Genomic DNA, 144,179 nt, shown 5'->3' on the forward strand with positions numbered 1-144,179 from the left:
TTTGGTCCTTTATATTGTGTCAGGAATCCTCCACCTTGTGTGACTGTGGAGCAGAACAAACAACTCCTCATATGTATGCTTGCCCACAATGCCCTGCCTCATGCATGGAGGAGGAGTTGTTTAAAGCTACGGACAATGCAATTGCTGTTGCCCACTTTTGGTCTAAAACTATTTAGCTGTTTGTGATTCCTTTATTTTATCGCAAAATAAGTTTATTTTAAACTTATTTATTATGCAATGCTTTTGACACACAAAAAACATTGTGTCAGGTAAGAGATAGGTCCACATTTTAAAGAAAATGGACCAGGTTGACTGAAATGAACCAAGCCTGAATTTGCACACAAATGGGAATATTCACATTATTTTCCTGAATTTCTTGATACAATTATAAAACATGAGAAAATATCTGTTATGGAACAAGGGAACAAAAAAGGACATAGAAGAAGTCAACATTTCAGGAGTTGCATCTGAAAATTGGTATGAATTTCTGTGTGGATTTCAGAAAAGTCATCAATAGGCATGGACATCATTTGAATAAAACTTGCATAGGGAAAAGTAGGAATCATTTGTAGAAGTCAACTTGGCACATTAGCTAATAATAATAATCATCATCATCATCATCATCATCATCATTATCCCAGGGGACAGTCGCATTGACGAAAAACAACAGGAAAAACTCAGCCGCTCTCAGGACCTCAAGATTGAACTTCAAAGACTCTGGCATAAACTAGTGCAGGTGGTCCCGGTGGTGATCGGCACATTGGGTGCCATGCCAAAAGATCTCAGCCGGCATTTGGAAATGATAGACATTGACAAAATTACGATCTGCCAACTGCAAAAGGCCACCCTGCTGGGATCTGCGCGCATCATTCGAAAATACATCACACAGTCCTAGACACTTGGGAAGTGTTCGACTTGTGATTTTGTAGTACGAAATCCAGCATATCTTTGTTTGCTATGTCATAAAATAAAATAATAAGAATAAGAAAATTTAATTTTGTATGCCACCTCCATCTCCCCAGCAGGGGACTCGGGGCAGCTCAGACGAAGAACAAGCCCAATATAATCACATAAAATCATAAAATAACAATTTAGACATCAGACAACACAATTTAAAAACAATTTAAACAAGTCATAGTTAAAATTGACATAATTAAAATGTTAAACAATCATCCAGGCATTATAGGATAACATCTGGGCAATAATCAAAACTGATTTAGGGAGTGTCTATTATAAATAGGACATATATCAAATAGATACAACAGGTAGGGAAGATAAATCTGAATGTGAATCAAACTAATATGCAAGATTGATTATGCAAGCTTCTCTCTGATTGCAAGGACATCCCAGGTAAGACGTTACCCAACTTTTCCTGAATCCATAGGCTAAATTGTATGTGGTTCCAATGAAAACTGCTTAGTGAAGTTATTTAAATATAGGCAAGTCTGTTTGCTACCTTGTATCTTACTCAAACCTATCCTGTTGTGATGAAAATTAACTTAATGGCAAAGCACTTTGTGCAACTGTGGATGAATGAGAAGAAAGTCCTATGACCATTAATGTTTATTATCAAGCTTTTCAGTGGTGTAATAGCTAAAGTGGTTTTTGCTTTAAACCTCTCCACAGCCAGCTGGAGAATCGGAAAATGGGTACGAAGCTTTAATTAACTGTAAAAGCTGGAGTGAATTGCATCGTACGATACCTGGGGATTTTAATGAAGAATGTACATATGTTCTTCCTCCTAATTGAAGATGAGCTACATTTTAAGGGATTATATCCCCTGAGGTTTCCAAGTAAGAGAGGAGAGAAGAATTTTAAAGACCTCAAAGTAAACTTTTGCTAATGGTCTGCCCTTTGCAAGGAACAGTTTTATTACCAAGTTATCTTTGAGCCAAATAACTCAAGAAATTAAAGGCATGGTGAAGATTTTTACACTAAGGACTTGTTGGTTTATAATTTCTTGCATATGCCCAAAGCATGGATTTCAGAAAGGTCATTCAACTTACCTCTACCCCCTTCAAGTCTGACAGAGGAAGAACTTTAAAGAATAAAACAAAAATATACAAATACAACTTTTCTGACACAGACAACTTTTCTGACACAACACTTTAGCTGTACAGAATAATCTCATCGAGGACTCAAGTCCCACTTTCACACCTTACTTTCTTTCATGCTTGTATAGACGGACATTTTTATTTTTATTTTATTTATTTTTTGCTTATTTCATTGTCTTTAAGTTTGTAGCTCTCTGGGAAAAAATAAGAGATTTTTTATTTAATAATTTTTATTAAAATGTTTGGCACAATAACATAAAATCTAGGGGAAAGGGGGAGGAAAAAGCAAGCAAGTAAGCAAGCAAGAGAAAGAGAGAAAGAGAGAAAGAGAAGAAAGAGAAGAAAGAGAAAGAGAAAGAGAAAGAGAAAGAAAGAAAGAAAGAAAGAAAGAAAGAAAGAAAGAAAGAAAGAAAGAAAGAGGAATACTGGGAAGGGAGGAGAGTTTTGGTTAGCTTTCAATCCTCTTCATCATGTTTTTAAGTCTATAAGTCTCCATGTTTCTTACTTCATTTGTCCTCTTCTTTTTTTAAACTCCAAAGAGTAGATTTTTTCTTCTGCATTCTCCTTTATAGTAATGCCTTCCTATTTTCTTGTTTCATATACCTTATCAACAAAGTCCAATCCATGATCTTTTTAGAGTTGCCTTGTCGATGTGCCAGCTGATGGGTCTATTTGTCCATATTCTTATTTTCTATGACTTTTATCAACCATTCAGTTAATGTAGGAATTTCATTTACTCTCCAATGAGGCACATGCACTGTTGTGGCTGCTGTTACCATGTAGTTGAAAAGAATGTCTTCATTTCTTTCTAAATTTATATCTATGATACCCAACAAGTGTCACATGATATAATATCCCACAAGTATCACATGATATGATATCCCACAAGTGTCACACTGTTCACTATTTTTTTTTCATGGAGGATGCATTATTGTGACTAACATTTATATCTGCATTATTTATTTATTTATATAATTCATTTATTCTCCACCTTTCTCTACCCCAAAGGGAACTCAATGCGGCTTACATAGACATAATTATTCCATGCCTCAAAACATATACAATTCATAAAATTAAAATTAAATTGGATTGAAATGAGACATATTAAATATTAAAAACATTACATTACATTACATACAAAATCACACCATCCATATTCATAGTCCAAGCCTTTCCAAAGTCATTCCATAAATTCCAAATCTGTCATTGCACTTTCCTAATCACTAAAAGCATAATCAAACAGCCAAGTTTTTAACTTTCTTCTAAAGGCTAGGAGGGAGGGAGCTGATCTTATGTCACTGGGGAGGGAGTTCCATCACCAAGGGATCACCACTGAGAAGGCCCTGTCTCTCATTCCCACCAGCTGTGCCTGTGAAGGAGACAGGACCAAGAGCAAGGACTCCCTGGATTATCTTAATCTCCAAGATGGTTCATAGGGAGAGATACGTTTGGACAGGTCAGCTCGTCCAGAAGCATTTAGGGCTTTATAGGCTAAAGCCAGCACTTTGAATTGTGCTCAGTAGCAGACTGGAAGCCAGTGGAGCTAATGTAGCAAGGGGGTGTAAGCTCCCTGTATGCCGCTCTGGTGAGCAATCTGGCTGCCACCCATTGGACCATTTGGATCTTCTGAACAGTTTTCAAAGGCAACCCCACGTAGAGCGCATTGCTATAATCTATTCAGGATATAACCAGAGCGTGGACCACCTGGACAAGTCTTACTTCCCAAGGTACGGGCACAACTGGTGCACAAGTTTAAATTGTGCAAAAGTTCCCTGGCCACCGCTGAAACCTGGGTTTCCAGACTCAACAATGAGTTCAGGATCACTCCCAAGCTGTGAACCTGCATCTTTAGGAGGAGTGAAACCTCATCCAACACAAGCTGTAACCCTATACCCTGTTTGGCCTTTCGACTAACCAGGAGGGCCTTTGTCTTATCTGGATTCAATTTCAATTTATTTGCCCTCATCCAGACCATCACAGCTGCCAAGCACTGATTCAGACCTGAACAGCCTCCTTTGTAGCAGATGGAAAGGAGTGATAGAGTTGGACATCATCTGCATACAGAAAACATCAAACTCCAAAACTCTGGATGATCTCTCCCAATGGCTTCATGTAGATGTTAAACAACATGGGGGACAATATTGAGCCCTGTGGGACCCCACAGGGCAATGACTGCGGGGCTGATCACGTGTCCCCAAGCAACACCTTCTGGGAGCGACCCTCCAGGAAGGACTGGAGCCACTGTAAAACAGTACCTCTGAGACCCATTCCTGTGAGGGATACCAGAAGGATACCATTGTCAACAGTATCAAAGGCTGATGAGAGATCCAGCAGAATCAACAGGTACACACTCCACCTTTCCAGTTCCCAGCATAGATCATCCACTAAGGTGACCAAGGCTATTTCAGTTCCATGTCCCAGCCTAAAGCCAGATTGCGCCAGATCTAGATAATTTTATAACAGCTTCTTTTAAGCTTGCTGGAATCTTGCCTTCCTGTAAGGAGGCATTAACCACCACCTTTACCCAATCTGCCAAACCTCCTCTAGCTTCCTTTATCAGCCACGATGGGTAGGAGTCTAGGATGCATGTGGTTGGCCTCGCCTCTCCGAGGATCTTGTCCATATCCTCGAGCTGCACCAATTTAAAAGAATCCATCAAAACTGGACAAGCAGGTGCTCATGTTATATCCTCAGTGACTGCAGTTAACATGGTGTCAAAGTTTTTTTTGGTTTTTTTTTGTGTGAGGAGCAACCGGAATTGCTTCTGGAGTGAGAGAATTGGCAGTCTGCAAGGACGTTGCCCAAAACAGATCAGAGTGACTTTGTCTGCAAAGAACTGAGCTGCCAAGTTGTCAAGTATCCTGTCTTGGGAGATGGGATTTAACAACAGTGACAACTCGAAACAGCTCCACCAGAGGGTTCTTTGTGGACACAATATTGGTTGTAAAGAAGGATTTCTTTGCAGCGTCTATTGCCAGGGCATATGCCTTTAGGTTTGGTCTGACTCACTACACTTTAAACACCACACACACTCTAGTTGCCTCTTCTTTCGCTTCATCGCTGCCAGCTTCTCTTTGAACCAAGGAGTTGGTTTAGCTATTTGAGAGGGGACATTTTGGAGCAATCATGTCTACTACCACGATCATCTCCCTGACCATAGCATCAACAGGATCACCTACCGAGGTGGAAATTCCCCAAGAGCCATCAGAAATCCATCTGGATCCACAAGCCTCCTTGGAAGGACCATTTTAATAGATCTTCCACCCCTGCAGAGGTTAGGGGGTGCAATAAGCCTAAACCTCATCAGGTGATGTTTGGTCCATGGAAATGGAGCAATGAATAGCTAGTTCCTCCACACCATACTATGCCATACTTAGGTGTGTGCTTTTATCAGGAATTGGGACTTATAACTATTAGAGGAACACCAGTAGCTGGTAAAACCCATGTTGCAGGCAGAATGTCACAGATTCTCCAACGTCAAGTTACAAAAAAAAGAAAGCTATGTCAGAATTGTTTTACTTTTTGTTAGTCATTCTGGTAAGTATGCAGAGGCTGAAGTGAAAAAACACTTGTCAGGAACTCTGATGCATGAAATGGCATGCTCAGTCTCCAGGGTTCACCTGTTCTTTTTGAAACAGCTCTTTATACATGTTGGAACCACTTGGGATCTTTGGAATGTGGTTAGTGCAAATACACTCCCATATCTCCATGATGATACAAGGATATTCTTCTGTGCCCATGAAACATATCACTTCATAGGCTAAAGTCAGTCTGACAGTGCCCCTCCATGCCCAATGCTGCACTGTGATATATGCAATGCCAACTGGAGACGTTCATGCCAGTGAGGTGGTGATATTTTTTGCTATCCATGTTGCTTCTGATAGTTTCAAAGTTTTAAACCAACAAACAAATAGAATCCATACTGTTGCATGCTATGTTGTGTAATGTAATACAATATGTGTTAGATAGAAATAGCACAGCATTTGTAATCATGAAAAGAATAGCCCTCTCTTCTTTGCCCAAGGACTAAGGACAAAGAAAGTACTATGACAGTCCCACAAATACATAAAAGAAACAGTATTGTGACTTTACATGTTCCATGTTATTCTCTTTTTTTATGGGTTTGGGCCTGAAGCAAAAAAAAAAAAAGATGTTCTCGGGTCTTTGGTGCCTCAAGCACTCATAACTCATGATAAATATGTAGCTTATCTCTTGATGCAATGCTAAGTGTTCTTGTTTACAACACTCTTTCATCATCTGGCTGGCTGCAATGATCCATGTTTCATGATTGGTCTTCACCCATCTATCCATGTATTAATATCACAATTTTATTTATAGCATGAACACACTGGGACTCTTGGAAGATACAGGTTAAGTTCTTGAATCATTTAGATTTTCTTAAAACCAATTGCAATTATCTGTCCTGATCTTCTCTGCCCTGTTCCTTTCTTCTTCATCCTATCAGTCCTCAAAACAGTAATGGTAAGAGGTATACTGTGTAAGATAAATATGATTAGATGACCTTGTATCATTATTTGCTATTATTCTGCTCTAAGCTAATTATGTAGAGTCCGTACTTCATATTCTTGAAACATCTGTGAATTCTTGACTTTGAATATTGCATTATGTTGACATTTCAGTTGCTAGGGGCAGAATAATAATAATAATAATAATAATAATAATAATAATAATAATAATAATAATAACAATACTTATTTTAGTCAGGAGTGAAAAAGACTCAGAATGCTAAGTAGTATCACACTTGCAATGTATACTTTCAACAAGTACAATAACAACATAATACTCAGTGTTGCTATATATTCCCCTGTCCCTTGACTCTGGCTTCAAAGGGACTCAACCCTCTTAGTTCTCTGGTTGCAACATTTCAATCAAACTATGGAGCTCAGCCAATCCATAACATACAAGGATTTTGTGATAGATAGGAAGTCTAACATCTTATAAACTAAGTCGAAAAATGAAATATTTCATTCAGATGCCTAGAAAGGATCCTAGAAATACTTGGTCAGGAAGAATAAAATTTTCACTATAACAGAACAAAAGATTTAAAGCATCTTTCAAATAGCAAACATGAGACAGAGGAAAGCTAAGGCAATCCAACCGAGAATATCCCCGTCAGAAGAGCAGACAACAGAAACATACTTGTGAATCAAAGGAAGGAAGGTGTTTGTTTTCAAATGGGTTTAGGACATTAATCCTCTCTATTTGAAAAGTGCCATAATAGGTAACTATATCTGGATAGAGTGAAGGAGAGGAAAGATATTTTACAATCAAATACTGAAATAATGACCACTCCTCGTAATATTTTAAATTAAAAATGCTTTATTGTATAAAATAAATAACATGAGAGGGTTTTTTTTAAGGCTTTAGATTATTTCTAGAAAGTGACTGAAATTTTCAATTAAATAAAATGCCAGGTGTGGCCCCAGGAACACATGCTCACTCAATAATGTTTATGTGGCCCTTAGCACCTCCAGTACCTCCATACTGATCATTTTCTGGCCAAAAAAGAGAGAACAAATTGCTGCCCTTGGAAACTTCCTTTTCAATAGGTTACAAGTCTTCTCTTTACTGTTTAAAATAAAAAAAAATGATTTTTAGGGTGGAGAACTGTGTCAGGCGTTCATAGACCACAAAGACTACCAAAAATAAAAAAAATGTCAATCCCAGAATTCCACAGCACTGATACATGGCAGTTAATGTTCATGTTGTGTCAGACTTCTATAATTCTGCAATGTGGATACAGCCTTGGACAATCTTTCACCTATAAGCACTCAATGTGAAAGGAAACTTCTTGCAAATATTCTGGTCATCTTACAGCACTGAGCTGATCTTCAGAGTGGGTAGCAATATTTTTTTTCTACTTTAAAATTGTGATGAATTTCAGGTTCCTTCTGAGACAAATGTTCTGAGGAAACTTGAGGGAATCAAAATATAGATTAGTGGTAGTGTCTTTAGAGTGTTACTAGAAACTAAATTAGGAGAATGTTGATGGATGAAATGTTGAGAAAATTTCATTGAAGTCAATGTATTTGTCAAATCATCTTCTACCACCAACAACACAAACTGAAGAGATTTCATGAACAACACCACCACCTAACTTCATATCATTTTTATCTTATGATAACTCACTAATTTGAAAGAGAATGTTTAACCTGTGTTTTAAATTAAGTAGACTTTACAATGCTAAACTATGGTTGAGAGGATAGAAAGAATGCTCCTAATTTAAAAGAGGATCCATATTAAACATCGGTACTATATATTTATATTATGATTTCTGGCAGGGAGAAAAGACATGACAATAATAGAGAAGTGGGTTGAAAGATAGGCTGCATACCACTACAATGTTATCATTGTTTTATCTTTTGGCATGTACGATATAAAATCTGAATGAATTGTTAATATCAAAAATAATTGCCTAGTTTGGTTTGTTTGACAGTGTAACCCTATTAAGAATGGCAACAATATTTGTAAACATAAGACTCTCACATAACGGGGAGGGGTGGTCATGGCTGTCAGGACACTGTGATAAGAAGAATCCTGGTCATATAGGAATCTTCAAAATTCAGGATATGTCCTGCATGGAAAATGAACTTTTTTTGCACAGAAATACACAAACTCCTCCAAATAATGTTTTTTCTTTTGCACAGGATTGAAGTTCTACATAGAAAACATTTTCCTCACATCTAAAACTAAATGCCAATGCATTTGGTCCCCCTAAATGGTACATTCCCAAGAACTTTCTATTAGCGGGGTGGTGGTGGTGGTGTGTGGTTTTTTTCTTGACATTGACAACAACATTTCTAAATTCTATATAAGTGCTTACTAAAAGTCATGTTTTGGATTTCCCAAAAAACAAGTCATGCCAGACCAACTTTTCCCCTCTGCCTCTCCCACTCTTTCTCTTGATAGATTTACAAGCTTGGTAGATGAAGAGAATGTTGTGAATGTAGCATATATTGATTTCATTAAGAACTTTGACAAAGTCTCCTATGTTATTCTCACAAAGAAGCTAGTAAAATGTTAGTTAGGTGGATTGGGAATTGATAAACTAGCCAGAGTCAAAAAATGCTCACCAATGGTTCCTCCTCATTCTGAAGAGTGCCACAGGATTCTGTCCTGGGAGCGAGAAGAGGGCCTCCCCGGACGATCTCAGGGCCCGCACTGGTTCATAGGGGAGATGCAATCACGGATCTCAGTAAGGGACACTGACACTGATGCAACCTCTTTGCAATAACCCTCACATGGTTATGACTCAGCCATTATCACACCTTTGGGTATTACATCATGACATTCACAGTCATTACCAAGGTGTTATTAATAATCCACATGTTCATCAAGAGTTCCCTGTTGTAGTACCCACACACTCTTCAAGACCTTTTTCTCTACCTTTCCCAGTGGAAGGCAAGGATAAAAGAAATCCAAAATAAAACCAATTTTCCCTGACCTCTAGCTAATGAAGAAAGGAAACTGTCAGTGCCAGGGGGACCAAAAATGCTTTCAGGCTTAAGAGCGAGTTTAAAAAATGTCTATGAAATCAGGATTAAATCAGGTTTCTGGGTATCATATCTTGGAGCCTCCTTCTCCATAGCTTTTAGGTTTCCCCCTGACCTTAAGTCTAATTGTGTCCTACTCTGGGGGTTGGTGCTCATTTCCATTTCTAAGCCGAAAAGCTGGCATTATCCGTAGACACATCCAAGGTCATGTAGCCAGCATGACTTCATGGAATGCCACTACCTCCCTACCAGAGTGGTATCTATTGAACTACTCACATTTGCATGTTTTCAAACTGCTAGATTGGCAGAAGCTGGGGCTAACAGCCGGAGATCACCCTGCTCCTTGGATTCAAACTGCCAACCTTTCGGTCAGCAAAATCAGCAGCTCAGCAGTTTAACCTCTCCATAGGACACCTTGGAATCTACAGACAGGTAGGGAAACATAGCAAAAATCACTTATGCTCTCTAACTAAAATTATATCTTTCTACTTATTGAAAATAAGACCTTTTGTTCTCAGGGTTTTTCAGTACTAAGGAAGCAGGAGTCTGAACCCTTCTAAGGTCGGCTTCTAAAATCCTTCCTCCTGCTGATAATCAATATCCTGGTAAAACATATAGACAGCTCCTGAGGACAAAGGTAGTAAAACTTTTATATGCTTGACCTCGAAAGATTCCAAATGTTTTAGCACCTCTCTACCCATGGAAGCTTATTTGGAAGCTTGTTTGATATTTGCAACCATCTGCCATCTCAAAATGGTAAATTGACTCCTATTATCTGGATGAAGTTTAGCTCATAGAACTAGATAATGAATGAATGAATGGTCAGATAATCACATAGGAAGTTATCTAACACCAAATCCTAGTATTGGTTTATTTCAATATTGTCTATGCTGAGAGGAGCTACTGAGAGAGTCAAGCAAGAGTTCTTAACACTGTATTGAGATGGTGGTGGCAGACAAACTTATTACAGTGGACCCTTGGCATCTGCTGAGGTTTGATTCTACGACCTAGAATAGATACTACAGTCCATGAATGCATCACATTGTATGCCATGTTAAGTAAAATTGTGTCTCTTATATAAAATGATGAACATCTCAAGCAAATGCTGTTGAGACCTTAAGAATATAGAAAATGGCAGGAGGCTACAGCAGGATATGCCTATATATCAGTGTAGTATTCAGCACATGACAAAATCAAGGTTTGCTTTTTGGATTTTTTTCAAATATTTTTGAGCCATGGTTGGTTCAATCCATTGATGTAGAACACATGGATATTAAAAACCGACTTTATCCTGCACACTAGATTTTCTATGCCAGTGATGTATAGCCTTTCAGAAATGCTGAAAGCCTGGTTCAAGGCACTCAACCCATTCCTCAGACATTATCTCAGCTATTTCACTTCTGTTTGTTAAGTAGTATTGCTCTTGATTACAATCAGCAACTGGCATTCTCTTTGAGACCTAGTTTTCAGTATGAAGAAGTGAAGTACTGAAATAATTTTCATTGAAAATGGAGCAACTGGTACCACCTTCAGGATATCAGAGGAATGAATGGAAGGAATGGATGAAAGGAATGCTTTCTTTCCACAGCCCATTGTTCCATGATCGTTTATGAGGATCATACTAACTATGATGAACACAAAATTTGCTGATGAAATATTCTTTAATCCTGTCACCCTTCTGACACTTTTGAAAGCAGTGGAACAGGATGAATGGATAGTCTGATGGCTAGAGAGACAGATCCACATATTCATTTTTTAAGAAAAAAAGAGAAAACAACTTTGTTTAGCACATTTGTAGGTTTCAAAAATATCCTCTTCTTGTTCACTGGATTATTTTTATAGACAAAATGATATGGTAATTTTCACATCAAATGAAAGTTATCCATTCAAGGAGAAGTAAACAATCAGTCAGTTTTTACTTCACTAAATAAAGTGTATTTTAGGCACTGCCAAAAGACTGTTTCAAGACTGTTCTATACCAGAGTCTCATAAATACGGATGTATTCTATTAACAACACCTATTGTATGCATCAGCTTGACTGCTCTGAGCAAGCAGCTTTGCTGCTCTCGTAAATAAAGATCATTGTTTCGACTTTCAAAGAGAGAGAAGAGGGCTATTTACTTATCAACCTTTTAAGACTTCATTTAATCTTCCCTTCTCTCGGGCTATAAAATTTCTCATTAAAGCATAAGGGATTTAATATGACTAATTAATACTACATCTGATGGGATTTTCTTTTTCTTCTAATATTATTACCATATTAATTAACTAATTACCCCGCAGTTGCCAGTAGTAATAAAAGAGAAATGATGCTATAGCCACAATTCTTGCCCAAGCTATTGTTTCTCTTGCTGATGAAATTCAGATTTCACAGAATGATTGGAATAGGCACCTTATCAATTCTCTTATGGGTGAGTGACAATTTCTCTAAGGAGGAGGGAATTCCTGCACTACAAAATATGAAGTCATTGTGGCAAAAGAGCTGGCAGACACCAGATTTGTGGAATCTACTTTTTTAAACTAAAATTTCAAAATCATTGAGTGAAAAATGGAAAAAGTAGTATTAAGATGGAGAGATACCCTCTAACATTTCCCAAATGAAAATCGAGACAGATGGCATCAGATTTCTGCAAAAGGGCAAAGGAGACATGATAGCCATGTACAAATATGTGAGGGGAAGTCATAGGGAGGAGGGAGCAAGCTTTCTTTCTGCTGCCCTGCAGACTAGGACATGGAGCAATGGCTTTAAACTACAGGAAAGGAGATTCCACCTGAACATCAGGAAGAACTTCCTCACTGTGAGAGCTGTTTGGCAGTGGAACTCTCTGCCCCTGACTGTGGTGGAAGCTCCTTCCTTGGAGGCTTTTAAGCAGAGGCTGGATGGCCATCTGTCAGGGGTGCTTTGAATGCGATTTCCTGCTTCTTGGCAGGGGGTTGGACTAGATGGCCCATGAGGTCTCTTCCAACTCTGCTATTCTATGATTCTATGATTATTAATGAGAAACAGGAAGAGAAGCTATAGCAGTTAGTTTTTTGCTTGAGCTTTCTGGAAAGTCAAGAGACCCTCCTTTCCACATTCTGCTGCTGAGTTGAGTGCAACCTTTTGCTGCAATTGAAGTAAGTTGGGGACAAAGGAGGTAGTGAGAGAGGAAAGGGAAACTGGAACATTTCAATACCAGCTGAAAAGTGGGAGAGCAGAGGATTAACTACAGGAAAGGAGATTCCACCTGAACATGAGGAAGAACTTCCTCACTGTGAGAGCTGTTTGACAGTGGAACTTTCTCCCCCAGGCACTGGTGGAGGCTCCTTCTTTGGAGGCTTTTAAGCAGAGGTTGGATGGCCACCTAACGGGGATGCTTTAAATAAGATTTTCTTGTTTCTTGCAGGGGGTTGGACTGGATGGCCCGTGAGGTCTCCTCCAGCTCTACGATTCTATGATTCTATGAACACACCCAGCTCTATAAACTGTTCCTCATAGGGCATGGTCTCCAGACCTTTAATCATTTCAGTAACCCCACTCTGTACACGTTTCAGCTTATCAATATGTCTCTTAAATTGTGGTGCCCAGAATTGGACACAGGATTCCAAGTGAAGTCTAAACAAAGCAGAAAAGAGGGTCATCATGAAGCATGGTCTAAACACTATACTCCTTTTGATGCAGATTCAATTTGGGGGAATTTTCAGACAGATTTTCTCATGCTTCATTTTCAAATAAAAGATGTAAATGGATAAGCAAATCTTTGTAGATTTGTAAGAGCTCTTATATTTTAGAACAGTGACAGGAAATATATGGCCCACTAGATCTTGTTGGATTGCACATTTCAGAAGCTTTAGTCTGTGTACCCTACAATGATCAGCCACGGGAGTTCAAAAACATCTGGAAAGCCAAACAATTTCCATCCCTCTATTAGAAGAAATATCTGTTTATCAAAGGGAAAAGAGAAAGGAGCAAAGGCAGGGAAGCTTGCGTGTGCTATTGACAAAATTTCCAACTCTGCTTCAGATGTATTTCAAAATCTAATTTGTTTCAGTGGATTAAAGTAGATGATAAAGTGACTGTTGTGTCTGAGTCGAGTGTATCTGGTTAAATTTTTCAGTATGAAGCTGATGGCAAGGCCTGGAGTGCTGTGCTGTATTTTGGGATGCAAATGCTAACTTGATTCATCTTTACACACTAAACAGAAAACCTTCAAAATGTTTCTCCCCACATGAACTGCCATGAATAATGGCAAAAAAACTAGCACATATTCTAAAGTTAATTTTATACCTTCCTGTAAAATATGCAGTTCTGGAAAATGCAACCACTGTTCCCTTGTTTTGTCCAGAGATGCCTACCACTTTTATAGGCAGTTGGTTCCATTGCCGAACTGCTCTCATTGTCAAGAAGTCCCTTATAATATTTAATCTAAATTTATCCTTCTGTTACTTACAATCTTCAGGCATTGTGATGTCTCATGGGCCATGTAGTCCCGTTCCTAGTACTATTGTGGCAGACGAAGAGGAAAACTTGGGTTTCCCACCGATTCAGCCAGAATCGGAGGCCCCGCACCTGCAAGATGTTTGCCCTCTAGAAGTCAGCCAAACAAGCCTTGAGCAGAATTCTCCCCCGTTCTCTCGCAAGGATAATTATAATCGAGATAGAGGCGCTAGGGAGGCGAAGCGCCGAAGCGCCAGAATCGCTGCCAGACAATTAGATGATTAAGCCTGTTTCCCTTGGGAAATCTTAAGGAGTCATGCATCTGGACACAGTATGGGTTTCACTTCTTGTTCCCCAGGGAAAGTGTTCCTTGGCGGGAAAACAAGATCCTATATAGGTGTTTACCCGCAAGGAGATCCTTGCGGAGTCAATTCGTCAGCTTCAGGAGTGAGATCGTGTGTGGACTACGCTACTCCAGTTCCTTGTTTCCAGGACCTTGCCACGGACCTTGTTGTAGTTCCAAGCCTGCCTTGTTCCCTCGGACCTCGCCACGGACCCTGTTCTTGCTTCTTGCTTCTTGTTGCCTCGTATCAAGTCTTGTTTGCCAAGAATCTAGTTTGTTTTCCAGCCTTGTTGTCAAGCTCCATTGGACTAAAGGACCTTGTCTTTTCCCCACACTTTGCTTGGCAAAGTGTGTGTTTCGGTTATTGGATTATAACTTTGGACTCTAATATCTCATATTGGACATTGATTTCCTGGACTATAATTGACCTTTCCTGAAAGGTCTACTTCTGAACTTTATTCTACACTTGTTTTTATTGACTTTATATATTCCTTTAATAAAGATATTAGATAGATTCTGGTCTCTGCGCATGGTTATTGGTGCTCCGCAGCCTGGGTCCTGACAGGCATGCCTTCTGGAGCAGCAGAGGACACATCTGTCCCTTAGTCTCTATTTATTTTGTTTGTTTATTTTATTTATATCCTGCATTTTTTCTTCCTGCCCTGTATGACTCCAATGGCTGCACCACAAATCTAGGGACTCCCTCCCTCCTTTGAGAAACACATCCTTCCTATATGGGCAGATTAACTGCTAGCAAATAAAAACCTTATATAAAACAGGCAGGTAGATGTTAAATGCAAAGTTAAAGGCAAGATTTTAAAAGCCAAGCAAAGGCAAAGGTTCTCACCCTCACACCACTTCTGAAGTGGCTCCTCCAAAAGGGTGAACTCTTTTTGGTGTTGCCCCACTGGTGACGACCCCACTCCCATATGTATGGACCTTTTATGCCCCAACTTCTAGAGGCAAGCAGGTGTTCTTGCTAGGCTTTGTTTTACAGAGTCAGGGCCTCAATGCGTCAAAGAGTGCATCCCCAGAAACTGAGCCAAAGGCAGCAAAGAAAACAAATGCTGTCTCTTCCCTCAAAGTCTTGATGGTGCTCCCTCCTTGAGGTATTTAAAAAGTGCAGTCATGTCTTCTCTTCAGTAAGCTAGAGAAGCCCAGCATCTTCAACCTTTTATGATGTCTTTCGGTTTCCATAGCTATTTTCATATGGTTTGCCCTCCTCTGAACCCACTCCAGTTTCTGAATGTTCTTTTAAAAATGAGGTGCCCAAAACCGAATGTAGTATAATAATAATAATAATAATAATAATAATAATAATAATAAAACTTTATTTATACCCCGCCACCATCTCCCCAACGGGGACTCGGGGCGGCTCACATGGGGCCATGCCCAAGACAATACAATAAACAAATATAAAAACAACATATCAAAATACAATTAAACAATACAAGAATAACACTACACAGTACAGAACAAAATCAAAGCAAAACGTAGCATAACATAACAAGGGCGGGCCGCATGGACACAAAGTTAAAAACTCGGGGTAAGAAGAGATAAGAATAAAACCATGGGGAACAGGGTCTACAGGATAGATGTTGGGGGGAGAAACAAAGGAGGTATATACAGTTACTCTCCAAAAGCACACCGGAAGAGCCATGTTTTTAAATCTTTCCTAAAGGCTAAAAGAGTGGGGGCTTGCCTGATCTCAATGGGCAGTGAGTTCCATAAACGGGGGGCCACAGCAGAAAAGGCCCTCTCCCTTGTTCCCACAAGGCTGGCCTGAGATAAAGGCAGTGGAGACAGGAGGGCCTCCCCAGATGATCGAAGTATCCAGATGAAGTCTGAGCAAATGCTGCTGCATGGTTATTGATCCATCAAGCATGGTCTCACTACTTTTTAATGTTCAGTCCCAAAAATGTGAAATTAGGTGCTCACTGAGAAATGTATTTTACAATTTTGAAATATTTTTCTTATTTAATTAATCTTTATTACATGAGTCTTTAAATTGGCATGAATGGCAGGAGGAAGGTAAGAGGGCATGTGCATGTGTGTACGTACCTCTAAGTTGCCTATAAACTAATAATAACCCCAAGAAGGACATTAGGATTTTTTTCTTAAAGAATCATAAGAAACAGTTTTGTGAGTTACTTTCTTTGAATTATAGCCAAACAACATCTGATATTTGCTGTTAGTCTCCAGTCCAAATAATCCAACAAACTAAGGACTACCTAGAGTCCTTTGTGTCTCTGTAGCAGAGCCGGCCCTAGGTATTTTTCAAGTGTAGGCGAACAGAATTTTGCCCCCCCCCCCAAAAAAAAAAAACCAATCACTGAAAAATAAAAGCGTTGGGTAAGCGAAAATGTTGGATAATAAGGAGGGATTAAGGAAAAGCCTATTAAACATCAAATTACATTAAGATTTTACAAATTAAGCCCCAAAACATCATGTTTTACAAGAAATCGACTGCGCCCCCGTATGTTTTGCGCCCGAAGCGACTGCTTAATTCGCCTCATTGTTGGACTGGCTCTGCTCTGCAGCCCCAGTGTGCTACAAGAAGATGGTGGAATTAGCTTACATCTGGCTAAAAGAAGAAAAATATATAACTGTCAATTTGCTAAATATTGGTTAGGTGGAACACTAATGACGCTTGTGAGCTCCCTTATAATCGGCAGAAGGAACTCTCCAGCCAGCCCATCAATATTATGGCCATGTCTCTTGCTATGGATTTGATCATAAAAAAGCTTTTTAGTGTGACTGTTGTTGGAAGATGGGGATGGAGAGAGGAGAACAGAGGGACTGCAGCCACTAAACAGGGCAGAATCTCCTTTGTAAAAAGAGAGAGAGAGAGAGAGTTTAGGGAACTTTTGGAGCCATACAATGAGAATGCATGTTGGGTGGTAAGACTGACAGGACATCATGAATGGCTTGATAGATTTGTGCTTCTAGGGGGGAAGAAAACAACATGGAGCTATGACAGTTGTGTGGCCAACAGTAATTTGATACAGGAAACCCAAGAATAATGGTAGGATACACCCTTTTGTGTTAATGTGCCCTTGTATGCGGGGAATATATGGCTGTCAAGCTAGGTTTGGGGCAAGATACTATGGCCTGGATCTGAGACATAGTCTTGGTTTGGATCTAGCCTGAATACCTTGAACTGTCAGAAAATCTTGCATCCATCATATCAATTAAAAACCAAGAGAATGCCATTTTCCAAATGCAAAAGTTGAGGACTGGGATTTCACTTCTCAGGGTTACTGCTTTTAGTGGACTGGCTGTCACTGATAAGAAAATGATGGAGAGGCACAATGTCCCTGCAATCTCATTAGCTGGATGCATTGTGTGATGTTAAGTTACTGACTCACAGCATACTAAAGCATAGCAGTTGCAAGGAAGTCAAGAGAAAAAGCAATTTAAAGTTCTATGAGAACTTTTATACCTCCATTGTGGGTTGCAAAAGACCTGTTTAGATGCTTTATATATCTTTTGATAATTTTTTTGCTGCCTAAAGTTCATGCTGGTGTGGTTATTTATTTTACAGGAGAGGAGGATTGTTATTATAATGCGTCCTGTTGGCATTTTCAATTGATTAAGATTTCTTAATAAATATATGAATGAATGCATACATTCACACACACACACACACACGCACAAACCCAACAAGTGCTCTGCCAGATGTTTTAGAGAAAGGGCAGGCAGGACTTAGAAAAAGTGAACATACACAAATTACAAGAGAATTGGCTTGCTGCCACTGTTTTGCTCAAATGGTTATTTGAGTGTAAATGTGACATTTACAATTTATTTACCTGGGGAAATTCTAACTACTGACCTTAAGTCATTTACCAAGCTGGAGACTGCTATTTTATAATTGCCTGCCAGAAACAGTGCTTAAGAAGCTACCTTTTAAAATAAAGTACAATTACTCTGTTTTAATCCATATATTCTATGTTCAAGGGGAAAAAGAAATCTATCCTCTATTGACCATTCAGTAGCAGAAAGATACTGAATAAAAGATTTACTTGAGACAGTCTTGGGTTTGTACCATCTCAAGCCTAGGAAATGTGTCTGGGAACTCAGAAACAAAGTGATGTTATGGCATTCTCAAAATACAACCCTTGCTAAGATACACACACAATTGAAACTATTTTGGAGATGAAGAGCCATAGGAATCCTAAAATTGTTTGTGATTGCTGGCTAAATTCAGTTGTTAGTCTCAATTAGAGTAGTTATATTAAATTAATGGAAATTTGCAATATTGACACATCCATAAATTCCATGGATTCAGTACTGGGACTAGCAATTGGATTTAATGTTATATTTGGCTCTTTTAGAGACTTTCTACTGCTGCCACTAGTAACTACTATTGACTATTAACAGTGTGTTGGGTATTAAAATCCAATTGGAAAAAGTATTCTGTGGGAAAAAAAATGCCCCAGCACCTACAACAGGAGTTTACATTATTATTTTATTGAAGTTTCTTGAAAATAATCATGACTGAAACTGAAACTGACAATTTATGTATGCATTGTAATGTTAATCAGTATTTTTTTTAAAAAAAAGGTAAAGTTTTTCCCTGACATTAAGTCTAGTCATGTCCGACTCTGGGGGTTGGTGGTCATCTCCATTTCCAAGCCAAAGAGCCAGCATTGTCTGTAGACACCTCCAAGGTCATGTGGCTGGCATGACTGCATGTAGTGCTGTTACCATCCTACAGGAGCAGTACCTATTGATCTACTCACATTTGCATGTTTTTGAACTGCTAGTTTGGCAGAAGCTGGGGCTAGCAGCAGGAGCTCACTCCACTCTCTGAACTCAAACTGCCAACCAGGGTTTTTTTTTAAAAAAAGGTATCTTAAATGTGAACTAAAATTGCATAGAGTTTACATCAATATTAGTGGGACATGAGGCATCCATAATGGAGCATATTTTATCTGAATAGGAAAAGTAATTATATGTTTAAAATGTCATTTTAAAATAAGCACTTTACTTATTTTACATTGTATGAAAACACACAACGATAGTCCATAAAGTGCTTTATCTATTATTTTGTCTGTAACTCATGGGGTTGATTAGTGATTGACTTCAATTTGTTTATTAATGCACTTTATTATAACTGCTTTGAGTCTCCTTTGTAGAGAAAAAATCTGGATATAAATAAATGTAAGAATAATCTGATTGCGAGCACACAGAAGCTAACAAGAGCCCCAATACAATTGCAACTGGAAATCAATACATTTATGAATGTCAGTAATGTCTATGATTCTCTCTCCTGCCTATGTCCTGTCTCACACAGACATTTTATAAACTCATGTTCCATAAAAAGAAATCATATGAAAAAATGCTTGAGATTTACCAATGTGAACAGACATTTTGTAATCAAGAGGAGACAAATGTACACAATTCAAAAATGTGCACAAAAACCTACATCCTAAAACATTGGGAAAATGCATGCAGAATTTTCTGTAAGAGCATAATATGTACTTGAATTGGGATGAATCTAGATGTGACACTGGGGGAATCTGAAGCTTGTGTTGTGCACCTTTGAAATTTATGACTCCATTCTTAGATCATTGAGAAATAATTTCACAATGTGTATGCATACTTACTATAGGGTGTTTAAAACTGTTACTGTTTGACTCAACTCTGAGCCTGAATTATAGGGTTTAAGCAGTTGATATTTGCACAGCTAAAATTAGTGTGCCAGCTGAGCCTGTTTTTTGAGACTTTGAGTCTGACTATGGTGACACATATATTGAATCCTGAATAGGACAAGTTATGAAGAGCATATAACTCCTTCACTTCGTGGCACTGTTCAAAGTGCTGGCCATGACCTATAAAGTTCTATATGACTTAGGTCCAGACTATCTGAAAAATCCATCACTCTTCATGTCAGAATGTGAACATCTAGAGAGGCTCAATTCTTGGATTCCAGTGATTTGTAGATTGGTGAGGCATCAGCACGCTTTGGCACAGACGGCCTCATGATTCCATAACAATGAGCTACAACAGGTAATGTGGTGACACACTGCATTAATTCTACAGTATAGATGCAACCCCCAATTAAGGCTGAGAACTTTTTTGTCTACTCTTTTAAATTGAAGCACTCTTTCTGAAGACATTTCAGGCTTCCTGTTACATATCCTTGGGCTAGTCTCGCAGTAGAAGCCAGCTCAACTAACATGATTATTAAATGTGGATTTTTAATTAAGAGGTATTTGCACTATAAAAGAAGCTTTCATCTTTGGAGAAAAGAATGTTTAAAACATTCAAATCATTTCTTATATTTGCAATTTTTGTACCCATTTTTTTGTTGTTGATGTGATTTTTAAAAATGTCAGTGCATCTTGGTAACATATACATCTGAAAAGAGTTTTTTAAATAGAAACTTCTAATTATTAGTGTTATATAAACCGGATGGCATGACCTAATTAGCAGAGGCTTTTAAAAATATATATAATTCTGTAAGCACTAATGTAGTAAAGAGTTCTAACAGCTCACAACTAAATCTTGTTTACATGGCTTTGATTCTTTCATTTCCTTCAGGGCAAAAAATAAAACAAAATCAATACAATACTCTGAGCTTTTTCCACAAAAGGGTGTACTTTCAAAGACGTACACTGAGAGAGAGCCTCTCAACTCCCATTGATGCTAATGGAATTTCTTCATCTAAATCCCAGGGTGTCACTTTGAAATGAATCCTTAATATGCTTTAAAATACACATTTCTTCATCTCAGACAAATGGCTGGAGAGTTTTGTTTTGTTTTTAGTCCTGCCACTTATTCCAGCAGGCAATCTCTGGATGGTTTCATTAAATCTGTATTTAGACACAGCTTAACACAAGGAGGAGGAGGAGAAGGAAGGAAAAGGAAAGAAGGAAAGAAGGAAGGCTCAGTTGGTAGAAATCGGAAAACATGTCTGAATGAACAGCTATCACACAGAAATTATTTCCTTCACCCCAGGGCAGGAGGAAATACTTTATGAAGAAAGAATAAAAGAAGGGTTTTGTGTTTTATTTGATAACATAATTCAGGAGTCCTGGGACTTCATCAAACAACAATTTCCTTTTGACAGGAGCAGCAGCAATCACAAAAAAACAGGAACAATAAAATAACAGTGACATCATCAACAAGAAGAATAATGGGAACAATGAAAATTGATGGTGATAGTGTTAAAATATTCTAGTTGCTAAAACTGCATTTATATCTTTTAATGAGATAAGATTGTGTGTTATGATGAGTGAGCCAGTTACCCATAAGTCAACATTTTACAGTGGGATGATTTGTAGTGAAGATTAAAGTTGTCAGCTTTCGTGTCAAGAAATGTTCTTGACAGCACAACTAGATTGCACACCTCAAAACTGAATGTGGTCTCTTCTATCAATTTTGCCCAAGCCAAAAGGTTTCCTTTTGCTAGGTTAACCTATTTTCATACTGTAGTTTGAAATTAAAACAGCTTCCTGAATATTTATATATTAATGGCTTCATTTATTGAAAGAGGGAATATTTATGACATCCTTAAAAGTCAATAAGTCAGCAGTGTACATTGCCAGCTTCTTGTTCAATCTTGCAGAACAATCTTTCCAACAATGGACAGAACACTTGGACCATGTCCTTTGAAGATATGGATAGAGGTGAAGGAGAAAAATGAAGGAAAACCAGACAAAGATTTAACAGAAACAACAGATTTTTTTCTGATGGCTCATAGGATGAGTTAGCATCATCATCTACATATGATATTTCATTAAATAATTAAATAAAGACATGCTATTGAAGCTGATGCTCTGTTGTCAGTGTGGCAGTGAATACTGTACATCCTGGATTTTTATCTGTACTTTGAAGGCATTATTTATTGAGACCAGACATAAGAAAATCAATATAAAGGGCCATTTCCTCACCTATTTATTTTTTAAACCTTCTGAAATAACCTGTGAAGGAAAATTCACTGTTAAAGGAATTTCATCTGTAATACTTAACTCTTGATATTTTAGACACCTAGTGAGAACTGTCCTTGGGCCAGGTGTCACTCCCTCTGACCACCTCCAAGGACATACGAGCACCAAAGATCCCAAAAACCATTCAAAATTCTTTGGCTGTACCTCTCGATCATAACTGGAAAGCCATCCTGAGAGTGCTGCCTCCCAAACCTCAGAATTTTTTTAAGAGTGAGAATCCTCATTCAAGCCCCAAGAGTAGCCCCTTTTTCAGGCCCTGATCCCCAAAATGTATAGGAACTGTGTTGTCGAAGGCTTTCACGGCCAGGATCACAGGGTTGTTGTATGTTTTCTGGGCTGTATGGCCCAGAAGAATACTTCTGAAACATGACCATACAGCCTGGAAAACATACAACAACCCTGTACAGGAAATGTTATGGAAGTCCACTTTTTACCCCTAAGTGGGGGTGCCATAGTGCCTACCTTGATGATGCCATGGATTCTTTTCACTTTCTCAGAAAAACCTATTGAGGTGACTTCACCCAAAGTCAATGACTATACCCCTCTGAAACAGTGTGGGGTAGGCGAAAAACCCCTCAAGGAACACGTGTGTGTGTGTGGGGGGGGGGAGATTCCTTCTCGGCCCTAACGTGACCACTGTAAACTTACACTGTCCATAGGGCAAAGAGGACAGCAAGGGGGCGGAGAAGCCTTAAATAGCCTGCAGCTCTTCCCCTGTCATGTGACTGGGGCCAGTGATGCTATCCAGCCCCACCAAATCTGGCCTCCTGTATGGGGGTTTTCAAATCCACCCTTTCTGTTAGGCTTTGCCTGCCAGCTACAGGTAGGATATATTTTTAATTCATTGGGGAATAACATCTGGTAAATGGAATAACTCATTCAAAGTTTAGACCAAAACCAGGAGCATATTCACTGCCTCTTTATCAATGAACCCTTCAGCCTTGAATGAGGACAGGCCATTTAAAACTTGACACAGAGAATCACTAGAGGAAAGGGAAAGAAACAAAATAATGGATAAGCAGAGGAAGAATATTTATCTTGATTACAGTTTTTTAAAAAGAGGTTATTAAGCCAAGTCTTGATGTAAAAAATGAAGTTAATCAGTGAGCAAACCTGACAGGGAAGTTTCTGTAATGATGGGGAACTACTACTTGATAAACAACTATTTCATAGAATCATAGAATCATAGAATAGTAGAGTTGGAAGAGACCTCATGGGCCATCCAGTCCAACTCCCCACTAAGAAGCAGGAAATCGCATTCAAAGCACCCCCGACAGATGGCCATCCAGCCTCTGCTTAAAAGCCTCCAAAGAAGGAGCCTCCACCACAGTCTGGGGCAGAGAGTTCCACAGCTGAACAGCCCTCACAGTGAGGAAGTTCTTCCTGATGTTCAGGTGGAATCTCCTTTCCTGTAGTTTGAAGCCATTGTTCCATGTCCTAGTCTCCAGGGCAGCAGAAAACAAGCTTGCTCCCTCCTCCCTATGACTTCCCCTCACATATTTGTACATGGCTATCATGTCTCCTCTTAGCCTTCTCTTCTGAAGGTTAAACATGCTTTCCAGCTTGTCAACATCTCCCTTCAACTGCAGTGCCCAAAATTGGACACAGTATTCCAGGTGTGGTCTGACCAAGGCAGAATAGAGGGGGAGCATGACTTCCCTGGATCTAGACGCTATACCCCTATTGATGCAGGCCAGAATCCCGTTGGCTTTTTTAGCTGCCGCATCACATTGTTGGCTCATGTTTAACTTGTTGTCCACGATGAATTATTTATAATAATTGTTTTGATAACATTTCATTTTTTCCTAAACTTGAATGGCAGGGCGCAGCCTGACTTTGAGGCAATCAATCCAAGATCTGTTGTTTATTTATTCGGTTACTTCCAACTTTTTGTAACCTCATGGACCAACCCACACCAGAGCTCCATGTTAGTTGTCACAATCCCCATCTCCTTCAAGGTCAAGCCAGTCACTTCAAAAGCATTGCATAATAACAATTAATCACTTCAAGGATCACATCCATCCATCTTGCCCTTGGGTGGCCCCTCTTCCTTTTTCCTTCCATTTTCCCCAGCATCATTATCTTCTCCAAGCTTTCCTGTATTCTCATTATGTGTCCAAAGTACTTCATCTTTGCCTCTAATATCCTTCCCTCCAGTGAACAGTCAGGTATTATTTCCTGGAGTATAGACTGGTTGGATCTTCTTGCAGTCCAAGGCACTCTCAGAATTTTCCTCCAACACCACAGTTGAAGTTTCTAGCTTCCTTCACTCAGCCTTCCTTATGCATCCATAGGTTACTATGGGAAATACCATTGTTTTAACTATGCGGATCTTCGTTGCCAGTGAGATGTCTACTCTTCACTATTTTATTGAGATTGGTCATTGCTCTCCTCCCAAGAAGTAAACGTCTTCTGATTTCCTGGCTGTGGTCTGCGTCTCCAGTAATCTTTGTGCCTAGAAATACAAAGTCTGTCACTGCCTCTATGTTTTCTCCCTCTATTTGCCAGTTATTAATCAGTCTAGTTGCCATAATTTGGTTTATTTGATGTTTAACTGAACCCAGCTTTTGCACTTTCTTCTTTCAAGATTTGTTGAATCCTGTCATATAGGCACATATGAAGGAGTGAGAATCTACTTCATTTAATTCAATCTCTAGAATCATAGGATCATAGAATCGGAGAGTTGGAAGAGACCTCATGGGCCATCTAGTCCAACCCCCCACAAGAAGCAGGAAAATCTCATTCAAAGCACCCCCAACAAATGGCCATCCAGCCTCTGCTTAAAAGCCTCCAAAGAAGGAGGGAGAGAATTCCACTGCCTAACAGCTCTCACAGTGTGTGGTTTAATGGAGCAGAAGGGGGAGGGGAGGTATGTGTGTTTCTTTTTTCATATGATTTGTTTACATATTATGCTGCTAAGGATAAATGATAGTTTAAAGAGGTTTGTATAAATTCATACAAACTGATTGCCCTACTTGCTGTCAATTATTTACCCAAATACAATCATTCTTCCTTCACAATCATGATTTTTTTTAAAAAAACTGCCTTAATATTGTGTAACACATATTCACTGATTCTCTGTACAGTGGCAAAATCACTATACCTTGACTTAGGTCCCATCGGCACTGTCATATAATGCAGTTTAACTGCACTGAAATTGATTAGATGAGAATATGCTACTATATAATGCAGTTCAATGCAGTTAAATTGCTTTATGAAACTGCATTATATGGCAGTGTAGATGGGGCCCTATTTTCTTAGACAAAAATGCTGTTTTATATATAATGGTGGAGGACTGCATTTTTGAAATACTTCTTTTAGAAAAACTAACAATCCAGGTTACTGCAGCATGGCAGGGTAAGGTTATGAACTACACTTCACATATACTAAACTAAACAGCTTGTGCTTGATGGATGTGTCTCCTCCAACAACTGACTGCAAACATTAACAATGAGAAAATCTAATGTTTGAAATATTTTAGGATGCCAAAAGCTGACAGGGAGAAAAATACCTGAGAAAAAAGAAAGAAAGAAAAAGGGAAAGTGAATAAGTTACAAAAGTGCAAGTGTTTCACACATATGCTTTATTTGCATTACTGTTTAAAGCAGGAGTAAAAAATTAGGAAGGGCCTATAAAGGAAAATTCCCATTTTTGAGAGGCATTGCAATTATTTTTCCGCTGCCATTATTTGCCTGTTTCCAGGGCTGGTTTAAACATTATGCAGGATAGGCACATGCTCAGGATATCAAAGGAAGAGAGACACCACAAAACATTTTCTATTGCTGGATTTAGCATGGGCCATATGTTGCAAAACTGGAAATGGTGCAACTGAACCAAGTTCCCCCAAAAAGGGCTCGCACAATAAAATACTTTGCAGTTAGAAAAAGGATAGGAGAAAACTTTTCAATTATAAATAAAGCCAAAGGATACAAAAATAAACATTATTTTCCAGTTTACTGTAAAGACCTTATCACACTGACCAAATCAAGCATCTGAAGACACTTCCAGTCTGCTTTGGGGACAGAGCCCCATGCCTGCCATCACAGAGTGGAAGCATCTTTGGACACTTCCCTCTAGACATGGGAGCCTTGCCGTGTTGTGTTGGCTACCTGGTTTGGGCGTTGCCGTAACAGAGTGGTTTGTGGGTCAATGGACTCACCCCTCACATCTGCCATTTCACCATGCTTGCTGGCAAAATGGCACGGGGGGGGGGAGGGTTCCCCTGTGTGATAAGGTTGTAAATATTGTTCATTTTGAAAAATATAATTTTGTTTTAAAGTAATTCCAATATGAATTGTTAGTGTCTGGATTTTCAGAGCATTTGATTTGTCTATTTATTTATTTGTCTGTTTTGTTTTATTGTTGTTTTGCTTTGCTTTGCTTTATTTACTATAATCCAATTTGGTGAAGTTATTTCATTGTTTTCTGTAGTAATTTAGTTCTGATCCTAACTCCAAAGTATGTCAGGAAAATTCATGGATATTAGATTCCATTAACTAAGGAAGGTAAACAGAACTTCACATTTATGAGGTGATCTTGGCCTCATCTGCATGTGCACAAATATCAGATGACACTATAAGTTTGGTAATGAAAAATGCCACAATTTTATTTTGTTACAATTAATTTGTGTTGGCCCCAATGAGTCATCTGTCCGAGCACTAGCTGCCCTGCCTGCTGGCCAATGATCCCACATTACTGGTCTGGTTTTGGCTATCAGTCATTGCTGCTTGAGACAATAATGTGGACACCCCAACAGTGATATGTCTCACTGTTCCCATCCACACTGGCAGCATTTTTCAGATTCAAGATCAAATTGTGTCAGAGAATAAAACATATAAACTTGAGGGATAGGAGGGTTGGAAGCTCAGCAAGCAGCTGGCATGGCTTTATCTCCTGCAGGCTATTTATGCCTTTGTCAGCCTATTGGGCCAGCAAGTACCAGATTGTCACTGTCTGGCCCTGGTTAGGTGGTCAAAGGGAGAAAGCTCCCTGCTGGAACCTGCCATGTGTTCGTCAAAGCCTCTCCCCTACTAAAAAGAAAAGGCCATCAAAGTTCTGCATTTACTGTTTCAGAGCCAATATACTAGAGGAGTTCAAACAATAGGGAAATGATGCTATCTTTCTGCGCTGCTTGAAAGCTCATAAGTACATCTCTGGACACAGTCAAAAACATGACAAATAACAAGTCTAGATTCTATATTAATCCTTACATTCAGTTATAGATGTGAAAGTCTTAGGACCTCATCATTAAGTCCCATGGATTCACCACACATCATAGCAAATCCATGGGGTCCCAGTGGAAGATTGGAGAACCCATTGCTCCACACCCCTAATCCCCTGCATTATCTACATCCCACATGGGGAAGCATTGTACCCCAACTTCCCCCCATTTCTTGTAAGGCAACATGGGAAGCCTCCTGTATTGCCGCAATGGTGGCATATGCCACTTGCTCTACTCTTTTGGTGCGGGGCCCGGCCAGAGGTCCCTGTGCATCATATAATTAGCTTAGTGTCAAAAGAGGAGAGCAAGTGGCATACAATGAGCAAATCAGTCCATCTGATGAGGTCAGCAGAGATGAAATAACAACAACAGCAAAGCTTCATAATAACCAGGCACCTAATTTCAGTTATTTCAATTGTGAAACATGACTCCATTTCCCTCTCTTCTCCATGAAAATATGCACATATCTACAGACTAGTGTGGGTTTTTTTTTTCCTGCAGTGGCTCCTTTGCAATTGACTCACTTCACATTTTCATGCAGGTACATATTTCTAAATAGCCCAGTTTATTTGTTTAATTAAATGTATTCTATGAAAGGCATGCTTTCTTCCTCTTGTAAACATTAAATTCAATAAAAATCTGGAGCCGATTTCTGCTGTTTGGGAAAACAACATAAATCTTCTCAGTGACAGCTCAAGGCCAGTAGGAGGTGCCAGTGGGAGACAGTGTTGGCACCTGGAATTGCTGAAACTATTTCTAATGGGAAAACTGTGATAAGATTTGGGGGGCGGGGGTGGAATTGACATGGGAGGGCTGGTGGTAGTAAGTAGAAAACTGGTACTTTTGCACATAAAAAACATTAGCGACTTTTTGCTTGCTGTAGTAATCTAGGCAATAAATCTAATTCCAAAGAGTGATTTGCGAGGAGACTACATTGCCAGTGAGGTTCTGCAGTGACTGACATAAGTTTACCGCACCTTCCGAAATGACACATTATGACTAGTAGAACTCATATTATTTCCAAATATGAGTAACAATTCAGCACTAAGGTAAACCAAAAATATTTAATATTTAAATTTTATTTGTTTTGCTCTTCTGTTAAAATATAATATTTTGTAATTAATGGTAGTCTATTCCAATATTATTCAATCACTCATGGTAGTTTTCCCAATCATCACCATCAGAACATCTATGCATGGCATTGTGGCATAGTTTCATAAAAATTATTATTATAAACATTTAATCACACTGAAATGTGCTTTTTCATCTTGCTGATTGCTCTTGGGCTTTTTATATTAAGCAAATCAAATTGTCCATTGTTAGTGTAGCATTGGAACAAAAGCAAGGAGCTAAGGTGCTTTCATTATTAGCTGGAAGGATGAAAAAAAGAGTCTAAGTTTAACTGTCAAATATACTTTGTAATTGGTGGCACACATTTTCTGGCTGTAAAAGTACTCTGCTTCTATTGTGAGACAGGCTAGATCAGGGGTCCTCAAACTACGGCCCGGGGGCCACATATAACCAATCAAAGCCATTTATCTGACCCCCGCAGGAGTGGCTCCCTCCTCTTCAGCCAAAAAAGGTGTGTGCGGTGAGAAAGAGGAAGGAAAGAGGTGCACCTTTCCCGCTGCCATGGAGGAAGGTGCGAACGGGGTGAAGGAGGAGGGAAAGGTGCCTTTCCTACCTCCTCTCTCTCCTGGTGCATGCCTTACAAAACTTTGCCTGTTTAGAATGGTATTTTAATTATTATTTAATTAATAATTAATTATTAATAATTTGCTAGTGCTTTTGGTGCACAAAGGCCAAAGGGGGTTGGACTAAATGGCCCAAGGGTTCTCTTCCAACCTATTATTATTGTTGTTGTTGTTGTTGTTGTTGTTATTATTATTGACACAACGACGTTGTATGACACAGCAAACAAGATAGTTATGCTGGATTTTGTTTCACAAAACCACAAGTCGAACACTTCCCAAGTGTCTAGGACTGTGTGATGTATTTTCGGATGATGCGTACAGATCCCAGTAGGGTGGCCTTTTGCAGTTGGCAGATCGTAATTTTGTCAATGTCTATTGTTTCCAAATGCCGGCTGAGATCTTTTGGCACGGCACCCAGTGTGCCCATCACCACCGGGACCATCTGCACTGGTTTCTGCCAGAGTCTTTGAAGTTCAATCTTGAGGTCCTGATAGCGGCTGAGTTTTTCCTGTTGTTTTTCATCAATGCGACTGTCACCTGGGATGGCGACATCAATGATCCAAACCTTGTTCTTTTCCACAACTGTGATGTCTGGTGTGTTGTGTTCCAGAACTTTGTCAGTCTGGATTCGGAAGTCCCACAGTATCTTTGCGTGTTCATTTTCCATGACCTTTGCTGGTTTGTGATCCCACCAGTTCTTTGCTGCTGGGAGGTGGTACTTGAGGCACAAGTTCCAATGAATCATTTGGGCCACATAGTTTTGCCTCTGTTTGTAGTCTGTCTGTGCAATTTTCTTACAGCAGCTGAGGATATGATCAATGGTTTCGTCGGTTTCCTTGCAGAGTCTGCACTTTGGGTCATCAGCTGATTTTTCGATCTTGGCCTTAATTGCATTTGTCCTGATGGCTTGCTCCTGGGCTGCAAGGATCAGGCCTTCTGTCTCCTTCTTCAGGGTCCCATTCGTGAGCCATAGCCAGGTCTTCTCCTTATCAGCTTTTCCTTCAATTTTGTTAAGGAACTTTCCATGCAGTGTTTTGTTGTGCCAGCTGTCAGCTCTAGTTTGTAGTGTGGTTTTCTTGTACTGGTGTTTTGTCTGCTGTGTTTTGAGGAGTTTCTGATTTTTGACTTCAATCAAAGCAGGTTCTTCACTTTGCTTTACATAATCTGCCAGGGCATGTTCTTCTTCTTTGACTGCTTGTTTTATTTGTAAGAGTCCTCTGCCCCCTGATCTTCTAGGCAGATACAGCCGGTCAACATCACTGCGAGGATGCAGTGAATGATGAATGGTCATGAGTTTTCTTGTGTTTGTTATTATTATTATTATTATTATTATTATTATTATTATTATTATTAACATTGAGGCTGTATTTGTTCCCGTTTTGTTTTTTTTACTTCAAAATAAGATATGTGCAATGTTCATAGGAATTTGTTCATAGTTTTTTTAAAAAAAACTATAGCCCGGACCTCCAACGGTCTGAGGGACCGTAAACTGGCTCCCTGTTTAAAAAGTTTGGGGGCCCCTGGGCTATATGGTCTTTCCTGATGTAGAAACTTTTATCAGATATGTTGTTATCATATTTTTAGATATAAAGATAGAAATGTCAATAAAGCTTAGGAGGACTAAGTGCCTTCAGGAAAGCTCCAAATATTCAAAATAAACAGTGAGTGAACCCCCATTGTTGTGGTTTGGAATTGTCATGGAATATATATAGACATTCTAGGAGAACTCTCTGGGATAAAAAAATAATCTTTTCTGAGATCCATTCCCCAAGTTCATAATGTTGTCACATACATACTAGTGCTACTGCAAGCATGCACATTATTGCATGGTCCCTAAGCCTTCTGGTTTTGTTCCACAGACCATAGAATCCCATTGAACCAGCAGCATGGGAAGAACTGAACATCAGGACTATGAACAATGTGCTTTGCTATGTATCCTCATCAGATCAGTCAAAACACTATACAACCACTTGAAAAAAGTAACAAATGAACACACACACGTGTGTGTGATCATCTGAACATGTGTGTATGTGTGTGTGTGTAAATAGTACATTAGCTATAGACCAATTAGCATACTCAAGCATATGATCAGAATCGTGTTTCATATTCTGAGCTTGACTAATACTTCTTGGCAAAGTGCTTAACTCAGAATACACACAATCATTAAAAGCTTCATATACCAAATCAGATCATGGCACAATCCAATGACATCAACAGGACAAATTGTGCCTTCATTTATATCATTTTCCAGTGAAGAACATTTACTGTGTTCCAAGGACAAAATGTTCAGATAAAATCTGATGACACAAATATTTCTGATATTCCTTTTGGGGCTTTCTGGAAACCTTAAGAATTACAAATTACTGTCAAGCATAAAAAATCCTCCAGCTCACCAGTTAAGAAAGCTCCACAAATATAGTGGTTGTGCACTCTTGCCCACTCCCCTCCACATGAGGAAAACAAAGCTTATAAGGGTTTTTTTGTTAATATATGTAAGCTAGTCAAAATTTCTAGTGGCTATACAATGCAATCTATGAGCTGTCTGTAACCACTCATGCCCCACTAATGCCCAGTGAGGCTTTTCTGGAATACCTGGATTCTCTCCAATCCCACATGATTGAGATAGATAGACAGACAGACAGACAGACAGACAGACAGACAGACAGACAGACAGACAGACAGATAGATAGTCTCAAAGTGGCAAACAGTATCCTCAGAAGATGATTTGCCATTTAAAGGCTGTCCCACCCTCACTCCTCTCCTGAAATAACTGGGAATCAATGTCGGATGTAGGACAAATGAGGCTCTGTGCTAGTTAAGTTACAAGGCCCTTTATTTAGCCCTAAAGGAGATAAGCCCAGTAGGCCTTCACTGCTTGCTTTGTGGTTCACTCCCATATACTATGAACTTTATCATTATGTCTAGAACTGCTCCAAAACAGAATACTTTCAAATTTAGAATTTCATGCATCACATAAGCAAAATCCATCATAAAAATATTTTCGCAGGAAGATCCCCCCCTTCCCAGCCAAAGGGGCCACCCCAGTACAATGGTAAATCCGGTTTTGCTGGGGATGGCTTCAAAAATAGCATTTTTCTAACCAGAAACAGTCCATTGGAGATAAAGGTTACACTAGAGAAGAATTCTATCCTCTCCAATATCTTTGGGTATGATGTCTACCATTTTTCTTCAAGATTGGGGTTGCTGGAGAAGGATAAGTCCCAGGAGAAGTACCATTCCAGGGCTATATACGAGTGTGGGTCAAAAAGCTTGCCTCCTGTGTCATAAAAATGTTGAATTAACATATAACAGCAGAAGTTGCTATAGGTCATGGCCTGAACTATCTTCAGTACAAAACTACCATTCAACATAGTCACCATAATTTGTACATATATGTGCCATTGTTTAACCCAGGCATCAAAACCATTTTTGGATAAATTCAGGGTTTTGCTTTGTGACCCATGATTTTAAAGCTGTTTTAACATCATGCAAGTAATTGAATCTGAAACCACATAGGCTGACATTTTGGACCTCTGTTATATGTTGATTCTCAATGTTTTTATGACACAGGAGGCAAAACGTTTTGATCCACCCACAGATATGTTTTGGATGCTGTGATGATAATTAGAACAAATTGAATGCTCACATTCTTTCCTTTTATGTATTTTTTTGCATTAAAAGGAACTTCTAGCATTTTTCTGTTTTAGAATCCGAAATAGCAAGATTGAATGCCATAACAAAAGGTAAAGCATACACACACATACACACAATTATTTTATTTTGTTTTGCTTTTTTATCTGTGCATGTTTACTGAGATGTGGCTATTTGGGTCTCATGCATAGAAGCGGGATTTTTTTTAATGCTGATCACATATAGCTTATTCAAATAGATTAATTTATTATGACTGCACAAAGGATTTTTTCTTTAAATATTCATTTTAGTCTAAGCACTGATATTAGTAATTTAAGTTTGGATATAGCACAATCAATTAAAGTGAAACATGCTGTGAGAAAGTGAGCCTGGCACATTAATTTAATCTATTTTAGCAACTCCTGCTGTCTCTAGAATAATTTCTATGGATGCAAGACATTTTTCAAAGTTTTATAGAAGGGAGAAATGCATGTCAGTGAACTCTTTCTGAATAAAACAAATCTTTTATTGCTATGACTATTACTGCAAATATGTCCATTATGTTGAGAAATATGGGCACAAAGATGTGCTACATCTGGATAGATGTGCGAATGCCAGCCACTATGTTCCACCTGGATTTGTACCAAATTTCCCTTGGCACCTGCTTTCTCCTTCTGTCTGCTCTAAGTTGGCCAACTCTCTACCACCTCAGACCATGAAACATGAGAGAAGATGGTAGAGGATATATTGAAGCTTGTAGAGGTCTAAGTCAATTCTTATAATACCCTGATGTAGCCTTGCTAAAAGATACTTTTGAACATTTAACATTGTGGTTCTAAAAGCACTTGGGCATGTGCTAAAATCAGGTCTGGGAAAGCAATGTAAGGGCTGGAGCTTGGGTTGTATATTGTGTGTGTGTGGGGAGGGGGGTGGCTTATGGTTCAGGGATGGGAAAGTGCTCATATATTCACATACTGACTAGAAGTTTTGTTCATGGATGGTTAGACTTGAATACATTTATTGGTAAATGGAAAGCCTAGAAACTTGGCAGCTAAATGAGTACTTGATGTATGGAAAAAGATTCCTGAAGATGTATGCACGTGTGTTTGTGTGTGTGAAAGAGAGTCAATGGTCACTATGTGAAATTCTGACCTTGCAGAATCTGTTGAAGCTATTATTGTGTTGGCAAGAGAAAAGATGAGCTTTACAAGAGATAGAATAATCCTAGTAAGAAGAACTTGCTACCAACAGGAGCAGATAAATCCTGGATCTCTCCATTCCTATAGCCGAAGCCAAATTGTTGGAAGGAAGCTTACAAAGAATTCCCCATTGCACACTATACTTAAGAGAAAAATAGCTTGAAGCAAAACAGATGCATGTGTGTGAACTACGCTTCCACTTTCATATCTTAATGTCTTACTTTTCTCTGGTTCATCAGCGGAACAATGTTAATGAGCATGTTTGATATAGATCAAAGGTGGAAACCCTAACTCTCCAGATGTTGGACTGCAACATCCAGCAAAAATTCAAACTAGAGAACTGTGTAATTCTCTTCTATATAGGGAACTTTATTAATTAACACCATATAATAACTGCTTTAAAATTTTAGGTTTATAGATGCCAATAACATTTCAGAAAAATCATGTGAACCATTTGAATCTAGTATCCTCCTTGCATCAGCCCCCGTGATTGATTGATCACCCATATTACTTTGCCTGATTGTTTAGAGGATCATCCAGATGGAGAAGATAAAAGAGTTAATACCAACATCACACATAACCCAAGAAGAACACAACCTCATCTTAAGTTCTGGTTTCATCCTTATGCTAAAGTTCTAATTTTTTCCCTAATGAGACCACTACACAGAAACTTTAAGTTGATCATTGAACCTGACAACACTACGAATATTTTAAACCTCACCTTGGCCTTTCTTCCTCACTCACTCGAATTTCCTGGCAGTAGCAGTGGTGCTGATTACTCTCATCTGTGTCCAGAACTTGGTAAATGAAGCAATCTCACATCATTTTCCTTAATGAAAATAGATTTGGTTTTTGCTAGGCTGTGAGATGGAAAGGGATTACAGTAATGGCTTCATATGCCACAGAGGCACCAACACTTCTGTGCAGCAAGGGAAAGTGTTCATTTCTACTCTTGTTCTTTGGTGGAAAGAACATTTAGTCAAAGCTTTCCTCAATGGAAGAGTTGAAAGTCCCCAAATACAGCCTAATATTATTATCTCCCATTTGTCTCATTTTTCAGACAATACGATTTCCTTCTGCAGCTACAAAGTGGTTTCAGAGGAGAAAAGACAAAGCAAAATGGATAAATCTAAAAAAAATGTTGTGGCTTATCTAATTTGAAATAGAAGGATTGAGATAAGCTCCTTTTTTTCTTCACACTTCAAAGTGAAGAAAACAAAGTTGTTACTATCACCATCATCAACATCATCATCAGCTGCCAGGACAATAGAAGTCGTCCAGCATAGCCATATGATCATAATAACGGACACAATTTAGAGCTTTGCAGCTGGGATTTGACTGAATCCTAGGACCTTATCTCACCCCCACCCAATTTTAAAACAGTTCTAAGCCACTGAAGCAATGAAAAGTGACAAAGTCCATCCCATGACACAAGGATACTTCCTGCCTGCGCCTGTCACTATTTGGTAGTCAAAAGGCATAAACAGTCCAAAAAAAAATGGAGGGGAGAGAAGACAGTCTGAGATCATCTTCTGGACTCAAGAACCGGGATATTCCATTTCAAAAGTACAAAAACACATGAGGTAAGAGTTGTCTGAATTGCCCACATTGAATTGAATCTTTAACATGGGACAATCTATGACTGTGGACAGTCTCCTCAATAGTAGTGGGTCCCCGGTACTCTGCCATAATGCAGTTGCCTGATCATTTTCAGTTAAAAAATACATTTAAAATTAAGAAATATCACTACTTTCTTTGCTTTTAGTAATGCAAATCTTGATACCACAAGAGTTCAATCCCTCACAATGTCAAAGTAAGACTCAATAATTTTTTTTGGAGGGGGGGGCAGACAATCCACTTGCTTGTGGGATAAAGATGAAAATTGTTAGAAATGAAGAAACTATGTAATATAGTGATCTGAAATGCTACAGGAATAAACATCATGATTACCTGATGCTAGCCCCCCCCCCCCAACACACACACACAGGATAAGGTCCCAAGTATGAATTATGATTCTGAAATTTTATTTTATTTTACTAACTCCAGATTGGACCAAATTGTCTAGATTTGATTCTGTAGTAGAGGATCACAATCTGAAGAAATTCAAGCTGAACCAAAATCAAACATCCAAAATAATTAGGCAAAATCCAACATCTCTAACATGGCCACATAATGTGACAATAAGGTGACACAATGCAGAATGGAGGAACTAAACTTTGTTCAATGATCTCACACTCTTCAATCATGTGGATGATCTCACATAATGTATTTAAATATCTACTCATTCCCTTTGTTTGTTAGATGTACTTGTAAGTAGGAGATGATTGGGAGGGTTTCAGTGCTTGCTGATTGTTTTCTGGGTTTGGTATCTCAAAGTTATTTTTCCTTCTATTCGCTTCCCAAATTTTTGTTGAACATAACAGGTTGCTGGACAATCCATTTTTCTAAGGTTTTTAAAGCATAGCTTAGCTTTCAAATACATTTTCAGGTAACTTATTAAAAGACTGTTTTTTTCTTAATCACTGATTTTTTCCTAACACATATGTATTGTTTCTTTGTGCTTTTGTGAGATATGTTCAAAAAGGTTTTCCTTTCACTTCATCTAATTCTTTGAGAGTTTGATTTGCCCCAATGGGTTTCCATGGATAAGTGGAGATTGAAACCTAGGCCCTATCTACATTGCCATATATTGCAGTTTATACTGCATTATAATGGTCAGTTTATTCTAGTACAATGCAGATTATATGAGTCTACGCTGCCATATAATCCATTCCAACGAAGTTAATCTGCATTCTGAAACCTGATTACATGGCAGTGTACATGGGCCCCTAGTCTCCAGGGTTGTAGTCCAACATTCATCATTTTGTCCTTGTAGAGCCCTAGGGGTGTATCTGGATAGAATGGTAATGTTTTAGAAACAGATGACAAACAGTGAATAAGGCATGCAATTAACAAGTTTTCCAATGCCATTGACAAGTTAAGCATATAAAATGACCTGGGATTGGGGAACTATATGTGCAGTTAATGATGTATATGCTTATTTGGGAGTATATAGGATTTCAGCCTGTGTTGGATGGGGTTATACTCCCCCTGAAGACACAGGTTCACAGCTTGGGAGTCTCCTGGACTCCTGGACTCATTGCTGAGACTGTAACCCCAGGTTTCGGCAGTGACCAGGGGAGCATTTACACAATTAAAACTTGTGCACCATTTGCGCCTGTACCTTGGGAAGTCAGGCTTGGCCACGATTGTCCACGGTCTGGTTACATCCCGAATAGAATACTGCAAGGCACTCTACATGGGATTGCTTTTGAAGACTGTTTGGAAGCTTCAAATGAACCAACAGGTAACAGCTAGATTGCTCACTGGAGTGGCATACAGGAAGCATACAACTCCCCTGTTACATCAGCTCCACTTGCTGCCAGTCTGCTACCAAGCACAATTCAAAGTTTTGGCTTTAACCTATAAAGCCCTAAATGGTTTCAGCCCAGCTTACTTGTCCAAATAGATCTCCGCCTATGAACAATCTCAGAGTTGAAGATCATCTGAGGAGGCCCTGCTCTTTGTCCTGCCTCCTTCAAGGCATGATTGGTAGGGACAAAAGACAGGGCCTTCTCAATGGTGGCCTCATAGCTGTGAAATTCCCTCCCCAGGGATATTAGATCAGCCCCCTCCCTCCTGACCTTCCGTAAGAGAGTATAAACATGGTAACCAAGACTTTGGAGAACTTGTGCAATAAATAGATATGGAATGATGTGCAATGACTATTGAAATGGCTCAGATTATGTTTGTGAATTATGTGATTAATTGTGGAGGTATTATTTTAAATGTTTTTATTGTTTAAATGTATTTCATAATTCTATTTTTAAATTTTTATTTTAATTGTATATTGTTTTAAGGCATCAAATAGTTGGCTGAGCCACCATGTGTCCCCTCCGGGGTGGAGAAAGGTGAGGTAGAAATGTCGTGAGTAAATAAATAAATTCCCATTTTCAAGTCAATCTCCAGGTCCATCCAGTTTCTAGTGTACTGTGTATAGTAGGCATTAGGGTTGTCCATATGTTCGTAAAAATTCTCCTACTGTAATTATTTCGTATTGTTTCCGTTTTTTGACACGAGTATTGAAACGTTTTCCCTGGGCGCAACTGGCAATGTAATACGATCCATCGTTGGCCCATTCTGCAATTGTGTCTTTAAATTTTCGTTAATTTTTTTCCTCCAAAAATTATTATTATTATTATTTTGTTTCTGCAACCTAACATGAACGGGAGCCTAGCGCAGCCTAACATGGCTCCTGCTCCCTGCCAATCAGAGTCTTCCACGATGGCTAAAAAAGGTGGGGGCTAAATCACCTCTGCACGGAGCCAAGCCATTCTGGGTTGGGATACCGAGGAGAGAGGGTGGTTTGCATGCGCCGTGAAGCTGAGAGGGCAAAGTGACTGGGGGTAGAGGGTTGTTGCTGCTTAGATATTGTGTTGGGGGGAAATTGGCTTGGGGCAGAGTCCTTGCTGTGGATGTTGGGAATTTTTTTTTTCCAAAGGAGTCTGCGTCCCTCCCTGCTAGTGCTGAGCTTTGGGTTGGTTCCTTCTCCTGAGGTAGACCTTTTGCCTTTTTATTTTTCCTTTTTTGGAATAAAGCAATCACCCCATAAGCCTTTCTTTCCAAGCCTTAAAAGGAGGGAGCTTGAAAATTATAGTTTTCTAAGCAGCACTTCTGCTTCCCTGTAAGCGCTGAACTTCCCGCCAAGGCATTGCTTCCCTCACACTCCATTTCTATTCCCAAGCCTAGGGCTGAGTTTTATTTCTGCAATCACAAAGTCAGACATTGATTTGATTCAATAGAGGGTCCACAGCAATTTATAGTTTCCAAAGGACGTGGGCACTCCTGCCAAGGCATTGCTTCCCTCACGCTCCATTTCTATTCCCAAGCCTTGGGCTGAGTTTTATTTCTGCAATCACAAAGTCAGACATTGATTTGATTCAATAGAGGGTCCACAGCAATATATAGTTTCCAAAGGACGTTGCCAATCCTGTCAAGGCATTGCTTGGCGTGTGCTGCATTTCTAATCCAAAGTCCTCAGCCAGAGTTTCATTTCTGCAATCACAAGGTCAGCCAGTGGCACCATTGATCAAAAGGTTCAAAGGCAATTTATAATTTCCAAAGGACGTTGCCAATCCTGTCAAGGCATTGCTTGGCGTGTGCTGCATTTCTAATCCAAAGTCTACACAAGTAGAAGAGGGACTTTTACAGTGATAAGAACCCAATTGAACAGGAAATAAGACTTTCAAACCAGGAACAGGTTTCTTCAAATATTGAAAAATAGTGTATTATAAAAAGTTATGAAAATTCGCCAAAAATCATAGGAGACAGGAAACATTCTGCAATTTGTTGAGCAAAGAATGTGGAATGTGTGCTCCGACTGTACCAAATTTGATGAGAATAGCTCAAGAAATGAGGGCGGGAGACCCCCAGAAAAGTCCCCCCGGTTTCCTGTTTTTTGGCGATTGCGCATGCGCGTCCGCCATTTTAGAAACATTTTAGAAACATTACGAATTTTCGGAAATATCCAAAAATTTTGGGTGAAACATTTAGAAATAATTTCTACATCGAAGAGCCGGCACCCCCTACTTTAGAAACGAGAATTGAAACATTTTTTCCATCGATCGGACAAGCCTAGTAGGCATGGGTGAATTAATCGGAATTGTTGTTAATCGTAATAAATCTGAATGGGGTTCTGATGTGGTTTGGCGCTTCGAATTTAACCTTCCAATTCGAAGTGTTGGCGCCCATGCCTTGGAAACCTTTGGATAACCTTTGGATATATGAGAAAGTGTTTTAATTCAACCACTCTCCTGGCTAGCATTGGGGTTTCTATGGGGCTCTTAAACCTGTTGATATCCAGGAGAGAAATCTCCCTTCCCGTCCTGGTTTTAGAAGTGGAGGGAGCCTGGTTTACAAAAGGCATTGGTGGCTGTTGCTTCACCTCTGCAGGATCTTCCTTGCAAACCACGACCTCTTCCCCTTCGCAGCCATCCCCTCCTGCCTTTGCAAGAAGCTTTAAGTGAGGAAAGGGGGAAAAGGAGGGGGGATCAATCCCAATCCACGATCCAGATCACTTCACTCCAGTTATGTGCTGGCAAAACCCCAAACTAGAACTCTAACTAAACATCCAACCAGGTTGGTGTGTGAATTCAGGGGGGGAAGATAATTGGAAAGGGGCAGCGAAAACTTTTTGTAAAGTTTCAAATTTTTTTCTTCTTCAAAATTTGGAAATTACTTTAGAATCAAAGCGCCAGCACCCCCTACTTTTGAAGTGAGTTTTGAACCATTTTTTTCATGGATCGCCCATGCCTAGTGTATCGTTTTTACTGGGGCCACTTTATTTTGCCATTATTTTCCTAGCTATGATGTCCCCCCTGAGGCCAATGTGAATATTTTTCATTTGAAAGATAGTAAACATGTTAAGACATTCTTCAATTAGTTTACAGTATTTGAGAGTAGATATTTCTTCCATTTTTATGATATTGTATTTATTTTGCATTTTTGAATTTTTTAAATTTCTGTACATTGTATTGCTCCTTGAAGATATTATTTCTAGTAAAGGTTATGTGGTAGTTTTAGATTCCCATTGTAAGCTGTCTTGTGTCATTCTTGAGTAGAGAGATGGAGAAAAATAAATTAAATAATAACATAAGTGAAACCCAGAAGGTATTTTATGGGCTTATCCCTCATACAAATAGAAAATCTGATTTAAGCACTCTAATTGCTTTCTGAATTAGTGCAGACTGAATAAGGAATTTGTGATTTGAATAGGGATGCTATCTGAGACATAAACAGCTGGAGTAGGCATCAGGCATTTTAATCTGCTTAATTATTTAGACAAAAGATGCAAAGGATATGTCATATGGATGGCATGAGTTTCATAATGTATGTTTTTCCATACAGCTCTGGAAAGCAAACAGACTCTTCCAAACATATTAAGAATAGGAGAGTTTATCCAAAATTCTTGTCCATCTCGATTGTATCCTGCAGGCCCACCTTTTCCCAAAAAACCTTTTACTTAAGAAATTACACATTTTATTATTGTTTTTAAAAGCATGATCACTGTTGACAGACAGCTGTTCCCTGAAATGTAACAGAATCAGGCATGATATCTTTTTAAAGCCTAAATCTGAGATTACTTATATTTAACTGCAAGGTAAATTGTCTTACTTTATTTAATTCATTCCTGCCTTTCTCTTGAAACAGGACCCAAGTACTAATAAGACAGGGGTATCAAACTCATTTTATTATTATTTCAATTTTTAGGGAAAATCAATTTTTTCCCATTTTGGATGATAATTTCCTTTTAAAAAATGAGCGGTCAGGAGGTTTCCAGGATCTTTGGGAGACTTTGAAACCCACATGATGTTTCCTGCTCTCAAAAGTGTTATTGTACATGCTATTATCTTCAGCTTCTATATGAGCTGTGACCATTCTTGGAAAGGAATCACTTCACTACAGTTGTCTGCTAACTTGAAGGTTGCTCTAAGACAATGTTCGTTATGTAGAGTTACTTTTAATGTTGACCCAGAAACTGCTGGACTTCTAAGAGTCAAGGCATTCAATGGCCTACCCCAGGTGGTCAATTGGCTACTTACTGCCCAGCTACATCCTGGTTTTTTTTTTTTTTACATTAGATCCTCAGCCCCTGTTCGGAGTTTTACAGCCACATTGCATAGTGAAATTGGCAAATGCAAAGCACATTGAGGACATCCAAGGTGCTACGCCAGTTTTTGGAGAAGGGATGAAAAGACCACATGTAGATTGCTTTGTTTTAGCATTGTTCCAAGAGCTCAAAAATAATTTGTGATCTTTTGAAAGGTATGCCTAGCAGTATCATTGGTTCCTACATAAATCAACATGAGGGAGGAGGGTGATGGGGCTTTAGGAGCCTGGTGAGCCTCTGAGTGACATGGTATATTTTTGCCCCTGGGAGGCAGCATACTTCTCGAGCCATCCCATCCTGTCTGGAAATGTTGGCTTCTGTTCCTCTAAGGAGGGAGTCGCCTACTACCAAGACCTGTTTCCTTTTAGGATTGACAGGGTCTCTTTTGTGCGAGATAGTAATTAGGTCCCCTGAAAAGTATTCCTGTTGAAGTGGATTGTGTAGGTGTAAAGTGTTGTCCTCCTCCTTGACATCCCCAGTGCATTTGTCAATGGCAATCCATTGAGATGTGTCTAAGAGACCATCACTCTCCCAAGGGTGTTCTGGTTGCGCCTGGTCTACAATTGGGGATGGAGCATCTGCATGATTGTGTAAGTCTGAATGTGGTGATGCATCATCCCCATCAGGGCTATCTGCCGTGCATTGATCAAGGGTAACCCACTGAGCAGTATCTAATTAATTGTGGCCCTCCACAAGATGTGTTTCCTGATCAGATGTTAGTGCTGTAAGAATTTGGAATCTGTTGTATAAGTCAAGCTGAGCAGAAGAATTCTGCAGAGGCTGCCTGTTCCTGTGTCTCTTTCTATGGGTGACCTCTTTCCAAGCCTGAGGGTTGTCTACATTTGAGCTGATCTCCCCATAAAGTTCCTGATCATGGTAGTGTTGGTGTGATGTGGGTTGTGTATCTTGAACAGCGTGTTATGCAGTATCCAAGAAGAGCTCAAGTTCCTGAATATCCTTAAGGGTCTTAATATGGTCCTTGAGTTGTTGGATCCTCTGATCCATCAGAGTCAGCTGTTTACACTTGGTGTAGATGTAGTTGAGTAGTTGTTTGTGTAAGGAAGCTGAACATGCTGCAAGTTGTGCATGCGATGCCAAGTTTTTGCTTTTGTTTCATCTCTTGGCGAGTAAAGTTACCAAGTAGAATTCTTATAGTATGTGTTTATGGGCAGACTGCTACCCACCTCCCTGTGTGTGTTTTTAATGTTGTTTTTGTTTATTGTATGTACTGTAACAAAGTGGTTTGGTGTAGGGGTGGTTTCATGCACACCATTAGGTGTGCGTAATGCTGGCTCAGAAAGCTTCAACAGGAAGCCAACAATCAGTCAAAACAATAGCACCTTCAACACAATTGCAGAGCAGCTAGCCTTAATTACAGGAGGCAAGCCCACACTCAGCTTCCTAATGCAGTCTCAGAAGAGAATAATAATACAGTCAAATGACTAGGATTTTTTTTTGTGAAGGCTAGGAAAGGGCCATCACACCCAATTTTGACAGGTGAAGCATTTCATATATATGAAGTATAAAAGAAATGCATGCCTTTATTCTTTTTTGCCACCATGAACTTCACAGCAATAGCTGTGATTTCAACCCATATGGCTATTAGTTTCAGTGAATATACAAGGAAGAAACAGGGAAATGTTAGTACTTTTTACTGTATATCTAGGTATACAATCTATGCATCTTAGCATCCTCAGAATCACTCAATTTCTGGAGAATCCATGACGGCACTTAAGGAATCATAAATATTTGTGCACCAATTGATGTTTTAAATGTTATTTTTCAATGGTAAAATCAAATACATCAAAAGCATAAAGCAACATGAAGAAATTTATAATAATCTATTATGAGACCTGGTGCCCCCGGTGGAGTAGTGGGTTAAAGCCTTGTAACTTGAAGGTTGGGTTGCTGACCTGAAGGCTGCCAGGTTTGAATCCCACCTGGGGAGAGTGCGGATGAGCTCCCTCTATCAGCTCCAGCTCCATGCGGGGACATGAGAAAAGCCTCCCACAAGGATGATAAAAACATCAAAAAAAAAAAAACAACCATCCGGGCGTCCCCTGGGCAACATCCTTGCAGACAGTCAATTCTCTCATACCAGAAGTGACTCAGGTTGCTCCTGACACAAAAAAACCTGGTGTAAAAAAGGAAAAAAATGGAATTCTAAACCCATGAAACAACCAAATTATTAGGGAAAGAACTACTAGAGAATTTCAAATTATTTGAAATTATTTCAAAGAAATTGAGTTGTTTTTTCCCCTCTCTGACCCATCAGCTATCCTGAAGGAAGCATATTTTAATGGTAAATGTTTTCCCCTTTCTTTGGTGCTACCATTAACATGGTTAATGGGAATATGGGAGAGAACCTATTTGATGGCTACTTCCATGAGAAGTGTGGCTAGTCCTTTCTCAGTTATGTTCTGCCAAGATCATTTAGGCAAGAGTTTTGTTTCTTTTAATGCAATTCAAAAGGGTGTTTTAATGTGGTGGCCTACATCTTTATTATGTTTTTATTGTGTTTTTAATGGATTTTTTTAAAAAACAAAATCAAATATTTTGTGTAATATTTTAGCTGTACTGTTCCGTCCCCCAGGACGATGGTTTGCCTTACCTATTGGTCGTTTGTTTGTTTTCCCTCCTTTACATTTTGTTTGAGCCTCTGGCTGCAAAGGCCTAGGAAAGGTGGCTTGGAATCTGCAAGAGCTGGCTGCAGTTTTCTTTGCAGTGATTGGTCAAAGAGTGCAACATCTTAGGACCGCCCTTTTTACCAGGGTCTAGTCTCCATTTTGGAGCTTCATTCTGGCTATAGTCTTCCAACGTGCTGGAGCTGTGCAAGGCTAACTGGGACAAATCATCTTCAAAACCAGGCCAATCTAAGCCTATCCAAATTAGATAAGTATTGAATTATATTGATCTGGAATAGGAAATCTAGTTAGAGGAGCAAAGTTATTCCATCGCTTCTAGAACTAATCTTTGCTGTAAAGATAGGGAAGGAAAGAGTTTCTCCTTCTAATATAGGCAGCGTGATTAGGGTATAGTGGTTTTATAATCACTTTTGCCTTCTGGAACCAGGGATAATTCTGCAACTAAAACCTATGGAAATTTGTTTCATTTTCTGCAACTTTAAGATCTGTGCCAGGTTTACAACCTTGTATGAATAAACATCCTTTTTTGAAGTTATCCAGACTCAGTCGTTCAATATCTATAGGACAGCTTATAGGGATTTGCAGTTCGCCCGGATAAAGGACAGCACGTTTCAGTTTTATAGTTTTTTATTGTCCGGCGGACGGCACAGTTTTGAGGTCGATCAGCGGTTTTTCCGCTTCAGCTAGCTTGCACGGCTTTATAGTTTTTTATAGTTTAGGAAGTTTTAGTATAGGCTGCGGCTTTTCCGCCTGAGCTCAGTCTGCATACCTAAAGACTCTACCAGCGTCTGAGGCAGTGGAGCCCGCTCTCAGACCTGAAGGAGTCAAATAGTGGGGCTCTATTTCCTTGCTATTTGGCTCGCGTGTGCGCACGTAGCCCAGTGGCTTTCTGGGTTTGCACAGGCTGTGCAGTTCCCAGCAACGTCCAGGGCTCCCTCGGCGGTAGACCTCGAGCCGCGGAGCACCAGCGACAGTTCTTTGGCTGGCTCTGAGGCGTGGAGCCCACCAGAACCAGGCTAGAACCTGGACAGGCCTGGCAACGCTGCTGTGAGTTCGGCCGGAGCACTCAACCGGCTTTGACAGCCTCTTCATCAGGAGTTCGGCCGGAGCACTCGGCCGGCTTTGACCTGCCTCATGGTCCGGCGGTGGTGACCTGCCTCATCGTCCTGCGGTGGTGACCTGCCTCATTGACCTGCGGCGGTGACCTGCCTCATCGTCCTGCGGTGGTGACCTGCCTCATCGTCCTGCGGTGGTGACCTGCCTCATCGTCCTGCGGTGGTGACCTGCCTCATCGTCCTGCGGTGGTGACCTGCTTCATCGACCTGCGGTGGTGACCTCCCTTCACAGCGGGGAGGAGGCGTCTCTTCTCTCCTCCTTTCCAAAGCCAGCCTCGGTGCTCCTTCGGCGGCAGGCCTCGAGCCGCAGAGCACGAGGTGCTTGAAAATTTGGCGAAGTCGCCATTTTGGCAGTTTACGTCACTCGGGCAAGGGAGGTATCAAGTGGCAAGTTGCTGTCAGTTGACATTTTGCAGCTTGCCCACCAAAGTCTGGCGCCAAAGGTCACAATCTTTGTAAAGTATAGTTACTTAGTGATATATATTGCTATGGTTAAGTGCATTGTATTATATATTGCATTTGCTTTTATTGTAAATTTACTTGCTGGTATGTTGTATTTGCCTTTGTTGTAAATTTACTTGCTATTAAGAATACATAATGTCTATGCAATTTCAAGATGATACAGATGGTATACCTCCTTCTGAGGCTGAAAGTAGGAATGAAAGGCCCCAAAGGATAAAGCACCCTTCAGCCAAAATGCTAGCCCATCTAATAGATGAAAAGGAGCTCCTCCATGTGAGGTTAGGTTCGGCATGGGAGCGAATTGTAACATTGATGGACAGAATTGAGAGCTTGGGTATTACAAGGGTGCCATCCATAATACAGACAGACCTTGAAGAGACCTTCGGTCTCTGGAGGGGTTTGGTGTCTAAGATAGTCCAGGTCCTCGAGCGCATTAACGCCAAGGATTCAGAGTTAGAAATAGTGAGTGTCTTAGCTGACACTAATGAGAAAGAAAATAAGGTGAGGGCAATTCTAGATGCCTTGGAATTTAGTTCTCCACCTGTTAATCTAAGGTCTGAGCCAAAAGGAAATCAGTCTTCCTTATGCAGCCATGAGACCAATCTTTTAAAATCACCTGCTGTGGCACTTAGTCTTAAGTCCAACCGCTCTAGCCAGGTATCTAAACTAAGGGAGTGTGCATCATCTAAACATAGCCACTCTAGCAAGTCTTCTGCTGCTGGGAGTGCCATCTCTTCCCTAGCTGCCTTGCACATTAAGGAGGCTGCACGTCTGGAGCTAAAGAGCAAGGTAGCGGGGGCGGAGGCTGATGCTAAGGCAGCTGATCTCACCCTTCCCTTTAAAGAAGAAGAGCAACGACTGCAAATAGAACAGGCCCGTAGACAAAGCGAAATGCAAATGGAACAGGCCCGTAGACAAAGCGAAATGCAAATAGAACAGGCTCGTATAGAGATGCTTAGAATAAAGATGGATGCCGCAGCCAAAAGGGTAAGGGCTGAGACTTTGGCCAAGGCCCTAATTGAGCCACTCACAGAAGAAAATGTAAGCCAGTTACCAATACAGAACCCTTCTGCCAAAGTGTTTGCGCACCTTGGCAGCATGTACAGCCAGTTTTCGGATGAGGAACAGGGAGACTTCTCTCCTTACCCAGAGCAGGGCCCCAAAGTCACTTTTGAGTTTCCTGCAGAGCAGAGCGTCATAGCGGGGAGCTCACCCTTGCTCGAGCTACCTGTGCCTCCTGCTAAAACCCTAGGTCAGTCAATCAGGGCCTCAAGGCCGAGCGCTAGTTGGCCCCTACAGACAGCTGCACAGGGAACCATCGATTCGTCAGTGGTCGATGTCATCCCTCCAAGAGGCCAAAGGTTGACGCAAGGTACACGGTGGGAGTCCACTCCACAACAGCAAACTCCTCAATTGTTCCCTTCGACGCCAGAGTCCCAGCTTGTCTCCATCATCAGAAGCCCCAGAAGAGATCTTAAGGACAAGGGTGTCGAAAAGTTTTCGGACAAGCCTGAGGAATTTCTTCTCTGGAAGGCCACCTTCCAGAGAGCAATCAGAGACTTAAAGTTATTGCCTGAGGAAGAACTGACTCTTCTGGCTGCATGGTTGGGCCCAGCCTCATCCTCACAAGTTAAGAAGATCTACGCAGCCCACGTAGCCGATCCCGACAAAGCCCTGGAAAAGGCCTGGGCCAGGTTGCAGCAGAGGTATGGGGCCAGCACAGAGATTGAAGCATCTCTTATGGACAAGCTCCAAAGGTTCCCAGCTTTAAAACTCAAAGACTTCAAACACTTGTGGGACCTCAGCGATCTCCTTACGGAATTAGAGTCGGCCAAGGAGAATCCAGAACTGCCCGGTTTGAAGTGCCTCGATCAGCACCTGTCCCAGAGGCAGATCTTGACCAAGCTGCCCTTCACTTTGCAAGAACGCTGGGGACAGGAGGTCTTCAACTACAAGGAGGCCCACTCCCAGGCATACCCTCCATTTTCTCATTTGGTCCAGTTCATCACCAGGGCAGCCAGAGAAAGGAATGATCCACAGACGGGCCTCCCCACCTTATACCAAGGGACCCAGCCAGAGAAGGCACCTGAAGTGGACAAGAAACCACCTAGAGAGGCCAATAGACCTGTCAGCGTAAAGGCAGTCGAAACTCAACACAAGACTGACGAACCCAGGTCGGAGGTAAAAGAGTTGCTTTGCCCTATTCACCAAAAGCCTCACAGCTTGGCCAACTGCAGGGAGTTTAGTAGAAAGACATACAAAGAAAGGCAACAGCTAGTTCAAAGGCAGGGAATCTGCTTTAGATGCTGTGGAGCAACTCCACACTTTGCATCCAACTGCAAAGAAAACATCAAGTGTGAGAAATGCAACAGCCTCAAGCATTGCACCGCAATGCACAACTCCAATATCATCTCCCACCCCAAAGAGAACGCTTCACCAAAAGAAAAGTCAGCAGTCGAAGACACCGACAAGCCAGCCGCACCAGAGATGCAGGTGGAAGTTTCAGCAGTCGCCTGTACAGAGCTGTGTTCTGACTCGCACCAGTACAGAGTTTGTCATCCTATCTGCCTAGCGGATGTATATTCAGCCAGAAGACCTTGGCTTAAAAAGAGACTTTACGTGGCTTTGGATTCACAAAGCGACGCCTCCCTGGCGACTCCAGAGTTTTTCCAACTGTTTGACATAAAAACCCAGATGGTCGACTACACTATGACTACGTGTGCAGGAAAAAAGAAGTTGCAGGGTCGCATAGCATCTGGCTTTGTTGTCTCCTCTTGCGACCAGAAGAGACAGTTCAAGTTGCCAGACCTGATTGAGTGTTCCTCCATCCCTCGGAACAAAAAACAAATTGTAACTAGAGAAGTTGTGGAGGCTCATCCACATTTGCGACGGTTAAAGAATGCTATACCAGCCTTTCGGCCAGATGTGGACATTGCCCTTTTGCTTGGCTCGGACTGCCCGAGCTTGTTCTGTGTGAACGACCAAGTTAAAGGACCTCCAGGTGCACCTATCGCACAACAATTGCCATTAGGCTGGACAGTCATAGGCCCAGTGTGCATAAACAAGATGCACCCACCATCGTCGTTGGACTCCAATCAAGCACAGGTGCTTAAAGGTGGACGTCCTACACTTGTGCGCAGTTGCCTAAGTCATATCTCGGTCTACTGCCAAGCAATAACTCCAGAGTATTCCTCCATCTTCAAAGTCTCTGAGAGAGACGAAGCCACAGCGCTCTCGAAAGATGAGCAAAGGTTTTCGGACATTATGAATGCTCAAGTCTCACGAAGTGCAGAGGTGAAAGCTTGCAAGACAACCACAGAAATCAAGATGGGCCAAAGATCTTGTCTGGAACGACACCATTTTGAACGTTTTTCGGAATGGCACAGTCTTCTTAGAGCAGTTGCTAGGCTTATACATCGCTTAGTCTGCAAAGATAGTCAGCTTTTGCAAGTTCAGGACATGTTGAAGGCTAAGGGAGTAATATTCAGGTCAGTTCAGAGGCATGAGTTTAGTCTAGAAATAGCCAGGTTAGAACAAGGGCTTGACACCCCCAGCCGGAGTTTCTTGCATGAGTTAAACCCATTTCTAGACAAGGAGGGCATTTTAAGAGTGGGAGGGAGGTTAGCTAAGGCTAAACTCAAAGTGTGTACAAAGAACCCCATCATTGTACCCCCCAATAGCCATATTGCTTTGTTGTTGGTTCGTCACTACCATGAGAAAATCCATCATCAAGGTAGAACTCTGACTGAGGCGACCCTTAGAAATGAAGGCCTGTGGGTGGTAAATGCTAAAAGTTTGGTCAGCAGTGTTATTTTTAAGTGTGTCAAATGTCGGCGACTCAGAGTCAGCTGATGGCTGAGTTACCTCAGGACAGGACTTTGACAGACCCCCCCTTTTCCCATGTGGGAATCGATGTGTTTGGTCCTTGGGAGGTTGTCACTAGGAAAACCAGGGGTGGTGTTGTAAATAACAAAAGATGGGCGGGTTTGTTTACTTGTTTGTCAAAACGAACTGTCTATATAGAGGTTGCAGAGGGAATGGACACTTCATCATTCATAAATGCCTTGAAAAAGTTTATAGCCCTCAGAGGGCCAATTAAGTCAATTTGGTCGGACTGTGGCACCAATTTCGCATGTGCAGACCTTAGCCAACCACTTCTGGAAGAGGTGGAAGGCCGAATACTTAAGCCAGCTTCCAACCAGAAGACTCTGGCAAACCCAAAGGACAATGCCAAGGTGGGAAACCTTGTGTTGCCAAAGGACAAAGACTTGCCCCGCTATGCCTGGCCTATGGGCATTATACTAAAGACCTTTCCTTGCCCTGACGGTAAGGTTAGAAAAGTTCAAGTAAAGACTCATAGTAAGGACAAAATGTCTGTCCTGGACAGACCAATTAGTGACCTCGTGTTGCTTATTGGAGATGTTTAAAGTTCTAGTGTTTGTATTGTTGTGTATACAAAGGTGTTTGTATGTTTTTGATTGGTAAATTCCCACATCCTGGGAATTTAGCGGGGAGTGTTCCGTCCCCCAGGACGATGGTTTGCCTTACCTATTGGTCGTTTGTTTGTTTTCCCTCCTTTACATTTTGTTTGAGCCTCTGGCTGCAAAGGCCTAGGAAAGGTGGCTTGGAATCTGCAAGAGCTGGCTGCAGTTTTCTTTGCAGTGATTGGTCAAAGAGTGCAACATCTTAGGACCGCCCTTTTTACCAGGGTCTAGTCTCCATTTTGGAGCTTCATTCTGGCTATAGTCTTCCAACGTGCTGGAGCTGTGCAAGGCTAACTGGGACAAATCATCTTCAAAACCAGGCCAATCTAAGCCTATCCAAATTAGATAAGTATTGAATTATATTGATCTGGAATAGGAAATCTAGTTAGAGGAGCAAAGTTATTCCATCGCTTCTAGAACTAATCTTTGCTGTAAAGATAGGGAAGGAAAGAGTTTCTCCTTCTAATATAGGCAGCGTGATTAGGGTATAGTGGTTTTATAATCACTTTTGCCTTCTGGAACCAGGGATAATTCTGCAACTAAAACCTATGGAAATTTGTTTCATTTTCTGCAACTTTAAGATCTGTGCCAGGTTTACAACCTTGTATGAATAAACATCCTTTTTTGAAGTTATCCAGACTCAGTCGTTCAATATCTATAGGACAGCTTATAGGGATTTGCAGTTCGCCCGGATAAAGGACAGCACGTTTCAGTTTTATAGTTTTTTATTGTCCGGCGGACGGCACATGTACTGCATATTAGAAAATCTTAGGTCCCATTATGGGAGAAATAAAGCAGGCAGAGCAATATGATTTACATAAATAAATAAAATGGAAAAATTCTGAGTCATTACTTGACTAGAATGAGCATTTAATCAATTAAATAGCCTCATGTATGCTCCAAGTTTGTACTTCTAAGTGAATGATCTGCTTTGCAAATTTGCCACTATTATGGCTGCTTATACATTAACTTCCATTGGCATTTGCAGATAAATGTGTACAGAGTAAGTTTTTCCAAGTTTTTTTTTACTGTCAGCAAAGGGTTTTAACTGTGATATGACAAACATGGGAGACACTTTTGACAAATCAAGCAGACCTCAGTTGTAACCCTTGCTTAAGGTTTGTTCAGTGTCTGTGGCTAAGTAAACTGCATTCTGTCTGATAAAACGGAGATAATAATGGCCAGGTTTCTGTTATACAGTAGTGGCTGTAAAAGGCTATATTCTCATGGTTCACTATAATGTCAAAATATTCTATATAACTTTCAATGTATATTAATTGATAGTTTATGAAGTGGAAAGTAGCCAACATAAACTTGGCATTTATTTTATTCAATGCTCCTCTGAGCCACTTTGGAGTCCAATTTCTAGAAGACAGGCAAATGAAATAAATAGTCATTTGTCCCCTCAAGATGCGATTAAGAATGCACATCACAATAAAAATAACACATGTTTGATGAAATGTATTCTAGATGTTTAGGACCATTACTTAAATAAGCTTTGTAGAAAAGTTAGTATAAGGTCCGTATTGAGTTCTGTTAGAAAATATTGGGCTCGTTATTGGAACTCATTTGTATGGCAATCAGAAAAAAGACTATTCGCTTTAATGATAAATATCTTACCATATTGAAAAATGTATATTTGTAAATCTGAAATAATTCATATATTTTAGATATCTTTTAATGGCCAACAACACTGTCTGTATGTGTACGTAATTACAAGAATACAGGAAGTGCTTAAGAAAGGTTCAAGTTCTTCAGATGTTACAGACAAACTTCAACATACAGTAGAGTCTCACTTATCCAACATAAACGGGCCAGCAGAACATTGGATAAGTGAATATGTTGGATAATAAGGAAGGATTAAGGAAAAGCCTATTAAACATCAAATTAGGTTATGATTTTACAAATTAAGCACCAAAACATCATGTTTAACAACAAATTTGTCAGAAAAAGTAGTTCAATATGCAGTAATGCTATGTAGTAAATACTGTATTTACGAATTTAGCACCAAAATATTCACGATGTATTGAAAACAGTGACTATAAAAATGTGTTGGATAATCCAGAACGTTGGATAAGTGAGACTCTACTGTAATTCAAAGTAATTTCATAAAGATAAAACATGAATAAAGACACTCTAAAATATATCCTGCAAGAGTTTTATTTAATTATATCACTGAAAGTTTTGACTTGTTGCTTTGGGAAAAGAATACTATAAGGAGAAAAATGTTTAGTTAAAACAAATCTAAGACTAGCTGGTGTTCAGTATGTCTGGAATGAATTCAGTTGTGTGTTATATCCCAAAACTGTGCCTAAATCATTTGCATGGAATAGGGCATTCTTAATATATTTGATTTATTCAAATAGTAACAATCAATTAAGCCTAGAAAAATTGCTTGAGCCATTATGACACATTAGACTTGTGCAGGAGCATTTTTATTGTTGTTTGTTCAACCTGTGCATTGCCCTAGAGCTGAACTTCTGAAGGTGAAGTGCGTAAATATGAACAATAATGAAGTCAATAAAATGGCACTGAATGCAAGAAAATTGAAAATCTAAAACTTCAATAAATGCAATTTTATATAGCAACAAATTAGATAGATTAGAGAAAAATATAATAGATCGTGTCAAATACTAAAGAAATTGGAGAGATCAGTCTGTATGACGAATGACATATATATCAAGTTCAAAAACTTGAGAAAATGAAAGAAAGTGTTTGTTGCTGAAAAACCAAGTGATATTTGTCAGGTGTCCTCTCTCTCCTAATTCCAAAATTTGGGAAAATGGGAGAAGAATGTGGTCATTATATGATACATTTTTTTTTCTTTTCCAGACATACATTGCTTATATTTACTCCCTTCCATCCTGTCCCTTTGAACAACAAATTTCAATGTTCAGTCACTGTGTACATAGCAAAATCAGTCAAAATACATAGCCTGTTATTCCATAGCTTTAGATGATATGTTTTAAAGTTGAGGTAAAGAGTGCAAATGAAAAATACTGAATAACAAAAATACCATTAATATGTCAAACATATAGCACATGCTATCAAGTGTTAGAAAAGTGCTAAACAGACTTGACTCCTTGTCCATGGCAGATAGCTAAAGAGGAAATTCCAACAATCAAGGTGCTGATTTTGGAATAAGAGAGATCTCCAGACTTGCTTCTGTGGTTAATGGGCCCTTGAATATGAGAATGTCAATGTGAGATTTGTGTAATGATAGTGTTCAAATGTAATTTGTGCCATGCTTGTATTGCAGTCAGATTGCATCAACCAGAGTGTGTAATAGTGTGTAAAGAGTTAATCACTAATGAGCTATGATGACCTTGGTGTGTGGCTGGAACTAGGGAGGATCCAGACACAAGAGTATGTCTTGAGTTCCAGTCGAGTTTGAGATCTGTTGGAGAACAGATTAGTCCTGTATTTGTTTGTCATCTGCAAGAGTCTGTTTGTATGTTTACTGCTTCATTGAGTAAAGCTTTGTATATTGCTTTTACTGACGTCTCGAAGTGTCACTTCATTCTGCACTCCATTGCTTTTCATACTACTACTGCTGCACTACAATATTCTGACAGAGAACAAAGGCTACTCTTTAACCCAGCCCGAGAGTGGACACCCTTAAATTGTGGAATTTAGACAGGGTACATGGGAGGGGGTAGGGATATTACTTTAGAACAGGCATGGACAAATTTAGGCCCTCAAGATGTTTTGGACTCCAACTCCCACAATCCCTAACAGCCTACCGGCTATTAGGAATTGTGGAAGTTGAAGTCCAAAACACCTGGAGGGCCGAAGTTAGCCCATGTCTGCTTCAGAAGATCATCTTTACAGTTGTTGGCTAGATCAACATGTTGGCTTACACTTGGAAATAGGGTGCCCCATAAATACTTCCAATAGATCACTCACATTTATTCCCAGGTTTGCTCTCTGAATTTTATTTTTTCTTGGAAATATGTGACTGTTATGTTCATAAAATCTTATGTCACAAATTCATCATGCTAGTGAAAATGCCTAGTATCAAAAAGACTCCCTTAACTTTATCCAAGTATTTTCCACAATAACTCTATTTAGAGGTCAAACATAGGCATGTCCAGCTGAGTGGTTATCTGTGTATGGCCCATCATCAGCCTACCCTGCTTATTATATTCCGACCCCATTCCTCCTAAAGATAGTTAGTGTTTCCATGCAGTGATAAAGCATAAATAGTAAAACAAAGATACAGCATCAATGTAATAATCTGATATTTCATGTTCATTTTCTTTTTAAAAAACTACTTTTTGCTTCAGATTAATGAATTCAATTTACAATAGGGAGAACAAAAAATAAACAAAATTGAGGACCTATAAAAAGTGCAACAGGAAGAGAAGGATTAGTCATGGAAACCAAATAGACAATATTTCCAATGTTTTGTTTTTTATGAGCTCTATTTCATTTTACACACATAAATGTGTGGGGAATGAGGAGAGAGAGAAAATAAATGGCCTAAGCCTTCAAAATACTTTTAAATTCTACCTTTTGCTTTGGTTCCCTTTTTATTTTTTATTCTATGTACACTATGTCCTTGTGGTTACTGCATCAAAGGTCTAATCATAAAATATATTGCTGACCCTTAAACACTTGAATTAAATTACTTTCAGTCAATTATGCTTTTTATCAAAAGCTAAGGACATAAGAGACTCTTCTGACAGATTGTCAAGGACACATTCTTACTGGACCTGTGTAAACCCTGCCTACCCCTTGTATATTAGTTGCAGATTTATTACTTTTAAAAAACACATTACATCATCCCATCTGGCATATGGACTGCAACTTGTTTTATAGCAGCAGTGTGAAAGATGTTGAATGGAATAAATGGATGAGAATATAGTACATAGGGGAACATTACACATATAGGTAAACGGTGCAGTAGAGATTTCTGCACAAAAGATTTCTGCACTTAAACTGTAACTAGAAACTTTTGATTTTGTGGTAATAATAAACTAATCTAATGAAGTTTAGGGGCCCCTGGTAGCACAGTGCGTTAAAGTGCTGAGCTGCTGAACTTGCGGACCAAAAGGTGCCAGGTTCAAATCCCGGGAGTGGAATGAGCGCCTGCTGTTAGCCCCAGCTCCTGCCAACCTAGCAGTTTGACAACATGCAAATGTGAGTAGATCAATAGGTACCACTCCGGCGGGAAGGTAACGGCACTCCATGCAGTCATGCCGGCCACATGATCTTGGAGGTCTCTATGGACAACGCCAGCTCTTCGGCTTAGAAATGGAGATGAGCACCAACCCCCAGAGTCGGTCACGACTGGACTTAACGTCAGGGGAAAACCTTTACCTTTACCCAATGAAGTTTATTTCTGATCTACACAATCTTCATAGGGTTAGATTATTAAGAGTCTTATTACAGTACTGTGTAGATTACTAGTGAACTAAGCTAAGCTGTATGGCAGGTGGTTGGATTAGATGACCCATGTGGTCTCTTCCAACTCTATTATTCTACGATTTTATGATTCTGTAGTTAGGGAACTCATACATTTGTTGCTTAACACTGAGCATAGTGATCTTAGATGCAGATCATATTGAAATCCACAAGCCTATACATCATAAGCTCTTCTCATCATTTTACACATTTCATAGGAATATTTGTGCAGATTAAGATGAGTAGCAATAACCTTCAAGATGCCAGACTGAGAATACTGGTTAAATAAAAGGGTATTTCTTTGAAATATGATAGTCCTGTGATGATCAGCACATCAACAGAATAGAAATGAAATAAAGTGAGATCTTCAGCAGCAGTGGAGAGCATTAAGTAGCTGGTAAGCTTAGATCCAGAGATAACTTAAATATTTGTACTAGACTGTTACTCTGTTGTTTTGGGAAATAGCTCGAAGGGAAAGACATGCATGCATGCTGTTTGCATGAATAATGCTAAGTCTTTCAAAGAAGACATCTGTGAAGGAAATAACTTGTTTATCAGAGAGAAACATAGAACAGCATGTTGCATATTGGTAGGTGGGCTTATGAATGAAGCATTCACATTGGTTATGGTTACACTTTCATAATAAGACCCAAAGGAACTTTGACTAAAATGATCCTTGCTATGGAGACATTTTCAGTAAAGCTAATTTATTAAAAATTGAATTTGTTTTTCCTTTCAAAATCTCTCACACAGATTTAAAGTCCCATACAGAAATATTTGTGGATATAACCCACAGCATCTTCATTTTTAGGCTTTAAAAGTCTGTCTCATAAAAGCACAGATCTTTAATTCTAGTGCAAAGCTTTTGGATTAACCCCATTGGATATCTGCAGGCATACCAACATTGTTTCCACAAAGGCCTTCAGTCCACAACTCACAATGCAGCATGAAATATTTCTCCTGCCTGGTTAACGGATTTGATCATGCCTAAAAAATCATGGTTATGCTATTACACCCTTTTTCGATATACCTAAAGGAATTTACAATTTTGTCCATGAATTGCTAACTAATTAATTACACGTGTCTGGTAATTTTCAATTTTCAATGCCAGAGTTGCTTTTGTGTTTTGCTCCTCAAATCCTTCTGATCCACTGGAGCAAAAGGGGGATTCTGACGCATGTTTACCTTGAAATTTCCCCACACATACAAAGTTGAGGACTCAGTGACAAAGGCTGGATCTACCCTGCCATATAATTGAATTTGAACTGCATTGTACAGTCAGTGTAAACCCATACAATGCAATGTGAACTACACTTAACTGTATTATGTGGGTCTACAATGACCATACAGTTCCTGCTTTGTCCCAAATTAATTCGTTTTTACCCGAGGCATTGTTTGGATGCCCTAGGGGAAATCATGGGAGAGCGTGCATTTTAAACATTGCATGGATGTGCCTGGCTTGCAGTATCTGATAAATCATGGTTGGTGATGAGACTGCAAAGAGGAAGAAGAGGTGGACCTCTCTTCAACCCTGCACAGTTTCATAGGTAGAGACAGGCCTGGTTTGTCATGGATACCGCTGAAGCTCACTGCGGAACCAGGCTGTATTTTGTATTCTCACGATATTTCGCGATATCTCGTGAGATTTCTGCGAGATCTCGCGGAAATCTCGCGAGATCTTGTGAGAATACAAGCTACTTCCTGGTTCCATGGTTGCCGCTGCCACCGCCCTCCGCCGCATCCGGTAAGTTTGGGATGGGGGGTGCAATTTTGGGCAGGGGGCGCACAGCCCTAGGTTGGCTTACCACCTGGAAAAACCTAGGGCCGCTCCTGGGTAGAGAACAACCAAGCAATGTCAGCAACAGCAGCAGTTTCTGGATAGAAGGGTGTTTGCCTTTCATTGATTTTCTTGGCAGGTCTTCCTAAGACTGCCTTTCCTCAAACATGAAGTCTTTGCAGTTTATTCTCAAAATAAATGCAGATGCCTTCACAAGGGACTGTGTGGCTTGAGGGTTGCCACTATCTGGTCAGCCTTCTGGTGTAATATCTCACCTAGGAGCAACCTGATTTTAAAGTCGGGTTCCTTTCAGGGGCTTTAGTGATTTTACCCAGGGAAGTTGGGGAGGAGATTTAGGGTGGACCACTGATCCAGTTGGTCTTGCACCAGGTTGTTCCCTCTATCAGACTTTGCATATTTCTTGGAAACAATGAAATGGGTAACACTAATGAAATTGCCTTTTTTAATCCTTATGTTTTTGTGTAGTCTCATTATTTGTTCTGTTGGTCATCAAATGATTCCACCCTCTGTCAGCTAAGAGAAAATGGTTGGATGAATTATTTTTCATCGTGGGACTAACTTATGGTATTCATAAAAATCCTTTACATTTGCCTTTTCCAGTAGGAAAGGGAGTTGGATATGCCTCCTTTCACCATCAACTGAATCTGACAGAAGATGAAAAGACAAGTAACATCACATTAAAACTAGAATGCAGAACAGCCCCCATAGGTAACGGAGGGGGGGGGGATCCTGGTGCTATAACTGAATCTGTTACTTTAATCTACTAGTTTTTACTTATGTATTATTGATGTCACTCTTATTCAGTCCCACCTGACTTGTCTCTTTATTATAGAAGTGGCGAGTATGAAAATAATCTTGATTAATGAGGCAATCACTGTCACCTCAAGACTTTTGTCTTCAGTATAATACTTTATAAAATAACCAAATTGTATGCATATCATTTGTCACTCTGGGACATATGTATACATTTATGTTGCAAATTGAATCAGGCTCTCATGATAGATAGATAGATAGATAGATAGATAGATAGATAGATAGATAGATGATGGTAGATAGAGCATAAAATTGTGTACCTAGGGTAATTAAGCATGTCTATCTCTCTCTTTCTCCATATTATTATGCATAGTATGTTTTGAACTTTGTTAGAAGAATTGTGGGAATGCCTGTCCTGCACTGTATGCACTCAATTGAACAACTTTTGGCCAGTTCCCAATCTTCCCTTTTTGGGAAAAGTCTTGGAACATGTGGTCACCTCACAACTCTTTGAGTTCTTGGAAGACACTGATTATCTAGATCTGTCACAGTCTGGTTTCAGACCAGGTCATGGAACAAAGACAGCCTTGGTCTCCTTAGTGGATCATCTACACAGAGATCTTGACAGAGGGAGTGTGTCCCTATTGGTTATCCTGGACCTTTCAGCAGCCTTCAGTACCATAGACCACAGTATCCTTCTGGGATGTCTCATGGGAATGGGGCTTGGGGGGACTGTTTTGCAGTGGTTCTGGTCCTTCCTGATCACCCTCAGAAGATGTTGTTGGTGGACACCTGTTTGTCCTGTGGGGTCCTGCAGGGATCAGTACTGTCCCTTACCACCTTCACCACCTCTGACAGCCCCCCTCTGGTCTGTTTGATCAGCCAGAAAAGGAAAGAATCTAGAATACATGTGGTAGCTCTCACCTCTCCAAGGATCCTGTTCACATCCTCAGGCTGCACAATGAAAGGTATCAATTAACACTGGAAAAGCGAGAATCAGAGGTACATCCATTGGAACTTTATTGATAAAAGCATTCAAGTCAGTAAAGATCTGAGTGACTTTATCTGCAAAGTGCTGTGCAAATTCTTCACAATCGGCTGTTGAATGGTCAGAATTTTGACTTTGAGGACCAATATGTAATAGCCCTTTGACCACTCGAAACAACTCTTCTGGGTGGCATCTTGCAGATGCAATAGTGGCAGCAATAAAAGATTTCTCTTCTGCCTTCATTGTCACAGAGTAGAGTTTCAAATATGCTATAGCCCAGTGATACTCAACCTAGGGTCCCCAGAGATGTTTGGCTTACAACTCCCAGAAATCCCAGCCAGTTTACCAGCTGTTAGGATTTCTGGGAGTTGAAGGCCAAAAACATCTGGGGACCCCAGGATGAGAACCACTGCTCAAGCCTGTGCTCAGTCAGATTTGCTTCAAGTCCTCCACCAACATCCCTCTAGACTCTTTCGCACTTGTTTCACCACTGCCAACTCCTTGGAAAATCAAGGGACTGGTCTGACTCTGTTCTGTGAAATGGAATATTAAGGAGTGATTGTGTCCACTACCTTGGTAAATGCAAAACCTGATAATTTAAAATCATTTAGGCAAACCAGAAGGAGGTGAAATGCACACTTTGCCAGTTCTGTCCCTACACCCTTCCTACAGACCTCATGGACCACATCAAAAGAGAGGTAGCACACTATGCAGAGCTCTACAGGAATATAATTAATGGACTCAGCTCTTGGGAGAAATAGTTGATAAATGAATCTATATCTCCCCACTGCTTTATTAAGAACTATATCTAATGGAGACACCTTTATATTAGGTACAGGGTGAGTCAAAGTGGACCAATCACTCAGCTCTCCTTAACATCCTTGTCATTTTTTCTTGAAGTAAAACTTCAAACTTAACAATTGGATATATATTTTTTTAAAAATAAGGCTTTTGCAGTCCCTGGAATGAAATGTGAACCCCCCCCCCTCCAAAAAAAGGGGGGGATATCGATCAGGATATCGATCAGGTTAAAGATGCAGCAATGAATTCAACATATACAGCCAAATTGGGTTGTGGCCCTTTCAGACATCAGTGAGTCCTCCCACTTTCACTCTCCATTATTTAAGGCCTCCTGCCTCCTTTCACCCCTGGAACAAATCTGAAAGGAATTAGGGACTTTAATATGAAGCATTCATGCTTACATTTGCACTCACATTGGTTATGTAGCCCTTGTTCATCCATCCCAGAAAAAAAAATCAAGGTGCCAGGATAATTTTTGAAGTCTGAACAATATGCTCACAATGAGACCTATCACCAGCTATGGGTTTTGCCAGCATCATCAAATGCATTCAGAGCTGAGGATGCATTGGACTCCATCTCAAATTAGGGCTCAGTTCAGTCTTCATAAGAAAAAGAAAAAAAAGCATCACTGTATGAAGGACAATCTGGCCTACCAAAACCAGCCTAAATCCTATGGCCTATACCCATATAACAGATGATCAACTACGCATTCCAGGGCTGTACTTGAACAATAGGAGCCTCCGGTGGCCTAGGGGATAAAAGCCCCGTAACTTGAAGGTTGGGTTGCTGACCTGAAAGCTGCCAGGTTCGAATCCCACCCGGGGAGAGTGCAGATGAGCTCCCTCTATCAGATCCAGCTCCATTCGGGGACATGAGAGAAGCCTCTCACAAGGATGGTAAAAACATCAAAAACATCCGGGCGTCCCCTGGGCAACATCCTTGCAGACGGCCAATTCTCTCACTCCAGAAGCAAATCCGGTTGCTCCTGACATGAAAAAAAAAACTTGAACAATAACTTTGGCAAATATAAATAACCCAATAACCAATTCCTCCAGTTCTTATCCACTTTCCTCTTACATACTTTATCTCTCTCATCCATTGACTCCTAATCTTTCTTCTCAGCCTCATGGTAAAGAAGAAATAATGTCTATATATTCTGATTTCAAAATCTTCTCTATGGAAGAAAAGCATAAAGAGCATGTCTCCATCCTGCAAGTAATATCACATTGGGTCCAGTAAAGAGCCCCAACTCTCCTGGACTCAATAGAGGATTGTAAAATCCCTGAGAATTTGTTGGTGAGGAAATCTGAGGCATAGTTGTGCCCTGGTGGATGCCAAGGAGTTCCAGAGCCTACGTGTATGTGTGTGTGTGAGAGAGGAAAAGATAATGAAGCTTTCTCTGTAGATCTTCCAGACTACCTACTTGCTAGGTTAGGGCCTGCTTTACTTGCACCTGATGACTCCCTTGTGATCAGTTATAGCTTTCCAAACCTCTTAAGTCCAATCAAAAGGTATCACCCTCCGGTGGCCTATGGGATAAAAGCCTTGTGACTTGAAGGTTGGGTTGCTGACCTGAAGGCTGCCAGGTTCGAATCCCACCTGGGGAGAGCGCGGATGAGCTCCCTCTATCAGCTCCAGCTCCATTCGGGGACATGAGAGAAGCCTCTCACAAGGATGGTAAAACATCAAAACATCTGGGCGTCCCCTGGGCAACGTCCTTGCAGACGGCCAATTCTCTCACTCCAGAAGCAACTCCAGTTGCTCCTGACACAAGAAAAAAAAACCCCTCTCTGGTCAGCAGCCCATTCTGTGATGACATCACCTGTCTGACTTCATCCAAATTCAGCTTCCACTCCATCCTCTTGTGTCACTGCCTGATCATTTGCTCCTTCTGTAGATGCACCAGGGCATACTCAACATGATAGTGAATGGACAAGTAACCTTCAATTAATATACATAATCTGAAATGTGATCTTGAAGAAAAGAATCTTATTAACCTTTTGTTTATTAAAATATTTATGGTCCATGTTACAGTAAAAGCTCTTAGGGCAGAATACAACTAATGAAATCACTTCTAAAACCTATAAAAGGATTTAATCAATTTAAAACAATTACAAAGCCCTTAGAATCAAATAACTATCTACTTAATTTCACAGGAATGTTTAAGTAGGTCTCAATTTAAACAAAACAGCCATGGTACTGAAAAGCTGACAATGGGAGTCCTATGATTTTTGTGAAGTTTTACCCGAGGAATATCCTCCAGATTCACTTCAGATCTCTTTATAGTAGAAACCGTTGTGGCAAGCCTACTGGCAATCGATTTTTGTTTCACTGACCACTTTTTGACTGCTAATCGCTGTAAAAGAAAGAGAAAAAAACTCTACATTTCTAACAGTGTCTATAAATATTTTATTGACTATCTTGTCTTCCAACTCATTAAATGTAACTGTTCTCAGTTGTTATTAGGTAATGAGCTAAATATTATGTGAGTTCAGATCTGGCATGTAGAACAGTTCATTTTGCTGCCACATCTATTATGTGTTAGGAGTTTAGTCTTTAAAAGTGTAAAATTCCTATTGAATAAGGAATGAAGGTTTATGTGAAAATGACAAAGAAGTCTGCACCTGTCTATACAACCTCCTGTCCTTATATATCTTTTTCTCTCCTGTGTCTGTCATGGCTTTTTCTTGTATGAGTTTTTTTTAACAAAACTAACATATGGACAACTGGCTTGAATACTGTTGCTGAAAATGATCCTAATTTGACACCATGAAAACATCATAATCAATCCATCCATTATCATTGTTACTCATTATTTTATTTAATGCACTTGTATTCATTTTCCACTTTAAGGACCTTGGAGCAACTTGCATTGGATGCTCTCCTGCCACTTCCACACAGCAGTATAATTCAGAATATCAAGGCAGATAATCCACAATATCTGCTTTGAGCTGGGTTATCTGAGTCCACTGCCGTATCACCCAGTTCAAAGCAGATAATGTGGTATTTTATACAGCTGTGTGTAAAGGGCCTAAGGGCCCCTCCAAACAGCCACTATACCCCAGGAGCAGAGACGGCCCTAGGTTTTTTCGCTATGTAAGCAAACCTAGGGCCGCCCCCCCCAAAAAAAATTACACACACATCCCAACATACTGTCGGCGCCGCACTCTCCAGCCATAGAACTACGAAGGCCTCCAGGAAGGCCTTGCTTTCTCGCAAGCTTTCGCGAAATCTCGCAGAAATCTCGCAATATTTCACGAAATCTCGCAAGAAGAGCAAAGACTTCCTCGTTCTGCGTGAGCAACCCGATGGTTGCTCCTGCTACCTAGATAACGCCCCCCAAGGGCTGCGCCCCAAGCAGTGGCTTCAACAGCCTCAATTATGAACCGGCCCTGCCCAGGAGAGGCAGCTTATTCTGATCTGCGGCTTTCAACTATGAATGAAAATCATGTGGAACCAATCTTAAGATTCTGTCTGATCACCAAAAAGATCTTGACATTGCATCATTAGCAAAATAATGACTGCCAATCTGTTCCAGGCTCCATTCAAAGTGCTGGCTTTGGCCTATAAAGCCCTAAACAGTTCTAGTCCAACTTACCTGTCTGAACATATCTCCCTTTATGAACGAACTAGAGCTTTAAGATTGGCTGGGGAGACCCTGCTTTTGGTCCCACCCTCTTCCGAAGCATGATTGGTGGGGACAAGAGACAGGGCCTTCTCAGTGGTGGCCCCTCGGTTGTGGAATTCCCTCCCTAGTGACATCAGACAGGCCCCATCCCTCCTGGTCTTCAGAAAAAAACCTAAGACCTGGCTTTGTATGCAGGTGTTCGTAGAATAGGCTAACACAGAATTCAATTTCAACAGTTTTGAAAAAATGACTAATAGTTACTAAGTATAAAATCAAGCCTCTGTTATATGTTTTTATCTGTTTAATTGTTTTATGTTTTTGCCTATATATTTTAATTGTTTCATTTATTTATTTACAGTATTTATATTCCACCCTTCTCACCCTGAAAAGGACTCAGGCGGACAACAATGCACGTATATATTGTAAATATTCAATGCCATTAGACATATGACATATAAACAGACACAGAGGCAATTTAATATTTTCCAGTAAATGATACATGATACAATTTAAGATAATTCATAACAAAAAATGCAAAACAATTATGAACAAACATCAAATTATTTTAAGTACATTATTATACATGACTTTGTAATAAAGGTACAGACATTCTTATAACACCAATCTTCCTGTCCATTTAGTATTCCAAAGTTGAAATTTATCCTTTGCAAGAAGTGAATACATCCTCACCATGTTATTTAATTTTTAAATGACAGCATCTCATCACACCATTAAAAATGTTATATTAGGGGAGACGAGTCTAAAAGGTACAGAAGTGCTTCATCTGCTTCAAATTCCTTCTAGCAGTTTGACAGGTGCTTAGCACCTGAGCTGATACTGCTTTCAGCAGAGAGAAGCCTAGTCAAGACAACAGTAATATATTTGTGATCATTAGCATGCTTATCTTTTGATAATGCATAGTCTCCAGTCAGATCGAAAGGATGAGTGAAAGAAAAGAAGATAACACAATATCTAAGCTGCACTAAATTATATTTTGTCCAGTTGAACAATCTTTGATTTCAACATAACCAGGGGCTCAACAAAATAATGTTCCATAGTATCAGCATGCTCTTTTAAAAAGGTCTGGGACTAAAATTAAGGGAGGGAGAGCCAGGACAGAACCTTAGTGTTTTCTGGATATAAATTATCAGCAAAACATTTTACTGTGAAACTACTGATTGTTTAACCAACTCTAGTGGCTGTCAATAAGTACAAATAAATTCATGTAGAAATATTGATGTATATATGCAATGTAATACAGATCAATGCCACGTTAGATATAGAAAGTCATTACAGGCATACTAGGTATGGAATGATATTTAAGATATATTGATTTCATTGAAGGGGTCACATAGCCCAATGTGACTCCATTTTAGAATTGCCTGTCTGCTTTGAAATGGAGGATCAGTCTCCCCTCTAAAATTATAAAGAATTGCAACTTGCTGTTTTTGCAGCATGTGTCTAAGTTTAGCAATAATCAGTTTGTACTTGCGGTTAGGATAATTCCGAGAATTGTATGCAACATATATACGTTACATATGTTATGCTTACACCTGCTGAAATCTTGCGGTTAGAACATACTGGACTTGTTGACAACTCAGGAAACTCTAGCTCACCACAAACTGTACTGGTGGTTTTTCCAGTAAAGACCAGTCCAGAATGGGGAACTAGAAATGCGTAAACAACCAGGGTATAAAAGACCCCGGGCAGATTTGCTCGAGGCGGACAGCTTTTGCCAGCCACACACTGTGTGACTCTGTCTGCCGGTAGCTACCAATAAAGGTGTTTGTCCTCAACGAATTTTGGGCTCTTTAATGGTCTCATAGCGGCTTGGCGAACTCGGGTAATTTTCAATTCTCAGTGATTGGGGTCAGTTCCCAAATCACCCCTTTCATTTCTGGTGCGTTGGCCGGGAAGTGAAATTTTGGGATTTCTAGTACTTCGCCAAGGTTCCGTTGTAGACCACTCAAGAGCTGCTCTTGGGAGCAAGGCGTGGCCACTTCCCCCTTCCGGGGTGCCGCGTACGGTCCGCGCTGAGACGTGCACGGCCTCGGCCTCTCGAGGTAAAAACCAGCGGTTCCCTACGTGACACCCGAGGCAAGGAAAGGTGAGCTCTCCTCCAAAACCAACTTGTTGGGAGACAACCATCGCTCGTGGGAAGGCGGCCGCCGCGGGACAGAACGCCAGATAGGCAAGTATATCTCTTAAACCGCTGTTGTTTAGCATTGCGGGGAGGGAGAGTTTCAAATTGTAGAAATTGTTCTGGGTCCCGTTAGAAGCCCTTGGGAAAACGTGAGAAACCCAAAGGGGAAGAGCTCTAGGAGAGACCTGATAGGGAGATCCAACCAGGTCTAGGAGGCAAGCCCTATTGACTGGACGTGCACGGGAGATCCAACCACAGTCCAAGGGACATACTCCATTGAAAAATTTATTTCTGTGTTTTCCTTTTCGCATCTTGTGGGAGGGCGGAGAAGACCTTGCGTTCCCGGTTACTGGCCATTGATCTTCTGGGGGTGCCGGCCAGGGTCGACTCCACATACCACAATGGGAGGGAAAGCATCAAAGAAATCCAAAGGAGCAGAGGGGTCAGTGACCCCTCTCCAATGCATGTTAGAAAATTTTGATAAGTTTTCCAAATACGCACATGAGAAAGGAATGAAGCCAAATAAGTTACGCTCGCTGTGTGAGGTGGAATGGCCCTCATTCCCTCTCACTCCCCAGTGGCCTCCTGAAGGGTCACTCGATCTTGCTTTGACTGCAAATGTCTATAGATTTGTTGGTGAGGTACACCCTGATCAGGCCAAATACATCTCAGCTTGGTATGATATTGTAAGGACACCGCCTGATTGGTTGAGAGAATGCAAATGCATGGTGGTTGAAGAAGTAATGTCTGGGGAGAATAGAGGACTTGCCTCAGGTAATTCCCAGAGGGGAATTGGCACCCCAATGGGAAGGAGAGGGGGAAGGCAAATTGCTAAACCTCCCCCCTATCAGGATTCAGGGAATCCGGCTGATGAACCCATGCCGGCTCCCCCATATATACCTACCCTCTATAGTCCACTGACATTACATGCGAGGGGAGGTGCGGTGGGGGGACTTGACCTCACGGCAGCGGCAAGCGCCCCCAAGCAGGAGCAGCCTGCTGTGAGTTCTGGCCCCCAGCCGCTCTACCCCTCAGAAGAGATAAAGCGAACGGAGAGGCAGGCAAAAATAGATGCTCGTCAGAAGCTGGAAGAATTGAAGCAAGCCCATTGTTATAGTGAATCAAGTGATGATGAGGCAACATTGTGCCCCATAAGGGAGGTGCCTCAACTTGTGCCATTGTCCCTAGATGATCAGGGGCGCCCTAGGTTTGAGACTAGGACTCTGTTTCAACACGTTCCCTTTACTTCTTCGGACATTTTGAACTGGCGTACAAACCGCCCCGCCTGGTCAGAAGATCCGAGGGGTATGGCGAACTTGGTTGAAGGTATCATTCAGACACACAATCCTAGCTGGGTGGATTTGAAACAGTTGTTAGAGGCTTTGTTGACGGCAGAAGAACGAGTGTTGTTGACGCAAGTGGGTAGACAGGAGGCTGCAAAGGAACATGCAACCTCTCATAGTATAGATGCTGTGGATGTGTACCAGGAAAGGGTATTCCCAGTGAGGGAAGACCCACATTGGGATTTGAATGAACCACGTGGCCTTGGTAAGGATGCTCTGAGGCTGTATCAGAATTTGGTTGTGCGTGCTTTGAGGAGAGGAGTTCCAAGGGTCCCAAATTTGAAAAAGATTTACCAGATGGAGCAGGAGAAGAATGAAAGCCCGGTCGCATTTCTGGAAAGGCTCAGGGAAGCGTTTGAGAAGTTCTCTCCCTATGACATGGATGATCAGAGGGATCAGGCTGCAGGGAAGATAGTGTTGAAAAGTGTTTTCTCAAGCCAGTGTAGCCCAGACATACGGAGAAAGTTGCAGAAGGATGCTGGTTTGGCTCATTTGACTTTGGAAAGGATTTTGGAGATTGCAAATCAGGTTTACTTGTCTCGGGAGGTGGTGCAGGCAAAGAAAGATGAAACAGCGGTGGCTCGCAGGGCCAAGGTCATAGCTGCTGTGTTCCAAGGGGGACAGCAGCAAAGACCCAGGGGATCAGGCTGGAAAGGGAGAGAACAAGGAAAGAAAGGACCAGGGGGCAAGCCACTGGGAAAGAATGAATGTGCAAGGTGCCACAAGCATGGGCATTGGGCAGCTGATTGCAAAGTGGATCTGGAGAAAGGACAGAATAGAAAAGTGCAGAATGGAAACTGGAAAGGGAAAAGGCAGAACCGTGGGACTGCCGGCCAGCCCAGATGGGCTCCGGTTGCAGCTGGATTGGTGGACCCCGCGTTAGATGTGCATGGATTGGCCTCCGTGAGGGAGGAGGATGAGTATGAGCAATAGGACAGACCGGCTCCCGGATCCCCGGGTGGCCATGGAATGGTTAGGATTGAACCAGGGGAGCCAATGGTCAATATGAAAGTTGGAAATCAATCCGTTGAGTTTATGCTTGATTCCGGGGCTTCTAAGTCAGTGGTGAACACGGCTGTGTCTCACCCAACTGGGGAAGATGTAAATATTGTAGCAGCAACAGGAAAACGAAAAGCTTGTCCTTTGTTGGCAGAGAGAGAATGTTTGCTAGGGGGGCATCTGGTCAGGCATAGGTTCATTTATATGCCTGAGTGTCCAGTGCCTCTAATGGGAAGAGACCTTTTGTGCAAAATGCGAGCTGCTTTGCTTTTTGAAGAAGATGGTTCAATGTTGGCAGGCTTTAGGACAGGTCCAGATAGGCAACTGGTAGAACAACAGTTGAAAATGGCTTTGGAACTACCTATGGAGGAAGAGTGGAGATTATATTCTGTAGTGGAAGAAAGAACCGACTGGGAAGCATTCAATGTCCCAGAGGTATGGGCAGAAGATAACCCTCCGGGGTTGGCAAAGGATGTTCCACCAGTCATAATTGAATTAAAGCCCTTCGCCAATCCAGTGGCAATCCGACAGTATCGGCTCCCTCGGGAGGCGATTGTTGGAATCGCCGCCTATTTGGAGAGGTTGGAGAGATACGGAATACTGGTTCCTTGCCAGTCTCCATGGAACACACCCTTGTTGCCAATCAAGAAGCCGGATGGGTCTTATCGCCCTGTCCAAGATTTGAGGGCAGTAAATAAATTAGTGGTCCCTCTTCACCCGGTAGTTCCAAACCCATACACACTGCTTAGCCTTATTCCACCCCATCACCAATGGTTTACTGTCCTGGACCTCAAAGATGCATTCTTTTGCATCAGACTGGCTGAAGAAAGCCAGAGGATTTTTGCCTTTCAAAAAGAGGATCCTGGGACAGGGGCCAAAGGTCAACTCGTTTGGTCAAGATTGCCACAAGGGTTTTGTAACTCCCCGACCATTTTCGGACAAGCCCTGGCACAGGACTTGCTGCCTATGGTCAAAAATGAAAAAGGATGGACCATTCTCCAATATGTAGACGATATTCTTCTCTGTGCTGATAGTAGAGAGGAATGTTTGGAGGGAACTCAGACCTTGTTGCAGTTCTTGGCAGAGAAAGGTTACAAAGTCTCAAAGAAAAAGGCTCAGTTGGTTCAGCAGGAAGTGAAGTATTTGGGTTTTCGTTTGGCTAAAGGTGTTCGGAGGCTAGAGGTGGAGCGCAAGGAAGCCATCTGCTCCATCCCTACCCCCCAAACTCGGAAACAGGTCAGAGAATTCTTGGGAGCAGCAGGGTTTTGTCGTATATGGATTCCGAACTTCGGATTATATGCCAAACCCCTCCATGAGACTACAAAAGGGAAGTCAGGAGACCCCTTGGTGTGGGGAGCAGAACAGCAGGATGCATTTGAGCAATTGAAGAAAGCCTTGATGTCTGCCCCAGCTTTGGGGTTGCCTGATTTGGACAAAACTTTCTACTTGTATGTGGGAGAACGGAAAGGAGTGGCTGTAGGAGTATTGACTCAGTTGGTAGGCGATTGGCCCAGGCCAGTGGCTTATCTGTCTAAACAACTGGACAATGTGGCCTGTGGATGGCCCCCATGCTTGAGAGCTGTAGCGGCTGCTGCAGTTCTAGTGGAAGAGGCAAACAAGCTGACCTTAGGGCAGCCTGTGATTTTAAAGTGTCCCCATGCAGTAGTGACTCTAATGGAACACAGGGGACACCATTGGCTCACCAATAGCCGAATGCTTAAGTATGAAAGCATGTTGGTGGACAATCCACAGGTTAAATTGTCAGTGTGTGCCACTTTAAACCCAGCTACCTTGTTGCCAGTGGAAGAAGGAGAATTGATGCAGCATGATTGTTTAGAGGTAATGGATGAAGTATATTCGAGCAGGCCAGATCTCAAAGATCTGCCACTACAGACTCCAGAATGGGTGCTTTTCACAGATGGTTCAAGTCGTGTGGTTGGTTCTGAAAGGAGAGCGGGGTATGCAGTGGTGAATAGCAATGGGGAGACCCTAGAGGCAAAGGGGTTGCCTCCGGGGACTTCCGCACAGCGGGCCGAGTTGATTGCTCTGACCAGGGCCCTCCAATTGGCTAAAGGAAGAAGAGTCAATATTTACACTGACTCGAAATATGCCTTCACCACTTTGCATGCCCACGGTGCTATTTACAAGGAAAGAGGACTGCTGACCTCTGCTGGACAACAAATCAAGAATGCAACAGAAATTTTACAGCTTTTAGATGCAGTTTGGGAACCAAAGGAGGTAGCAGTCATGCATTGCAAGGGACATCAGTACGGTGAGGATCAGGTAACACAGGGAAATCGCCTGGCAGATCAACAGGCTAGGAAAGCAGCAGATGAGAGCACATCAGAGGAATCAGTTTTGCAATTGGATGTTACACCCATAGTAGAGTCCATGACTTACTCTGCACAAGAGAAGGAGTGGGCTCTAGCAGAAGGGGCAAAGTGGAAGGGTAATATTCTCATATTGCCCAATGGGAAAATCTACGTCCCAAAAGCGTTGGGATGGGGATTGGTGAAGGAGGTTCATAGACAAACCCATTTAGGTGCAACAGGAATGGCTTCACTCTTGGAACGGCAAATCTGGGTGGACGGCTTGCATGCCCTGGCCAGAACCGCTGCTCTAAGATGTGAAATTTGTGCTAAAAACAATCCCAGGATGGGGCCATTGCTCCCACCTGGAGTTCAGTATTTGGGAACGACACCCTTTGAGTCTCTAGTGGTTGATTTCACTGAAATGCCAAAAGTCCAAAGATTTCATTACATGTTGGTGATGGTATGCACATTCTCAGGGTGGGTGGAAGCATATCCTACCACCTCTGAGAAGGCTGTAGAGGTTAGCCGTGCCATGATGAGGGACATAATCCCTAGATACGGAATACCTTTACACATTGGGAGTGACAACGGCCCGGCCTTTGTCCACCAGGTCCTAGGGTGCCTAGCCCAGTTGTTAGGAACCGCTTGGAAATTGCATTGTGCATACCGGCCCCAATCTTCGGGGAAAGTGGAAAGGATGAACAGGACTTTGAAAGGGACCATCTCAAAAATGTGTCAGGAGACCGGAATGACATGGGTTCAAATATTGCCAATGGCATTACTGAAGGTCAGATGCACCCCCACCAGGGTTTTGGGTTTGTCACCTTATGAATTGTTGTATGGAAGACCCCCTCTGAAAATTAGACCTCTGCAAGGAGACATACATGAATTAGGAAAACAAGAATTGATAAAAGAGGTCCAAGCTTTGGGTACAGTGTTGAACGAACTGTATAAATATACTGGCATGCTGCGTTACCCTTTTCCCGTTACTGCGTTACATTCTTTCTCACCAGGAGATCTTGTTTGGCTGAAAGATTGGAAGTGCGATCCCCTCGGCCCAAGGTGGAAGGGACCACTGGAGGTGTTGCTTACAACCCCTACTGCGGTGAAGTTGAAGGGTGTAAAGCCGTGGGTACATTACACTCGTGTCAAGAAGGACTATACCACCAAAGATCCTGATTTCTGGAAGGTAAACCTACACAAGGACAATCCACTCAAATTCACACTTACACGCCCTAAGGGTCAAGCTACCAAGAGCTGCCCTGAAGAGGAGGGGCCCGAAGCTACCTAGAGCTAGCCCCAGAGGTCAGGTTACCAAGAACCGCCTTGAAGAAGGAAGGAGGGTACACTTCCGAGAGTGTCCCAAAAGACCGAATGGACACTTGGTTTTGGGTGTGGGGAATTGGGGGTTCCTGTGTGGGTTGTATTTTGTTTCTGTGTTGGCTGAAATTTTGTGATATTAAGGACAAACACCACTGTGAAAATGAGGACACAATTGTACTTATTGATATTGATAATGATGCCATTGGTGCAGACTCAGATGGGTTGGGACAAGAACATGTTCCACCAATTAATTAAAGAAATAGCCAAAGAAGCAGAGGTCACAGACTGCTGGATCTGTGCCCATAGTCCTCACTCTCAATATGAGGGCTGGGTCATGAAAGCAGGGCCACTGCTGGACGTATCTGGATGGAAATTGTTTACCCCTTGGACATATGCAAGTCCGGAGGGGTTGACTGATTCGGCTCAATTTTTATTGGCCCTTGATGATTCTGCACCAGATGCATCAGCGTGTCTGACACGGTCAGAAGAAGGGATTTCAGAAGTTGATCATAAGAACTTCCCCCAAGCCAAACTCATAAAAGTAGGAGATTACCCCCGTTGTAATCTCACTCTCCCTGTGTATTACGATAATATACATTTTGGAGTTGAACAGCCACAGCCACAACGAAATGGTCACTTGCAGAGATTAAAAAGACAAGTGGCCTCACCAGAGGGGGGTCGTAAGAAACCACCCTCTCGTCCGGCTACGCCACCACCAGAGGAGGGTGAAGTGAAACTGCCCCCTCGTCCACCACCACGTAATGGGAAAGTTAACACTCCCCCCAAAATATATGTGGTTAAGCCCGGGTCGGAGCTGCCTCGGGCAGCAACTCAACCACCTGAGGCGGGAGCGGCGGCTCCACCACAACCGCCTGTGGGAGGTGCTGTTTCTTCACCACGATCACCAGTGGTGAGAGCCGCACCCCCACCGCGGCAAGATCTGCTCCGGACACAAGGAAACTTCCCAATGGAATACCAAATTCCTGGCAGGCCAAGGCCCGGTATACTGCTTGATAACCATGCAATGGGAGGATTGCCTCCGGGATACTTCTGGATATGTGGAAAGTGGGGAGGTAAAGTCTTACCCCCACTATGGGTTGGTACCTGCACCATTGGTACCCTAATCCCCACTAATATTGGGATACACCCGCGAGAGCAGCCCCTGCATGCATTGGAAGCAGCTGACCGGTGGAACAGGCCTAAGAGATCCTATGATGAAAAACGTGGCTATGATCCTGAGAATACATACCTAACAGAGGGAGAAAGATTTGGCGCAATCCTATTCCCCTGGGTGGGAGTTGCCCTAAATGTCAAACAACTAAGGAGGCTTTCCGCACAGCTGGAAATTTTGGCCAATCAAACCGTCATAGGCATGAAGGCACTCCAGACTGAAATTGACTCACTAGCAGGAGTCCTTATGCAGCACAAGATGGCATTAGATTACCTTCTGGCAGCAGAGGGTGGCTTATGTGTATGGTTGAACACAACTTGTTGCCATTATGTCAATGAATCTGGACTTATTGAATCTGATGTGGCCAAAATCAACAACGTTGTCTCCACCATAAGGGCTACTTACACCCCCAAGGGAACCGGCTGGATGGATTGGCTTTTTGGCTGGCTCCCGAATCTTAATTGGTTACGAGACCTCATCAAAGTATTGTTTATCATTTTGCTAATTATACTTCTTGCTTTGCTCTTTTTGCCTTGTATTATGTCATGCTTAAGAAACATGATGGCGAGACTGATCACTGCCACCTTCAGTCAGCACAGGGAAGTTCAACGTGTTATGTATATGCAGTTAAACACCATGGAGCAAGACACCACCCCACTGTAATTGGAAAGGTGAAATTGCCTGTGTAACCAAGAAAATGTCTTCCTTGGTTACAAGAAAAAACGGGGGAATGAAGGGGTCACATAGCCCAATGTGACTCCATTTTAGAATTGCCTGTCTGCTTTGAAATGGAGGATCAGTCTCCCCTCTAAAATTATAAAGAATTGCAACTTGCTGTTTTTGCAGCATGTGTCTAAGTTTAGCAATAATCAGTTTGTACTTGCGGTTAGGATAATTCCGAGAATTGTATGCAACATATATACGTTACATATGTTATGCTTACACCTGCTGAAATCTTGCGGTTAGAACATACTGGACTTGTTGACAACTCAGGAAACTCTAGCTCACCACAAACTGTACTGGTGGTTTTTCCAGTAAAGACCAGTCCAGAATGGGGAACTAGAAATGCGTAAACAACCAGGGTATAAAAGACCCCGGGCAGATTTGCTCGAGGCGGACAGCTTTTGCCAGCCACACACTGTGTGACTCTGTCTGCCGGTAGCTACCAATAAAGGTGTTTGTCCTCAACGAATTTTGGGCTCTTTAATGGTCTCATAGCGGCTTGGCGAACTCGGGTAATTTTCAATTCTCAGTGATTGGGGTCAGTTCCCAAATCACCCCTTTCATCATAATGTCACTATTTCACTAAATATCACATCTAGTTCATAGTCGAAATGATGAAAGTGAATAGCCAAAATACCCTTAAGGAAATCAGATTCCATCTGATCTTGGAAACTAAGCAGGTCAGCCCTAACTGGTATTTCAATGATAAATAAGTACTAATGAAAACCAGGTGCTGAAGGCTATATTTTGGGTGATTGAACTGGCAAAATGACCTCTGAGTATTCCTTGCCCAAGAAAACCTTTTAAAAATCATGAGGTCAATGTTAAGTCAAGAAGCAACTTGAAAGCACATATTTATTATACACACCACAGAGCAACAAATTAAAATCAAACAATTGAGTTCTTATGGAACCAGACTATATGAAGCTTTGATCACAGTAAAGTCTACAAGGTGCTTCATGAGTCATTTTCTTTTCTATGGCAACTTAAGATGGTTACCTTGTAAGGCTCCTCAGATTTAGTTTTCACAATAAGGAGGGTGAATAAAAAGCAAAACCCTCTGTTAAAACTAATTTTTTAATCTCAAAAATGCTAAAAGAGTGAATATATAATCTACTTTCATATTTAACTGTTTGCCACTCAGTCTCTCTTTTTCCATTTCAACATACTTTTCAAGCTTCAGAAATTCTGAAAATAGTGACAATGCTCCATCTAGTGGAAAGGAAAAAGTATGGATTGGATATATCAAACATTATATGCAGTCATTCTAGGCAGCCTTTGAATAAGAAGAGTTTACAAAATGCAGCCTTTTGATAATTAAAAAAAGAGAGAGATTGTTAATTCTCACTGAATTGTTTATCCATTTTATTTGCATTCTCTTTCTTCATCAGTTCTAACACAACACACACTCACACCAAAATACCATATGCAGATTTAGTATCTGAAATGTTTGGGGAAAGAAGTGTTTTGGATTTATTGGAGGGAGGGCTTTTTGTGTATGAGATATCTTGGAGAATCTAAATCTGAAAATGACATTCATTTATGTTTCATTTGCACTTCATAAACCTAACTTCAAAGTAATTCTATATATAATATCTTTAATAATATTTTTTGTTGCAGAAAACCATAACAGTGTACAATGAAACATCAGAACACAGAAATGTCACTGTTTCAGCCACCCCATATTGACAATTTTGGAGATTGAAACATTTCAGATTTCTGAATAAGAAACACCAAACTTTATGTGTCTAATAGTTGAATGAGGCAAATAAATAACACTGTTTTCAGGTAAAATATAGTACCTAGAAAGCTATCATGAAGTTGAAATACATATCTTTAAAAACAAAGAAACAGGTATTCTGACTAATAAAGCATCAGGTGATTGAGCTTGCACCTTTCTTTTTCAGGAGATGCTTGCATCAGAGGCTCTTCCTTAGGAATTTAATTTATTTTGTATGTCTGGTACTAAGGATAAGATTATTTGCTGGGCTTCAATAAATTAGAACATGTCACTGTACACCGTGGCATGTATTGGGGGGAGGGATATTTAAGGCTGTTTCACCTCTCTCTTGACCTCTGGCTTTGAAAGTTCAACTCATTTTCAGACTCTCAGAAGCAAGATTTCTGGTTGCTTTGGGGTTGGTTAGGAATCTCTCCCCCCCCCCCCCATTTTTACTTACCCGACACTGTGCTATGGTGAAGTGATCATTGACTTGTAGTAATGGGGGGAGAAAAGGAGGACTATGGTGAACAGAACACCTATCACATCTTTTTAGTGAAGGACAGATCTCTGGAACTGTCCCTAACCTAAATGTCATATGACATGGAAGCAGGAAGAAGAGTACTTTTGGAGCTGGCCTGTTGATTTCATCCCCACTATACATCCTACTACTTGGGGGTTTAACCCTAGTTGTCTTTCCAGCAGATGGCCAGTCACCAAGAAACCCAGATTAGGGCTTTTCCTTGAAGCTCTGTGTTTTACTCAGTGGAGACAGGGAAGGTATGGGAGAGATCTACTGCCCAAGCTGCTCCCACACCAGGGATCTCATCACATTGAGGTTCATATAGTGGGCAATAGCTGGGGGTGGGGGGAGAATTCACCATGCAGCATTGAAAATCTGGTGAGCAGCAGGGGGAACCCTTGCCCTGTGTCTTGTGCCATGCATTGCCCCTTATATTATCCCACGGAGAGGGGGAACGTCACCACTCAGCTTTCCCCTGTTCTCAATGAGAACACGGAAAGCCTCCCATGTTCTCTGGGCAGTGTCCTAGCTCACTCCTGGGACACTTCCTCTACAGAGCCCCACCAGAACTCTATGAAATCACAAGGCTATCCAGTCCAACTGCCTGCCATGCAGGAACACAAAATTGAAGCACTCCTGATAGTTGACCATCCAGTCTATTTAAAAACCTTCAAACCATCCTACTCCAAGGCAGCATAGTCCACTGTTCTTCCTAATGTTCAGTTTTCCTGGAGTGGAAATCAATTGCTTTGTGTCCTAGTTTCTAGAACAGCATTTTCAATATGATGTCCTTTCAAATATATAAACACAACTATTGTATCACCTCTTTTGACCTTCTCTTCTCCAAACTAAACAAACCCTGCTCCCTAAACTGATCCTCATAAGGTTTGGCTTCCAGATCTTTGATCACTTTGGTCACTCTCCTATGGACATATTCAAACTTTTCAATATCTTTTCTGAACTGTTTCCAGAACTTTATTCAGAAGTTCAGGTAAAAGCTGAATAAAACAGAATAAAGTGATACTATTCCAGTGATGGCCAACCTATGACACGTGTGTCAGTACTGACACGCCTAGCCATTTTTGCTGACACGCTGCCGCGTGCAGATTGATTGGATGACTAATATCTTTTGTGGCCAAATTTGGTGTGATTTGGTCCAGTGGTTTTGTTGTTTACTCCATGGGAAATTTGCACATTACACACACACACACACACACACACACACACACAATCATTCTATTATTATTCTATTATTATTGTTGTATATTATTATATTATTACTATTATATTATTATTATATTATTCATTATTCATGACTACATTGAAACTATAATAGAGAAATCAGTGTGGAAATTGCAAGAGATATCATAGATTGTTGTACATGGAAATAATGGTGGTAAATAGTTTTTGATTCATTAAATACAGTTATATATTACAATTATATATTTTTGTTATTTAAACTATATATATTGTGAAATCATGGTTTTTTTTTCTCGAAGTGACACACCACCCAAGTCATGCTAGGTTTTTTGGTGAATTTTGACACACCAACTGCAAAAGGTTGCCCATCATTGTACTATTCCTTTCCTCAATCTAAAATTCATGTACACTTAACATACAATGCAGTTTGAAGCATGCTTTCATATTAGGGATGTGCAAAATGGCAGAAATCCATACCATTTTTGGTTCTGTTTTCAGATGCACCCCTCCATTCCATTTTTGGGAAAGATTGGGAAATTCGTAAGATTTGATTTTTTTCAGATCTGTAATTTGGGATCCGGAGTTGTCAGGACCCAGGCTGCAGAACACCAATAACCGTACACAGAGGCCAGAATCTATCTAATATCTTTATTAAAGAAATATATAAAGTCAATAAAAATAAGTGAAGAATATAGTTCAGAAGCAGACCTTTCAGATGAGGTCAAATATAGTCCAGAAATGTATTGTCCAATATAAGATATTAGAGTCCAAAGTTTTAATCCACTTGACCGAAACACACACTTTGCCAAGCAATAATATGGGGAAATGACAGAGTTTTTAAAGTCCAATGTAGCTTGACAACAAGGCTGGAAAATCAACTTGATTCTTGGCTGGAAAATAAACTTGATTCTTGGCTGGATCCGTGACTAGAAGACGAGGCAAACATGAAACATGAACAGAGTCCAAGGAAGTCCGTGAGACCAGGCAAGGCTGGAAACTTGATCCGGGAAACAAGGAACTGGGATTACGAAGTCCACACACGATCTCTCTCCTCAAGCTGAACAATTGACTCCACAAAGTATCCCTGGCGTTAAGCACCTATATTGGGTCTCGTTTTCCCGCCAACAGAACTCTTTCCCTAGAGAACGAGAAGCGAAACCAAACTCTGTCCAGATGTGTGACTCCTTAGAATTTCCCAAGGGAAGCAAGCCTAATCAGCTTGATTTCTGGCAGCAATGCATAAACTCCTCCGATGAGCCTCTCTGTTTCCCCTTTCCCGAGAATAAGATTCTTTTCTGGGAAACGGGGGGGAGTTCTGCCCAAGGCCTGTTTGGCTGAGTTCTTGAGGACAAACAACAACATCCTGCAGGTGAGGAGACTCCGGCTCTGGCTGAACCGGTAAAAATCCCATGTTTTCCTCTTCGTCTGTCACAATAGTACTAGGAACAGGACTACAAGGCCCATGAGTCATCACAGGAGTTCCATTTTCATTCCAGGAAGATTCAGTCCATTTGCGCCAATGGAGGAAATTTTGAGGTTCATCTCTCTGTCATTTTCATGGCTATCAGAATGAAACGTACCATACTTGTAGGACATATTTATAACTTCAAGCTTGTTAAGTTTCAAATCATTTCACTAATCCACAGAATTTTGGGAAATTTTAAGTTTTTACCCATAACTTTTTAAAAACACAAGAGATCAAACCAGTATGTGCCAAAACAAGTATGCATCAAAAGAGGAGAGGAGAACGGACAGAAACAGGCCTGTCATTGGCTGAGAAATGTGATGCAGCTGGCTACATTCAGGAACATTGGGGGGGGGGGGTGATCTCTGTCATTTTTATGGCTATCAGGATAAAACTTGTCACACTTATACGACACAATTATGACTGCAATCCTGCAAAGTTTCAAATCATTTTGCTAATCCTCTGATATTTGGGAAATTTTAAAAGTTTTTACAAATACCTTTTAAAAAATACCAAAAGAGGTATCCCCTGGAATTTCTTCACAGTGACAGAACAGGGATAGGGTATAATTCCTGCCAAGTTTCAGAAAAAATCCATTCACTCTCAAATTTTTAGGAATTATTTTTTCCAATTTAAGCATCTTGGGCAAGTCATGCTCTCTTAGCCTGAGAGGCTTCAAAGATTTTTTTTGGTGAATTTCAGTATGAAACTTGCCACACTTGTAGACCACATTTACAACAGCAAGTCTGCCACATTTCAGAACATTTCACTAATCCACTGATTTTGGAGAATTTTAAAAAGTTTTTACCAATAACATTTTTTTTAAAAAAAAAAATCCCACAAGAGGGGCTTCTGCTATTTAAAGTCCATTTCACAAGAGGGGAGGAGAATTGACAAAACCCATCCTCTGATTGGCTGAGGAACATAATGATGTAAGTGTGTCTGTGCTTGCTGCTCAGCCCCATTACCCCAGCACAGAGATTGCTGCTTGTGTTTGCAAAACAAATAAATGGTCAGAATACAAATGTGAAAAGTAAGTCCAAATAAACAAATCTTTCCTAAATTTTAGCCAAAAGATTGGGTAGTATGGTTTTGTGTTCCAGGAAGGCTCCGAAGGGTTCTTCCCAGATAATTATTATTTTATTATGGCACAGCAAACAAGATAGACATGCTGGATTTTGGATCACAAAATCACAAGTTGAACACTTCCCAAGTGTCTAGGACTGTGTGATGTATTTTCAGATGATGCGCGCAGATCCCAGTAGGGTGGCCTTTTGCAGTTGGCAGATTGTAATTTTGTCAATGTCTATTGTTTCCAAATGCCAGCTGAGATCTTTTGGCACAGCACCCAATGTGCCAATCACCACTGGGACCACCTGCACTGGTTTCTGCCAGAGTCTTTGCAGTTCAATCTTGAGGTCCTGATAGTGGCTGAGTTTTTCCTGTTGTTTTTCATCAATGCAACTGTCACCTGGGATGACAACATCAATGATCACAGAAGCGGCAGAAATATACAATGCCAGAAAACCGCACAATTATTTATTATTATTATTATTATTATTATTATTATTATTATTATTATTATTATTATTATTATTCCAATGGCTCGGCTGTCAGATCCCCAAATTTATTTATTTATTTATTTATTTATTGCATTTATATACCATAATTACATATAATTGGTACAATTTAAGTGGTTGTATTATAGGTAATCTAATGTACCTATCAAATGAATAGTTTGGAGTCAGATACTAGAATTTATATGGAATGATTGACTTTAGAGAATAAAATTTTGTTAATGGCTAGTTCAATGCTATTCCTTTTAAGGTTATATGTTTCCAACCTGGAATTTTTGTCCCACAAACTACAAAGCCTATAAATGGTTTCCTGCCTTAAAAAATGGAGTCATCTGATAATTTAACCATATTTTTATGTTCTTTTGGGAACATAAAAATGGCTGAAATCATAAGAAAAAATAGTAAATCAATAACTTATTTATTTATTTATTTATTTATTTATTTATTTGTGTTGTTGAAGGCTTTCATGGCTGGGATCATAGGGTTGTATGTTTTCCAGGCTGTATGGCCATGTTCCAGAAGTATTCTCTCCTGAGTTCTTTTCACACGCTGGACTTTCCACAGATATATATTAACCTTCCTTGCTTAGTTTTTCCATACCTGCCATAGATGTGGGCGAAGCGTCAGGAGAGAATACTTCTGGAACATGGCCATACAGCCTGGAAAACATATAACAACCCCATTTATTTATTTATTTATTTATTTATTTTATATGCCGCTCTTCTCCCCGGGGGACCCAACTTAGCAAGTGTCTCTCTGCGTGTGTGTATTTGTTCTTCTGTTGTGTCTTCTTTCTTCTTACTTTTAAGTTATATAATAGTTGGACTGCTAGTATAACGCACTAGCTCATCAAAAGCACTTTTTATCAGCAAAATGGGGTCAAATATATAATTGTTATTGTTATTAACTTTGCTACATTCTACAGTTCAGTGCTTTAGCTGGTAATTACTGCTACATGTCCTTCATTTTCTTCTCATCGCTATTAACTTTTTAAAAGAATTTTATTGTTATTCCTTTTTAATGCTATACTATTTCTATCCCTTTGCTCTTTATTAATGCTATTATGCAGCTAGTTTGTCTTGCAAATGCATTATTTCAAGCAAATGAACTTGAATAGAAACTTAGTATGGGGTGAACTGCAGGATGCAAAATACTCCAGAAATTTGGAAGAAAGGAAGCGATATAGTTGATATTGGGGAAACAACATTTAGAATTAACAGAGGTGGATGAAATGTTGCCATGTTTTCACATCTTTACAGGGGTCTTTTTCTTCAAGATATCAGCAAATCTGGTATAGCTCTTCTAGGTAAAGGTAAAGGTTTCCCCTGACGTCAAGTCCAGTCATGTCTGACTCTGGGGGTTGGTGCTCATCTCCATTTCTAAGCTGAAGAGCCAGCGTTGTCCGTAGACACCTCCAAGGTCATGTGGCCGGCATGACTGCATGGAGTGTCATTATCTTCCCGCCGGAGCAGTACCTATTGATCTACTCACATTGGCATGTTTTCGAACTGCTAGGTTGGCAGAAGCTGAAGCTAACAGCAGCTGCTCACTCCGCTCCTGGGATTTGAACCTGTGACCTTTCGGTCTGCAAATTCAGCAGCTCAGTGCTTTAACACACTTCGCCACCAGGGCTCCTAGCAGACTGTTTTATCCATTCCTTCAGTTCTGTTCTCCAACTGTCACTGAACCATTTTTGGAGACCTTAACATGCTCACTCTTTCTTGGACTAGCTTTCTTCTTGATGATAAAGCATCACTCCCCCTCCATTTGCCGGGTCCATAGACATCTGGGAAATCCAGTGTTATTTTCGTCATGGTGAGACAAGCCACCTTTCCCCATTGTGCTATTTCATTTCCGTCAGTGTGCACCACCTGTACAAAATGAAAGCTTGTTTTATCATTCTGGACATTCATTATGATGACCGTGGCGCCAGCTTTCAAATTGATTTGAACCCGCAGCGGAGAGTTCCGCAGATCCATCACCAAAGGAACGGAGCGGGACCGCAGCAGACTATTATTAAAAGATCTTTTTTTCTTCACTTTCCCCTTCCCTGAACTATGTAACAAATCCCCCCAATAAAAGTAGCATTCATTTTTAACAGTAACACTCTCTATCTGGTTATTTTGTGTCTTTCCCTGGCTCCTTCTTTTGCACGCAACCCCCCCCCCCTCTCTCTCTCTCTCTAACCTGTCCGACCTTTAAACTCTGGCGGAGGCTCCCCCGCCATAGGTTAATACGGCGGATGATACAAATTGGCTCATATCTTTATCAAAATTACCCCTAGCACGCTCCTCTTTTAGTCCTAACCCTTCCTAAGGCTCCTGACCCAAGGACCACCAGCGGAACCAAAATCGGTCCAGTTGTCGGCACCTCATCAGCTGACTGTCAAACGGAACCGACTGCTCTTTTCAAGCCAGACTGCTCTTTTCCAGCCTTATCCCGGACTTTCCTCTCCCCGCGACCCGCGGGATGGTTTTAAGAGATCACTGGTCCCTTTCTGTGAACTGTGGATGGGGGATCGCTCTCCCGCTGGGGAGACATAGTTCTCCAAGGACCTTCACCCTCTCTACAGCTGCCAGGAGGGTGCCTGGACGGGTGCCCTCCACGTTTCATTCACACCTTCATGATTTTATGAATGAGAAGAACACTCTTCCCCAGACCTACCCCTGAACTTATGAAATCCTATACTTCCAAAGACTGCAACTCACATGTACCTCTTCCCCATGCTATTTCTATGAATTCCTTCCCCCACAGATGAACTCTTTTCCCAATGTATCCGTGAATTTTCATATTCTGTGTACCTGGACACCCTCATGAATCACTGTTATATGAATTTCTAATCGTTGGGCTAACTTCATGAATTGTAAAATCATGCTGCTAAAACTCCACTTTTATGAATTTCCATGCTGAGTTCTCCAGATGTTATGAACTTCGTTCTTATCAAATATTTTCAATTGTTTATATCATTCATGATTCCCCTTTATGCAATGTAACTCACTTTTATGGATTCTTCCTTATTTCCATGAAATCTATCTGCCTATATGTATTTGTACTCTTTGGGATCCCCGGAAAATATGTATTTTTCCCAGCAGGGTTTATATTCCAACTTTATTTTATTTTTCATTTTATTTCATATAATTGTCAAGTCATGAAATCAAATAGGAAATATTTTGAACTCAACCTGAACCCCAGAACCTATCCCATTTCCTATGACCCAGGCTTCCCTTCCCAAAAACAAAAGGATAATCTGCCACCGCTTAACCCAATCAAATTCAAATTGCATGGACAATATAGGGCTTGAGTCGCCGAATTCGGAGTGTTGACCTAAAGGTGATTCGCCCCAAGGCAAACATTGTCATATCTCACCCAAAGGAAAAACCAGGACACCTCAGGAAGGCGCCCTGCAGAGCCTGTCAATATGGCTCATCACCACCCATCTCTACTTCCACCTCTGACACCCCAAGGCATATCTAAAATCTGTATACGTGACAGAAACCCGGACATCCTTGATTGCTGCCATTAATCCCTTTAGAAATCGGTCTAGCAGAAATTAATCCGATATTTCCTGCCCTGTCACTTCATTGTTTCAATAACTCCCGCCTTCTCCTTCCTGATTGGCTCGAGTAGAGACAAAAAGCAGCTCCCTATTGGGCCAACAGAGCAAGGCGGGAAACGAAAGCCCGCCTCGTTCAACCTTCTAGCCTATCAGCGATCAGATGGGCGGGGGAGCGGGGCGGGAAATTCAAAGGGCTGTCAGACTGAAACTTTGTATAAATATGGCTTTATTTTGATTATGTGGTACCCTAGTAGACTGAATGATCGCTACTAGAGTTGTCAGAACCCAGGCTGCAGAGCACCAATAACCATACACAGAGGCCAGAATCTATCTAATATCTTTATTGAAGGAATATATAAAGTTAATAAAAACAAGTGTAGAAAATAGTCCAGAATTAGACCTTTCAGGAAAGGTCAGAATTAGTCCAAAAAAGCAATGTCCAATAAGAAATATTAAGGTCCAAAGTTGTAATCCAATAACCGAAACACTCACTTTGCCAAGCAAAGTGAGGGGAGATGACAAGGTCCTTTAGTCCATGAAACTTGAGCGAGGCTAGGAAATAACTTGATACTTGGAACAAGGCTTGAACGTGGAACAAGGTAACTAAGAACAAGAACAAGGTCCGTGGAATAACTTGATAAAATCCGTGGAACAAGGCAAGGATCGATCCTGGGAAACAAGGCAAAGTCCGTAGATAAACAAAGGCTGGGAAGCAAGGCGAAGGCTGGATAGCAAGGCAAGGCTTGAGCAGGAGCGAGGCTTGAATCGGAGCGCGCTGTCCAGACACAACTCGCTCCGTAGGCTGACGAATTGACTCCGCGAAGTTACCACGCGGGTAAAACACCTAAATAGAGTCTAACTTTCCCGCCGAAGCAGTTCTCTGGGAATCAGAACCGAAAGCTAAACTCTGAGACCAGATGTGAGACTCCCCAAAGATTCTCACGAGAAACAGTCTTAATTGGCCACATTCTTAGCTGCAATCCTCGCACTCCTGCGCGAAGCTGATTCCAAACTTCTCTGTTGTTTACAAAACTCCCGGCGCAAGAACACGGGAGAAGTAGGCTCTGGGCTTGTTTGACATACTTCTGGGAGACAACTTTCTTGCAGGTGCAAGGTTCCCAGATCTGCCTGGGAAAGATCTGGCTGAGAAGAATCCAGTTCAGACTGGGAAGGTAAAAAACCCAAGTTTTCATCTTCATCAGGAATTACAATGTCCTGAGCAGGACTACAAGGCCCATGGGTCATCACACTATCCCCCTCCTCAAGGCCCCTCCCAAACTGGGGCCCTCTCCCCGAGGCGCGAGGTCGCGGTTTGGTGGGATAGGTCTGATGAAAGCGACGGGTTAGATCAGGAGCATGGACTGTGGAGGCGTCCTCCCAAGAGCGTTCCTCAGGGCCAAAACCCACCCAGTCAATGAGATATTGTAGGCGGCGGCGGTGAAAGCGAGAATCCAAAATGTCCTCAACCTCGAACTCCTCCTCCCCATTCATCAAAACAGGAGGGGGGGCCGGTTGGTCTGTATCAGGTCGCACACCATCCGCCGGAAGGAGCAGGGAACGGTGAAACACTGGGTGAATGCGCATTGAACGCGGAAGTTGGAGTTTGAAAGTCACGGGGTTTAATTGCGCCACCACTGGATAGGGGCCAATGAAACGGGCATCTAACTTCCGGCAAGGGCGGTGGGAGGGCAGAAAGCGAGTGGACAGGAAAACCCGATCTCCTACCTTGATTTCGGGGCCCGGCTGGCGATGTTTGTCAGCGTGGCGTTTATAGTCCTCCTTGGCTTGATCCAGTTGCTGGAGCAAAAGTTGTTGCACCGCTGTGAGTTCCTGCAGCCAATCCTCTGCTGCGGGAACTTCTGAAGTTTCAATGACAGGGGGAAAGAAACGTGGATGGAAGCCGTAGTTTGCAAAGAACGGCGTTTCTTTTGTAGAAGCTTGAACTCCATTGTTGTAGGCAAACTCAGACAGTGGTAACAGAGAAGCCCAATTGTCCTGTTGGTAGTTTACATAACAGCGAAGATACTGCTCCAAAGTGGCATTGGTGCGCTCCGTTTGCCCATCTGTTTGGGGATGATGAGCTGAAGATAAACGAGAGTCTATGCCCAATAGTTTTTGTAGTGCCTTCCAAAAACGAGAGGTGAATTGAGATCCACGGTCTGTGACTAAACTCTTGGGCAATCCATGTAGTCTGAAAACATGTTGAAGAAATAGATCCGCAGTTTCTTTGGCCGTGGGGAGGCCTTCACAGGGAATGAAATGGGCTAACTTGGTGAAAAGGTCCACCACCACCAAGATCGTGGTGAATCCACAGGAAGGTGGTAGGTCAGTGATGAAATCCGCGGAAATTATTTCCCATGGGCGAGATGGGGTAGGAAGGGGGTGTAAAAGCCCTGAGGGCTTCTCCCTTCGTATCTTGGAGCGCTGGCATACTGGGCAGGTGTTGACATATTTTTCCACATCCTTGCGGATCTTGGGCCACCAAAAATCCCTTAGGATCAAATGCATAGTTTTAAATAGTCCGAAGTGTCCTGCTGGTTTGCAGTCATGACACAGACGAAGCACTTTTTCCCTGCCCGGTCCGGGTGGGATATAAACATGATTTCTATAGCAAAGCAGTCCATCTTTAAGCGAAAAGGGAAAATGCAGACCTTGGCGAAGTTGGTCCTGCGCCCAGGCATCTGCTTGCTGACTAGCCCTGATTTCTTGAGCACAGATGGGTCCTGGAGTAGGGGAAGTTGAACCAATGGGAATGGATTTGGTGTTCCCCACCGTGAGCGTGGCAAAGTTCTCGGGTTGTAGCAGTTGGGATTCAAAGGTCTCCTTGCGTCCTGCAGCGTATTCCGGTTTACGTGACAGGGCGTCTGCTTGCTTGGTTTGGGCTGGGGTCACATAATGGATCTGGAAGTTGAAACGTTCAAAGAATAAAGCCCAACGTTGCTGCCTCTGATTTAGTTTGCGGGCAGTTCTTAGATGTTCTAGATTACGATGATCAGTGTGGACTTCAATGGGAAATTTGGCCCCTTCTAACCAATGTCTCCAAGTTTCAAAGGCTGCCTTTATGGCCAGTAGTTCTTTTTCCCAAATGGTGTAATTCCTCTCTGGTGTGGTTAGTTGACGAGAATAAAAGGCACAGGGGTGGAGGTGATCTCCCACCGGTTGTAAGAGTACAGCCCCAATTGCCACATCAGAGGCGTCCGCTTGCACCACAAAAGGGGTTTCAGGATCTGGGTGCTGTAGAATTGGCTGGGAGGTGAATAGTTTCTTTAGTTGCTGGAACCCTTTCTCTGCTTGATCAGTCCAGCGAAAAGGCTGCTTTCCACGGATGCAGCTAGTGATGGGGTCGGACCAGCGGGCAAAATCTGGAATGAACTTGCGGTAATAGTTCGCGAACCCCAAGAAACGCTGCACCTCTTTCTTGTTAGTTGGCGCCCGCCATTCCAATACTGCTGAAACCTTGGCTGGATCCATGGAAAGCCCTAGAGGCGAGATGCGGTAACCAAGGAAATCTACCTCTTGCAGATCAAAGGCGCATTTTTCCAGCTTGGCATAAAGTCCATGATCCCGCAATCGTTGTAACACCATTTTGACGTGGTTCTCATGTTCTGATTGTGATCTAGAAAACACCAAAAAATCGTCCAGGTAGATTATCAAGAACCTGTCTAGATAGTCCTGAAAAATGTCATTGACAAAATGCTGGAACGTTGCGGGGGCTCCGCATAAACCGAAATTCATAACTCAGGACTCGAATAATCCGAATTTGGTCTGGAAGGCGGTCTTCCACTCGTCCCCTTCCCTGATGCGAACTAAGTTGTAAGCCCCCCGAAGATCCAGCTTGGTGTAAACCTTGGCTCCTCGAAGCCGATCCAGTAGATCCGAGATTAAGGGCAGGGGATAGCTGTTCCGCTTGGTGATATTGTTCAATGCTCTGTAGTCCACCACCAAGCGTAGTTCCCCTGACTTCTTCTTCACAAACATCACTGGGGAGGCGGCTGGGGATTGAGAGGGTCTGATGAATCCCTTGCGAAGGTTTGTCTCTAGGAATTCCCTGAGAGCTTCTTGCTCTGGTTCAGTCAGGGAGTAGAGATGCCCTCGCGGGATCGGGGCCCCCTCCACCAAGTCAATGGCACAGTCATAAGGTCTATGTGGGGGTAATTTTTCGGCTTCTTTCTCATTGAATACATCCCAATACTCGGAGTACTTCTTTGGCAAGGTGATGATGGGCTCGGTGTCTGTGGCGTGGCATACCTTGGCTACGAGGCAATGGTTTTGGCAGTACGGTGAAGCAAACTGCAGTTCTCTGTTGGACCAGGAGATGTTAGGGTCGTGGAGAGTCAGCCATGGAATTCCCAAAATCACAGGGAAATGGGGGACCTCGGTAACAAAGAAGGAAATCTCTTCCATATGTTCCCTTATCCACATCCTGGTGGGTTCCGACCACTGACTTACGGGGCCCGTCTTGAGGGGGCGGCCGTCTATGGCTTGCACCACACGGGCATTCTTGAAATCATGATATTGTAATCCCAGAGAGTCGGCGTACTCTCTATCGATGAAATTGTTGGTAGCTCCAGAGTCTATCATGGCGTGGATCATGACGGGTCCCCTTTTTGCTGACCATAATGTGACCACGAGAAGGAACAGGACCCCGGTTGGCGGCTCTTGGATGGATCTTTTGACCGGGTTGGCGAGCCTCTCTACACCCGGTCGTTGGCTTCCCCCGCCGGCTGTGTGCCAGTCGGCTCAGACGTCTTCGTCTCCGTGGAGGACGCCGCCGCAAGACGGGCGGCAGGCTTCCCTTTGGCTGGGCACTCTCTGGCGAAGTGGCCCCCGTTCCCGCAGTACCAGCAGAGGTTTAAGCGTTGACGACGGGCCTTCTCGGCGGCATCTAGTCTGGGACGCACATTGCCCAACTGCATCGGCACCTCCTCGCCTCCTCTGGGGTATGGGGTTGGCGGTGGGGGTCTCCAGACCGGACGTGGCTGAACGCTGGCGGGAGCGGGGGGTTTTGCCCCGGCTCTACCGCCCTGGCCTCGAACCCACTGTTTCCTGTTGGCAATCATGACTTCAGCCCGTAAACATTGATCAATGAGTGCCTCGAGGGTCTGGGGAGGATCCACCTTGGAGATTTCTTCCAGCATTTCAATGTTGAGACCCTCCCGGAATTGTCCCCTGAGGGCTACATCGTTCCAGCCGGTGTTGTGGGCCAGCACTCGGAACTCGGCTATATACTGAGACATAGGTCTGTCTCCTTGGAAAAGGCGACGGAGTTTGTGACCGGCTGCCTCCAAATTGTCCTCGATTCCCCAAGTCTCCTTGAGGTGGTCCAAGAAGCGTTGCGCTGATCTTAGGTGTGGAGAGGCTTGGTCGTACAGGGCCGTCGCCCAGCTGGCCGCTGGCCCGTCTAGAAGACTGTAAACCCACGCCACTTTGATGTCTTCTTGGGGAAACTCGGCAGCACGGGCCTCTAGATAAGCTTGACATTGGCGACGGAAGACATGAACCTTGGAAGCTTCTCCAGTAAACTTGGTTGGCAACGCCATGGCCGGAAGACGAATTCCGCGTTCCTTCAAACCCCTTATTTCTCCATCCTGTGCATTGAGCTTATCACGGATTCGGTCCACCTCATCCTTGTCGATGGTGTAGGTAATCGGCTGGCCGCTCGGCCCAGGTACGACTCCGGTAGACATTCTGGCCGAGGTTAATTGGTGCTTAGGGTGGCGGAGTCAAACTGTCAGAACCCAGGCTGCAGAGCACCAATAACCATACACAGAGGCCAGAATCTATCTAATATCTTTATTGAAGGAATATATAAAGTTAATAAAAACAAGTGTAGAAAATAGTCCAGAATTAGACCTTTCAGGAAAGGTCAGAATTAGTCCAAAAAAGCAATGTCCAATAAGAAATATTAAGGTCCAAAGTTGTAATCCAATAACCGAAACACTCACTTTGCCAAGCAAAGTGAGGGGAGATGACAAGGTCCTTTAGTCCATGAAACTTGAGCGAGGCTAGGAAATAACTTGATACTTGGAACAAGGCTTGAACGTGGAACAAGGTAACTAAGAACAAGAACAAGGTCCGTGGAATAACTTGATAAAATCCGTGGAACAAGGCAAGGATCGATCCTGGGAAACAAGGCAAAGTCCGTAGATAAACAAAGGCTGGGAAGCAAGGCGAAGGCTGGATAGCAAGGCAAGGCTTGAGCAGGAGCGAGGCTTGAATCGGAGCGCGCTGTCCAGACACAACTCGCTCCGTAGGCTGACGAATTGACTCCGCGAAGTTACCACGCGGGTAAAACACCTAAATAGAGTCTAACTTTCCCGCCGAAGCAGTTCTCTGGGAATCAGAACCGAAAGCTAAACTCTGAGACCAGATGTGAGACTCCCCAAAGATTCTCACGAGAAACAGTCTTAATTGGGCACATTCTTAGCTGCAATCCTCGCACTCCTGCGCGAAGCTGATTCCAAACTTCTCTGTTGTTTACAAAACTCCCGGCGCAAGAACACGGGAGAAGTAGGCTCTGGGCTTGTTTGACATACTTCTGGGAGACAACTTTCTTGCAGGTGCAAGGTTCCCAGATCTGCCTGGGAAAGATCTGGCTGAGAAGAATCCAGTTCAGACTGGGAAGGTAAAAAACCCAAGTTTTCATCTTCATCAGGAATTACAATGTCCTGAGCAGGACTACAAGGCCCATGGGTCATCACAAGAGTCCTCTTCAGCTGAATTGCTCAATAAAGACTCCTTGGCGGATTTTCCTTCAACTTTGCCGGACCTTCTTCATTTCGGCTTCAGGTTGTATTGCGGCTCATATTTTCCTATTGGCTCCGCCAAGGTCCGTTCTCTCAGGACCGGATCGGCTCTCTCCTTAAGGGCCCGATCCCCTAAAACGCGGTCGACAACATAATTGGACTGCAGAAAAATCAAGATTGATCATCCCTAGTGCACATAAAGCATTTCCATGCCAATCTAGCTGCCAATGACATGCAACACTAATGGCACATGTCTTGCATTAGAGTTCTAGAATGTGGCGTGATAGCTGTTTTGAATGTTCAAATTCTGTGTTTAATAGTTACAGTTGTGGCTTGTTGCTAATAAATTAGATTGTACTGCAGTTCATCAGTCAGGGTGAAATGAGCAATTTAAGAAAGCTCCACATTCCTTCAGTTTAATTCATGTCATGCATTTCTTCTGATTTTTGTGTCTCAGCAATCAAAGTTGCAAAGCTAATGTTTACCTTCTAATGACTAATAACAGCATGCTAAACGCAAGATTCATAGGCAGAGAAAAATCACGTGCTATGAGAAAGAGCTATCTATCAGTGTTTGGGGAAACACTTCTTTAAATAAAGACAAAATCACACTTAGACCATCTGATGCCAATTCCTATGGAAATATCTATGAAACTGGCACTGCCTCCATCCATTTCCAGTGCCTAAGATTTGAAGTAGAAAGCAAATTTTTAAAAGTAAAAAATTGGCTCCAGAATATGGATGGATGAATCTATTCATTTTTGTTTAGCATTCATATTTTCTTCATGCATGAGCTCTGTCTGCCCCGTTTCCTAAAATCTGCACAAAAGTTCATTTTTTTCCATGCAAACATAAGCACTATGAATCATTGTGAGTCAATCCCTAATGCACATAATTCTTGCAAACGCTTGCCCCAACATAAGACTTTTTGTATGCCGTTTCCCCTAGTGTGTGTGTATGTATGTTTGTGCAGTCTTTAAACAGAAAAAAAAAGAATCTGAAAATCTGAAGAAGTGTGAAGACAAAAATATAATTATGCTCTATTTTGCATCTTTGGGAAATACAAATTAGGACAGTGTGCGTTAAAATGCAAAATGAGCAAATGTTTACTTCCCTCATAAGTATGCATATAGTTCAATACCACCTACAAATATTGATTCAGAATTCTTTGGTATACCCTACCTCCCATCCCATTTCTCCATTAGAGATTTGTTTGGATTTTTCTGTTTTTAATTATAAAACATAAAAGGGGGGAAAACAATTCCCCAATTCAAGCATATCTTCCTAGCCTCCAAATTTCAGCAACCAAATTAAATATGTTTCCAAGCAGATCAATTATATTGCTTCCAGCATTGACTGTCAAATCAGACTAAGCAGGTTTTTTTTTCAGGAACTGTCTCATATTTTCCAAAGGGTGGTGGAATGAAGAATGAAAAAAAAACAAATCTAGCACTAAATGTACCTTTTAAAAGCCTGTCATTGCTTGCTTAGAAAATGCACGTTTTCCCAAGTACAATGGGTTCATTAGGCTTCTTGTGTTCAAAAGCTTTTATGTGGCTGTTATTTATAGCCATTAGTCTGTGGTGCTAATAATGAAAGCTAATGGAAACCACAGCATATGAGAAATTCACTTTTTCCCACTAATTAAATATACTTCTAAAAAAGAAGAACAATGCTATGGCATCACTATTAGAATGCAAAATATTTCTTTTAATGGTGATGATTTAAATGCCTGAGAGCAACCCAGTGGAAGACAGAAGTACCCAAAGGCTATTTAAATACTGATTTGCAAAACATTGCATTGGCAGGAGCTGCAGAGAAGTGAATGAAGCTAGTGCTGGGCTGGAATGCTGAAAAATCAGCTGTCCCAGTTAAATTAAATGTGTTCTCTATGAAGAAATATACATTCCAGCAGAGTTTTAGTTGCCTTTCCTGCCAAGTCGCCCAGATTCACAACACATCTTTCACAGTCTAGCTGTTACACTATTTAATTAGGGGATGCACCGAAGAATCTCCAGGCTGCCAGACTTGATTGATGGGTTAACTGTGCCCTCCAAGCCACAAGGAAAGCCAATAGACTTAATACCACCTTCCCCTTGAAATTACTTCTTATTTGGATCCAAGAAAGTACATTAGTGGAACCCCAGACTTATGTGGATGCCAGGCACAGCAGGTTTGCTTTGAACTCTACAGAACAAGAATCTTGTTTAAAAAGAAAAGTAGGGAAAGGGAAAAGAAACAAAAGCATCAATAGTTTTTTATAGGCAAAACTATTATTGTGGTTGATGTTCAGAGAGGAATCTTAAATGAGTACCACTTAGTTATGCATTCAGTCTGAAACTGGAGACTCTGAAGCGTTTTGCCTTTTTAGCAGAAAATCTATAAAGCGTACTTGATTTTAAGAAATAGGAAGGGAAGAAATCCACCCAGCACTGTTTTTCCCTTAACCAATCCATATTTCCTTGTGGCTTATTGAGGAGTAAAATTACTGAAGTTCTACAGTTCTCAGTGAGCATGATTTTATTGCATGTTTATCACATTTATATTCCAGATTCTCTATAGGGAGCTTGAGTTGGTGGGCATATAATGCATGAAATGCATGTAATTCACATACAGTAGAGTCTCACTTATCCAACATTCACTTATCCAACATATCGTATCATGTTAGCTATGAATGAACAACTGATATTGTGTGAATAGCAAAGAAATACAAAATGTATGGGCATGGTGATGAGGTGACAAGTTGGTTTTAACAATGATTGGTGATCATTAGAGGACAAAGGAAGGAGGGAAAAGCCTAAAGCCAAGGAGACTCCATGCATTATATATTCTTTCTCGCTTTAAAAATATTTTACAGTGTTTGTCCAAACTCACCCCTTGAGTTAGATAGGCCAATATAGGCCTCAAGTAAGATCAATCACATTGCTTTATTTCTAACACATCATTTGCTGGATAATTTGTGAATTATTAATCCATGTATCACTGCTTACATTGAACAAGACTCTTAAATTACTTTATAGATAATTGAGACAGGTCATTATGGTTTGTTTCCCTTTCTGGGAATTTGTTGATTTTTTTTTTTAGTAAAAAGGTTCCCCTTGAAAAATTGCAGAGCTTAGTATTATGCTTATAAAAACTCCCTATGAAGAAGAGATGCAGGAATTCCAGCGCCTTTCATGGCACTATCAATAAATACTAATAAAGAATAGAAACTAGATTGGTCTGAGTGAATGTAAAAATATAGCTGTTTGAATGATATGTGCAAAATCAAAAGGAATGTTACTTTACCATGAACTCTACAAAAATGACTTCAGACATTGTTCGGTCATATTTCCCATTCAAATAGTTACTTTGAAGCTTGATGGCTTTATCACATCTGTTTATACAGCATGTTGGAGCATTTGCATTTTTGCCCAACCAGTCACATGGGTTGAGTTTGTACAATCCACTGATCAACAGATGTAAATATTGCTGAATTACAATGCCAGGGACAACATCTTCTGCTTTTTTCCAGTGAGAAGTTTTAAACCTCTTGAGTAAAATCAAGCTACAATGTACACAGTGCATTTCCAGTTTGCATGACCCCTGTGATGCCATTTTATAGTAATGCCATTGATCAATTCTATGCCATGCCATTTTACACAATCATTCATACATCCATTCAAGATTAGTTTTAAAAATAACCATCAGCTAATGCAGATGTCTGTGAACTGTGTGATCAGTCAATATGGGAAAAAGAATGTGTTGTTAGGGCATCTTGGTCTTTGCAACTAGTTTGAGAATGCTATCATGCCAGACAGATTGTGTTACAGGTGATAACTTGAACATTCACATTTTCTCATATGCTAAATAAATGCTGTTGTATACTAATTATTGCGATTGCATAGTTTATTTGAACATCAGTTGGGTGGGATATAGTTAAGAGTTTTATTTCTATCACTGAAATCATTAGGTCAGTCACTGTGTTGTGAATGCAGCTGTATACGACAATAATATTCTGTGAGATTGGGAATACTCTCTGGGATACATCAAGGCAATTGACTTTTATATTGACTTGACACTAGTATTTGTATTTATTCTGCTGTTTTGTTTTATTCATCCCTATGCAGAAGTGCTTTTCAACATTTTGTCATCAATAGCAATGCACGCAAGGGATCCTATTGTCTGAACCATGTTCGGAATCAAATTCCCCTCACCCTCAAATATAAATGAAATATATTACTTCACAATATTTTTTGAAGTTTTAAAAAATAAAATCTATTCTCAAATTTGAGATATTTGTATTAGATGAAAGTGAGGGGAATGGTATTAAGTGTTAGCTTATAAAAACTAGAAGGAATTAAATATCCAACATCAGTTTTTATTGTAGTCAAAAAGAGTCCCAGTGTTATTGAACCAGATAATTGATTATCAGTTTCTTTGTGCAAAGGTTATAGCACAGTAAAGAAAAATATGGAATTCAAAGAGATGTTTTGCATGTGCCACTACATTACAAATGTGTAAGCAAGATGGCTCACACGTGTAAGCTCATCTCTGCTTACACATTAGAAATCTGTTTAAATAAAGGAGGGAGATGACTAGACTAGCCTCACAAGGGAGCAATGTTGGGAGCAACTACTGAGGAGACCTTTTCTTTTGTCCTCACCAAGATAGCGTATGATGATGCCCGAAAAAGACTAAGCCTTCTCCTTTAGATCTCAAGGTTCTTGCAAGTTAATGTAGAGCAATACTGTCTTTCAGATAATTAAGATCTAACAATATGTTACAGTCCTTACCTAATTTGGGAGAAGACACCACTGAACTCAATGGACTGTGCCATAGAATAATGATTAGACAGACAACCTCATCAGACAGTATTGTTTTCAGCAGCACACAATGGTTCTGCTGTAGTTTAGCCACGGATCGTGTCAGCTTCCATCCCACAATGTACAGTTACCTCCGGTGGGGCTCTCTGACTAAATTACAGTGCAACCAGTGTATGCCACAGCGGCAGCAACATGGGGGCTTCCCATGTTGCACTAGCAACAATGGGAAAAGCTGGTCAATGGGGGAAAGGTTTGTCTCTTGCCTGGAGGGCATCCTTTGTTCAGAGTCATTAGCCGTCCTTGGGGCTCCTCTGTCCTCAGAGTGTTGCTTCCCATCTACTGTTCTGATTTTAGAGTTTTTTAATACTGGTAGCCAGATTTGTTCATTTTCATGGTTTCCTCCTTTCTGTTGAAGTTGTCCACATGCTTGTGGATTTCAATGGCTTCTCTGTGTAATCTGACATGATAGTTGTTGGAGTGGTCAAGCATTTCTGTGTTCTCAAATAATATACTGTGTCCAGGTTGGCTCATCAAGTGCTCTGCTATGGCTGATTTCTCTGGTTGAGTGAGTCTGCAGTGCCTTTCATGTTCTTTGACTCGTGTTTGGGCGCTATGTTTGGTGGTCCCTATGTATACTTGTCCACATGGTATCCGGTAGACTCCTGCAGAGGAGAGAGGATCCCTCTTGTCTTTCGCTGACCGTAGCATTTGTTGGATTTTCTTTGTGGGTCTGTAGATAGTTTGTAGGTTGTGCTTCTTCCTGAGTTAGTAAGCTTTGCATATACCCAGGTCGTAACTCTTATCAAAAAAGAGATCAGATTAGTCTGGCATGATTTGTTTATGATAAATCCGTGTTGACTATTAGCAATGACAAAATTCCTTTCAAAGTGTTGGAAGACCACTTCCTTAACGATCTTTTCCAGAATCTTGCCTGGTATTGATGTCAGGCTGACCAGACAGTAATTGTTTGAGTCATCCTGTTTTCTCTTCTTGAAGATAAGGAGCACATTTGATTTCCTCCAATCTGCTGGGACTTCTCCTATTCTCCAAGAACTCTCAAAGATGATTGCTAGTGATTCCGAAATAACTTCTGCTAGTTCCTTCAATACTCTTGGATGTAGTTGATCTGGCCCTGGGGACTTGTATTCGTTTAGAGTGGCCAGGTATTCCTGGATGACTTGTTTCTCTATTTGGGGTTGGATTTCCCTTAATCCTTCGTCCACTCCATGTTGCTGAGGTTGAGGTCAGTTTTCTTTTTGTGAGAAGACCGAGGCAAAGAAGACATAAAGTAGTTCTGCCTTTTCCCTATCCCCTGTCACCATCACCCCATCTTCTCCTCGCAGAGGCCCTATTGCCTCCTTGTTCTTTCTTTTCCTACCGATGTAAGCAAAGAAGCCCCTTTTATTGTTTTTCATGTCTCTGGCAAGCTTGAGCCCGTTTTGTGCTTTAGCCTTGCAAACCTTTTCCCTACAGGAGTTGGTTATTAATTTGAATTCTTCTTTGGTGATTTCTCCCCTTTTCCAGTTAGAAGTTCTTTGGACATCCTTTCTGGCTTCTTTGCACTTGTCTTATTTTTTTTCTTTGTTGGCACTGTTGGCATTTATGCCTTGAATATTTGACTTTTGAAAAGTTCCCATTCATCCTTAACTCCCTTGTATTTTAGTCTTGGCGTTCATGGAATTCCATTCAGTATTTCCTTCATTTTTTGGAAGTCAGCTCTCCTAAAGTCCAGGATACGGGTTTGACTTGTCTTAGTTTCAGCCTTCCTTTGTATTGCAAACTGCAGGAGCACATGGTTGTTTGCCCCTAAGGATCTGACCACTTTGACTGCATTGATCAGATCTTCTGTGTTTGTTAGGATGAGAACGAGAGTAGCCAATTCCCTTGTTGCCTCTTCTACTTTCTGGACAATAAAATTGTCTGCAAGGCAAGTGAGGAATTTGTTGGACTTTGTACTCTTGGCCGAATTTGTTTTCTCTTATAAGCATATGGTTGACTCATGGTTTCCTTCTCATTTTATCCACATCAGAATTCTGTGGAATAGTTTAGGTGGAGAGGCTGATAGATCTACCATGTATTTCATGGTTCAAGGAAGACTAGAGGTGCATCACGCTGTAGAATGAATGTAATTTGACATGGAATCATGGGATGGAATACTATGGAATCATGGGGGAATTAAGGCTTTATAAGTTCTTTAGCTTTCTCTGCCAAAGAGTGTAGGTGCCTTACCAAACTACAACTGTAACAAGGTGATGTCAAACTGCATTAAAAATACTGTATACATTCTCCAAAAAACTTAGCCCTCCAAAATCCTACTGTATTTTTTCTCTGACTCAAAACCTAAATGTAAAAAGAAGCTGCTCATATCTATCAACATGTCTTCCATTGTGGATCTCTTCTTTACTGTATTGTTTCGCAGTTGCATATACCTATATAACAGCAAAGTACAAGCTTCAGTTCTGGAATAGATTTTAGAATGTTGCCTTCCCAAGGTCAATTGTTGCTGTGAATCATATGAACCTAGGTTTATGCACCACAGTTTCTTCACCTCTAGACCAAGAAACTATGGCACACATCCCCAAAATTTCTTTGTTACCACTAACCCCCCTGTGATCCCGAATTCTCACAACTTCTAAAATGTTTGGGTTGATAGTAAAAATTTTTAGTAGTAAATTTATTGATTAGCCCTTAGGCCATATCACAGTATCAAAAAGGCTTGTTAAAACTTGCTTACACACCATATAGTAAGTTGAATAAAACACTTATATGTTTGGGGTGAAAATTACCCTAATAACTAAAATTACTTTTTCTGGAGGCCTCAAAAATAATAGAGTTACTATAATCCAAATCCCTTTTCCCCAAATTCTGGAAATCCAAAAGTCACAATCGGAAGTGGCTTCTGGTTATGACTTCCATTTGGTGGAAATTATTCTCTATCCTTACTGCATTTTGCTGATTCCCAATATCCCATGTATGTCCTTGAAGACTGTCAGCAAAACTGATAGAGACTTAGTTAAAATTAAGAGACCATACTAAATGCAAAGGGAGGGGAATTCAGTCATCCATTTCAAACACTCATTATCCTTTTTTTAAAAAAAAAGATGAGAAAGAAAAAAGACCACAGCATTGTACAGGGTCAGGATAATCTAATTTGAAGTTGTTAAAGGCTAAAATGTGGTGGGAAGAGGGTGGGGCCTTTATGTTAAAAGAGGTTGACCTGATTGTCTTTATTCCGAGAATCAGATATTTTTCCAGCTAGTGACATGTTAATTAAAATACAGTACTAGAATTTTCTCGTGCTCATTAGGTCTCTGGATGCAGCTAAATGGAGTTTGTTCCAACTCCATTTCAAACAGGAATGGACTGATATGATAGTAAGCATCACTTTTATATTAAAACAAGAAAATAAATAATTGTGCATGAAGAGAATGTGAGGTAGTTTTCTTCCTGAGTCTGTAAAAAGAATATTTCTTGTTACAGCAATTTAAGAAGTCATTTGGGGCTCTGAAGACTGGAAATAAATAAGCAGATAATACACACAAATTTAGTACAACCCATATATGGAAGTCATTATAGACCTTTGTATTTCTTTAAAAAAAACAGAAGTATACTGTTGTGGTTGTTATTGGGTGCACCCCCCACCCCAGAAATGCTTCTGTGAAATATAAAACAAATCTATGTGCATGACCTATGAGAACAGTCTCATAATTCTCTGCATTTCAAACATTTTATCTACATTTAAATATTGAGCAAATCAAAAGAAATAATTTGAAGACTTATCCATAAAATGAGACAGACTTTGAGAAACCATTCTAGCCTTAGTTTTGTGTGAATATTACATTTATATGTAAGACTTTAAACCATGAAGTACATTATGTCACTCTCAGCATCTCCATATGGTCTTGGGGTCCAACAATTTCCACTTTTTGACAAAACCCATTGCATAAGAAGGGGATGTTTGAATATGCTTCAATATATGTAAAAGCTTGTAAGGTGTGGTAACTGTGTTATGGCACAGAGGATTGGTTATAAAATCATTGAATAATACAGTTGGAAGAGACCACATGAATCTATCTAGTCCAACCCACTGCCATTCAGGAAATGCACAAAGTAATCATCATCATCATTTATATTCCGCCCTATCTCCCTGGAGGGGCTCAGCGTAGATTTCAAACATAAAATGCAAACATTCAATGTCTGAACACAACAACAATATACCCATAATTACAAAAATTGACAATGCAGCATATAAAAACAAAGTACAACTTAACAACAAAAATTAAATTAAAAACACAAGCTGTTATATCACACATAAAACAAAATATCAAACATGGAACAGAAGCATTACCAATTCCTTGGGGGCAAATAGATTGATAATTGTTCAAGATGTTTATTGAGTTGGTGGGGTGAACAGGGTATGGATACGGATGGTAGCTAATCAATTAATCAGAGGTATAATGGTGTTATATCCCAGCCTGTTCCTGAGCTGTCAGGTGAGCCTGGGGTTGGGCCTGTTCAGCCTGTGATTGTACCAGTACCTGATGTTGTAATAGAGCCTGTGAGTAACGTTACAAACAGTAGTATGGGTGCCAGAAGGGAAAAAAGGGTTACTCGGGAGCAGGAATCTGATGAAGAGCAGCAGAGAAAGAGGATCTGGGTCATACTTACAGCACCTACAGATGAGGAGGCATTTGAGGGATTCTCTGGGGATGATGGGTTAATGAGTGAAGGAGAAGGAGGAGACACCATGGATTGGACTAAGAGAAGAGAAGTACAAGCTATTTGTGAGGCACCAACAACTAGTGGTACCTTTATGGGGTTATCTGGGAGTGAAGACTGGCAATCAGGGGATCCAACTGATTCTTGGGGGATCTAAGTTTTGACAGGAGATGGAGGAATTGGAGGGAGAGTCAAAGGAATTCACATGAAGAGCTGGGAGCAACTGTGGGAGATGGTGATAAGACAGTGGTAAGTTCATCCTCTGATGATGGTTTGTAGATAAAAGTGGGTTCAGGGGTGAGGGGTCCTTGCAGAAGGCAAGGTGTTAATGTGTGTTCGTGTGCTGGGTATTGGGAAAGTTTCTTGTAGTCTTGCTGCTGCCTGTTTCATGTTTGGATCTGCAGTTTGGACCTGAACCGGTTTGGCTGGAGACACTGCTTCTGCAGACATTGGAGCAACACTGCTTTGGATTCTTTGTGCTTCGACCTTGGACTTTGGCTGACAACACTTCTCTTCTTGCAACTCCCTTTGTTAACCATTTGTGTACTGTGCCTTTTTGTTTTGCCTTAGAGCACTTTGTTTGACTTGTTGCTTTTTGCATCCAGTTGATCTGGATTACATTTCTGTTTACCCTTTTGAACCAGGTCTGGTTTGGGTTTTTGGGTTTTTGAGTATCCCTGCATCCTTTTCCTTTTGTTTCAATAAACTCTGTTTTGAAGACACTTTTAAGTCTGGCCCTTTAAGGCATCTGTGATTCCAACACCTGACCTGTAAAGTTGTTCTGTAAGAAACAAATCTACTTTCTTTCTTTCAGACATGATGGAGAGGAAATAAGCTGTAGGAGGGGGAATTAAAGAACCAAGGGAGAAAGACTGTAAATGTGCACATTGCGGTAAGGAAGGAAATGGAGGGTAAAGGGAGTGTGTAGTGGACGGGGCAGAATGTTAGAAACAAGGGAAAGAGACATTGGGAAGATGCAAGAAGAAAAGGAAGAGAAAGTATGTTGCAATGAGTGGCATCAGCACCAAGGAGCAAATTGGGGTTGTATTATGAAGACGTGAGATGAGGTAGAGGAGGAAATGGAAGAGAAAGAGCATGAGTGATGCAAATGATGGAGTAACTACCTAGTGGGCAGGTTTGCTGAGTTGTAGTAATGGCCCAAGTTCCATAATAAATACTTAATTCTACAATGAATTTAATGACCATGCAGAGCTTTGAACGTCAGCTTCCCTTTTCCAAACATGCAAGATCTTTATTGGAGCAGGTCAGTGAGTAGCTTCTGTTCTCATAGCCAATGGTCCATTACTCTTATATTTCTTTCACTCTTAAAGAAAGTTAGAAATGAATTCATCTATTTATGTTCACATGTAAGTGCTATTAGATAGGTTGGCTGTCTGAAATTCTGGATGTCATGAAAGCATAGCAAATTCTTAATTATTTAATTTGTTATCATAGTTTTGATATTATGTTTACTATAACAAGGAAAGAGGTGGTTACAGTAGGAAGAGGAACTTCACATGTCCAAATTACTATGCTCATATCCAGTATGATGGTAAGTGGTCATATACCGTTTGGAGCTCTGATTTTTCTGTCATCATGTCTTAGATATTGGCTTTTGGCTCTATAAGAGAACAACTATTCTTTAGAAGCCCCCATACCTACCCAGCAAAGGCCAAATTTGTAGCCAAGCCAGGTAAGATGTAGGTCAACATGTCACAGCTGTTTTTGCTGCCCCTGAAAAATTTTGTTTTCCCTCAAAAAAGAATTGGCATGCACCCTGAAAAGAAAGAAAACCACAAGGAATAAAAACCCTATAACATAATGTGTCAATACATGTTGAAACATCCTCTCTTGCTTTGAATGAGAAAAAATATGAATGTTCTTTCCATCCCTAATAATAATAGTTTTCTATGGTAGCTGATTCATACTTGCAAATTTCTAAGTGATGGATATGCATGCATGAACTTTACAGGTATGAAATAAAGCTACAAAATAACCCACATGCTTTATAAACAGTACATAGATGACTATAATTTGATAGCAATTTTCTTACTGAATATTTGATTTAGTGATATTTTTATTTGTAGGATTATCATTCTCTCCAGGTATAGCCTTTACACATGAGCTACGTCAGTAGAAAAAAAACCTGAATTAGCTGTGATATTATTAGTCCTCTTAAGATATAATTAAAATCTGGTTTTGTTATTGATGCTATTCCAATAATTAATATTAACTTTGAATCCTAATGTATTGTTCACACTCCCCCTCCCTCCATTTTTATTGGAACAAAAAAATTAATCATGACTAAAGTTATTAAAGAAAACCCTTGGTTGCTGTAAAATAGTCAAGACCATTCCAGTTTGACTAAAGTGATATTTTTGATCTTGGTCCTTCTGCCATTTTGGGAGAATACTTTTATGAAATTCCACTGAGGTGACATGATAATGAATCTATGTGGTTCAAAGAGTAGAAATGCTACATTGGGGCTTTCTAGGAGTCTAATTTAGAAAAGCTGCCAAAAGGTCTGTCATGAAACCTCAAAAAATTACCACCCCCTCAGCATTATTTTTTTTAAAAAAGATTTTCAAAGGATTTGTGTCAAACCTTTGGGTTCTGAGTCAAGCAGTTGGGATTGCTTTTTTCTCTGAATACCTAGAGGCCACAAGTTGGTTTTTGAAAATCTGTATCTCTGAGATCTGGGGACTATTTGTCAGCTGCCCAATTTGTGCTGAAAATATGACTTGTAGAAAAATCCCAGGGTGTCAAATGACTTTTGTAGTATGCTTGAAATGCCACTGCTACAAAGTGTTTGTGCCTATGAGGGGTGCAAACTACAGTCTTATTGCTTTGCATCTCTGTGTTATTTCTTAACTAAAGGACAGAATATTAAAAAGAAAAGAACAATGTAAACAAGCCCCAACTGTGATCTACCCATCCAAACAAAAGAAAAAAAATCTATCTCAATTTTCCACATGCTGCTTTTAGGACACTTCTGTAGGACACTACTAGAAAAAAAGAAGAAAATCACTGGAAACTTTATTTTAATATATTTCTTTCTCAATTGTACAGAGATAACTACTGTGATACAATGGTACTGTGCCACTAATACTTATTTTTATTTCTATATTTGTATGTATGTATGTGTGTGTGTGTATATATATATATATATATATATATATATATATATATATATATATATTTTAATTGAATGGATTTACATTTTGGCACATGCAAAATGGCTGCCAAAAGTGGACTTTACCAACCAGTTCTTATTTCTCCCAGAAATGTTGCTGATGATAGTAAGACCCTGATAACAATACAAGTGGTATTCTTGGAGTGAGAGTGTCAGTGTGTGTATCTATTAATGGGAAGGGTAGAGGGAGTTTCTCTAAGCAGACCTCTTTTCCACATCCAACCTATGATCTGAAATTGTTCAGCGGAATGAAAAGTATATAGGAAAGTATAATTAGATTTCAAATCATTTTAAAGATTATGGGATTGCTTATTAATTCATTTACATACATATTTCTATCTCCTTCCTTTCCCAACAAAATTCCGAATAGTATCGTAAATGTGCAATGGATCTGTAATATGTATGACCCATTAAGCCAAAAGCAGTCCATCAACTGTGTATCAATTTTCTTTGTACAAGAACAAAATAAGCTAAGATTTACTAAGTAAATCTTCCCTATGAAACATCTGTGGGCAAAGTAGTAAAATGGGGTTGGGGATAGTTGTGTGCTTAGGCAACAGTAGATTTTTCCTGTTTTATTAATTTAGCAACTGTAGTTGACAGTCATTTGCACCACCTGACAATGTTCTTCAAAGAAAACTATGCATGCATGAGAGTTTTCAAGGGGATTAACATGCATCATAATCCACACATCTCCAGTTCCTTAATTCACATCACATTTGGCTGCTAATCTCATGCTCTTTTAGAAAATGAACCAGTGCATAGGAAGCAAATATTGATGTATCCGATATTACTAATACATGGGAAAAGAATAATGCTACACGACTTTTGAACTTCACTGGAGAAGTAGTTTTGAAGGGTCAGGATGATATCATTGTCTTCTAAACAATTATCCTACACCACCCAACTAAACTTTCCTTCATTTTTTCAAATTAACAGCACTCCAGTATTTTTTTAATATATATATATATATATATATATATATATATATATATATATATATATATCAGAAATCCTTTAGAAAATATAACAAATGGATTAGGAAAATAAAAGAATTTGAAGAGCTTGTTGGCTTCAAAAAAATAGTAGGAAAACAATGATATTATCCAAAAAATATATCTAAGAAAGGAGAAGAAGAATTAAAAGAGAGCTCCAGACTACAATTATCAAATAAGATTAAATATTTAGACCTTATGATTTCAACAAAAACACTCAACTTTTGAAAAATAACTATGAATGTAAATGGAAGAAAACTTTTAAAAGACCCAGAATATTGGAAAAATCTAAATTTATCCTTATTGGGAAGAATAGCAACTATTAAAATGAATGTACTCTCTAAAAAGTTATCCCTATTTCAAAATCTTCCAAAAATTAGAAATATTAAGATCTTTAAAGAATGGAATAAAGACTAGTTGAAATTTGTCTAGCAGGGGAAGAAGCCAAGTATTAAATATACATACCTAACAGATGAGAAGAAGAGAGGAGGCATAGGCCTGCCGTACTTAAAAATGTATTATGAAACCTGTGGTCTAACATTGATAAAGGATTGGACAACATTTAATAGGGATAAAATACTAACTTTAGAAGGATTTAGCTTAAGAATTGGATGACATGCCTGTCTTTGGTATGAAAAAACAAATATAGAGAAACATTTTGGGAATCATTTTGTAAGATATGCTCCAATTAAAATATGGGAAAGAGACTCTATCATAAAACACCATTATGGATTTTGCCTTTTAGAGGCAGGACAATTATAACAAGGACAAAATAACCGGATTTACTGAAAAAGAATAATTCTGAGACAAAATAATGTTAACAAAAAAAAACTACCAAAGTTTACAAGAAATTATTAGAATGGTCAATGGAGACAGAACAAGTAAAAGCATGCATGACTAAATGAGCAGCCAATATAGGTCGATCAATAAAAATGGAAAAATGGGATTACATATGGAATCATAAATTGAAACAAACATATGCATATGATTTGTTTTTAATTATATTTTGTTTAAAGCACACCTCAAAAAAATATTTAATTTTTTTTAAAAAAATTGTTTAAAAATTCAGTGTTTCAGACTCTGCAGAGCTAGTAATTTAGGGAATGGGATGGATTCCTATTGGAGGACAATATTTTCACCATCACCTTGAACATCAGTCCAATGCGTAGTTTAGGCAACCATTTTCAGATGTTCAGATGTTCATGCTGAGGAACATATCTGTGGTTTGGAAAATAAAATCTTTGGGACTGCTCCTTGAAACTCTGTAGGAAACCCACATAACCAGTATACTGTGACAATGCTCATATATGTTGAAGGACAGAAAGGAGTTTTCTATAATTGTATTATTTATCAGGCCAGACAAGTACCAGAGGCAATCTCAATTAAGTGTGTGTTCACTTTATCCTGTTGCATTAAAAAATAAACTGGGAAATGAGCTGCTAACCATAATGGGGCTTCATTTTTAACTTGATTTGTTATCTTCTGAAGATCTGAATTTAGACTTTCTGGATGATCTCATGCCTTGATAATAAATGAAAAGGTCTAATTTCATTCCTCAACTCTCATTGAACTCCTAAACTCATGTAGAATATTAATTGTCAAGCAGCTCTGCTGTAAAAATCAACAAAATCCAGTATTCACAAAAGACTGTAAACTTCATTGACTGATCAAAAGGTAATAATAAAAAGCAACATGTAAGCTCTTGAAGATTCACTAGGTGTTTCATCGGACAAGGAGGTTAAAAACATGCAGAATAAAGAAGTTAGGATGTTACAGCCACAAGCCTACGTTCTTTTTCAGATGTCACTTCTATTATCTGTTAAGGTGATATTGAGGGATTCCAATGAAAGGAGTTGCTGGCTACTGCTTTTTGACCATGTGAGGACCAGGGACAAAAGGCAATAAAATATTGCTAATCAAATCTTAGAATCATAGAATTGGTAGAGACTTTGTGGGCCATTCAGTCCAACCTCCTGCCAATAAACAGGAAAATCACATTCAAAGCATCCATGACAGATGGCCATCCAACCTCTGTTTAAAAGCCTCCAAAGAAGGAGCCTCCACCACACTCCGGGCAGAGAGTTTCACTGATTAACAGGTCTTATAGTTAGGAAGTTCTTCCTAATGTTCAGGTGGAATCTCCTTTTCTGTAGTTTGAAGCCATTGTTCCATGTCCTAGTCTCCAGGGCAGCAGAAAACAAACTTGTTTCCTCCTCCCTATGACTTCCCCTCACATATTAATACATAGCCATCATGTCTCCTTTTAGCCTTCTCTTCTGCAGGCTAAACATGCCCAGTTCTTTAAGCCGCTCCTCATACAACTTGTTCTCCAGACCCCTGATCATTTTAGTTGTCCTCCTCTGGACACATTCCAGCTTGTCAACATCTCCCTTCAGTTGTGATGCCCAGAACTGGACATAGTATTCCAAGCGTAACCTGACCAAGGCAGAATAGAGGGGTAGTATGCCTTCCCTAGATATAGATACTATACTTCTATTTATGCAGGCCACAATCCCATTGGCTTTTTTTGCTGCCACATCACATTGTTGGCTCATGTTTAACTTGTTGTCCAATGGAAGTGCAAGATGTTTTTTCACACGTACTGCTAGTGTGCCAGGCGTCCCCCATTCTGTATCTTTGCATTTCATTTTTTCTTCCTAAGTGGAGTATCTTGCATTTGTCCCTGTTGAACTTTATTTTGTTAGTTGTGGCCCATCTTTCTAAATAACTCCTTTATTAACAGAAAGTAACTTTCCTCGAGATCCAGATGTCTCTGCCTGTCACCAGCTAACTGTTCCTTTTTGAGGCAGCAAACATTGAATTTCTCAAGGTGTTTCTGTACTATTGCATCTGGAAAATCTTTTCAAAGCCAGAATCCTGAAGCTTAATTATGTTCATGTAATTCATATAACACTATTTTGTATTGTAGCACTGGGGTGACAAATACCATCTGCCTCAGGAAAGAAATCTGTCTTGCCAGCTCCTGAACTTCTCTCCTGAGCAAAATGCTTTTTGCTGTACATAAGCACTTTACTATGATATTGTGACTTACTCAGCTTTCTCCTTATGTGATCTAATAGGATTGTAGCCAACAAAGAAAGTAATATAAGGTGTGAACAACTTGAAGAAAAAGCTAAGAAATGTAAGGAATACTGACTTCAGTTGGGATGTAAGGAATGTTCATTGATACTTCTACATTTTAATTACATTTCTATTCATTACATTACAAAAAAATCTTTACAATTCACATAATTAATTCTTCTTTTCCCGGTGTGCTACCCATTGTGCTCCCCATCTCCGAAGTCCTTTTCTTTATGATCCCAACAGAACGTCATTTTCTGGTGGGGGTTGGTTCCCATCTTCTTTCCTTAATGTTTCTTCAATATTTTTTTCCATATACAGTAGAGTCTCACTTATCCAAGCTAAACGGTCCAGCAGAAGCTTGGATAAGTGAATATCTTGGATAATAAGGAGGAATTAAGGAAGAGTCTATTAAACATCAAATTAGGTTATGATTTTACAAATTAAGCACCAAAACATCATGTTACACAACAAATTTGACAGAAAAAGTAGTTCAATACACAGTAATGTTATGCTGTAATTACTGTATTTACGAATTTAGCACCAAAATATCACGATATATTGAAAACATTGACTACAAAAATGGCTTGGATAATCCAGAAGTTTGGATATATGAATGTTGGATAAGTGAGACTCTACTGTACTTACAAAATCATTTTTCGTCCTTAAGCCTTTTTTAACATTTAAATTACATGTTAATTTATCATTTATTGCCAATTTCCAAATTTCCTCGTACCATTCTTCTATCTTAATTTCTACCTCTCCTTTCCATTTATTTTGCTCTTAATAGCTTTGCAGCCATTAACAACATTGTGATATTTCCACATTTATGAAGAAAGCATGCTTAAACATCTAAAGGACATGTTAAAAACACAGCAACTGTTATAAAAATCTCATTTGTTTTGTTAGAGTGAAATGAGGAACATATCGCTACCACCAGTTCATTTAATCAACCTTCATAGAAAATAAATTTCTTTTAGGTCTTTACCCCACATTCCCATCTGGAAGATCAAGAAAAATTGTTTCTAAAAATTATAAGTGTAGCAAAATCTCTGACCATGCAAAGAAATATCAAAGCTTTTCAAGTACAATTTCCATTGCCTCTTTAGATTTGATTGCTACCCAGCATCCTTTAATGGATGGAAATTTATTTGGTTCTCCATCTGATGAAGCAGTGAAAAAACTACTGAAAGAAGTAAATACTATATGAAAAAATACAGAATCAACTGGGAAACATAACCATATCTACTTGAAAGTAACTAGAGAGTCATTTGTGTACTTCTTTACACATTTCTGAATGTAACATTTCATGCTGTCATGCTAACTGCATCTGCATGTAGCTGCACACATGGACACACTGAGACAGAATGGGTGTGTTTTTTAATAGACATAAGTATTCACAAAAGACTGTAAACAGACATAGATTGCATTTTTTTTTTCGTGTCAGGAGCAACCAGAGTTGCTTCTGGAATGAGAGAATTAGCCGTCTGCAAGGACGTTGCCCAGGGGATGCCTGGATGTTTTGATGTTTTACCATCCTTGTGGGAGGCTTCTCTCATGTCCCCACATGGAGCTGGAGCTGATAGAGGGAGCTCATCCGCACTCTCCCTGGGTGGGATTTGAACCTGGCAGCTTTCAGGTCAGCAACCCAACCTTCAAGTCACGAGGCTTTTATCCCCTTGGCCACCGGAGGCTCCATAGACTGTAATAGATATAGGGCACATTTAGGAGCCCCGGTGGCAAAGTGTGTTAAAGCACTGAGCTGCTGAACTTGCAGACCGAAAGGTCCCAGGTTCAAATCCCAGGAGCGGAGTGAGCGCCCGCTGTTAGCTCCAGCTTCTGCCAACCTAGCAGTTCGAAAAAATGCAAATGTGAGTAGATCAATAGGTACCGCTCCAGTGGGAAGGTAACGGCACTCCATGCAGTCATACTGGCCACATGACCTTGGAGGTGTCTACAGACAACGCCGGCTCTTCGGCTTAGAAATGGAGATGAGCACCAACCCCCAGAGTCAGACATGACTGGACTTAACGTCAGGGGAAAACCTTTAACCTTTAGGGCACATTTATACTACCACCTAATGCAAAAAGGCCCTAGATTGGTGCTTTGGTGACCAAACCCTGAATTTGTGTCATGGGTACATTAAAGTGGCCTTGCTCCATGTTGCCCAAAGTAGGGGATACACTAAATTCTAGCCTATATTTCAAAGTATCTTATAACTTTGGACTCATGTAAATACTTGGACTGGATAGAATCAGCTGCTATGGTTTACATTGTCATCCCATGTCTCTCGAGCTTGGGTGGCCCAGAGACCTGGGATGGTAATTACCACCACCTGCCAAGGGACGGGGCACATGGGGAAGGAAGCACGGGGGACGGGGGATAATATGTCAGTATAGATCTGGTCTTTATTTCCCGTGGCCCAATGAATGGACATTTGTCAGCTGCTATACACATAGAAAGGTGCTTACTGTACAGTTTAACTAAATAATTCACAGTTTATAATGTGGATGTGATACATTTAGCTTTGCTACAGCAGCGACAGTCACGATTTGAGATGGTTTACTGAAAATCTCCGATAGAAACTGAATCTTGTCTTCAAGCTTAGAGAAGTTGTAGAGAAGAGAGACAGCAAAGAAGTCTAAGGCAATTACACATAATAGGAAATTCTGATTTTTTGATATATCGATTGTACAAAAAGGAGCTGACAGTTGTACAAGATCAGAAAATAAATTGTGTAAGAGCAATAGAACTGAACTTAAAGTTGCACAGAGTAAATTCAAATCACCTGTACACACATGAAGAAACATGGAATTATGTCTCTGTGGAATATAGAGTTAGAGAATGTGTGTGCTGCTTCCATACACAGATTTTATGTGGATTTTTTCCATATGTGCTTGCATCTGTTTTCAATCAATATACATTAACTGCAAGTTTCAAGGATATAGGAAGAAAACCATGAGAGATAGGATAGCATGTTCCTGTCCAAAATTTGCAATGCAGATAGATATAGTACTGTGTGTTCAAGCACATCTATATCATCTCTGCATATGATCCATGACCAGGAGCTTTGTAATGATGTGCTTTTCTAGATCGTGTGAATAGTGTTATATGTGAAAGGTTGAAGAGAAAAATTCTTAGGTTCATATTTCCCATTAAAATATCCATTTTATATCTCTCAGGTGTATCTTGTCCTGGAATTCTGAATATTTCTGAGATTTGCAATACACAGTTATAAAAATAAAACAATGGCCCCTCTCGCATATAAATCTGGGGAAAATGTGTATGAGCATGTTTAGTCAATAAGAGGCGTATATAGGGAGAAATGCATACATTAGGGAAAATATCAGGAAAACAGATGCTCAAATACTTACACATATCACTTATTAGTGGGGAAAATTGTCTTATAGTCTCATGCAGAACTCAGGCAGGATTTGAATGCTGGTAGGAATTTAAGAAAAGTGACAAAACTGACAACTTTTCACATGCATAACATGTAATCTGATATATGCCAAAATCCAGAGCAAAGTGATATGTTCATATTTACTACAAAAAATCTAATTGAATTCGTTTCCTCTGGCACTATTGGCTATATGTGTATCACAGTGCCGGAATAAATTCTGTCTGTCTGCCTGTCTGTCTGTCTGTCTGTCGGTCTGCCTGTCTGTCTGTCCGTCCATCCATCCATCTATCTATCTATCATCTTCTATTTCTCCTCTCAAACCCAAGAAAGAACTTAATTTCAGCTGGGCCTTTTATAATTTCATACTTTCCAGACATATCTCCTGCTTCTATTTCATTCAGGCTCACTCTCTTGACATATCAGCTTTTCATGGGGGTTTATAGTGAATTGGTCTCAGCTGCTCTCCTGTCTCGAATCATTTCACCCATGTCAGTAAAAGTGCAGTCTTTATCAACTTTATCATTGCCTTATATTGATCTATGGACTTCAGTAGTGTTTAGTCCCTGGCTCTGCTTTTTTGATTTAATGCACAAACTTTGTGTTAGCTTTGGGAGGGCACATTAGCAAAATCATTCCAATATGCTCTGAAGCTTTCTTACTCTATTGATGGATTTTTTTTATCAAAGAATCCTCAAAGAAAATTACAATGGGTCACCTTTTCTCTACAAGCTTGGTTGCATTTTCAGGCTCGTATTAAATCCAAACTTCTCTGACACTCAGAGCAAAGATGTCACCAGTGCTGCTATAGTGGTTATTGTGGCTGTACTTGGTGGGAAAAGATAATTACATTTTAAGTGAATGTTTTAATATCATTATTAATTCTAATTTTTGGTATGTTTTCAATAACAACAATTCTTTGAATTACTGAATACTTTGCTATATCAATTGCCAAAAGTTTTAGCAATAAAAAAGGGATAAGCAATGGGTATGCAGTTGATAGAATGTGGCCATAAAAGACATGGTGGTTCTGTTTTCATTGAAAGACAAGAATCAGTCAGGGGTTAATGTAGATCTTATTTCAGGATGCAACAGAATTTCATCTGTTGCTACTTTACACTGGGTATGTCAACAATATTATAAAGATGCCATATAAATATGCATTGCATATATCTGCTAAGATCATCATCATCATCATCATCATCATCATCATCTTGTGCCACAAATACAATATACCTGTGACAAAGAACTGGTGGAATCATAAGCCTGAAAAAGTTACAGAAAATGAGCATGCCAAACTATTCTGGGACTTTTGAATTCATACTGACAGTTTTGACCTCACAATCATGGGGGGAAAAAACAAAAGTATGGATCATCGATGTTGCAATCACACGTGACAGCAGAATTGACAAGAAGCAACTGGAAATCTGACCTGATACAAGAATTTAAAGATTGAACTGCAGAGACTCTGGCACAAGCCAGTAAGGGTGGTCCCAGTGATGATCGGCACACTGGGTGCAATACCTAAAGACATTGACCAGCACTTAAAAACAATCTGTACTGACAAAATTACCATCTGTCAGTTGCAAAAGGCCACCCTACTCAGATCTGCACACATTATTTACCGATACATCACATAGTTCTAGAAACTTGGGAAGTGTCTGATGTGTGATCCAATACAACACACAGCATAGTGATCTTGTTTGCTGTGTACTAATCTTGATGTGTATATAATAATAATAATAATAATAATAATAATAATAATAATAATAATAATAATAATAATAGCTTCCTGTTTCCTCATAGGCATCAAACCCACTGTGTATTTCAGCTTTCCAGTTCTGTTTAAAGCTCAAACATCTAAGCAGCAGTGCTTTGACCAATTCCACTGTTACTTTCTTTTCCTTCCCTTTGCCTCAAAAATCTTATTAAGTTCAATAGAGAGCCCTAAACAAGTTTACAGTTCTCTATTGAACTTATGGTTGCCCGATACTTTACTTATAGTTGCCTAGTATTGATGACTAAGTATGGAATAATAAGACCAAATTAAGCATGTGCGATCCATGAAAAAAATGGTTCAATACTCACTTCTAAAGTAGGGGGCGCTGGCGCTTCATTTCTAAAGTCATTTCCGAATTTTGAAACAAAAAATTCAAAACTTTCCAAAGCTTCCGAAGTTTCGTATGTACTTTGTTAATGGCAGATGTGCATGAGCATAAAGGAAAACATTATCGTCAATGCGGAAAATTGAGGGGCCTTTCTCTCCCACATTTTAGCTATCCTAATGAAATTTTCTACAGTGGCAGAACACATTTACCACTGTTAACTCACCAAATTTCAGAATGTTTTCCTTATCCTCTGATTTTTGGTGAATTTTCATAGCTTTTATAATAAACATTTTTTTAATAATTGCAGAAATCTGTTCCTGGTTTGAAAGTCTTATTTCTTGTTTCATTGGGTTGTATTTTCTTTGAAAGTCATTGTTCTACTTCAGAAACTTTGTTTTTGTGCCTGAAACCTTGTTAAATTGGTGGAGAGAGACTCAACAAACTATAATGTGCTATTTTTTATAGGACGATGTCCCTTGCTGTTTTTATGACAGAACCAATTAAGAAATGACTTTTATCAACCAGGAACAGATATCATAGCACACCATCAAATCTCTCCGGACAGATGGCTATCAGCCCCTGAATAAGTTCTCCAAAGCTTTGCATAAAAAAGCAGCTCCCAATCCGGATTATCCTCCTCCTCCGGGAGGAGGAGGAGGATTATATATGTCCCCACTGCCATATAATCTAGGATAAGATCCTGGGATATCAACCAGTGTAGATCCAGCCTGAACTTGCAAATGAGGAGGAGGAGGAGGAGGAAAATATATGTCCCTACTGCCATATAATCTGGGATAAGATCCTGGGATAGAGGCCAGTGTATATCCAGTCCGATCTTGCAAACGAGGAGGAGGAGGAGAAGGAGAATATATGTCCCCACTGCCATATAATCTTGGATAAGAAGATTATCTAGGAGTGGGTTTCTTCCTGCGCTCAGGAGTGGATGGGGCTTACACATGTCACATGCACAGGAATACTACTAAAATATAGATTTAAAATGCAACCTTTTCCCTTCCCAGAATTATATATATATATATATATATATATATATATATATATATATATATAAAATCTGAATCAGAATGTGGATTAAAGAAAGCCATTTCCATTCTAGAGAGTGTCCACATGCACTCTGAAAAAGCTGCTGTCCACAAAGTTCTGCTTGTGCTGAATCAATCCAAGAGAACATTTCTTCCTTACTCTGTTCAGAGAAATGTGCTGAACTGCAGCAGTCAATCGAATAAGAATCAGCAATGGAGTTCATCTCCCAACTCAAAAGCAAAAAGGGGAAAGCAATTTCTTCTCAGAGAGGGAGGGAAAGGGAGTTTGTTTAGCTCCCCGAGAAGGTGGGGAGCTTCCTCCTGAATTTCTGCTCTGCAATGTCCATACACTGATCAGATAAAGTTCATTTTGTTGCCAATTTCAGACTTTCTGCTGAATTTTTAAAACATATTTTTCCACATGAATGCTCATTGCAGCACACATTAGGTGTGTATGTTTTATAGCCATCCCCTTTTATATTCCACATTATTCTGGATTTTACAGCATGTGTAGATGGGGCTGCCTAGAATCCAGCCCCTGATGTATAATGTTATTTTTTCCACTCTGTGAAGAAAACCACTAACTCAAGCTGCTTCCACACAACCTAAAATGTGAGTGAAACTGGCATTTCAAAGAGAAGGGAGGCCTTGAGGGTTTTGTCCAAGGATTGGGTTGGTAAGTGGAGGGTGAAATAGAGGGCAGAGAGGGGAGACTGGCATTTCCATATCACTCCATACCTCTAAGGCCTCTTCTATACTTACCTAAAACCAATAAAATAACCCACTTCCTTTTGGGTTTTAGACCCCACCCCCTCCTACAAGCCCAGGTTTCCCCTCAGAGGGATGGCATCCAGCCACCTCCCCCAACACCTAATTCCTACAAAAACATATCCAAGGGGGCCTGCTAGCAGTGCAGTAGACTCACCCTGGTGCGTGAAAAAGATGCATCAGGAGGTGGGATTGCGGGGGGGGGGGGAATGCTCCAGGAGCCCGAAGAACTGGGATGGCTGTGGGGGTCATGGAACGTGGTCTCGAGAGACAATCCCCACAGGACCCACACCTAGAAAGATCTTTCCAGGTATTTAATTAATGCAGAGTAAACTGGGAAAACCCAGTGTTCTCTGCATTCATTTGCTTTTACGTCAATTGGATGCCTCAGGCTAATCCTTTTTTCAATGTTGTATTTTAAGCCTGTGTAGATGGGGCCTCAATGACAAAGGAGCAGGTCTTGGTTCATAAAGTTGTTCCAAACTGACCACATTCCATGTTTTTTTTTTAATTTTGTTCTTCACAATCTTTGAATTCTTTTGTTCCATTATACCATTACAGTTGTGTATTTTTCATAACTCAGCATAGCTTGCAGAGCCAAAATGCAAAGAAGAACTAATGCTCACCACATTGGAGCAAAAGATTTACAAGGCTATCGTTTTCTAAATGCTATTTCCATAGGCCATCATTTCACAATAACTGTGCAATAAACATTTTTACCTGATAAACCTTAACTTGATTATTATCTTTTATCACTATGAGTTTATAGTGAGTATCAATCATTCTAAAGTTATTCATGGGGGAAAAAGTTCTCACTTCTTGCAGAACAGTCATATTTTCTTGATCTTGGTTCATTCCATTTGCTCATACCTTGACAATTAAATTTAAAAGTAATATTATACTACTTTAGTACCTTACAGATAGTACAGGATAGTGCTTTTATATAACGGAAGCATAAAAATAATAAATAGCTTTATTGTTTTTCAAGAAAACAACTACAACCTAGCAGATAAAGCAGGATATCCTCAGTTGAATAATTTAACCCAATTCCTGTCACAAAGCTATGCTAATGTTGTTCTTGCAGAAGAATATTTGAAGTAGAATAAAGTTGAGCAGTTGAATGATGTGAAGGTATGTTGTACTCATAAAATGACTTAACATCAAGCATGCAAAACTTAAAACACTTACTGGTAAATTTGAACTCATGAATATGTGGTATGTAAAAGTTTAATTAGTATAATATAATTATATGGCATTATGGTATATTCATAAATTTGATGTGTCAAAAATCTGTAAATAAAAAGTGGGATATGAATATTTTAATAAACATATAAACTAAATTTCCAGTTTTCCTTCACCCCCCCCCCCCGTGAGTCAGCGAGGAATTATAGATTTTTAGCCATGATAACTTTGGGGTAGTCCACCAAAGAAATATGGAAACAATGTTAAGAACAATAAGGATGAATAACCCAATAATAACATAACAATATCACCAGCTAGATCAGAATCATATTAGAAACAAACAAATCTTGAATTAAATAAATCAAATATGTTTCCTGTCAATGAAAAATTCCTTTTCTGTATTTCCAATTATCTAATTTGTTTCAGTGGTAAACATACAAGAAGTTCCTGGATGAAGGTCATAAATTATAGGTGGGTACAAACAGGAGAGTCCTTTATTTAGCTTTCTTAGCCCAAAACCTTTTAGAGCTTCAAAGGTTAGAACTGGATAATTCCTTTATAAGTTAGAAATATTCTAGTAATATTCATTCCACTCTGGGAAACTCTTTGAAAGCTAACAGATTTAAAGTTTATTCACAATTGAGGACTTACTCCATTTAAAATGAATATTAGAGGTGTGTAATTCAGCTAAAAGGCATGCAGTTTTGGGGTCCATTGTCAGCTGACCCCTCATTCTGTTTATCGGGAAGTTACTTGAATGAGGAGGGGTTTTGCCATTTTCATTTGGCTACAATCGATAATTTTAAAGGCTCATTCCTCAGCCAATTTAAGGTCTATCTGCATGAAATCTAACTCAGTTTTAGACCCTATTTACAACTGCAGACCTGCCAAGTTTCATAACAATTCACCAATCTACTATTTTTTTAAGAATTATTTCAAATTTTAACCATAACATTTCTTAAAATAAGACAAACTGCAAGATGTGGTTCTGGGAATTGTGGTCACCAGTTGTGTCTATTCTCAGCAAATCAGAGCATGGACACCACCAGACTTTTTATTGACTGAGAACCAGAGAGAGAAAAACTTCAACTCCCAACGTGCTCTGAGAGGAACTTTTTAATGCTTGCCCTAAGCAAGTGCTGCTGGGAAAGAGTTCCCAGGGCCCTCTCTGGAGGAGAAGGGAACTTTCTAAGAAGAAATGGAGAACACTGCTTCTGTCAGGAAACGTGGCAGATCCCTGCCTCAAGTATATTGCAAACTTAACTCCTTCCTCTCCAGAACCAATAAAATCTGGCTCTTCAAATCCATTTTGCTGGGCTTTTTGTCTCCCTCCTGTCCATTCTGTTTTTCGATATTATATAAAACAGCCCACCGAAAATTACAAATAACTTTTGTTCAAACTGATTTGGGCCCAAGCCTAATGAGTATGTGATTGTTTTGATCAGGATACAGAACTTAATATCAAGCAATTCTTTGAAGCAAGAAATAATATTCCTATCAGGAAATATCTTTTGCACAGAAAAAAAAGTTTTTATATAAAAAAACCTTTATATGAATTTCATATAGACTAAAAACTCAGTTACAGCATTCTCAACACATGAAACAGGATTTCCTCCATAAAATATGCAGAAAATGATTTATGTACATACAAATATAATTTTTTTGGCATAAAATGAATGAGCTAAAGTGCAAGATGATGTTATGACTATATTTTTGTTTTCTTTTTTGGTAGGAAATTGCTTTCCCCCCTTTCTATGCTGTAATCATGCATACATCCATGTCCCCACATAGTATTGCTGCAGAATTGTGTGTGCATTTATGGGGTAGAGTGGTGCATGATCCTCAAGAAAGATAATTGGGGGAGCAGTATAATGTTAACAATGTTTGGGGCAATGCACGGGGAACCAGAAGATTAATGGATTAAGGGAGGTCCTTTTGGGAGAAAAGTGGTGTCCCTGAAGGAGCTCCTTATGGGACTTACATAACTCTTCCGAAAAGTAATAGGTCAGTGTTTTGAATCTTAAGGGATTTTTTGTGAGCACCACCAGCGTTTCTTAATATCTCATTGTATGTAGAAATCTTACATAATAGATCCGACATACAATGCCCAAACAACTTTGAGCACAGCCCTAGCAGGGAATGAATTTGTTTTGTATTCTGATCTTTATACTCTGCTTATGAGAAATCAGTGTTTCCTATTGCATTTGTCTATCAGTATCATCACCATCATAACCACCATAATTACTACTACTTTTAGACATACACATGTGAACACACACGTTTATATATTCATATCTATAGTGCCAAAATTGTCAATAGATACATGACTATATATATTAAAAAAACCTTTGAAAAATGAAATAGGAAAACTTTAAAAAAAATCAATGATTACTCTTGTGGTCAGATGTTCATAAAACTGATCCCTCTTTCAAGATTAGCTTTATGAGTTCATAGTTGGCTAATTAGCCAAATACATGCTCCATAGTTCAATTGACTCACAGATCAGATTTCAGACATGGCAATAACCCTTTCACCTAAATTAAATGGATCGAATTAAAAGAAGATGTACTGTTATAAGTTGGAAAATGTAATCTTTAACAGAAAGTGCTCTGTTAAGTTCGGTATGATAAATTTGAATTATGGTTTCAAACTGTTTAACACTTGATTCACTCTCCAGTTTGCAAAACAGGCATAATAATGTTGGGTTACAGAAGGGAGTTTGTTACTTACAGAAAGTTCTGGAATCTTCCACTGCCATCTTAGGTTGCCAAGCAAGAAAATCTTCCAAGTAAATCATTTGATGTCCAAGTTTGGCAAGTGAAGCTAGCTAGTCCTGTGTTCACCAGTCCTATGACTGGCATGGTTTGAAAGCCAGACTTGCTAATACCTATAACTTTTGGGAATCCATTCCTCTTTATACAATTTTCTGAGCTCCAGATTGGGATGATCAACTCCTATACAATATTTGCAAGGCCACTGCCTGGTCTCCAATCCAGTAGTGGAGGAGCCAAGCCTGTCTCATATTGTTATCTTAATAATCAATTGCAATTATATTCAATATAATGAAAAAGCAATATCAACAAAATAGCAAGAACTTTATTAGGCCAAATAAAATGCAGAAAATACACAATGCAAAATTTCAACTATACACTGAAGAAAAAAGGAGAAGAAAAAGGATATTATAATCATAGATCTTCATTTTTGTCTCTGATATTACTTCTGTTGTCAATTAAGATGTTCTGAGGTGATGAAGATGTAGGTAGAAACCACTCCCCCTTTGAGTCATGTGAGAAATAGGAAGAAAGGGAGGTAAAAAAAAATCCCAAGTAATAAAAGGTTTAACTCCATCAGCAAAAAAAAGTAACTTCTCTTGAAATCCAGGTTGCCCTAGTCCTTAGTGAAGCTAACTGCCCCTAAAATTGTGTTTTAGTTTGCCCAATAAAGATATTATTGTTTTGTAGATTTTGTATTTTATTTTAAGATTGGTCGTTCTACACATCCATTATAATTCAGGTTAAATTGGGTTAAAAGGAGGATGGCTAAATGATTTTTAGTCAAAATGTGGGAGGAATAAGGAGGAATTGGGTTAAAGGCTGCAAAACACGTGTTTAAAAGCTGCCTTTTAAACTTGATTCTTCCTAAGAAACAAACACCTTTCCATGCCTATGTATCCCTACAGGAATTGAAGAAAAAAAAACTGTGGCCCCCTGCAAAAGTGCGGAGTTTGGGCCAGCTATGTGACTGCAATTCCAAGAGAAAGTAGGGTTCAGAATCCCAGTTCCTTTTAGATTTTTGGAGTGCCTGGAAGGGCCATATTTTCTGGCATGGCCAACACAGCTGTCCCCAAATATGTTTCCTGGATTTGAAAATATTTCACCTCTGGGAAAACTGGACAAGATTATGTTAATGGACTTTCACTTAATTCTTTGAGGTTTCTACACCTATTTTTTTCCATATGTAACAGTACAGAGACTTCTTGAGAAAGTCAATGTTCTCTACCTAAAAAGATGGCAATTAGCATTCCACAAAACAAGGACAACTTGGATTACAAGAGAAGTTATTTTTTTCTATTGTTAATGAAAACAGGACTTTATTACTTATGTTTTAGGACAGGTTCTCACATGGCCAAGAAAGAAGGGCCTCTGCTTGCAATGGAGATCTCTCCAGGTCATTTCAACAGACAAAGCAATGGGCATTTCCACAGAAGTAATAATACGTTCTCAATGTGTGTTACAACATCCTGGAAACAGCATATTGAAAAACTCTCTGGAAACTCTGGAATCAGCCATAAAGATCACTAAAGTCAGTCACTGTTCAGCTGATGCACAGGTGAAACCTGAGACCAAAATAAGGAGCATTTGTGAGGACATGACTAGCATAGAAATATTTGGGGAAAGAAATTGGAAGCACGACTTTCTGGCAGAGGAATAAACACCTCTTATCTGGAGAGGGAACCATAGTTCTTTTATGGGAACTTCAATTTTCTTTTGTTGCTGAATTCTGCCTTGCTCTAGCACTGATTGTTATTGTACAGGCTCCAGTCCATCACCGTATCATGTCAAAAGATAAGAAAATAAATACTACTTTTGGATTGCTCTGCAATACATTGATCTTTGTGGGCACTATCCTAGCCTCCAACTGCTTCCTGGGATGCCTGTGTAGGTGCTTTGAAGGGGACTGGATATCTTTTTTGGCTGTGTAGAACTACCAAACATCTGATAGCTCATTTACATGGGCCACATAATGGAGGGCTGGTCTAAACTGACAATATTCCAGACTGGCTATGGGGGGGGGGGGCTACACCACTCATCTCCATCCTGCAGCAGCAGGACAGAGTTCTAGCTGTTCAACTGAGCAGTTTTGCTGTTTTTTGTTTCCATGGCAGTGACACAAAGGTCCAGGAAGCTTCTTAGGGCACGACAAAGTCATGGGGGTGCCTATCTCCCACTTTCAATGTATCTATTCAAAACTATAAATAAAGTTTAATAACAAAGGCACCCGGCAATAGTGACAAAAACTCAGAAAATGTTAAGTAGTAGTACCATTCCATTTTCTCACATCCCAAAGTATGGAGTTGCTCTAGAGCTTCAGGGAAGGTCCAGAGCTTTCCACAACTTATCTTAATATGGGCCAAAAAACAGGTGAACTGTTTCACCCTGTGTTGGGACCTAGAAGTTCTTTATCATTCTTGTATTGGATTGTCACAAATCCCTTGTCACTACATTACTCAGACTATTTAGGAATCTCTTAGGGCACATCTACCTGGCTTTTTAGATCAGTTTGATGCCATTTTTGAGGAATACAGTTTCACTGTGTAGATTATTATAGCGTCAAACCTGGAACCAGTTCAAACTCTGGATGATGATTACACATAAACAGAAGCTATACTGAAACCAGTTCCATGATCTGCAGTTTCCAAATGGCTCTGCAACATCTGCATTTTCTCCCCTCTTGAATACGCATCTGCATATCAGTGGAGAATTATAGCTGTCCTTGCAGTGATTAGCACTCTGTAAAATTGATTTCACCATGCAATATGGTTTACACTGATTCACATTAAGGGCTTTCCATTGACTTTGTTTGTGTCCGATTACTAAGCTTAATGGTACATGTGTAGTATAACTGCTGCATTTTGGAGATAGCTTAAATCTGCAATAAATGGTCAATATAGATTGGCTTTTGTTAATAATATATTTATATATTTTGACAGCTATATTTTGTGTTTGTGTTTTTTTAAAAATGTTATATACTAAAAACAGAAAATGAAATAGACTTTCCATCCCAGCAATACTTCAGTATCTCAGAGGATGTGGTAATGGAAATTAATTAAAGCTCTTGCTCATTCCCCCCTTCCCAAGTCACTCAGTAAGTTTAAATGACATGATGGGAATATGATCTAGTTTTATAAATCCCCCATTAAAATTCAATTTGTCTTTAAACCACATTATCTTTTTTTCCTAATTAGGTGATATTTCTTTGTTTGGCTGTGTAACTTTATTCCATCAAATAAGGTGGCAATTAAAATGATCTCAATACCTGTTGTAAAAGTACTGTGTGTGTAATCAAACTCCGTCTTTCCATCCATCAATTGTCTATCGGTCTGTTTTCACTACAAATGCTGTTGCTAGGTGTTGGGGCCTTGTGATGTCACTGGACTAGCTCTTGCTAAGTGCAGGATAGGCTGTTGAAAAGTGAAGAGGCTCTCTGCAATGTTACTGGGAGAGAAAGATGGTGTGTGTATGAGGGGAAGAGAGAAATAAAAGAAAGAGCCACAAAAAGAGCCATGTATCCATGGAGACATTGTGAAGTAGGCTTTCTCAGAGCTGGAGATGGAAGGGAGGGAAGGGGGAGGGAGGATGGGAGGGAGGATGGAGAGAAGAAAGAAAAGAAAAAATGAAGGAAGCAAGGAAGAGAAAGAAGGAAGGAAGGAAGGAAGGAAGGAAGGAAGGAGAAAGGAGGAGGAAGGGAGGTAAGGAAGAGGAGAAGAAAGAAAAAGGAAGGAAAGGAGGAAGGGGCAGTGGGGCAAATTAAGTTGGCAGTGTGGAGACCCGTTGCCCCACGCCTCACATCACTTATCACCTGGCTCCCCTCCTCCTGTGACTTCCCCATTCTATTGAATTAGAACACAGGAAGCCTCCCCTGTTCTCAGGGCTCCATTGTAGGATGCTTCCAGCACAGTTCATGGATTAAGCCCCACCAGAGGTAACTGTGAGTTGTCTGATGGAATCCGTTGGTCTCCATCTAGGAACCTGATGCCCTACAATGGGTAAGAAAGTCTGTATGATGAAGCTGAAAAAGAAAGAAGAGATGAAAGCGGGTGTGGGAGGGTGGCCCCTCCAATGTCCAGGCAACACTGGATAAACATGTTAATATAGTGATAACACTTACAATCTCCTCACATAGAACAAAATTAGGAGATAGAGTTCTGAGGAATGGATTGTAAATGTTACATTTTTTAAAGAAAAACAAACAAACAGAAATTGCCCAGCCAAAATATCCAGTAGGGTCCGCAGTTTGGGGGTCCTCCTGGATTCAGCGTTGACGCTTGAGGCTCAGGTGTCGGCGGTGGCTGGGAGGGCTTTCGCACAACTCAAACTTGTGCGCCAACTGCGACCATACCTCGTGAAGTCTGACTTGACCACGGTGGTGCATGCCTTAGTTACCTCTAGACTGGACTACTGTAATGCGCTCTACGTGGGGCTTCCCTTGAAGACGGCCCGGAAACTACAATTGGTCCAGCGCTCGGCAGCCAGATTAATAACAGGGGCGAGCTACAGGGAACGATCTACTCCCCTGTTTAAAGAGCTCCACTGGCTGCCGTTCACTTTCCGGTCCCAATTCAAGGTGCAGACCATCATCTATAAAGCCCTAAACGGTTTGGGACCCACCTACCTTAGGGACCGTATCTCCTACCATAAACCTGCTCGTTCCCTTCGTTCATCCGGGGAGGCCTTCCTTTCGCCACTGCCTCTGTCCCAGGCCCGTCTTGTGGGAACGAGGGAGAGGGCTTTTTCTGCTGTGCCCCCCCGACTGTGGAATTCATTGCCCACTGAGATTAGGCAAGCCCCCACCTTGTTAGCCTTTAAGAAAGATCTAAAAACATGGCTTTTCCGATGTGCCTTTGGGGAGTAAATGTAATATATTACTCTGGCTATTCCCCTTGGATTTTATCCTTTAGACTGCTTCACCATTTTATTTCCCTGTTTCCCCTTATACCTATGTCTCTCTCTCCCGAGTTTTTAATTAAGTGTTCATGTGGCCTGCCCTGGTTTTCATTGTTTTCTCCGATTTCTGTTGTAATATATATACGATGATTTTGCACTGTTATATTGTGTTATGATTTGCTGTTTATTTTGTTATATTGTATGGTGTCTGGGCATGGCCCCATGTAAGCTGCCCCGAGTCCCCATTGGGGAGATGGTGGCGGGGTATAAATAAAGTTTTATTATTATTATTATTAGGGATTGTAATCCCTGGTCTAAGTATATTAAAACACTGCATCAAAATTAATGTTCTATTGATTCATGTAAACTTCACTAGTCAGGACTATCAATAGAATTTAAATCTTACAGAGTGACACTTCCAGGCTCTGGATTCTACTAATCCAGCCAGTAGACAAAGAAAACCATATTTCATGAGCCATTACCTTAAGAAACTTTTTTGCAATTAAAATAAAACAGTAAAATCTAGCACACCCAGAAGGTAGATTGTTATGCACTTCAGGTTCATTTTTTATATATATAAAAAAGAAATGCAGGGGAATACGCCAAAAAAATATTTTCCCTCCTGCTGTCTGGCAAAGTATATGCCTTCATATACTTTGTAGGATCTGTACGATCCAGGGATGATTTCTCCATATACTTCTGCAACATGAATACACCAAGCCCAGTTCTTGTAATATATTATATTTTAATGTAACATTTGCATCATGAATATCTTTCAGGATGGTGTGCATGGCTATCCTTAACCTATCTTCTTCCATCATATAAACTGTGGGACAGAGGCCCTGTCTACACTGGCCACATAGTTTGAATTGGGCCAGGAGATGATCCTGGACATTCACACAGCATTTAGGGACTTTCAGCCCTAATTCAGGATCAGGCTGGTAAATCCAGTTTTATCCCACACTAGCAGAAGTCAGAGAATGCTTCAGGGCTTCCCTGAAACACGTGGAACGGTATTGGCAAATGGCGAGGTGTTCTCCAGGGTTGTCTAGTTGCTGCTACTGTGTCAAACAACAGAAAAGGTAAGGGTGGCTTTTTGGTCCAACTGAATGTTTAGGACTTCCCTATACTGGAATGGAACATGAAAACACCTTGGCTGAAATCCTTTGCAGAATCTGGGATGAGTCTGAAGCAGCAATGCTTTGGACCAGCCCCTGATTTAAGTGCCCATGTAGATGAGCCCAGAGTAGATTAGGGGAGTATAAACAGCCCAGTTAACTGTATTGCTTAGTGGGGACTACAACTCAAAACTTCCAAGGCCTAGTCCAATACTTTAATCACTAAACCACATTGATTTTCAAATTCCAATGAATATCAACGATTCTAAGGAATATCCAGTATCAGCTGCTGTCATCAAATTTTCTCCATTCTAGCAGTCTAACATTGATCAGTCACATGCATATTGCAATAGGCTGTTAGCAATACTTGAAAATGTATATGCAACAGCATTCTGCCATGTTGTAAAGTATTCACCTCATTCAAAGAATTACCCTGTATGTTCTAAAATATTCATAAATAATTTCTGCCGATTTCCATGAAACATATTCCAGAACAAGGGAGCATTGGACCACAGTCCGATTCATGTTTATGATTAGGAAATGTTTCCTTCAATAGGTGAAAAACATATAGGATGGATTACTTTGGAAATGAATATTTGGGGGTCAAAACCACAGGCCGCAAAACCCATTTCCTCCCTGAGTGTGAAATGGACATGGTTATTATACAAGCTACATTTCAGACCAAGTTATACTTTATGGGTAATGAAAAGGGGAGACATAAAAATATTGATATGCCCTTAAGAACGACATTGAAAATTGTGGTCTTATAAAATATTAGATGGTATTTTTTTATGATTGTGCTTTACATTTCACTACTAGTTTGTGCGCCAAATAGTCATAATGTGGCCATTCAGCTGGAAAGAAGAATAACTATTCTATGTCCCTTTCTAAAGCCGATGGGACAATGGGACTTCAATTCATTGCATCTAGCATAGCAGAGAGAAAGATACGTACCATAATTTTATCCAGCGGTCAGTTTGTTGCAACATACTAGACGTGTTCCTTTCATCAGTCTGAATAAAATGTTCCGGGTGATAAAACCTTAATTACCCCAGAAAGCAATTGTATGAATGAACACAGCTACATTCTTTGCCTTTCTCCTTGAGTTGGGGGGCAAGGGGGGCATCCCCTCTAAATGCAAAAGTGAAATGGTTGCCTTCCCCTTGAAATTAAAGCATACTTAGATCAGCATAGAATTGGTAATACAGCTGAAAGGCAGGATTGCAAGAAGAATATTACAAATTAATCTTGACTTTAGTGCAATGTTAGTGTTTGCCTAAAAATCAATCTATCTGGCATTTTTATGGCTGTTCTGCAAATGGAAAAGGAGCAAATGAGCCATTTTCTGCTTTTATTTTCTGTATACAGCCATACTTTGAATTTTCCATTCGCCTAATCCTCATTTTTTTTTCAACCCAGAAATCCTTGTCCTGCAATATAATTGAGACTCTAATTATTAGTTATGGCTGGGTTTTGGTTCCTTCTCCCTTAGAGATGTACCTATCACAGCTCACAAAGCACAGAGAGCAAATGTGTATAAAATGTTGTTTTTAAAGGAGTACTGAAACAGAAAACTGTAATGAAATATCATAGAATCAATTCAAGGCATAAACTATTGTGTATGTGTGGTACTTGGACCATAACTTTGGGTGCCTGAGGCAAAAAGAAGGAAATATGCACAACATGATTCAAGGACTAGTATATTTTCAAGGTCACACAGAAACATTATTAATTAAAAATCATGACGGGTTTGCGGAGACAAAATGCAAAGATTTCTATATGAATCTGAACTTCTATTTCATCTATGGTGATATACAAACTGAGGCAGGAGAAAACTTAATTGGGTGTGTCAGAATTATTCCCTATCCATCTGGACACAACAAATGAATATTTTCCTTCCAGGCATATTAGGGAGAAATGAGATGATCAAATTTAACCTTTAGCACAGACGAAATAAACAGCATTTTAAAAACTCTGAAATAAACAAATGGATTCCAGATTATTTTTCTTAATTAACCTCTAGAGATGTGATCCACTACTAGTGGCAATAGGTGTTTACTGACTTTTAAAAAAAAGTTTCATTGTTTAAGAGGGACAGTTTCAGGAAATGGCTTTGTTTGCAGACAATGGAATAAAGGATAAATTTCGCTTTTTGTTCTTGCAATGCAATATCTTTTACTTTAAACTTGCCTTCCTGTCCTTGAAGGTATGGATTTAGGTAGCAAATGACAGACACTATTGAACCAACAGATCATGGATGGTGGCAGAATAAGATTCTAATATCATTATATAAATACAAGATTATTTCACATCTTCTAACGTTTTTTTCTCACAACTTCAACTTTGGAAGTGTATTGTGGAAGGCTAACAAAGGAATTCAAACAATACTCACCTTTGCACAGTTGTCAGCCAGAGTGCTGGGGAGCAGGTAGGCGTTGTGTCATTGCTGGGGACAGCTGTGACACAGAGGGGCAGCGACCCTTAGGGTGGCTGCCCAGTGATAGGACTCCCTCCTGCCTCCAGATTAGGCCTGCATCTACTGTCAAAGTAGAAGGGCCCTATGTCTCAAATAGCTTGGATATCCTTGAAGGTTTACAGTGATTTCATTTGTGAAAAACCATTGAGAACTTGGCTATTACAACTAAGCTTTTCCTGCCATGAGCCTTTTCATAGGGATAATTTAGGGGTAATTATTACAAACACAAGGTCCTGAACTGATCTTTAGTATCTTATTTCGGGTATAACAGGAAAACTTTCACAGTGCCCCTTTGATCACTGTAGTCACTCTTCTCATTCTTCCAGTCGAGGTACTTGTGCTGATAACTTGGGAAGTCTGACTTGGCCACGGTGGTCCACGCTCTGGTTACATCCTGTTTGGATTACTGCAACGTGCTCTACATGGGCTGCCTTTGAAGACAGCCTGGAAGCTTCAATTAGTACAACGAGCGGCAGCCAGGCTTATAACTGGAGCGGCGTACAGGGAGCACACCACCCCTCTGTTGCATCAGCTCCACTGGCTGCCAATATTGCTACCGAGCCCAATTCAAAGTGCTGGTCTTGGCCTACAAAGCCCTAAATGGTTCCGATCCAACTTACCTATCCGAACGTTTCTCCTCCTACGAGCCTGTGAGAACTTTAAGATCATCTGGAGAGGCCCTGCTCTCGGTCCCACTGCCTCACAAGTGCAGCTGGTGGGGACAAGAGATAGGGCCTTCTCAGTGGTGGCTCCTCGGCTGTGGAACTCCCTCCCCAGTGATATCCGTCAGGCCCTATCCCTTCTGAGTTTTAGGAAAAAGGTGAAGACCTGGCTTTGTGAGCAAGCGTTTAATGAATGAATTATGTTGGCTTTGACTCGGTCCGGATTAAGGTTTACGTGCAAGCTTTTTGTGGATGAATGGTTTAAGTATTTTTATTGTACTGTTTTAAATGTATTATTGTATTATGCTAAATTGATTGTTTTAATTGCTTATGTTTTATATTTTGTACTGTATACCGGCATTGAATTTTGCCAGATTGTGAGCCGCCCTGAGTCCCTTCGGGTGAGAAGGGCGGCACAGAAATGATGGAAATAAATAAATAAATAAACTTGAAGTGATTTGAGAGCATTGTAATATCTGTGTAGATTTATCCACTTCCAACAACTGTCTACATCAGTGATTCCCAACCTTTGGTCCTACAGGTGTTTTGGACTTCAGCTCCCATGATTCCTAACAGCTGATAACCTGGGAGTAAAGTCCAAAACATTAAAGAACCAAAGAATGGGAACAACTGATCTACATGGTGGTTAACAGGACTAGGAAGAAGTGAATGATAGCAGGAGGTAATGGTGCCAATGCTGTCAACTACTGTTTCTTTGAAAACAGTTTTCCTCTTGTTATGAAAAACACATGAACTGGTTTCTGGGCTTTGTCAGAATCCATACAATGAAAGAAAATATTGTAAGTCTGCAAGAAATGTCTATATACCTTAGAATGAAAGCTTGGAAAATACTACAGGTAACACATCTTACATTCCCCAAAGAAAGATGGATACTAGCCATGCATACTGGAGAATTCTGGAAGTTATAGCTGGAAAAAAACCTTCTACCCTTTGCCTTGCAACAAGGAAGTTTGTCTTTTGATAGGCTCACAGGAAATCTTCAGTGGGATTCTTAGATGGTTGAAAATTTGGTGGTTTCCTAATGATGACTTATGATGCGACTCAAGTACTCCTAGATTGCATAACATGCTTAATGCTTGCTAGGGAACCAGCAGATAGGTAAAGGTAAAGGTTTTCCCCTGACATGAAGTCCAGTCGTGTCCGACTCTGGGGGTTGGTGGTCATTTCCATTTCTAAGGCGTTGTCCATAGACACCTCCAAGGTCATGTGGCCAGCATGACTGCATAGAGCGCCATTACCTTTCCACCAGAACAGCTTGTCCCTTACTAATATCTCTATTAATTGAAACTGTATTAATTTTAGATAAAATGAATGTTGGTGGTTTCAAGATTACCACTATGTGAAGACTTATTTCCATAAAATATGTAGATTTGCATGGTTTCTGATAACTTTTGAATGCATAAAATAACACATAAAATATGACCTGTGAAGAGATAAAATATTAAGGTTTCCCCTGACATTAAGTTTACTCGTGCCCAACTCTGGGGGTTGGTGCTCATCTTAATTTCTTATCTGAAGAGCCACATGACACCTTCAAGGTCATGTGGCCAGCATGACTGCATGGAGCACCATTACCTTCCTGCCAGAGCAGTACCTATTGATCTACACACATTTGCATGTTTTCAAACTGCTAGGTTGGCAGAAGCTTGGGCTGACAGTGGGAGCTCACCCCGCTACCTGGATTCGTACCACCAAACTTTCAGTCAGCAAGTTCAGCAGTTTAGCGCTTTAACACACTGCACCACCAGGGCCTTCAAGGAACTAGCAAGTATTATTATTATTATTGGAACTGGCAAAAAATGTAAAAGATCTGATTACATTCATCATCATCATCATCAGTCACTCGTGGCTAAGCATGATTGCCTTCAAAGTGCAATGTCTTGGCAGTGGGTCTGTGACTGTAGAGACCTAGTCTGGAACTGTAAGTTCTTTCACAATTTCCAAATAGGAGGCAGTCCTGACATTATGTTCTATCTGGAACACAGTGCTGTCCATTACAAAACCACATTTCTTCCCCCCCCCCCCCCCGCTCTTTTCCTTCCTTTTTTGTGGACAGCTCTTGGAGGAAATGTAGCTATTTTAATGGGCAGTCCCTAGCTGTTAATATATGAACCTCAAAGATATAGGAAAGAGAAATATGCCAATATCTATCTTATTGAGATTCTCTCTCCTTCTTCTTCTTTTTTTTTGAACACCAAGCTCATTTTCACTCTAGACTTTGTTAAAGTTAAGCTCTCATCTCTTTCCTCCTCCAAAAATATTGCATGCATTTCTATGAACCTTTCCCCCAATGGATCCATATTTATGCATAGTACCTAATTACAGGTTTTTTGTGTACATTTTTGAACACATAGTACCAGGTTGTGAAGATGTTTATTCTAAACAATCCGTTGAAATGTTACTGTCAGTCTAAATATTACATTTGCAATTTTCTAAATCCCATTTCACACCGATCCCTACCACAACCATGCGATTCTGCATTTTGAGGCACATACCCTCGCAGCTATGTAGCAGGCTGGAATATTGTGCCTCATTATGCATCTGAGGTAGCACATTTTCATCTGCAAAATCTCACTGCTTAATATATCTTTAATATTAGCATATTTAATTTTTAGCTTGAAAACTTTTCTGCCTCCCCCTCCATATTGAAACAAAATTGACCATTTTGGGGATTTTTCCCCCTGTGGATTGCTTCACAGTCATGCATCCTATTTGATGTTTTGTTCAGGGTTCAATCACATTTTATTGACTAGCCCATCTGCCTTATCAAAACATTTAGCACATAGACATACATACAACATACAACCCGCAGTACAAAATAAGTTAAAATTAACAAGCTGTTAACAAGATCCCGTTCAGGATTATGGCTGGCCTTTTTTTTTGGCATAAAGATATAATGAAGTTTATTTGCCAAAAAGAAAAAAAAAGAAACCCAGAATTGAAGTAAAATACGTGATTGATGAAAGAAAGAGGGGAGATCTAGCTACACCCGATTTAAAACTATACTTTGAGGTGGCAGCACTATTGTGGGCCAAAGATTGGGCAAAACTTGAAAAAAGCAAAAATTTGAATCTGAAGGGAATAGACCTGAGATTAGGGTGGCACTCTTATCTCTGGTATGAAAAAAAAAGATAGAAAATAATTTCGTTTTATAAGATCCTCAATTCTTAAGTTATGTGAGAAATATTTAAAATTTAATTGTTCAGGGTTGTATATTATTCCTGGAGATGCCAATTGGATTTTTCTCTTTAAAATACCTCCCCCCCCCAATATGTATCACTCACCCCATTTGAGACCAACTCAGTTGTCCTTGAGCTGTTCTATGGAGTCAGCTTCTTGTTTCTGGCTTAATGTGAGATAAATGCACAACCCCACTGTGCCGTCGCGCCTGAGGCTGTACTCTTAGTGAAAGAGGCATGGACGTGACATCTTTCCCCAGGGGATTGCTTCTTGCCCTCCTTTAGGGAAACTGGAACTCCCAAGGACCAAAACACTGTAGATAACTCAAAAACTGGGTTTATTGTTCACAAAGGGGGTAAAAGAAAATATACATTACAGTCTTTGATTGTTTAAGTCCGTGGAGCCTTCTAGATCCCTCTTTCTCTGGCTGTGAATGCCGGAGCAAACTCAACCTCAGTCCAATGACCTATATCTGAAGACAAGAGTCTTCCTCTGTTGCCAAAGGAATGATGTGAAGGCGCTTGAGACTCCTCAACGTTGTTCAGGTTGGCCCTGAACATGAAGTGTGAGTCCCAAGGGTAAGAACCTCAGAATTGGTGCTGAGAGGTAACTTTTGAATGACTTTTAGTGCCAAGTCTCTCTCTCACGTCCATCCGATAGAGAGCTTGCTGGTGGAATGAAAAGAAGGAAACACAGTCCTACTCCAGGAAGAGGTGGAGCCAAACAGTTTTGCTGAGTGAGCAATGTAACAGGTACAAACAACATTGATTAACAGATATAAATAACCAATCCAACTACATTTACAGGGTCAGGGCAAAATCAGGCATGATACAACAATTCAAATCTTGCAACTTATAGTTCAACATATAGATGGCGCCACTCGCGCCGTCACACCCACCATCTCAAATGATGTTTTGAAAGGTTGTTGACTGAAAGAGTCAAACATCAGCGTCTGCACAGTTGAAATAGTGTAATTTTTGATTAATTGGATTAATAATTATTTCTAGCCAAGTTTAGATTCAATCCTAGAAAGATTGCTGCCCTATTGGTACTGCTGCCTTCTCGACTATGATTCTTCCACTTTTGAATACATAATTATTATGTCACCTCTTTTATTCCAGTAAAATATTTACTGTAGAGAGTAAAAAAAATACTGCATAACCACCATGATTCATCCAATTATTCATTTTCAAAGAGGTTTTCACCAATAAGGCATATTGGAAGGTGCATCACATCAAATAAGACACAGTCTCCACTGAAATAGAAACTTACACTATTGTGACCCACTGCTGTGTCCCTTTTAAAAGACAACCCCAGAACCCCTAGGGTATCTATCCAATTAGACACTATGAGGCAGGAAGATCAGATATAACAGATTTAATTGAACAAATCTCTCTGTTGGGCAGGCAAGGAAAAATAAGTGCCACACTCTTGAGGCATAGCTCAGGGGGTTTTACAGCAACAAATTATTTTCATTCACACTTCTCTATCCATTTTGTTCTCTTTTGGTGCTTCCTTATCAGCAATTTACAATCGCAATAGAGAACAACAATTTTCCTTCTTCCTGGCTTGCAGGTCATCAAGTTCGATTATTTGAACTTTCTCTTCTTTCATCGAATTCCTTCTCCTGTTGCTTTGACTAAAAGTTTATATCTCCCTCTCAGATACCCTTCTTTGTCTAAATCTTTCCTGGCTTAGCTATTTTCCATTTTTCCTTCTCAGGATCATGGCATGTGAATATGACATTTATTCTCCCCCTCCCCAACTGCAATTTTCTCCCATCCAACTCATTACTGCCCCCATGATTCTGAAAACATTAATTCTATTTTAAATCTGATGGATAACAAAGATGGAGGTAGGAGTCAGTAATAGTTAAAATAATAGCAACTTGTCCCATATCTTCCAATGAGCCAACTCAGCTGTTTATTCTAAACAGAATGGGAAAGCACAAGTGGCCCATTTCAACCATCTGGAAATGCTGGTGGGGAAAAACAGCCACTGTGATACAAATTTAAATTTCCCAGCTAACAAAACTTCCCCAGTGGAAACCATGGTTGATAGTATCAAATGCCACCAAGAAAGAAGTTGCACTTTCTTACTCCTCTCACAATACAATGCAGGGTGTCCAAAGTAATTTTTCTTCCAAAAGCAGACCTGAGGTAAGACTGCTTTGAACTTCTATAAACATCTTTGTTGAAGTTCATATCTGTCGGGGGATGATGGGAGGTGGAGTGGATTCCAAAATTCATCATCTCGGTCTCACCTCCTTCTCCAGACTGTATTCCCATGCTGAGAAACAGCACTAGTCAAACAAACACTCCAGCAGACGAAGTCCAACTATTGATTAACTTTATTTACATGTCTATTTACAGTTTGCAATTCTCGGCTTCAGAGCATAGCATTCATAGTCCATCTTCAGCGAAAGCTCAAGCAGAGATTAGATAATAACATTCCTCAGTCCGGAGGAAGTTCCAACCCTCAAAGGCCGGAAATCAAAGCCTCATAGGTCACAGTAATCACAACAGGCTGTCAGTCAAAACTAGCCTGCTGTTAACTATTTCATTACTGAAAATACACACTCTAGCTCATCAGCAGTAAACACTTGATTTACATTTCATACAAATACAACCATACTCCAACAATATCTATCTTACTAGCTGTGACCCACCCAACTATTTTGGCCAGAAGATAGTATCTACAAATGAGTCTTCATTTTTTTAACATTCTGACATCCAGATTCGAGAAGTAACTCTTTATTAAGGCCCCTTCTACACTGCCATATATTCCAGATAGTCAAAGCAGATAATTCACATTATCTGCTTGGAACTGAACTACCATATAATCCCGTTCAAATCAGATAATCTGGATTTTATATGGCAGTGTAGAAGGGGCCTAAGTTTCTTCTTGAAGATAGCAACAATAATTTCAGCAGTTATTTTCCCACTCTAAGACAGACTTCAAAATCCATCTCTTAAATTAATCCATGTCAAAAACAACATTCCCTTGTCATATAACAAGAAATGTCATCAATGTAGTGTCAGAAAACAAGATTTGATGGCAATCAATTTTATCCTGTTGCCTGTGTTTTTTTCCTTCTTTGTATGTCTCTAGAACTCAGGGAAAAAATGCTGCTTTTCCATTTATATAATGAAACAATGTAGATTTATTATGTTACGTATATGCATGTGAGATTTATGTGTGTGTGTGTGTGTGTGTGTGTGTGTGTATATAAATCTCTAACCAAAAAAAAACAGATTGTAAGGAGAAATTAGCAGTATATTCACTATTCATTCTTCCAACATCTCTTTCCCATACCTTCTCAGTTGAGGATATTATTTGCTTCTAATGATACACATGGTGACAATATCTAAGGTCACATATGTATTATATTACCATTATCATTGCCATCTTTAAAAAAAGTTAGTTGAGAAAGTCTTGTAGCTGATGATTGCTTGTTCAATGAATTGTTACACAATTCAATTTGAGCATTAGCCATTTTCTTTTCACCCAGCTGAATTGTCTTAAATTGCAGTCATGGTAAACAATTTAGCTAATAACTTCTATTAACTATTTGCAGAATTGTCTGTCTTGGATAAATTAACAACTCTTTGCTTTAATTGTTGTTGATCATTGTTAACTATGTCACGGGGAAAAGAGAAAGTGATATAGTGAAGGTATGTCTAGGAAGGAGTAGGAAGAATATTGATTCCTAATTACATTTCTCAAGCAGCATTAATTTATTGATCATATTGGTAATGTGCCTTTTCTACAAATAATCCAATGCAGTCTGTACATGTGGTTGGTTTCCCTCTGGTTTTATTCCCACAACTCCACTGTGAGTCTTTAAGAGGAACTTAGAGATGCAGTATGTACTTGTTTCATTTTGTATATCAGAATAAAAATATTCAAAGTTCTCTCTGCCATTTGCTAGGTTACAAAACTCTAGTGTCCTGGATTCTGATGACCTGTTTGTACACTCTGCTCCCAAACTGTGATATTGTTGGGAACAGAGTCCTAACCATCTAGTTGAGCTAAACCTAATTTTACATGCATGATAGTTACCATCATCTTTTTAACTGCCATGACATAGAGCTCCTGTCCATCATTAGATGCCTTTGTTGATGCCCTCATGATGTGGGGAAAGCAGGGGAGGGGGCAATTTCATTTATATCTCAGGCTGCATGGGTGCCTTTGCTTACATCAGTGGAGTTTTTTCTTAGCTCTGCAGCCAATGCCAGAGAGAGAAAAAAACAGGAAAGGTAAGTGCCATCCCTTTTCCACTGCACTGTGGAGTTCAGAGAAAATGACATGATGTCCATGTGAATAGCTGTACTGGTTTAAAACAGAACCAGCCAGCTGTTCACACCAACCCCAAAGAGTGGAGAGTTTCAAGGAACCTCCAGAACATTCCCCCACTTCTGCTAACATAGAGAAAATCAGTCTAAGAGGCTTTACCCCACATTAAGGGCAGGAAGTCCTTGATATTGTGTGGACATTCAGGACTGACTTCTGGTCTAAACTGGAGTATGTGACTCTTGGATACCTATTTCTTCAATTCCTGCCTCTTCCAACCCCCTAAAGTACAGTATATCATTTACCATTAGATTAATTTATTCTAGAGTATGCCATCTACAGGATTCTAGGAAGATGCTACTACTAGAGTAGCTACCAGTACTGAATATTGCCCTTGGGGCTAGAAATGTGTAATCCAAGACTAGAAAATAATGGAATGGTAAAAAAAAAATCAGAGAATCCAAGTGCATGAATTAAAAGAGGAGGTCAAATAATTTACTTGCTGATATCTATTATTCTGTTCAGTATTTTGAATAGTCTATCAATTAATCACACAGGGAGACCCCCTCCCTCGGTGTCATTTCACCAGCAAATGTGAAAAGGCAGCCACTTCAGCAACATGATGCTTTCCCCATGACACGGATGAAGCATCACACAAATGGCAGAAGCCTCTTGCGTTTGGAGGGAAGTGCCCAAGAACACTTCCAGCCCAGTTCTCTGCTGGAAGACACACAATGTTATGTGATGACTGGCGTGGGGCTCCATCTCTGAAGAAAGCTCCAAGTGTCCTGGGACACTTGTTTCAGTAAGTGTGATGAAGTCCTTTTACACTGAGATTTCAATTCTGAACACACCTACCAGGAATATTTGTATTAAAACTGAGTCCACACCTTAAGATATATGTACTGTAAATATATCCTCCATCACTACTTTTTATTTACTATACAATACTATTTAGTGGCACTCTTTACTCAGTTTAGTGAGCCAGGTAAATGCATTTATATTGCACTAGGGCATGGGAATAAGCTTGATAAGCTAGAGGATAAATAGAATGAGTATGTAAGATGTTTTCAAAACTAAAACATGAGATAATGGATAAGTGTGTATTGGTTTGCATGTGGGGTCAAATTTTATCTATAAGATATATGCCCATTTTCTTCATTAATCGTGAGCAGCCTGATGCTTTTAAATCAAACATCAGGTTCTAACAAATAGGTTTCATTTCATGGCCAGAAGACTATTTGGACAGACATGGTGGGGATCCATTAAAAGATCTATATAGATGAAGAACAAAGTCTTATATGTTCATTTCTGTCACCCCATTTTCGGGAAAAATGCATTCATTTTCACCTTTTCATAGACCATGAATTAGAACAAATGATTTATGTACAACATTACTGTACGACTTTTATGGGTGATGTTATCTCATAAATTTGAGCTCATAGCCATTCTACTGCCCTTTCCCTGGCATCTTGTACAATGGCAACATTATAGCTATAAGGAACAAAGCTGATGTGGAGATATTGGGTGACTATTTTCTGCTGGATCTGCAGTATTTGTAGATATATCTATTTTCTTTAATACCAGCCAACCTTCACATTGCATATTGGGACAGTTTTTGCTGACAAGGCAGTCATCTTAATCTGTGTGTACAGTTTCCTATCTATATGCTCAGAGATTTCTGTTTTCAGTAGGATAGAACAGAAAAGCCAATACATGTATCTGAGACCCAATATAAATCTTGGATTTATATCTCCATTTAGGTAGCTGGATACTCCTTACAAAGTGCAAAACCTTTTCCAATGTCCAATGCTATAATATGCTTTGTTTCAAGACAACCCCCCCCTCCACACACACACATTAAATTAGATTAGGGTTCTCTGAAGGACTCACTCAAATTTCCTACCCCCAGTCTGGAAGATTATTTTTTAATCTTCATTCTGCCATGAAATAATCGTCTAGTATTTAGACTTCACAAGTCCAAGTGCCTTTCTGCTTCAGCTCCTTCTTTCCTGGTGGATGTATTCCTTCAGCCCTTTTAAAGGCTCCAAACAAGTGTTGAAACAGTTATGTCAAAATTGCTTGTCTCACCACAGTGCCCCACTCTCATTTTCCTTTGCATAAGAGAAAGGAGATCACAACATTAATGACTCTTCACATGGGAGTATGAGCAAGTCAAATAATATGTTGGCTTTACCTAAAGTAGCTGTGAAGATCCCAGCCCCCAGGTCTCCAGTATTTTCTCCTTACAAATAAAGTGTCCTGTCCATGGAAGCTCCTAAAACCCAGGGGAGCACGAAGCAATAATCTCAACATTATTTTTTTCTATATTCATAAAAGCAATAACTTATACTTTATATGTGAGCAAAAAAGTGCTTTCAGTGTGACTGGTTTTAGATATTGTCACCTAAACTGAATTATTCAGGAGACAAGAATATAAATCATGGAAGAATGTAGACAGATGAAACCTACCAATCATTCTTTTCACTGCTCTCAGTGTGCTGCTTGAAGTGTTATTTTTCTTCCTTTCCTCTTTTTTTGCCATTTGGAAGGGCTATGTATTATGCACACTAATGAAAGGAAGGCAGGGACTAATAAAAAAATTAAATATTGAAGATGGTCAGAAGCTTCCCAAATAGTATTATTTTCTTCCCCCTTTCACAGAAATCAAAATGTAGGCCAAATGGAGGTGGAAAGTGGGGGTGGGGTGAAAACTTCTATGCTATGGGTAGGTAAAATAAATTCCTCCTGAAATAACCAGAGACATGTACTGATTTACTTGGTGTGAGTTCTTTGTGTGTATTCAATGAAGCAAAGGCATTCTGCAAGCTAATAGAAAAAGAAATTCCTCTGTGATTCCGGAAAATGAAAGACATATCTACTGAAACTGTACTTTCTTCTTGATTATTCCTTTATCATGCCCTACACATCTTTTTATACGAGTTTCTACTGAGTATAGAACAGAATAATAAAAGACCAGTGTTTGAATATTTGATGGCAGTTTTTCCTACAAACCCAGTTCATAGTTGGTGTCCAGAGTTGGTGATAATTGCATCCCATTGGGATCCAACAGTCCAATACAGGAAAGCAAAACATACATTTAACAAAAATATTTTCATCCCTTACTTATTTTGGACATTTAAAGCACTCGGGTAACTCAAAATTGGGGAAGAATATATGAAATTTCTCCAAATTATTATTATTATTATTATTATTATTATTATTATCATCATTAGATACACAACAAGATTAATATACAACAAACAAGATCACTACGGTAGCATTTGCATTGGATCACACGTCGGACACTTCCCAAGTTTTTATTATTATTATTATTATTATTATTATTATTATTATTATTATTATTATTATTATCATCATCATCATTATTATTATTCATTTTTATCCCGCTTTTCTCCTATGGGTGGGATTCAAAGTGACATACAGGTTAAAAAAAATACATATACATAAATACATAAAATACTAAAACAAACATCAAATGCCAATTTAAAGGAAATAACCCATTATGACTCAATTCAACAAACTATTTTACTTTGCAAGTAAGGCAGTCAGCAAGTTTTCTTTCACCACTCTCTTTTGAGAAAGGTGTATGTGCGTGTCATTTCTAAGAGGTCTATTTGGCACATAAAAGGAAACTCAGAAGGCTTAAACAAACGATATCTATTGTTTTCTTCACATGTATAAAATAATTTGAACTACTTTTATATTGCCTTCTGGGCAGGCCACTACCCCTCCCATAATTATTAGAAATATCACTCAAACATTGAGTGATTTTTACAGAAAACTCAACTGGCAAAATTTTAAAATCATGTAAAAGTCAAAAACGTATACATTCTACACATATATCACAATGGCTAGGATAAACCACCTTTTCCACCATATTTTCCTAAAATTCCAGCACAGACATTTCAGATTATTATTATTATTATTATTATTATTATTATTATTATTATTATTATTATTATCTTTATTTAGACCCCACCTTTTTCCCATGAGGACTCATGTCAGCGAACAATCCCACACTTTAATCAAGTTTTAAAAGTGCAATACAAAAGTTAAAAAACAAGTAAATAGTACAGTGTGGTGAAAACAGATTAAATTATAATAAACACACTTATTTTTTAAAAAAAACTTCCAGGCCCCCCCTCCCCCTAATCCCACCCAAAATCTCACAAAGCCTGCTCCTTATCCTTCCCCAAATGCCTTCTGGCAGAAGAATGTCCTAACCAGGGATGGACCCATACTGGTCTCTCTTAGGAGGAATTTCCACAATCTGAGAGCATCCACCGAAAAGGCCCTCTCCCATAGTCCTATCAAATGTACTTGAACAGATGGTGGGACAGAGAGAAGACCCTCCCCAGTAGATCATAGATGGCAAGCCAATATAATATTGCATTATTTCTAGAATATAAAGAATATAGAGTTGCTGGATAAGAGCTTCATTTAACATCTTGTTTGAATGGGAAGTTGGATTGAGTCAACTATTAATTATCTTTTCTAAGAAACATGGTGGGATTCTTTGCCTAGCAACATTGTCAGAGTTTAGAAATCCATTCCCATGGGATTTCCTTACTTTTGAACTCAATCATTCGAGAGGCATTGCTTCCACTCTTTAATTCAGTTTTATATCCAGTATGATGGTGTCCTTACCCAATACTGGGTGTCTAAGCCACTTCTCAGTTTCTTAGGCGACTCCTATCTGCTGGATTCATTTTGTCTCTCTTTATTTGGAGTCCAGACAGCCTCACAGAGGTCTAGACCAGAAATTATCTTTTATTTAAATGCATTGTTCCAGTCTTCAGATCTTGTATAAAGAAAAGACAGAATAATACAGAATATAAAGAATATAGAGTTGCTGGATAAGAGCTTCATTTAACATCTTGTTTGAATGGGAAGTTGGATTGAGTCAACTATTAATTATCTTTTCTAAGAAACATGGTGGGATTCTTTGCCTAGCAACATTGTCAGAGTTTAGAAATCCATTCCCATGGGATTTCCTTACTTTTGAACTCAATCATTCGAGAGGCATTGCTTCCACTCTTTAATTCAGTTTTATATCCAGTATGATGGTGTCCTTACCCAATACTGGGTGTCTAAGCCACTTCTCAGTTTCTTAGGCGACTCCTATCTGCTGGATTCATTTTGTCTCTCTTTATTTGGAGTCCAGACAGCCTCACAGAGGTCTAGACCAGAAATTATCTTTTATTTAAATGCATTGTTCCAGTCTTCAGATCTTGTATAAAGAAAAGACAGAATAATACAAAGAACAGAACCACAAATATGTGGGGAAAACAATTCCAAATTATTAAAATTAAGTACATGTTTGGATCACATTCTCATTCTTTACAAAAATTTGTAAGAAAGAAAGAAAAGGAAAAGCATAGTATTTGGATAATCTTCCTGGAAATTTGCTTAAGCTGGACCAAAACCAAAGGACCATAAGTCTTCTTTTCTACTGAATATAAATTTTTGTAATCTCCAATTTAATATATTGGATAAAATAAGATCTGCACCTACTAAAGTTACATAAAAAGAGAGATGAACTTAGCATACCCATTTTGTTATTTAATGTTTTCATCTTCAAGCCTGCATATAAATTTAAATGTTCTGATAATGAATAGTCAGGAGAGAAAATAGTGAACATTAGACAAACCCAAACTACTGAAACCCCAAGCCTTAAACTTTCATAGCAGGGGAAGGAATTATCTAGCACTTCTAATGTTGTTGATATTGATGTTCTTGCTGATCGTCTTAAGAGTATAACAAATTCTGTGGAATACAGGGAAAATTAGCACAACAATATTTAGAGCGTGACAATAACATAATTTCCATTGCTGTTCTACAAAGACCAAGCCTGATTATAATCCCAGTGCTGTCACTACCATGCATTTTGTGGATACCAAAAGTGACTGAATCATTTCAATATTGAACTGTTTTGCATGATTTGAATTTGAATGATATGTATAAACTGGCCAAAAATCATTGACTCATTGAAGCCAGTAAAGTAAATGTAGAGCTTTATTACCATTTCATTCTCTTGTAATTTTGAAAGCACAGAGTTGGTTTGACTTTACAGAATGTACAAAAAATGGTACCTAGCTTATCAGCATTTCCTTTAAAATTGTTGCAAAATTCTTCATGACCATGGAGAAAATGTGAGACACATTGCTATCATAAGATTTACTTAAAAATAAACAAATAAACAGTATTCATGTGAAGATCCAGTGGAACAGCTTCTCCCTTACTAATATCTCTATTAATTGAAACTGTATTAATTTTAGATAAAATGAATGTTGGTGGTTTCAAGATTATCACTATGTGAAGACTTATTTCCATAAAAATATGTAGATTTGCATGGCTTGTGATAACTTTTGAATGCATAAAATGACACATAAAATATGACCTGTGAAGAGATAAAATATTAAGATTTTCCCCTGACATTGAGTCTATTCATGCCCGACTTGGGGGTTGGTGCTCATCTTCATTTCTTATCCGAAGAACCACATGACACCTCCATAGTCATGTGGCCAGCATGACTGCATGGAGCACCGTTACCTTCTTGCCAGAGCAGTACCTATTGATCTACTCACATTTGCATGTTTTCAAACTGCTAGGTTGGCAGAAGCTGGGCCTGATAGTGGGAGCTCACCCCGCTCCCCGGATTTGTACCACCAAACTTTCAATCAGCGGGTTTAACCCGCTGCACCACCAACTCAAAAATCAACTGCAGACTTGACCACATCATTTTAAAAAAATACTCTCCTTGTAGCTTTCATGATCCTGATGCACAATGTATGGCTCTTTTAGCAGTTAAGGTTCTTTTAAAAAAGGTTTTAATGCAATATTCCGAAACTCACTCCTTGTTCTACAGTCTCAAGGAAAATCCACTCTTTTCATATGTATTGCTACATGTGTCAATCTAGATCAGGGTGGCTTCAGGGTCCGGATTTCTGGGTGGCAAGTGTCACGACTTAGTGGCGTGTATGCTCTGTGACTTCAAAGATCTATCTATCTATAATAATGTAGGCCCCAGTTTTCTTTATTTTAAAATAGATAATCTATTTTAAAATAAAGAAAACTGGGGCCTACATTTTTCACCCTAGCACAACTGAATTGTAATGAATTATACCATATGTTCTGGTGGCATAATTGTGTTGGGGAAGAGCAGGTGTGTGAGAGAGTGTGTGTGAAGGAAGCCTCTGAATCTTTCTATTCAAGAACACCACTGCTGTTGTTCCAACCAAAGAGCTTCCTCTGAAATTATTTGTAATTGCTTTCCTTTCTGCTCAGAGCTGCTGCCACAGCTGACTATTTAGCAAAATCCCCCTCAATGGATTGTCACCTTGACGTGGTGAGGGGGCTTGCATGTTCCAATGAACCTGCGGGCACAACCACGGGAGTCACACACTCCCAGGAATGGCCACAGGGGAGGATCCAGACCAAGAACAATCCAAAGACCCAAAGACCTCAACGGCGGAACAGGCAGAGGATAACATGGTACATGTTACAACAGCTGTGAAGGCAGAAGAAGGCTGCAACAGACTGAGAAGCCACTCTCATTGTGTTAATCACACCACTGCTGGGACCTCAATCTGTGCAGACTGTGTGTTGACTAGCCATGTACCGACCTCCACACATTAAAAAAAATCACGCACAGGCATCTTCCAAGAAATGGAGGACCATCATCCTCGAACTAAGTAAGTAAGCAAAATAGATTCCCAGCAGAGCCACGTTAAAGAAGTCATTTGTACAGAACATGGGACCCAGCCAAGAGATCACCAATGTGGGTCTCCTTTAGGTTACCTCCTTATGCTGATTGCATGGCTGATCACCTAGTTCTGATGTCAAAGTAGGCAATTTCCCAGTGGGGCTCTGCTGGTAAGTGGCTTGGTTGGAATGACAACCGCAATGGTGAGGAAGGAAGGAAGGCAATGACAAATAATTTCAGAGGAGAAAGAGAAAAATAAATGCTGGTGCTTCAAATTTGGACTATGGACAGCAATACAGTTACAGCATGGCATATTGCACATACATGTGGCCCTAAAAGGATGAATCTAGGGCAACTCTGAGGCTGAATAATCTGAATTGCAGCTGGATAATTTTGGTGATATAGATGAGCTCTTAAAATTTGTATTTGGGACCTTGGTTCATGTGAATGACTGTGTCTCAGCAATGATCAAGAGGAAAGAAACAGGTGTATATAGTTTGTTTGTTTTTTCGTGTCAGGAGCAACTTGAGTCGCTTCTGGAGTAAGAGAATTGGCCATCTGCAAGGACGTTGCCCAGGGGACACCCTGATGTTTTTATGTTTTTACCATCCTTGTATGAGGCTTCTCTCATGTCCCTGCATGGAGCTGGAGCTGATTAGAGGGAGCTCATCCGTATATAGTAAGATTGGAGAGAGGGAAAGGGGGAGAGATCTACCACCTGGAATTTTCCTTCCCTTCATTCTTGGAACCACCACTTTTTTCAAGTTCTTTTAAGTTGTTCTTTGCACCTAGTACTCTTAACTCTCTCCACCAGCAAGGCAATTGTGCCAGGTACTGCAAAGTTTATTACTATAGCTGGAAAGCAACAGGAAATGCAAAATCTTCAAGCACAAGTGGTTGTTAGTGGCAGTGCACTTCTTCTTCTTCTTCTTCTTCTTCTTCTTCTTCTTCTTCTTCTTCTTCTTCTTCTTTTTTACTAAGGAACCAGGCCTATTCAGACTAATGTCATAATGGGAGTTATTTCTTCCATGCCTATTGCCAAAGGCAGAAAACACATGATCAATTTTATTGATATTAAACTGAATGTTATCTCTACATAATAGTAAAATTTATATAGAAGGCAATTTAT

This window comes from Anolis carolinensis, chromosome 4 (genome assembly GCF_035594765.1).
Source record: "Anolis carolinensis isolate JA03-04 chromosome 4, rAnoCar3.1.pri, whole genome shotgun sequence".
NCBI classification, from domain to species: domain Eukaryota; kingdom Metazoa; phylum Chordata; class Lepidosauria; order Squamata; family Dactyloidae; genus Anolis; species Anolis carolinensis.